Source organism: Myotis daubentonii, chromosome 3, assembly GCF_963259705.1.
Source record: "Myotis daubentonii chromosome 3, mMyoDau2.1, whole genome shotgun sequence".
NCBI lineage: Eukaryota > Metazoa > Chordata > Mammalia > Chiroptera > Vespertilionidae > Myotis > Myotis daubentonii.
In genome coordinates, this window is record NC_081842.1 from 202,270,141 (window position 1) to 202,374,257 (window position 104,117).

At 45.5% G+C, this 104,117-nt stretch overlaps 3 protein-coding genes and 1 pseudogene across 4 annotated transcripts; 3 read left to right on the top strand and 1 right to left on the bottom strand.

Annotated features, from left to right (window-relative positions):
- Positions 1 to 1,486: 1,486 nt before the first annotated feature.
- ATP5IF1 (ATP synthase inhibitory factor subunit 1) lies at positions 1,487 to 4,509 on the bottom strand. The gene is made up of 3 exons (XM_059690561.1): positions 4,349 to 4,509; positions 4,163 to 4,254; positions 1,487 to 1,746 (listed from the first exon to the last, which is right to left on the bottom strand). Exons 1-3 carry the CDS (start codon positions 4,433 to 4,435, stop codon positions 1,599 to 1,601), a joined length of 327 nt encoding a protein of 108 aa, XP_059546544.1. The 5' UTR covers positions 4,436 to 4,509; the 3' UTR covers positions 1,487 to 1,598.
- A 3,325-nt stretch (positions 4,510 to 7,834) lies between these two features.
- Positions 7,835 to 35,108, top strand: DNAJC8 (DnaJ heat shock protein family (Hsp40) member C8). 2 transcript variants are annotated; one of them, XM_059690562.1, is made up of 9 exons: positions 7,835 to 7,971; positions 10,574 to 10,675; positions 22,755 to 22,811; positions 26,645 to 26,717; positions 27,229 to 27,323; positions 28,849 to 28,920; positions 31,773 to 31,864; positions 33,204 to 33,279; positions 34,294 to 35,108. In XM_059690562.1, the coding sequence occupies exons 1-9, from the start codon at positions 7,894 to 7,896 to the stop codon at positions 34,414 to 34,416; spliced, it is 768 nt and encodes a 255-aa protein (XP_059546545.1). In that variant the 5' UTR covers positions 7,835 to 7,893; the 3' UTR covers positions 34,417 to 35,108. The 2 variants fall into 2 exon arrangements, with proteins under 2 accessions (XP_059546545.1, XP_059546546.1); XM_059690563.1 differs by having other exon boundaries at positions 7,836 to 7,971; positions 26,645 to 26,711.
- A 6,379-nt stretch (positions 35,109 to 41,487) lies between these two features.
- Positions 41,488 to 73,918, top strand: PTAFR (platelet activating factor receptor). Its single transcript, XM_059690564.1, has 3 exons — positions 41,488 to 41,598; positions 58,007 to 58,275; positions 70,727 to 73,918. The coding sequence occupies exon 3, from the start codon at positions 70,773 to 70,775 to the stop codon at positions 71,796 to 71,798; it is 1,026 nt and encodes a 341-aa protein (XP_059546547.1). The 5' UTR covers positions 41,488 to 41,598; positions 58,007 to 58,275; positions 70,727 to 70,772; the 3' UTR covers positions 71,799 to 73,918.
- Positions 73,919 to 74,712: 794 nt separating this feature from the next.
- On the top strand, positions 74,713 to 76,254 carry LOC132231935 (large ribosomal subunit protein uL1-like; annotated as a pseudogene).
- The last annotated feature ends 27,863 nt before the right edge of the window (positions 76,255 to 104,117 follow it).

Consider the following 104,117-nt stretch of genomic DNA (forward strand, 5'->3'; position numbering starts at 1 on the left):
TGATTTTTTACAGAGAGGGAGGGAGAGGGATAGAGAGCCAGCAACATCGATGAGAAACATTGATCAGCTACCTCCTGTACACCCCCTACTGGGGATGTGCCCGCAACCAAGGTACATGCCCTTGACCGGAATCGAACCTGGGACCCTTGAGTCCGCAGGCCGATGCTCTGTCCACTGAGCCAAACCGGTTAGGGCATCTTCATCTTCATTTTAAAGTTTTTACTTCTGCTTGCTTTACCCAATCTTATCATTAGTCTTTTAGGGGATTTTGTATGCTTTTTTAATTTTAGTAAAAAAAAAAAAAAGAGCAAAATGATCCTGATTGTGTGGTTCAGTTGGTTGGAGCACCGAAAGGCTGCCAAAGGCTGCCAGTTCGTTTCTGGGATGGGGGAACAGGCCTAGGTTTTGGATTCGATCCCTGGTTGGGTGCACACAGGAGGCAACCTTCCCCTTTCTCTAAAATCAGTAAAAACATATCCTTGGGTGAAGATTTTTTTAAAAAGCAAAATGAAAGATGTTACTTGTTTCTTATGCCATTTGTAAACTTTTCAAATTTTGTACTGCTGTAAAATTTTCAAAAAGGCATGTGACCTTAGCATGGTCATTTCTTGTACTTTGTCTTAGAGATCATTTTGTTGTTGGCCACTTGAATTTCAGTACTTATACCTCAGGACTATTTATAAACTTTCCATCAGCAGCATCACGGGCAAGTGTTTTGAAAACGGCCATCTAGTGTCTTGTCTGCAAGATCAGGGTCATTGACTTGTCCAAGGTTTTATCATTCAATGGCCCTAAAGTCTTTGTGTACAAGTAATAATAGGGTCTTGCAACAAATTGTTCATAGTAATTCTGGGGCAAATGATCTAATGAATTGTTGAATTGAAAATGTCTTGCCAATCACCTCAAAAATAACTTTTTTGGGGGGCTTAGAGGAGTTATACTACTAGTTTGTTAAAATCTATTTTGAATCAAGAGCAAGCTCGGCGGAGCAAAATATAACCTAGGATATAATTGTGATTCTCTGCTATTAATAGACTTGGATTAGAAATCAAAAACCTTAGATGCCAAATTTCAACTCTAATTTACTAACCGTAGGCAACACATCATTTCTAATTCCAGTTCTCTCCACCTGCACAAAAATAATTAGAACAAGGATAACTAGTTCATATGAAGAGTTCTCTAATCCATTTTATAAATGCAAAAATGGACTGATGGTTCCTTGGATTGTACCTTTTAAGCAACTAATCTGTTTTCCAGGCTGCTCTTGACCTTGGGTTGGGGTTTACCCTTCAAGCTTTCCCTGAACCTCTGACTCAGACAGGGAAAGGGGCCTCTCCCTATGTCACACCCGCCGCCCCCCCTTCTCCCCATGTGACACAGCACTTATCCTGCTGTGCTTTGTCTGTAAGTGCAGATACCCTGTCTGATACATTTTAGCATTTAGTGTCCCCACCCCTCTCCAGGCGGTAGAAGGCATTAGACACAGTTCACTGATCACAATTTATTATAATCTGCTGGCAGCACAGATATTAGTTACCAGAACTATGTCTTCATAGAAGTGGACGGTATGTAGCCATTCTATGGGGAACTGTGTGCACTTAATCATCACCATGATCTTTCAGTTTCTTGATGTTCTGCTTGTGCCGCTCAATTTCTTTCTGCAGACGCTCAATCTCCTTTTTGTGATGATTGATCTCTTCTTCATGGTGTTTCTTCAGGGCTGCCAGTTGTTCTTTAGTCCGCTCTCTACAAGTAAACAATGGCTCTGGGTTTAATCCTAATCCATCACCCCAAGGAGATCTTTAAGCATAACCTGCAAATACCTAAGGCAAAGGAGTCCCAATCCCACGGGAGTCTGGCTGGTCATCCTCTTCTACCTCCTCAAGCCCCACTAGTGAAAGAATACTCCACCTTAACATGTACCCATCTTTAGGAAATGACCAAAATGATTCCATTTTTTCTGGTGCTAGTGCCTGAAATTACATCATTCACGAGCTACTCCTTTTACATTCCTCTTTAGAACAGAAAACTCCACAGAGGTGTGATGTATGTCCCAATACATTATCAGAGGAATAACCAAGAGAACAGAATCCCTTTTTGGGGAAATGAGGAATAGACAAAGGGGTATAGTTAAAGGACAAATATTTGCAACCTATCCTAATTTACCTAGGGCTTTCTTGGCCTAGAGAAATGCATGGCCCACTGTAAAGGCCAAAAAGAAGTGGGGAAAGAAGGGACCTATTGCATGGGCAGCACTTGGCAGTCCAATTTAGAAACAATATAGCCCTGGTTGGGTGGCCCTATACATCGAAAGGTTGCGTGTTTGCTTCCTGGTCAGGGCACATATCTAGGTTGTGGGCTCGAACCTGTGTTGCAGTGTGTATGGGAGGCAACCAATCAATATTTTTCTCACTTTGATGTTTCTCTCTCTCTCTAAAAAACAAACAAACAAAAAACAATAAAAACATCTTCGGGTGAGGATAGAGAGAGAGAAAGAGAGGGAGAGAGCCCCCTACTAGCTGGTTTGGCTCAGTAGATAGAGTGTCAGCCTGCAGACTGAAGGGTCCCAGGTTTGATTCTGGTTAAGGCCACATGCCCGGGTTTCCGGCTTGATCCCAAGTAGGGGGCATGCAGGAGGCAGCCGATCAAATGATTCTCTCTCATCATAGATGTTTCTCTCTCTCTCTCTTCCTGTCTGAAATAAAAAAATATATTAGAAGCCCACTTAGGTGGTCTTTAAGGGCTGTACTTTGGATTTCTGGTATGGCAGGGGCCATGGTGATAATTCTTTTTTTTTTTCCCCTTTAAGAATAGTTTATTGATTTTTACAGAGAAAGAGGAAGGGAGAAGAGAGAAACATTCATGTAAGAGCCCACAACTCCAGCATGTGCCCTGACCTGGAATGGAATCAGCAACCCTTCCGAGCATGGGTGAGGCTTAACCAACTGAGGCACAGCGGCCAGGGCCAAGGTGATAATTCTTAAGAGTGAGGAAGAGAAGGCAGAAGTGAAAAGATGGCCAAAGGAGAAGCAGAGATAAGTTCTATGCTATTCCTTACTGTGCTGAGAAGTCAGTAAAAGATAACTCAGGGTTGGTAAAAATGTAGAGGCCCAGGCCACTCCGTACTCTTTTTTTTGTTTGTTAATCATCACCCAGGAATATTTTTCCATTGATTTTTAGGACAAGTGGAAGAGAAAGAGAAAGAGAAACATGGATGTGTTGCCTCCTGCATGAGCCCGGACCAGGACCCTGGCGGGGAGGAACCTGCAACCAAGGCACTGCCCTTCCGGACCCGGTCTGCATGCCAGTCGCTCTGCAGAGGCTCTATCCACTAAGCCAAACCATCTAGGGCCCCACTTCATACTCTTTTTTAAAATTTAAAAAAAAAAAATTGATTTCAGAGAGGAAAAGAGAGGGAGAGATATGGAAACGTCAATGATAGAATCATTGATCAGCTGCCTCCTGCACGCCCCCCACTGGGGATAGAGCCCGTCACCTGGGCATGTGCCCTGACCAGAACGGTTACCTCCTGCTTTATAGGTGATGCCCAACCACTGAGCCACACCGGCGGGCCCCACTCCAGACTCTTAAGAGAGAAAGTCATCCAGCTGGGCGGAGCCGGGCAAAAGTCTCCAGGAAATGAGGAAGGGAATTTCAAATCTGGAGCACTCAGCTCCTATATGACCCCCTCGCTCTGGCCAAGTTAGGCCTGTGGAGGTCGAGGGGTGGGTCTGAAGGGTCAGGGGATCCATCCTTCAGGGGCCAGCAAAGCTAAGGCGTGTGGAGGAGAAAACATCACAGAAGGATCCTGGGTGTTGGCGCAGGGAGCAAACTCGGAGGTTGGATCCAGACAATGCAAAGGCTCGGGGGCGCTTCGCACGATCTGGGAAGAGCTCCACGGGTGGGGATGGCAAACGATTCTGGAAGAATCGGGCCGTGGCTTGAGAGTAATGGAGAAGCGCAGGTGGAAATGGCTTGGACTGGGGGCCCTGGGGCTACTCAGGAGGGCACTAGGAGCAAGGGTGTCAGGGCTCCGGAACCAGGGGGCTTTGCGGGGGAGGGGGCGACCCGGCACCGAAGAGGGGCGGGGAGGGCGACCGGCAGTGTCAGAAGGCCGGCGGGCTCTGCGAGATCGAGGCTGGACTCCGCCCCGGGGCCTCACCGGAAGTATCGTTCCTCTTCAGCCTTCTCTCTTTTCGCGAAGCTCCCACCGGCTTCCCTGATGGCGCCCGAGTCGGTGCTGAAATTCGCTGACTGCGGAGAGAGACATGACATTGGGAAAGGTGTGGGGGGCGGGGGGCGGCGTCCGCGCTCAGGGCGGGGGCAGCGGCCGCTCCCGCGGGCCTACCCGTTCGCAGCTGAAGCCTCGGGCTTGCATGGCCCGCACTCCCCACGCTCCGAGCCGTAGCCGCGCCGCCGTCGCCGGGACCGCCATGGTCGTCAGTGCCGCGCAGCTCCGGACGCAGACGGTGCGGGCTCCCGGGGTGCTAACGGCGCCGACGGCCGGCGACCAATCCTTTCCCCGGAGAGGCGGGACGAGCCCGGGAGCAGCGAATCATGGAAGGGAGAAGGCGGGGCGGGTGTGGTTCGCGGCGAATCCTGAGCAGGAGGCGGGCCTATTTGCAGCCAACCCCGAGCAAGGTCTCCTGGGCCAAAGGATAGGAAAACAAGAATGGAGGACGTTGGAGGAGAGTCCCCGGCCAGGGAGGGTCAGAAGCCATTAGATTGAAGCGAGGCGTCCACTCTCCACCCCACGATTCCAATCCCAAATTTATTATTGTTAAACACCCAAAGGAAACCTCCCTTTCCTGGACCGCTAAGGTCAATCAGATACTAGACGAGCCTTAGCCGGTGGTTCAGAGGTTAGAGCGTAGGGCCCATGTACGCAAGGGTCACGTGTTCGATCCCCAGTCAAGGGAACAGGTACCTGGATTCAAGGTTGCACCCTCAGCCTTTGGGATGTTTCTCTCTCTCTCTCCCCCCTCCCTTCCTCCCTCCCTTCTACTCTCACTCAAATCAATGGAAAAAAATATCTTCTGGTGAGATTAACAACAATAGCAAGATGCTATAAGAATAGTTAGATAAAAAAAGATTGGTAAGATGTTATAGGGATTGGAGTGAGGATATCTATGTCCAAGATAGCCGGACTTAGTTGGGTTGTGGGTAAAAATGTTGTATATGTACATGTATATAGTCTCTTTTTTTCAAAAAATATATTTTATTGATTTTTTTTTTTCTTACAGAGAGGAAGGGAGAGGGATAGAGAGTTAGAAACATGGATGAGAGAGAAACGTCCATCAGCTGCCTCCTGCACACCCCCTACTGGGGATGTGCCCACAACCAAGGTACATGCCCTTGACCGGAATCGAACCTGGGACCCTTCAGTCTGCAGGTCAACGCGCTATCCACTGAGCCAAACCAGTTAGGGCCATGTATATGGTCTCTTAAGAAGTATCAATGTTCTTTTGTTGCATTGACATTTCACCCTAAAGTCTCAGCTTAAATGTCACCTCAAAGAAATCATCCCTGATCTCCTTAGTCATTCTATCATAGCTCCCTGTTTTGTTCTTTCTTTCTCTTTGCACTTTTCACTTTCTGGAGTTATCAGAGTCGTGATCAAATAGGCATTAAATTAATATTTGTAAAATGAATTAATATGTTATCAAATGGTGTGGTGCAATGAAGAGAAGAGCATAAGTAGGAGTCTAGGGAAGGCTTTGCCTTGACATTCCTTCAGCCACGAACAAATATGAACAAGAAAATAGTAGTTTATAGTCTTTGCCTGCCTATGTCATATTTTCTCTCTGTTCTCAGTTTTTTTTGTCCTGTGGATGAGAGAGTTAGGCCAGATTATCTGTGTTACTCATGATTATAACACTTTTTTGTTTTCTATGAAATGGTAGAACTGTTTTTATTAATCATCTTAAAAACATTTTTTTTTACATTTTTTTATTGATTTCAGGGAGGAAGGGAGCGGGAGAGAGAGATGGAAACATCAATGATGAGAGAGAATCATTGAGTGGCTGCCTCTTGCATGCCCCCTACCGGGGATCAAGCCCGCAACCCAGGCATGTGCCCTTGACCAGAATCGAACCTAGGAGCTTTCAGTCCACAGGCCGGTGCTCTAGCCATTGAGCTAAACCAGCCAGAGCTATTAATCATCTTTTGGTTGGAAAAATGCCAGTCCTGTATGACTTGGGAGAATGGATGTTGGGGCACATTTTCAAATGTTCATTTCAGAAATTTTGGAAAAAGACAAAAGCAAGGTAGAAATAATAATCATTTGTAATTTCTACCTGGTGACAATAATTTGGTGTGTTTCTAGATGATCTTTAAATACCATTTCACTTTCAGAAACTCTGTTTCTACTTCTCATATTGCTATTTCTTGACTATCTCCTAGGCTGGGCATCCAGTGGAGGGTCTTACAGAGTTTGTGTGAAAGATCCATCTGGGCCAGTGATGGCGAACCTTTTGAGCTCGGCGTGTCAGCATTTTGAAAAACCCTAACTTAACTCTGGTGCCGTGTCACATATAGAAATTTTTTGATATTTGCAACCACAGTAAAACAAAGACTTATATTTTTGATATTTATTTTATATATTTAAATGCCATTTAACAAAGAAAAATCCACCAAAAAAATGAGTTTGCGTGTCACCTCTGACATGCATGTCATAGGTTTGCCATCACTGATCTAGGCACTAGGATGTAAAATTTCAACATTGCTGGTGGGAATATAAAATGTTTCAGCTGCTGTGGAAAACAACTTGGCAGTTGTTCAAAAGTTAAATATAGAATTTCCATATGACTCAGCAATTTCACTTTAGGTATTTGGTATATACACCTCCCACCCCCTACCCCCAATAGATAATTGGTACTCAAACAAATACATGTAGCTTCAGGTTCATAGCAGTACTATTATCACAATAGCCAAAAGCCAAAAGATGGAAACAACCCAAATGTACATCAACTGATGAATGAATAAATGAACTGTGGTATATACACACAGAACAGTGGAATATTATTCAACCATAAAAAGTAATGAAGTAATGAAACATGCAATACCTTAGAATGTGGTTCTCAACCTTCCTAATGCCGCAACCCTTTAATACAGTTCCTCATGTTGTGACCCAACCATAAAATTATTTTCGTTGCTACCTCATAACTGTAATTTTGCTACTGTTATGAATCGTCATGTAAGTATCTGATATGCAGGATGTATTTTCATTGTTCGCGACCCACAGGTTGAGAACCTTGAAAACAAGCTAAGGTGAAAGAAGGCAAACACAATAGGTCACATATTGTATGGCTGCATTCATATGAAATGTCCAGAATATGTAAATCTATAGAGACAGAACATAGAATGGTTGTCAGGGTTTGGGAAGTAAGGGGAATGGGAGAAACGGCTTAATTGGTGCCAGATATCCTTTCTAAAGGCCAATGAGTTGTGCACTTTAAAACGGTTAACTGGCCGAAACCGGTTTGCTCAGTGGATAGAGCATCGGCCTGCAGACTGAAAGGTCCCAGGTTCGATTCCGGTCAAGGGCATGTACCTGGGTTGCGGGCACATCCCCAGTAGGAGATGTGCAGGAGGCAGCTGATCGATGTTTCTCTCTCATCGATGCTTCTAACTCTCTATCTCTCTCCCTTCCTCTCTGTAAAAACTCAATAATATATATATTAAAAAAAGAATAAAACGGTTAACTGCATGTCGTGTGTGTTTGGCCTTAATTTAAAAAAAAAAAGGGGGGGGGCCTTCAGTTAGCGGTGTCAGGCTGGGCTCCGAGCCCTTTAAGGGTCCCCAGGAAGGAGGCGAGGCCGGAGGTGGGTCTGGAAGCATCACGTGAAGCAGCGCCTGCGCAGAAGAGTCACGTGGTGGCTGGGCCCGGGGAAAATGGCGGCTTCTGGAGAGAGCGGGGCTTCGGCCGGCGGAGGCAGTACGGAGGAGGCGTTTATGACCTTCTACAGCGAGGTGAACCACGAGGGATGAGTAATGACACCCGGGCGACCCCTCCTGGGCCCACTCTCCCGCCGGCGGAGGCAGGGGTCCTCCTGGCCTGGACCGTTGGGCGACTCCTCCGGTTTGGCCTTCGGGGCGACGCGGGGCCGGGGGTGTGTGTGTGCGTCTCTCCCTGATGGCTGCTGGGGGCTCCCCTGGGCCACGAAAAAGGGGTCTGGGCCCGACGGCTGCGGGTAGACTGCGATCCTGGCCAACGAAGCCTCGGGGCGCGCGTGGAGTTGCCAAGTCGGCGGAGTGGGGGCCGGCCTTCCTGGGGGCGACTTAACCGTCCTGGCCCCCGTTTTTACTTGTAAACGGAAGCACTCTCTACTTAGTCCTCCGTCATGCATGGTATTAGTGGTTACTTCTGCCATTCGCGAGTGCCAGGCACCATGCGTCATGCCAGGGAGGCATCTCCATGTTACAGATGACAAACCCGAGGTTTAGGGAGACGAAGGAATTTGTAACGGCTTGTGTCCTGTTAGGACAGGAGTCAGTTGGGTCTGAGCTTCGTTTGCTATCGCATTTCCAGCACCTACTACCTACGGTGCTTCAGTAAGTCTTTGTTGAGCAGGTTAATGAATGAGGAAATGAAGGAAAAGCGTACCATTTGGAGTCAGAGGCCCTCGGGTTGGATTCGTGCATGGCAGTTACTGAATTCTCTCACGGCGGTGATTTTGCAGATCTTATTTCCACGTCTGTAAAACGAATTAATATTAAAACGAGTTTTTACGAGGGTTAATGGAGTGAATATATAAGAAAGAGTTTCATAAGCAGCAGCGTCTCTCACGGCGGTTCTCAACCTGTGGGTCGCGACCCCTTTGGCGGTCCAACGACCCTTTCACAGGGGTCGCCTAAGACCATCCTGCATATCAGATATTTACCTGACGATTCATAACAGTAGCAACATGACAGTTATGAAGTAGCAACGAAAATAATGTTATGGTTGGGTCACAACATGAGGAACTGTGTTTAAAGGGCCAGAAGGTTGAGAACCACTGCAAGACTTAAGGCTGCAGATGGAGTCCGTTAAGTTGGCATGGATTTGCGGAGCAGAGTTGCTTCTCACCAGGCTGTGAGCTACTCAGAGTGAAGCACCGGGTCACGCTCATCTTTTGTCTTTGCTCTTTGTAACAGTGTGTTACGTAGTAGTTTCTCCCAAGAATTACATTTAAAAACGGAAATTAGCGCATATAGTCTGTCCTTTTGAAAGCCTGATTTCACGTGAATGTGTTCAGCAATTATAATGGAACTTGTTTCACTTACCAACTCTTAGTTTAAAAAGAAAAGAAAAGAAAAGAAAAGAAAACAAACAAACGAGTTTTGGTTTGTTTGAATTAGATGAGAGAAAACTTGTAAAGGAGGACCCTTCAATCGTCAGTGTGTAGTGAGCACCTGACATGTACCAGTGTGCTGTTTATGTGTGGCAGATACGGTAATGACCTGCAGAGAGAAAAGGCCTGTCTTCATTTCATTGAGCTTGCATTCTATAGAGAAGGATAAACAGTAAACAAACAGATATACAGTATAATGTCAGGTAGTGATTTAAGTGCTATGAGGAAAAATAAGCCTGAGAAAGATGATGGGGGTGAGGAAGTGGCATGCTATGTTAAAGAGAGTGAAGAGGGAAGATGCTGAGAAGGAACGGCTTCTTATGTTGTAGAAATGATTCCCAAAGTCATTTGATCAGAGGAATAAAGATGGTAAATAATATACCAGGCATTCATTTCAACCAGCATTCCAATTCTGATAGTGGCACCAAAGATGTTTTCCTGGGACTTCCTGGTGCCTGTTCTTCTTCTAATTGTCTTCGGGCCAGGAATTTTTCTAACTCTGTTAGCGTTAGGTAGGCAGAGTTATTTGCTCTCTCCCACATACTTTTTTAATGCTGCCTTTAATATATATTGCAGTGTAATTGCATTTTTTTTCTTTTAAAAAGTTGTAAATTAAGATCTCATGATGTACCTTGAATTGATTTCCTTTCCCCTGAGGGAAAAAGAAGACATATACTTACATTTAATCATAAGAAAATGAGGTTTTGTGTGTGAAATGTAGGCTATCTTTAAATTATTTGACAGCAGCCTATATATCTTATATTCAATAAACTTATTTAAACACATTCTTAAAAAGAAAAGTTGTAAATTAAGTATGAACACACTTGAGTACATCATCTATCGTTAGAGTGGAAACTGAAGGTGGTGGATGTGACTTTGAAATCTCTCAATGGTTCCTCTGGAATCAAACTGTTAAGATTAAAATTCTTATTTATAAGTTAGGTAATTGGGAACAACTCCGTTAACTTCTCTAAGTCTCAGTTTTCTTATCTGTAGAATGGGGATGATAGTATTTACTGTGTAGGATTGTTGAGAGGAATAAATACGTGTAAAGTTTTCATATTATTAAAATTAAGCAGATGGTAGCTGTTGTAATTATTCATCAGAATGGTTAGTAAAATAGCTTGCACATGTAGATACACAAATATTTGCTGGACATGTCAGTGAGTAACTAGTTAAGGTGACAATTCGGAATTTATTTTTAAACTTTACTAATGAAGTTCTTATCTCTTTTATTTTAGGTGAAACAAATAGAGAAAAGAGATTCAGTCCTAACATCCAAAAATCAGATTGAAAGATTGACCCGTCCTGGTTCCTCCTACTTCAATTTGAACCCATTTGAGGTGAGCGGTTTGATGTTGCTGTGGTGTCATGATGGGGAGCTTTGCATAGTTGCAGGCAGACTTACATCAGAACACACAACTAATTTGTATTATAGTTGGAATTGAACTGGGTGTTTTTATTGTGAGCAGAACCTGAGAGGTACCATGTTAAGGAAAAAGAGATAGTCTTTGCTCTATCAGATATTCTCCATCATCTTTAAGCAACCCAAATATATATGGGTTTATTTTCAGATGTAAAGGGATCACCAGCTTTGATAAATTTAGGATTTTCTGTTTACTTTGCTTGTTAAAATTTTCTGTTTCACCACAGTTCAAAAAATATGAAAAATCCCAACAGCTAAAAAATGATCACAAGATTTTAGACAAGGAGATAGAGTTTTTTGGTTTCCTTAGTTTTATAACTTTAAACTTTTCCTTTTTATAAAAGTAAATCATATTTCTTACTAAAATTTGAAATATAAAGAAAGCAAAAATAAACATTCATGTATAATTCTCCCTAAGAGAAAGTCTAGCTACTCTTTACTGTTTATATTTAAACGTTTTAATAGTTTTATTTAAAAATAAGGAGGATCATATGGATACTTCATGCTACTTATTTATTCAAGCTATTTTAAATGCGTTGTTACCTAAAATATAGTTTTTGCAACATGTTAAAAGACTCTATTATTTAAACAATTCTTTTATTGTACGATTTTTAAATTAGCTTCTACTTATTCACAGTTATAAATTGAAATGAATATTGTTAGCATAAAAATAACACTTATGGAGTACTTAAAAAACCCTCGTTATTGTGGTAAAAGATACATAATCTAAAAGTAACCATTTTAACCAGTTGTAGGTATAGAGTTAAGTGGCATTAAATATGTTTACAGTGTTGTGCAAACCATCATCACCATTTCTAGAACTTTTTCATCATTTAAAACAGAAACCCCAAACCCATTAAACAATAACTCCTCATTCCTCCTAACCCCTGTACCTTGGTAACCTCTGTTCTGCTTTCTGTCTATGAATTTGCCTATTCTAGGTGCCTCAAATAGTGGAATCATACAACATTTGTTCTTTATACAAATGTTGGCTTAGTTCACCTATACTGTTTTCAAGGTTCATCCATTGTTTCTGTATTTTTTTTTTAATAGTTTCTTTCTTTTTAGACACATTTTTATTAATTTTAGAGAGGAAGGGAGAGGGAGAGAGAAACATCAATTGGCTGCCTCCCGCATGCCCCCTACTAGGGGTGGAGCCTGCACCTCAGACATGTGCCCGATGGGAATGGAACCAGTGATTTAACTGAGCCGCACTGACCAGTGCATTGTGTCTGTTTTTCAAAGGCAGGAGCCACTGACTAGAATTGTCCCTATCTGGGGCCTATAAGGATTAGTGAGGAAGGGGCATGGATACTGACTGATTGACTGACTCTGGCTGGCCTGGTCTGCACAGCCCCTGCCCAGCCATGTCTTGTGTTGGAGGGGGGAACCTATCTTAGCAAAGTCCCCAGGTAATTCCTCTCACTGGGGTCACAGCTACTTAGGTCTACAAGTTGACCCCTTGGTGGGAACAGTGCCACCCTGCTTCCTTCTGTCACTGGCCCCAGAGTTTCTCCCTGAGTTACTAGTTGTTGGCAGAGAGAAGATCTTTTTCCTCCCCTCTCAGATCCTCCACCTTGAAGATATGTAAGGACCCATGTGTTCTGAGTGAGATAGTGCCTCCCACTTGCTCCCCAAGTCTTTGTTCTTTCCCACCCATCATTGTCCCCATTCTTAGTTCTAATAAAAGACAAAAAAAGAAGAAAATTTTTATTTTAAAATAATCTCAGATTTGCAGAAAGGTTGCAAGTACACTGTGAAGATGATTTCTTGAACTGTTTGCAACTTAGTTGGCAGTACATTTTCCCATCATCCTGAAATATTTTATGCTCTTCCTACAAATAACACTTCCTACTGAACCACAGTATAACCATCTAAGTCCTCAGACCACATTCAAATTTGTTCATTGTATCAATAATGACCTTTATAACAAAAAGATCCAGTTAAGAATCTCCTGTTACATTTAATTGTCATGGCTCTTTAGTCTTCAGTCTGGAACAGTTCCTCAGTCTTTCCTTGACTTTTGTGATCTTGACATTTCTGAAGATTACAGGCCACTTATTTTGTAGCAAGTCTCTCAGCTTGAGTTTATCTGATATTTCTTCATGTTAGAATAGGTTTATGCAATATTGGCAGGAATATCACAGAAGTGATACTGCATTCATGTCTTTGTAACTTAAAAAGTGGTACATGGGCCCTGACCGGTTTGGCTCAGTGGATAGAGCGTTAGCCTGCGGACTGAAGGGTCCCAGGTTCGATTCCGGTCAAGGGCATATGCCTTGGTTGCGGGCATATCCCCAGTGGGGGTTATGCAGGAGGCAGCTGATCGATGTTTCTCTCTCATCGATGTTTCTAACTCTCTATCCCTCTCCCTTCCTCTCTGTAAAAAATCAATAAAATATTTTTTTTAAAAAGTGGTACATAGTTGCCTGGCTGGTGTGACGTAGTGTTTGAGCATCAACCCATGCACCAAGAGGTTGCAGGTTCAATTTCTGATCAGGGCACATGCCCAGGTTATAGGCTCGATCCTCAGTGCGGGGTGTGCAGGAGGCAGCTGATGGATGTTGATTCTCTCCCATTGATGTTTCTATCTGTCCCTCTACCTTCCTCTCTCACAAAAATTAATAAAAACATATTTAAAAAAATTGGTACAAGATTTTGATTTATCCCATTACTATTCATGTTAACTTGATCACTTGAAGAGTTGCCTGCTTGCCCTGGCTGGTGTGCTAAGTGGTTATTGCTTTGGCCCATGCACCAAAGGTCATGGGTTTGATTCCCTGTCAAGGGCATGTACCTGGGTTTCAGTTGCATGCAGGATGCAACCAGTCGATGTGCCTCTCTCCCCACCACCCCCATTCCTCCTCCCTTCCACTTTCTCTGAAAAGCAGTGGGGAAAAAATATCCTCTCATGAGGATTAACAAAAAAAAAAAGTTGCCTGATAGCCCTGGCTGGGAGCTCAGTTGGTTAGTGTTGTTGTTGTTCTGATAATGCCAAGTGGTGAGTTCGATCCCCTGTCAGGGCACATAACAAGAAACAACCAATGAATGCATAAATAAGTGGAATAACAAATCTCTCAAGTCAATTAAAAAAATAAAAATAAGAGTTGCCCGCTAGGTTTTTTTCATGAAGTTACTTTTTTTCCCTTTTCTGTAATTAATAAGTATTTTATGGGGAAGTACTTTGAGATTGTATAAATATCCTGTCCTCAATCAATCAGAGTTTCATTTTATTAATTTATTTGTCAGTATGGACTTGGGGTTTCGATATTAGTCACTGGGTTATATTTAGATATTTATTTTGATGCTCAAATTGTCCCAAATTTGGCTAGTAGGTTACCTTTCAAGTGAGCTCCTGTCTTTTTAATATTCTTCATCATTCTTGGATTACTAAGCACTCTTGTACTTTTCCTGACCCAGCCTGAAATTAACTATTTCACAGAGGAGCCCTGGTTCATTTCAGTGAAGAATGGTATTTAAAATCAAGATTTGGCCCTAGCCAGTTTTGCTCAGTGGATAGAGCGTCGGCCTGCGGACCGAAGGGCCCCGGGTTCGATTCCAGTTTGTGGGCTCGATCCCCAGTTGGTTGTGGGCTGATGGAGAGGCTGTTGCTGCAGGAACTCAGGGACGCAGTGAGAGTGCGGGTGGGGGAGTTTACATGGAAAGAGGCCATGCACCTGCTGGGAAGCCACCACTCTCCACTCTCATTTCCTCTGGTAAAAATCTCAGATCCAAGCAAGACGTATGTCATAAATAAATCCCTCCCGAAGAGTCAGTGAAGCGGTGCCATGTCGCTGAAGCTCTTCATGTGTTTTCTGCTGGCTATTGAAAACAGGCTTCACCCCTAGTAGGGGGCATGAGGGAGATTGCCGATCAATGATTCTCTCATCATTGATGTTTCTATTTCTCTCTCCCTCTCCCTTCCTCTCTGAAATATATATAAAGATTTGAATGGCAGGTGTACTCAATGCAATTGGGATTTCTCTCTCCCAGATTCTATTGGTAGGTAGAGCTAAGGAGAGAGAGTGTATGTGTGTACATACATATTTACACCCAATTTTAATCCAACACCACGGTTTATTCTAGGTTTTTTCCCCTTCCATGTTTATATTTTTCTTCTCTAGTGAAAAATCTTTAATATGTATTTACTTAACTGACCCCCTACATGCAAATGATCTTCCATTACCATGCCTTCCCTTATGTGAATGCCCTCATCCCACTTTACTCTGACACCAGCACCTTGCTGCCTCACTGCACACCCATTCTCTCCACAACGGAGCTCAAAACTCCATGCCAGGTCATCCTTCCATGCGGTATGTTCCTCACCTGATTCTGGTTCTCTGTGCCCACCCTCCACCCCCAGGGGCTCTTTTCACTCCTCTTAGGCTGCAGCATCCTCACTGCCAAACAGGCACCCTTTCTACCCTCTTCATCTTACATGGGCTTTGAGTCCACACCCCTCTGCATGGAGTCCCTCTTCACTCTGCTCAGGTTCTAGCTCTCTGAGCCAGCCATACTTTACATAAGTGCTCTCTACATCCTGCTGGAGCTCCAACAGCTTGTATTGGGCAGCCCTTTTGCATTGGATGTCCTCCTGTGTGGGCATCTCCCCTACCATGTCCAAGCTTCCACACCCCATGCTAGGCCACTCCTTTGTGGAGATGGCCTTACCTGGACTCCGGTACCCTGTGCCAGACCGCCTTTCCTGTGGACACTTCTTACCCTGCTTGGTCTCAAACACCTATATTGGGGTTTATTCAATGGACGTGCCTCCCTCTTTCCTCTTGAGCTCTCGCACCCTGCACTGGGCCACCCTCCAGTGTTAACAGTCTCACCCTGCTTGTGTTCTAACACACTATGCCAGGATGCCCTCCTTAGCCTACTTCGGCATTCCATGTTGGTCTGCTCTTCTATGTGACTGCTCCTCTCACCCAGGTTGGGCTCTAGCACCGTGTGACTGGCCACCACTCCCAGTGTTGTCACTGTCTTTTTTTCTTCATTTCAGATGGGCTCTCACACTCTGCTCTGGGCCATCTTGACTCCCCACCCAAAGTAGATGTCTGCTTTGCCTGGCGCCACTTAATGTATTTGTATTACATTGCTCAGAAAGAGAAGGGGAAGGTGAAAACCTTAAAAAATACTTTTGATAAGATTTTGGGGAGGGTGGGCATAGGGGGAGATAATTTGAGGGGGTAATAAAGAACTTGATGATATGTTCTTTCTATCAACTTCTGTTAAGTCATACTTTTAAATTGAGCATAGTATATGAAAAGGGGACAAGTAATCATACTAGTATAACTTAGCCATTTATTTGTTAAGGTAATTAGGGTTTCTGTGGAGATCTGATTGATGAGGAGTGACAGATAATAGGACCAGTATGAAAAGCTAGGAGTTTAATGCCCTACTGGTTAATGTGGTTCTGGAAGTGGAACTCACTACTCCGTAGCTCCTGTTTTGACTATAGGAAACATATTTGGATGCATAAAGATATGAGGAGGTGGGCACACTTAGGAGGGTGTGAGATTGTATTTGAGTGGGCAGGATTCCATGCCTGTCCATTAGAACTTTTGTCTTTTCTATTTCATATAAATGTGCTGGTCTCTCTATAGGATGGGTGTCATAAAGTTGCTTTTTCTTGTTGTTAATCCTCACATGAGGATATCTTTTCCATTGCCTTTCAGAGAGAGTGGAAGGAAGGGGGAAGGAGAGAGAGAGAAACATCAATGTGAGAGAGACACATTGGCTCCTGCATGTGCCCTGACGGTTGGTGGGGGGAGGGGGGCGGTGCAGGTGGGGGATGGGGAGCAAACTTGCAACCCAGGTATGTGCCCTTGACCAGAAATGAAACTCAAGACCCGATGGTCTAACCACTTAGCTCACTGGCCAGGGTGTCACTAAGTTGTTTTTTAACACTTAAGTCAGAATTAGGTGTTCCTAATGATTTAGGAAATCAGTGATGTATTTTTTTTTAAATATATATTTTATTGATTTTTTACAGAGAAGAAGGGAGAGAGATAGAGAGTTAGAAACATCGATGAGAGAGAAACATCGATCAGCTGCCTCCTGCACACCTCCCACTGGGGATGTGCCCGCAACCCAGGTACATGCCCTTGACCGGAATCGAACCTGGGACCCTTCATTCCGCAGGCCAACGCTCTATCCACTCAGCCAAACCAGTTTCGGCAAGTGATGTATTTTTTATGTAACAACTATCAAAACATCTAAATCAGAGGTGGGGCACGTCTGGCCCATGGGCTCAAGAAATCATTTGGTCTGGTGCTGCCAACGCAACCACAGGTGGGACTCAAAATTCAATAAATATAGGAGCTTATTGCATAACAACAAATTTATATTAAGTAAGTTAATTATATTAAGTGAATGATGTTATAAATATCCAAATAACCCTTGGCAGAAAAAGTTTCCCTACCCCTGATCTAAATGAATCAGATTTTTCTACAGATGTAAGCAGACTGGTCTTTTTCTAGTAAGGAGAAATAATGCAGTAGTAGCTGTCCTCTCAGCTATCAATTGAAATGTAAATAGTCTTCCTATACACCACCTTACTGAGCAGCAGGTGGAAAAGGCAGAAATTAGTCTGGGAATTAGGAGTCTTATTACAGGAATCCTTTTCCAGGGAGCATTTTTTTTCCTTACTGCCATCTCAACAGCTCTGTATTTGAATACATTTCTTTTTTTTTTTTTTTTTAAATATATTTTATTGATTTTTTACAGAGAGGAAGGGAGAGAGATAGAGAGTCAGAAACATCGATGAGAGAGAAACATCGATCAGTCGCCTCCTGCACATCCCCCACTGGGGATGTGCCCGCAACCCAGGTACATGCCCTTGACCGGGATTGAACCTGGGACCTTTCAGCCCGCAGGCCAACGCTCTATCCACTGAGCCAAACCGGTTTCGGTTGAATACATTTCTAACCTTCAGCCATTATGCAGTCATCTTTCTTATGCATTCTATAATTCTTAGATTAAGAACTCTCTCCCGCTTCCTTCCATAAGCTCCAGTAGACCTGTGTCCCTGCTCAGTCCTACCTTTTTCATGTTCCTTTAAAAAACAAAACAAAAAAAAGCTTTATTGATTTCGGGGACAGGAAGGGAGAGGGAGCGAGTGAGAGAGAATCTTGCACGTGAAAGAGAAACATTGACCGGCTGCCTCCCACACGCACCCCAACGGGAGAACACACCCACAATCTGGGCATATGCCCTGACCAGGAATTGAACTGGTGACCTTTTGGTGCATGGGATGACACTCAACCAACTGAGCCACACCAGCTGGGCTCTTTTAAAAAAAATTTTAATTTAACTTTAAGGCTTCAGCAGATGGTACCACATATTTTATTTTCTGTTTATCTTGTTCAACACCTTGGAAATAAAGGTATTTAACCTGTCAGAGAATTCAGGTGTGATGTTAAGGCTGGATTCCTCTTTTAAGTCTAAGGCCCCAAAGAAGGAGACTTACAGTTTATTTGAGTTTGGGAAGTTATATAAATGCCACAGTCAAGCATTTTTGTTGCTGTATGATGATTAATTAACTCTTTGTGTTCCAAGACTGTGGGTTTTTCATTGCAGTATCCCCAAAGCCCGAGACACAGCTCAGAAAAATCTTCCAAGGATGTGAACATCCCGTGTGCTTCCTTAGAGCCATATTGGTAATGTGGCACTTATCATTTTTGTTTGTTTGTTTTTTTTTGAAATTTTATAAGAGTTTATTCGAGCCATACTGATAACATGCAGGGAGCAAGATCTCTAACACTTCCCGGCATTTATCATTTCTGTAAGGGTTACTTATTACTTGTCGATACCCACCCTGCTAGACCTTAAATTCCATGAAAATAGTCTGTGAGCACAGTATCTAGCAGTCCTGTATGCCCTAAAAGTTTGTATTCAATGTATAAATCTGGCTTCAAAGAGATTTGGGCCACAGGTAATGGTCATTGTCTTCACTGTGTTTCATGGCTACCTACAACTCTAAAAGATAGGAAAGGACTTGGATTAGCTTTGAAGGCACTCGGTGAATATTTGTTGCTGGTAATCAGTGCACACGTGCTATAACTTGGAAAAATACCTTTTTGTGTGTGTGTGTTATGTATTTATTTATGTAAGTATACATACCCTCTTCCTTTTTGCCAAATCATCTAAAAGTAAGCTGCAGACATTGTGACTCTTTATGCCTAAATACTTGAGCATTATCTTTTCAAAACAAGGGCACATTTCCACATAACCACAAAACATGACCACACCTAGGAAAAACAACATTATTTCAATAATATAATCCAGCCTAGAGTCCACTTGCAAATAGTCCCAATTGCCCAAAAAAATATAAATTATGGCTTTAAAAAAAACACTTAGGAACCAGTTTATGAATTATATTTGGCATGATTAGTTCTTGGCTCGTTTTATTGGCGGCTGTGTGTGAGTGTGGGTGTGTGTGCGCGCTCGTGAAGGTGGGAAGTTTACCATCCTTTCTCATTCATTTTGGACACCTTCTGGGGTTTGTTGGACTTTGGTTTGCTCTAATGCATTCCTTTTCCCCAGAACCAAGGTAAGGTAAAGTTCTCTGAATATTTGTGTACATACAGTTATCTCTCTTTATCTGTAAATCTTATATGGCTGCATTCTTTCTCTCTGAGTTTTTCCCAATTCCTTTCTCCCTTAGGAAGGTATGAAGGGGCACACTGACTCTTAAAAATTCTGTTTTAAAGTTCTTTCTCCCTCACCTCTGGTTGTATGCCTTGCATTTGAGAATGGGTATGCTCTTGTCATAACCTGCAAAGGTCTATTGAGCCCTGGCCTGTGTAGCTCAGTTGGTTGAGCATCATCCCAAGCACTGAAAAGTTGCTGGTTCGATTCCCAGTCAGGGCACATACCCAGGTTTAGGGATCGATCCCCAGTCAGGGTGTGTGTGGGAGGCAACCGATCGATTTCTCTCTCTCTCTCTCTCTCTCTCTCTCTCTCTCTCTCTCTCTCTCTCTCTCTCTCTCATAGGTGTTTCTCTCTCTCCCTATCCCTTCTTCTCTCAAATTAATAAGAACATCTCAAAAGTCTTTTGAATGTTATGGTTGATTCAGCTTCATTGCATACCAATAATTCTGCTATAGGTGGGCTGTTTGAATACTTTGAAAGCTTGCTATAAATCTTGACATTACTTGACAGGTTTTTCTAAGACCCTTTAAGCATCTGATTAAGCTTAGCAGATTACTTTTCAGTTTTAATTTCTCTGGTTTGTATTTTTCTTTTTTTGTTAATCCTCACCCAAGGATATTTTTTCCCATTGATTTTTAGAGAGAATGGAAAGAAGGAAGGAAGAGGGGTGAGAGAGAGAGAAAGAGAGAGAGAGAGAAACGATGAGAGAGACACATCAATTGGTTGCTTCCCACATGCACCCTGACCGGGAGCTGGGATTGAACCTGCAACCCAGGTATGTGCCCTTGACCTGAATCAAACCTGTGACCCGTTGGTCCCCAGGCCTGCTCTAACCACTGAACAACCAGCCAGGGCAGTAGGTATTTTTCATATCAAGATTTATTTTTTTCCTCTCCCACCTCCCTTAATAACTGATCCTTAGTTGATGTTTATCTCTCTCCCTCTCCTCTCTTTCTAAGGAAAAAAAAAAAAAAATCTTTTTTTTAATTAAATCTTTATTGTTCAGATTATTACATTTGTTCCTCTTTCCCCCCCCCCCCCCATAACTCCCCTCCTCCCAGTTCCCGCCCCACCCTCCGCCCTCACTCCCCACCCACTGTCCTCATCCATAGGTGCACGATTTTTGTCCAGTCTCTTCCCGCATCTCCCACACCCCTTTCCCCCCCAAGAATAGTCAGTCCATTCCCTTTCTATGTCCCTGATTCTATTATAATCAACAGTTCATTCTGTTCATCAGATTATTTATTCACTTGATTCTTAGATTCACTTGTTGATAGATGCATATTTGTTGTTCATAATTTGTATCTTTACCTTTTTCTTCCTCTTCCTCTTCTTAAAGGATACCTTTCAGCATTTCATATAATCCTGGTTTGGTGGTGATGAACTCCTTTAGCTTTTCCTTATCTGTGAAGCTCTTTATCTGACCTTCAATTCTGAATGATAGCTTTGCTGGGTAAAGTAATCTTGGTTGTAGGTTCTTGGTATTCATCACTTTGAATATTTCTTGCCACTCCCTTCTGGCCTGCAAAGTTTCTGTTGAGAATTCAGCTGACAGTCGTATGGGTATTCCCTTGTAGGTAACTGGGTTTCTTTCTCTTGCTGTTTTTAAGATTCTCTCTTTATCTTTTGCTCTTGGCATTTTAATTATGATGTGTCTTGGTGTGGTCCTCTTTGGATTCCTTTTGTTTGGGGTTCTCCGCGCTTCTTGGACCTGTAAGTCCATTTCTTTCACCAGGTGGGGGAAGTTTTCTGTCATTATTTCTTCAAATAGGTTTTCAATATCTTGCTCTCTCTCATCTTCTGGCACCCCTATAATTCTGATGTTGGTACGCTTGAAACTGTCCCAGAGGCTCCTTACACTATCCTCGCATTTTTGGATTCTTTTTTCATTTTGCTTTTCCGGTTGGATGTTTTTTGACCACGTGCGGGCGTGCATGTACAGTGCGATTGAAACTTCGTGGCCCATGCGCAGAAGTCGGTATTTTGTGGAAGAGCCACACTCAAGGGGCCAAAGAGCCGCATGTGGCTCGCGAGCCACAGTTGCTGAGCTGCAGTTTGCCGACCACTGCCCAAACCGGTTTGGCTCACTGGATAGAGCATCAGCCTGCGGACTGAAGTGTCCCAGGTTCGATTCCCGTCAAGGGCATGTACCTTGGTTGCGGGCACATCCTAGTAGGGGGTGTGCAGGAGGCAGCTGATCGATGTTTCTCTCTCATCGATGTTTCTGACTCTCTACCCTCTCTCTTCCTCTCTGTAAAAAATCAATAAAATATATATTAAAAAAAAAGTAAAGTTCTTTCAACACACACACACACACACACACACACACACATTCCCTTGCCTGTTTATCTTTGCATTTCTAGTACATAGCAGTGTATTCAGCAGGTAGTAGCTACTGCATAAAATACTTGAATGAATGTATGTATTTGTGGTAATGGGATTAGAATCCTCGATGAGGAATGTCAACACCAGGATACCCAGGCTTGGAGAAGAATAGTTAAATTTATTTTTTAAAACAGTATTGCTAAAAAAACAAAACAGATATTTATGCCATTTGGAATCAGACTTTCCTACAGGGGGGCTCAGGCATTGATGTCAGGTTTCCACAGGTGATTGCGATGTTCACTCTGGGTTGAGAACTATTAGGCCATGTAAATTATAGATATAAAGTGGCACCAAGTGGGCACTTCTCAATTGAGGTGAAAATCAGCCAGCCTTATTTTTTCCCTGTTGAGTTCTATGCTTTTTCCACATTTGCAAAGGTAAGTAGGGGATAGGAGGTGTGGGTACTTTTATTAATGAATGAAGGAGAAATACAATATTTTCTTACAGTTTGGAAATATGTCTCTGGGTATAAGGTAAGTTATTATTTTTCTGATGGAGTGAAAGTAACTACTGTATTGGAAACCTAAAACAGAATAGCTATTATTCTGTTATCGATTTGCTCATTAACATTTCTGGAGCATTTTTAGAACTGTGTGCCAGGCACAGTTCTAGAATGCTGAGTACTATTCTCTCTATTTTTTTTTTTTATTGATTTAAAAGAGGAAGGGAGAGGGAAAGAGAGATAGAAACACAATGATGAGAGAAAATCATTGATTGACTGCCTCCTGCACACCCCCTACTAGGGATCCAGCCTGCAGCCCAGGCATATGCCCTTGACCGGAATCGAACCTGGGACTCTTTGGTCCATAGGCCAACACTCTATCCACTGAGCCAAACTGACTAGGACTGAGAACTATTTTAGAAGTTGATTAGAATATGTATACTTATTGGGCATCTCTTAAATTTATGAAGTCTTTTAATTTTTTTTACAGTGTTGATTTTGATTCTTTCAGGTTCTTCAGATAGATCCTGAAGTGACAGATGAAGAAATAAAAAAGAGGTTTCGGCAGGTATAGTACTATTTCTCTGTAATGGACGGAGTTTGAAAATTTGAAAATGTAAGCATGTGATGGTTTTCTTAAGATTTGCTGTTATGACATTTGGGCCAACATTTAACTTTTTTTTTTTTTTAAACTTAAGGCTATGTAACTCAGATAAAAACCTTATAGTGACATAAAATCTTAAGTAATTTGATGGTCATAGCTCTGAATGGAATGAATTTTATATCCAAATAGAATCTCTTTAGCCCCTTAATTAAAAGGGAGAAGTACAAGTAGAATTGTAGTGCTTACATGGAGTCATGCTTACTAAGTCCCCTGGCTTCCAGGTGAGAACATGTTAAATGATTTGTAACAGTTCTTTATTCTTTTAAGACCCCATTCCTTAGTAATTCTCTTTTGTAAATTTAAATGACTATCCAGGAGATAACTGGTTTAATATAAGGAGTGCTTTGTAGAAATTCTCTAGGAAAAGAGATCCACAATGTCTGATTCTTGTTCAGTCTAATCCTATATCCTGTATAATAAAAGCCTAATATGCAAATTGCCCAAATGGCAGAACGACCGGTCACTATGACATGCACTGACCACCAGGCAATAAATGCTCAATGCAGAAGCCTGCTCCCTGGTGGTCAGTGCACTCAGCCAGAAGCCGGGCTCACAGCTGGCAAGCACAGTGGCGGTGGTGGGAGCCTCTCCTGCCTCTGTGGCAGTGCTAAGGATGTCCAACTGCCAGTTTAGGTGGAGAATGGGCCTAAGCTGGCAGTTGGACATCCCCTGAGGGCTCCCAGGCTGCGAGAGGGTGCAGCCTGGGCTGAGGGTCCCCCTCCCCCAAGTGCACAAATTTCATGCACCGGGCCTCTAGTGTTTAATAACTTGAGCTACAAAGTAGTTTTGAGAGTTGAGTAAACCTTCAGTCTTTCCTTCTGTGAGTTGAATAATGACACTCTCGATAATGTCTTTACAAATTGGATTTTCTATGTATTTCATGTTTTGTTTTGTTTTTAACTTTCCCCAATGTCTTTATTTCTGTTATGCACTACAGTTTTCAACCGGTGTGCTGCAAGAATTTGAAATACATGCAATACCTGACTATTTAGTCAGGGGCACTGACCTCTTTTCCCTTAGATTATCAAATAAAAAAATGATGACAACCAACACAACAATAGCCATTTGGTGTGAATGAATCAAAATTATACTTATTGTACCTGGTCAGTGTGGCTTAGTTGGTTGAACATTGTCCCATGTACCAAGAGGTTGCTGGTACATTTCCTGGTCAGGGCACATACCCGGATTTTGGGCCCCAAATCTAGTAGGGGGTGTGTAGTAGGCAGCTGATCAATGTTTCTCTCTCATTGATGTTTCTATCTCTCTGTCCCTCTCCCTTCTGCTCTCTCTCTAAAAATCAATAAAAAAAATATTTAAAAAACCTAGGATGTTAATTTAAAAAAATAAAATCATGCCTATTTCTTTTTTGTCAATTCGACCAAAAAATATATTTTTTGGTGTGTTGCAGAATTTAGTAATTAGTTTGTGTGCTACAAGATGAAAAAGGTTGAAAACCACTGTGCTACATATTTAAAAGGGCTTGACCAATGCTGAATATTATTCTTAGCTCCTGCATGACATCCTTGTTAATACCCAGTGTTATGCTTGCTTCTTTTTGTCTTTTGATGCTCATCCAAAGATATTTTTCCATTGATTTTTTTTGTTACTCCTCACCTGAGGGTATTTTTTCCATTGATTTTTAGAGTGGAAGTGAAGGGTAGAGACACACACAGAGAGAAAGATCGATGTGAGAGAGATTTGTCGATTAGTTGCCTCTGGCACATGCCCCAACGGGTTGGGACCAAGCCTGTAACTGAGGTATGTGCCCTTGACTGGAATTGAACCCAGTCTGCAAGCTGAAGCTCTATCCACTGAGTCAAACTGGCTAGGGCTTTCCATTAATTTTTAGAGAGAGTGGAAGGGAGGGAGGAGGGGGAGAGAGAAAGAGAGAGAGAAACAGAAACATTGATGTGAGAGAGACACACTGGTTGCCTCCTACACACACCCTGACCTGGGCTGGGGATCGAGCCTGCAACCGAGGTATGTGCCCTTGACCAGGAATCGAACCTGAGACTCTTTGGTCTGCAGGCCGATGCTCTAACCACTGAGAAAAACTGGCTACGGCATGCTTGCCTCTTGAATACAGTAATTGCCCCCTCATTGCTGACTCATAATCATCTTATGATCTGCTATTAAGCCAAGATGTTTTTTATCTTTGCCTACTTAATCTTTTCCCATTATGTAATTTTATAGTTTTTTTTTTTCTTCCTGAGTTCTCTGCACTTACATGTATTCAGTTTTTTTCTTTCTCTAAAATTTCAAGTTTGAACTGGGCAAGTTACTTTCAGCCTTTCTGTGTCTGTTAACCTTAATTGTGAAATGCACATAATAATGGTGTCTACCTTGTGGGGTTGTTAATGAGGGTTAAATGAGGTACTACAGTAATGCGCTAGAATAGGTCTTGTCATATATGTCCTCGTTATATGGTAACTGTTGTCAGTCTGGGTTAGACAATATGCTAAGTTATTTACTTGCATTATTTCATTTCAACCTTAAAACAACACAGTGAAATATAAGTACCTAATATAGGTGGAAGATGAGGCAGATAGGTTAAGTGAGTTGCTTAAGGTCTTACAGCTAGTACATGATGGAAGTTGGAATTAGACCCCGGGATTCTGTCTCTAGTAATGTAGGATTTAGCATTAGATTCCCACTTGCTGTCATTCCTCAACACAGTCCCTCTATTCCAACTAGTTGGTTTCTGTCTGTCCGTGGCAGTAGGTCAGTGGTTCTTAACCATGGCTGTCTAAAAGAATCAGCTGTGGAGATTTTTGTTTTTTATTTTGACTTAAAATTTTTAAGTTATAAGGATAAAGCAATGAACACCCATATACTCACCATCTATTTGCAACAGTTTGCTTCATTATACATATATTTTTGGCTTAATTTTTGACAAGTAAATCACAGACACCTGATACTCCAGCATGAATCTCCTTAAATAAAAAAGGACATTTTTTTTGGCATAACTACTTGTTACACCTAACAAAATTAACACTAATTCCTTACTATTATTTGATACCCATTCTAGTAGAGGTTTAACAAGTACAGATGCCAGAGACTCATTCAGAAGCTCTGAGGGTGGAAAGTAGACATCTGTATTTTTTGAAAGCTTCACAGGATTGGAGCACAGCCAGAACTGAGAACCACAGTTTTATATTAGAAGTTTTTTTAGGAAAGAGATGATGTCCCATACCTATTCCTTAGTGCTCAGAATAAGGAACCTAACAGGAACTTGGTAGTTTTCAATGTCCCTCCTCCCCACTGTGATCACAACATCTTCATAATACTAGGCTTACATTTATCCTCAACATTGTGATTAAAACCCTAAATGTTTCCCAGTTGTGCATCTACCTTTTGGTGCTTGAATTTTGTTAAAGACCAGCATTTCTGGGCATTTTATGATATTTATTAATTTAAAAAAAAATGCTTCTGGCCTGACTGGTATTGCTCAGTGGTTGAGCATTGACTCACGAACCAGGAGTTCACCGTTCAATTACCCGTCACGGCACATGGCAGATTGCAGGCTTGATCCCCAGAGAGGGGCATACAGGAGGCAGCCATTCAATTATTCCCTCTCATCATTGATGTTTCTCTCTTTCCCTCTCCTTCCTCTCTCAAATCAATTAAAAAATATTTTTTAAAAATGCTTCTGGCTAACAGTCTTTTTTGCCACAGTATCTTAGAGCTTTTGGGTTAAAGAATGCAGGCAAAGAGTAAATGTTCCTTTTCCCTTATAGTTATCCATCTTGGTGCATCCTGACAAAAATCAAGATGATGCTGACAGAGCACAAAAGGCTTTTGAAGGTATTTGTAAGTTTACCTGCTTCTGAATAATATAGTCAATGTTAGGGATGAACTGTTCCTTGTCCTGGATCAAGAAAAGAATATAATAGTTTTGTCTTCTGGTCATGAAGAAGCTGGTTTTCAGTAGAAGAACAGTTGTCATTCCAAAGCAAAATGTCGCTGTTTAAGCAATAGACCTTAAGTTTGCTTTGTTAAAGCTTCTGTGTGCCAACAAAGACTGTTACTGCATAGGATCCTTTTTTTCTCTGAACATAAAAAATAATTGGCCATGTTTTATCACTGGATTAAACCTGGATGTGGTGTATTTAGCCTTGAGTGTATATTTAATTTTTTCCAAGGCTCTCAAGGAAAGTCATTGCTATAGTTATATGTTTTTAAAATTAGTTTAACAACAGTAAATAATTTAACAAAGTAGGGAATGCTTTTAGATGGCACAAGTCCGTTTACACTGCCTGAGTATAGTTCAGACTTGCAGAGGGTGTTTGCAGAAACAGTTAATTTCAATGTTTTGCATTAGCTGTGGACAAAGCTTACAAGTTGCTACTGGATCAGGAACAAAAGAAGAGGGCCCTGGATGTAATTCAGGCAGGAAAAGAATACGTGGAACACACTGTAAGTATTTATAGAGCTGCTGTGTTTACAGGAAGTATTAGCAAGCCGTGGGCATCTTGTAGAAGGGTAAATGTTAACATAGCAATGCCTACTGTTGAAATTGTGATTGCATATGTGGTCTCCACCACTTTGCTGTGGTGGTCCTGAATAGTGTGTGCCTAAAACTATTAATTCACGCCTAGACCTCAGGATGAAGAGTGGTTAGGACGCTGCTCCGACCTCTTTCCTTACCAGTCCCGTGTTGTGGAGAGATGGCTTTTTGTCCTCTCTTTACATGTCACATTGCTCCGTTTGAGAGTGGAGAAGTGGAGCAGCCATGGTCACACTTGACCCTTGATTTTTATGCTTGTCCCTGTGAAGGGGTTGGAACATGGGCTTGAAGTAGGCTGGCAAGAGGATATGAGTAAATTTTTTAAAAAGGAGGGCTACCTGTTTGTATTAACAACAGGGAAGGACTCAGTTGAAATAAATTTAGTTAGAGCTGGTGTTGTTATTTTTTCATTACTGAAATCTGAGTGGCGGGAAATATTAAGGTGGCTTGCTTGAGGTAAGAAAGGTCTTTGTTTAATTTTTTACTTGCGGGACAAGACTCTTGAGACCATTTATAAGGGCTATTTCAGTCGGGAGTGAATATGGATGTTTTCTTTGAAGAGCTTTGGAATCTAAAACAGAACTTCATAACCAATAATAATAATGACTCCAAGTTTAATGAGGAAAAGGAGTAAAAAGAGGAGATGGACGACCATAATTATATCCTACTGGTCTTGTGTTGGAAATGGCACGTGTAGGCCCAATTCTGAAAAAAATCAGAAAAGTACCTGAAAATTTGTACTTGAACCATTGTAGTAGTTTCCTTTCATCTGAATTTTGCTTGTAAAGGAGCCACCCTCAGTCTTTCTGACCACAAGGTGGCAGTGGGGCCTTTCTGAGCTTGGAAAGCACTGCTTTTTGCTGGTGTAAGACACTGAGTGATTGCTTAATGGAGTGATGTCATTCTGTGTGGATGAGTATATTTGATTTTTTTGGGGGATTTCAATAGTTGCCAAAGTGGTAAAAACACCAATTAACATGATGTGAAAATTATTGGTGTAAAGGGGTTTCACAGTGAAAATAAAAGAATGCAGTTGTAGAAATGCCAAAAACAACACGCCAATATTTATTCTGTAGCTGCTTCTAAAACTTGACACACAATGTTTTCTTTACTAAACACATAACCACAAACTGTGAAAGATAAGTGGGTGATGTGTTGAATTCATTGGATCTGGCCTAGGATTTGATGAGTGGGGACAGCTCCCTCATGGTCCCATCATCCTGCCAGTCGACTGGATTTAGAGGAGGTGAGAGAAAGAACCCCTTGCTCCTAGTTCTTGCTGATTGCATTGCTGTTTTGGAGGGAGGCTCTTCTTTTCGCAATGGAAACTTATTGTGGTGCGTATAGAAAAGTACACATAACCGTGTGTGCAGGCTCGTGGGTATTCTTAAATTATGAGTGCTCATTTTTTGATGAAAACAATTTTTTTTTTAGGTGAAAGAGCGAAAAAAGCAATTAAAGAAGGAAGGAAAACCTACAAATGTAGAGGAGGATGATCCAGAGCTGGTGAGTTAAATGAGGGAAAAGCCACCTTACCTGGTGTGTGTGGGTTCACTGGTGAGTTAAAGAGAGTTAAGTCTAAAGAATGATGCACACATGCTATAAACATTTATTGAGTATATATTGGAGTTTGTAGTTGACTTTATTTTATGAAACACACACATGAAGCATTATCTATAGTTTTTAGTACTTTTAATTTCTTTTGAAGTACTTGTGAAATATAGAGCAGAGTCCTAGATATTTATGATTTTATTCCTAATCTTTTCCAGATATCTCACCTGTACTTCATTCAATAGCAGTTATTTTAGGGACTTATGTTTATTGAATTTTTATAAAGCATTGTACTTAGTTTTAAAAGAAACAGTAGCCATTTTTATAACCATATTTATGAATTTCTGTGATATTTAAATCACACAAGTATAGTATTAATTGCAACTGGCACAGACAGCTTTGAGAAAAATCACAGATGACTCTTATTTTCATTTATTTATGTGTTGATTGATTTTAGAGAGAGGAAGTGGGGGAGGGAGAGAGAGAGACAGAAACATCGAAGTGAGAGAAAAACATCTATCAGTTGCCTCCTGCACGTACCCCGGCCGAGGATTCAACTCGAAACCTGGATATGTGCCCTGACTGGGAATCGAACCTGCCACCTTTTGGTGTATGGGATGACCCTCCAATCAACTGAGCCATGTCAGCCAGGCCACAAGTGACTCTTAAACAGCTGTCTATGAGCCATGAGTTCATTGTGCTCTCTAGGTAATAATTTACAGAGTTATGGAGAGCATTGGATAATCCAGTAGGTTATTTATTGGAGATTGGTTAAGCGAGAGATTCTACTTAAATATTTGTGTCTTTTTGCCTCTTTAGTCTGAAAAATTTAAAGTCATCTTAATCTTGCCTCAACTTAGGTCAGCATGTAAGTTATCCATATACCTATCTTGGTTTTAAAGATTTATAGAGAAGAGGCTGCCTTGCTAGGGAAACTTCTTTGCAACTTCTCTTGCTTCATTGATTTTGCTAACAGTGACTGGTCCCATCATCCGGACAGTAATGTTGCTTGAGAACTACTAGGCTATATTTTCCAATGGTTACCTATTTTGGGTTTACTCTCTTCCAGTATTTTAGTTTTTTTCTCCTCAGTCTTATTTTCTCTTCCTTTTAATTACCCTCTGTAGTCTTTTCTGAAGGCCCTCTTACAAATATTCCTTGGTTCTTCTAAGTTGTTAAGAACGCTATTTTTTTTTTTTTAAAATAAGTTTTTATTGATTTTTAGAAAGAGAGGAAGGGAGAGGAATAGATAGAAATATCGTTGAGAGAGAAACATCATTGATCGAAGCTATCTCCTGCATGCCCCCTACCTGGGGATCGAGCATGTATGTGCTCTGACTGGGGATCGAACTGGTGACCTCTTTGTTCCTGGGTCAGTGCTCAACTACTGAGCCACACCAGCCAGACAAGCACCCTAACTTTATGTTAGTTGTCTTTTTTTCTGATTATAAAGGAACATATGCTAATGATAGAAAATTTGGAAAAAGCAGAAAACTATAAAATATTGACAATCACCAGTAACTGTTCACCCAGGAGAGTTTAGAGCTTTTAAAGATGTTAAAATATTCATGACAGACTCTTTTACTCCTTTGATGTTTGTCTTTATTAGAGATTGGAGTTGGTGAGCACTGCTTTCATTGTGGACAGTAACAATATTATAACAAGCGAGAAATTTTTGGGCTCTTTTACTTACTTTTCTCTTCATATATTACTCTTTTCCCCAGTGCCTCTGATTTTAGGATGTAGGTTCTATGAAATCTGCATGATGAGTTATTTTCTAACTTTCTTTGTATATTTAAAATACTTCATATTTGGAGGGAAAGTTTTAGAGATAGAGTTCTGTTTTCTTTCCTTTTTTAAAAAAAATATATTTTTATTGACTTCAGAGAGGAAGGGAGAGGGAGATCGAAACATCAATAATGAAAGTGTCATTGATTGGCTGCCTTCACGCCCCCTGACTGGGGACCAAGCCCTCAACCTGGGCATGTGTCCTGACCAGAACTGAACCATGACCTCCTGGTTCCTAGGTTGATGTTCAGCCACTGAGCTACGTCCGGCCAGGCAGAGTTCTGTTTTCTATCTAATATGTTAACTCTTTCTGACTCTTCCAACAAGGATGTTGCCCCATCCTCAGAGTTCAGAGTAGAGGAAAGGAGCAAGAAGGGATAAGCCTGCTCTTTCTAAGAACATCCAGGAAGTTGCTACATCACTTTTCCTATTATCCTATGGGCTGAAACTTAAGTTACGTGGACCTCACTCTGCTACAAGGAAGCCTAGGAACACAGGCTTTTATGTTAGGTGACCATGTGCCTGAAGGTAAGGGATTGTAGATGGAGGGAGAGGAGATAATGAGATGGGTGGGGGTGGCAATTACAGCCCTGCCACAGTTAATAGACCCCTAAGACTGGTCGTCTTGATAACAACTTCATATCTCTAGTATCTAGTCTGGTGCCTAGCACAGAGTAATTATAAAATTTTTGTGAAAAGAAAAAGAAAAGGAAGTTAATTTTGGAAGGTCTTTGGCACAAAGGATCCTCCAAAATCTCAAATGGTTGTGATGAGTAGGTAGTGCTTTTTACAAGAGCAAGTTTCCTATGTATCATCTGATGGTGAAAGTGGTGGAAATATCTCAGAGGTGGATGTGTTATTTATCTCTCGAGAGCTTCATTAAGTGGTTCTCTCTGAAGATCCTTTTCTTTGCCTAGTTCTAGTCTGCTTTTGTTTTGGGCTCCATCTGAAAGTACTTGATTCAAGTAGTTGGTAAAATAATTTAATTTTATTTTCTTTGGTTCTTAACTTTCTTGTAGTTCAAACAAGCAGTATACAAACAGACCATGAAACTCTTTGCTGAGCTGGAAATTAAAAGGAAGGAGAGAGAAGCCAAAGAGATGCATGAAAGGTATATATCAATATATTCACTTAAACCATATTTAAATACCTAGATTAACCAACATTGCTCTTTGGGGATTTTTCCAAAGAAGGAATAATGTAATAGGTCATTTAAACAATTATCTAAAATAGTTATCTGAAACAGCCAACGTTTTGAATCACAAGGGTAAGAAATTCTGACTTTGGGAAATACTGAATAGACCTGTCCACAGGGAGTTTATAATCAGGGGTGCTGTGTACTTCCTTCCTGATTTCTTGGAGTGAAATAGGCAGTTATTGAGGCCGTTGTTACTGAGGCCAGAACTTTTTGTGTCTGGTGGCTGCAGCTTTGGTGAGTTGTAGTATCACACACACACACACATACACACACACGTATGTATAATCACATATACAATGTCTATTGTCCTAAAGTATGTTTCCCTGGCTCATCAAAAATCTTGAGTTTACTGGTAACTTAGTTTATGTATTTTGTGGCGTGGATTGGTGTTAAGCAATAATTAGGTTTTGCTAGTTGAAGTTGTATGAAATGTTCTTCTTTTGGGATAGGATTTTGTGCAGAGATCCTTTTGAGTAAGAACCTCTGTAATTGTAATGGTCATTCCACTGAAGTAGGTGGCCTGGGTTCTCGAGATAGTTTGTCAGTGGCTGAATGCAGAACCTCCAATTAGGGTTGGCTGATGATCTTGTCTATCTGTGTAATGAGAATTTATCTCTTCCCCATAGTCTTATCTGCATGTTTTAAAATGAGACATTTATGAAACAACTTAAATTTATTTTATTTCTTGTTGACAATATTACAGATGCCCCCCAATTTTCCCCCTTTTACCTCCTCTATCCCTCTCCTCCCAGCCCCACCCCAGGCCTTAACCACACTATTGTACTTCGGGCCCTTTTCAGATAGCTATCTTTGGTTGTGTTTCTTTTGTTGTTTTTAATCCTCACCCAAGGATATTTTTTCATTGATTTTTAGAGAGAGTGGAGGGGGAGAGTCAGAGAGAGAGAGAGAGAAATATTGATGTGAGAGGGACACATCTATTGGTTGCCTCTCAGAGATAGAGAAACATTGATGTGAAAGAGACATATCTATTGGCTGCCTCTTGCATGGGGATTGAGCCTGCAACTGAGGTATATGCCCTTAACCTGAATTGAACCTGGGACCCTTCAGTCTGCAGGCTGACCTTCTATCCACTGAGCCAAACTGGCTAGGGCAAGACAGCTGCTATCTTTGTAGAATCCTAGGAAATCGATTTACTTTATATGTTTGCCTCTGTGGGGAGATGCTTTAACTTGTATAGTTAGCACACACTCCTAAGTATTGTATAAATACCACAGTCTGGCTTTCCTCATAGGAAGCGACAAAGGGAAGAAGAAATTGAAGCTCAAGAAAAAGCCAAACGCGAAAGGGAGTGGCAAAAAAACTTCGAGGTAAATTTCCAAGGTGGTCAGGGAGGGATTCTTATTCCAGAGTAAGAAAACTTCCCAGCAAAGAAACTTGGTTTCCGGGGCATTCCCAGGATTGACTGGAGCTGACAGTCAGGGAAATGGGATATGTGGGAAGAGTGAGCTGCCTTGCCTCAGCCTCCTGTGAGCTCTGTAGCCTTGGCAAGGGCAGTGAGGATCCCGGAATGGTGTCTTAGAGATTGTGGTAGGCACACGCTGCTAAGTAGGCTCAAGAAAAATGGCCTGCCCGTTTAATTTAGGGGCAGACAAGGAGAGGTGCCCTACTTAGAGGTCTTTTAGTAGAAACCGAGGTTCTTATGGACCCAATGTCCTGCCTACAGAGAGACTTCTGGTTTCTGAACCTGACTCCTCTTTGACACTCTAGTTACATCCTTCAGGTGCACAGCTAGTTATCTGAATTGCGCAACACTTGGTCTCAGGGTAGGGATTGGCTAGCCAGAGTTGATGACTTTGTACCATGCATGCATGAATAAAGAGAAGATGAGTAGGCCCCTTGATAAGGAGGAAGAAGTCCCCAGTGGCCCTCTCAGTACAGCTGGTGCTGGCTTTGAGCCTCCATCCAAGTGTTGGTGGGAAGTAGGACAGGTGCAGGGAAGGAGTGGCTGTGTTATACTGGCTGGCCATGTGGCTTCGAGAAAATGATTTGACTTCTCTGAGCCTTGGTGTTGTCATTTGTGAAATGCTAGTGGCACTGTACACAGATCAGTCAGCTTTTTGTGAGGATTAGAAATAGCATATGCTAACTGTCCAGCCCAGAGGTCCCCAACAAAGAGTGGCCTCATTGTTGATATGAGCATTACTCATTTTGTTTTCCACTTCTGACCTGCGGCTGCCTTATCCTGCCTTCTAGGGGTGGTATGACTTTCCTGGGCAAAGGCTTGTTCCAGATGCTGAGCGAGGTTACAGGCAATGGCAGAGCAGGTCAGGCCCTTCCTCTTATTGACTAGTTTCCTTTCCTCCAACCACTTTTGTGTTTAGGAAAGTCGAGATGGTCGTGTGGACAGCTGGCGAAACTTCCAAGCAAATACGAAGGGGAAGAAAGAGAAGAAAAATCGGACCTTCCTGAGACCACCGAAAGTCAAAATGGAGCAGCGAGAGTGATGCCTGGGCCACAGCCACGGACCTTCCCCCACTGTCTCCCACCTGCTCTGAAGGACTCATTCTTTCCTCCCATTTCCCCCCAACATAGAATAGTATTTGCTTTTTAGGCCATTTTGTTTTCAAAACAATTTAATATCAATCAGAGTAATTCTTTTGTACATTGAAATGAGGGGCTTGGTTTAAAAAGAAACCTTCCTCCAGCCCTTACCCCTAGGCCAACCAAGATTGGAAGGTGCCACCGCTGGTGCTGCCTTCTCCACCCTGTAACTTAATGTTTTGTACTTCACTGAATTGTCATGGTTAGAGACTTCGTGTATAGTTTGTGGAAATCATCCAATTAAACATATTGCTTAAAATGGTGTTGCTGTGACTTCAGATCCAAGCCTGGGCCACCTGGGGAAGCCCCTTTGCCTCACTGTCTCGCTTCTGGGTGTGGCACCCTTCAGAGCCACAGGTCAGACAGGGAAGGCAGTGGGCACACAGAGCAGTCGCTTGACACCCTGACATCCTGGGGTGTTAGGCATGTGTTCTTCCGTCTGACTGGCCAGTCTGCGTGGCATGAAGCTCTGCGCCATCCAGACCTGCTCACTTCCCAAAGAGCTTGCTGCCCTCCATCTAACACCATTATGTCCTAGCCTGTCTGCATTCATTAGTGATCGATTCTGTATGTGTAATAAATTTTTATACCCTAACCATTACTGTAGTCTTAGGTGTTATTCCAAGGTGGGTCCCTTGTCTGGCTTGGTCCAACCCTGATATCCTTTGGAGTTCTGGCTCCCTTATTTGCTAAACCTTATTTGCTAAACCTTAGTTTCTTCATCTGCCAAATGGGAATATAGACTACTGTGGCGGTTTTTAGGGAGGAGTAGCTATCTATACTAGTATACCTAAAAGGCTAAGCGACTGGCCAATGGGTATGACGTGCACTGACCACCAGGGGGCAGACGCTCAATGCAGGAGCTGCTGAACGACAGCAACTTTGCAGAGTGCCCTCTCGCACTCTGGGACCCCTCGGGGGATGTCAGACTGCTGGTTTGGGCCCGATCCCTGCAGGCCAAGGGACTCCACCTGCTGGAGGGACCCTGCTTGTTCCACAGACACCCTTTGAGCCCTGGCACTGCCCCAAGTGCAGCCGGCCAAGGAGGGACTGCGGGAGATTGGCTCCAGGGTGGGTCTGGCCCATCTTGCCCAGTCCTCCCCTGCTGGTCACCTAATTAATTTCCTTTCAATGTGCATGAATCCATGCACTGGGCCTCTAGTGGCATATATAAGGTAGCTCCACAGTGCCCAATGGGTGTTGCCAATATTCTTTCTGTGTTAAGTGAAGGTGCTGATTACTTTGAGAATTAAATAATGCGTGAAAGTACACGGCTCATTGTATGTACTCAAATGTCCTGCTGGCTATGAGAGAGCCCTTGGGAGGGACATAAGGTGAGATACAGAGAAATGACGAAGATAGGAGACACTGGGTGACTTGAAATTAGACTTGCTACAGTGTTTCGTAGATGAGTAAAGAGGAATAATAATCACAAGCACAATCTCTTGTATACTGCAACTTTGATTTGCTTCCTTTGGAGGGGTCAGAAACTTGGGTGTGTTACTGTCCTCCAAGTGCAGCTGAGCACATCCCAACTACCGCTGAGTTCGAGCATGAGGGTGGGTGGGGTGGTTAACACTGGACCGAGGCAGAGGGGGGGTGGTGCACGTCATGAGGTAATGCAGACTGTCCTGTGTTGGAGCAGCCACTCTCCCCTAGCCAGGCGAGTGACACCCACCTCATGCAGCAGGTGTGCACACACCACCTCCTTACAGGGTCTACAAGCTTGTGCGCGGCGGGCCCAGGCTTTGCTCTTAGGAGGTTGTGCCAGCAATCAGCTATGGGTGTGCTGATTCCTTCAGCAACTCTGCTGGTTTAGAAGTGAAGTGGTGAACACGATGGGGCCCTGGCTGCCCACCTCAGCCCGCTGGGGACATGGGTGCACGAACAGGTGCAGAGATCATGGAAGGCACAACATGCCCACTGCTCTGAGGAGAGGGCCCTCGATCCCGTTCTCAGCAGTTGGGGAATGTTTCCTGGAGGAAGTGAAATTTTTAAAAACATCCTCACCCGAAGATATATTTTACTGATTTTAGAGAGGAAGAGAGGGATGAATAAAGGGGGGTGGGGTGGGGTGGGGTGGGGGGAGGGAGAGAGGGACATCAATGTATAGGAGAAACATCGATTGGTTCCTCCCATAGGTGCCCCTAAATGGGGATGGAACCTGAAACCCAGGTATGTGCCCTGACCGGAATCGGAATTGAACCGGCAAACTTTCAGTGCATGGGATGACACTCCAACCACTGAGCCACACCAGCCAGGGCAGGGAGTGACCTTTGTAAAGGTGGTACCGAGAGGCTGATGCATCAGTTGGGAATGTTTTCAGGTGCGAGGCATGCCCAGCATAAGCAGATCGGGAATATCTGCTTGCATAGAAGCCTGGTGGCAGGCACTTCAGGTATTTTTCATGGGCTCAACAGTATCCCCAGGGAACCAGGTTTTTACTGAGCCTCCTCTCCATCCTCTCTGGAGGGCTTGTTGTCTCATAGTCACATAGTTCCATAGGAGGTGGCGGCAGTACCACATGGCACACCAGTTACCAAGCAGAAATAACTCATCTGGGAGGCCACGCTTCCCCTGAAAGACGTCACTGGCCAATAATGGTCACATGTCCACCTCTAACTGTAAATCTGGGAAATCTGCAAAGCAGAACGGGCCGGTCACAGACCAGGACTTGTCCCTGTGGCTGAGTACCTACCGTTCCCACTTCACTTTTGTTGGCAAGGAAGGAAGACAGGCAGATTGCCTGCTGGGGATGACTAACTGTCTGGCACAGGTGGGCTAGAACTTGAGGGAAAGATGTTTCAGTCGGAGGGAACAGCATGTGCAAAGACCCGGAGTAAGAGCACAGCCAATTTGTGGAACCGAACATCCTTTGTTTTGCCTGGAGCAGAAAAATGGCTTGAGATGATGGAAATCTGAGATTCAAATTAAGAAATTCGGCTTTCAGCCGTGACGTCCTATTTCCCCAGATGGATCAAAGCCTTCCCATTTCCTTCCCGGCACATGTTAGCCACAGACCCACTCGGAAGATGAGCAGCAGACCCCGCCCATTCTCAACTCCGCTCGAAGCAATTTCTTCAGTGATGAGCTGGCCGGGGAGAAGGGTGTGCATTGGGGTTGGAACTGAGGGAGCATTAGTCAAGATGCCTCCAGGGCGGGGCTGTCCCTGTGGCAGCTTCTCCAGCCCCTTTATCTGTGAGTAGGTCCAGGGGTTCCTTGGGCAGGAAAGGCTTGCTGGAGGAGTGCCAGGGCCCAGGCAGGCCGATCGGCTGGATGAGCCACTCCACTCCTCTTCCTGTGAATAACGAAGCAGGTTGCCAGCACCCATCCCCACTCCCCACCGGGCACAAACCACAGGCAGAGATGAAGTGGAAGGAGCCAGACAGGGAGGTTAGAACCCTAGCATTTGGGCCGGAGACTTCAGTGCCGAGCCCTGCTTCCTTATGTGCACAGCGGGAATTAACCTCCTAAGGCATCAGTTGCGGCCTTTGGCAGTCCAGTCGCCCTCCGTCTCCCACCCCCGCGGCTGTGGTCTTCAGCGGCTGCCTGGGCAAGCCGCAGCCAGGCCCCGCCTTCTGTTTCCTTGAAGCCCCAGTGGGAGTGGGAGCAGGTGCGTGAGAGGCTGTGGACCAGCCTGGGCCTGCCGTGGGGGTGGAACCTCGGTGAGGCAGGATCAGCCCCTCTCCGTTTCCTCCCCCTCTCCACCCCCCACAGCCATCCTGGGACCTCTGGTTCATCTGCCCCCCTTGCTGGGGGTTGCCAAGTGCTTCTCACCATCGAAACTGGGGATTGGGATGTGTGACCTGAGCATTGTGGAAGGGCTTGGGGACACCTTACCGAGAATTGGCTCTGCCCATTAGAATCCTGGCAAGTCATTCCCCCGGCTCTGGGCTTTAGCCTCCTCTTCTTGGGTAAAATGAGGATAAAAATACCTCCTCCGTCCTCCTTCCGTGAACTCTATGAGGTTCTGCGGATCGCGGAAAGCACAAACCTTGCAAATGGAGGCAACAGGCCTGCGTTTGAGGTCAGACGACTGAAGTCTTGAAACTTCTCGGAGCCTCAGCTTCCTCATCTCTCAGGTTTCTGCCTTGCGTGTCAAGAACATCAGGAAGCCAGGTGCTTGGCACCTGTGGGGTGCACAGTGAGTACTCCCTGCCCCCTCTCCCGGCCTGGTGGTCCCAGTTCCCAAAACAGTGAAAGAACAGAGGGTTGAGGACACCTGGGAAACTTGTTAAAGAGACAATCCCTGAAGATTCGGATTCAGAGTTCGAGGTGGGGTGTGTGTGGTGGGGAGACGGCTGGAACTTGAACAGGCCCCCAGGATAACTCAGCCAGCGCTGGAACATTAGGCAGGGGAGCCAGTCCTCCATGAGGTGGGGTGGGGTGGGTGGAGCTCGAGGTTCTGTCAGAGATACCAGTATCCTCACCCCACACCTGTGCTCAGCGGGCAGCCCTTATTTGAGGTGGGTGGTAGTTGAGCATGGCTGGAAAGAGCCCTTTGGTGATGGAACTCTCCTTGCCAGGCCGGGGTTTCCCCTGGGCTCCCTCTGCTCCATGGGCCACCTGCCTTGGTGCTTGTTAAACATTTATTTCACTGGTGGTCCACCACCAGCACTGCTATCTCAGAATCTCTCTCTCTCTCCTCTTTTTTTTTTCTTTTACATTTTTTCTTTATTGATTAAGGTATTACATATGTGCCCTTATCCCCCCAATGCTTCCCCCCCCACCCCACCCCGCTCATGCCCTCACCCCCTGGTGTCTGTGTCCATTGGTTAGGCTTATATGCATGCATACAAGTTCTTTGGTTGATCTCTCCCTCTTACCCCCACCCTCCCCTACCTTTCCTCTGAGTTTTGACGGTCTGATTGATGCTTCTCTGTCTCTGGATCTGTTTTTGTTGATCAGTTTATGTTGTTCATTATATTTCACAAATGAGTGAGATCATGTGATATTTATCTTGCTCTGACTGGCTTATTTTGGTTAGCATAATGCTGTCCAGGTCCATCCAGGCTGTTGCAACTGGTAGGAGTTCCTTCCTTTTTTACTGCAGTGTAGTATTCCATTGTGTAGATGTGCCACAGTTTTCTAATTCACTCATCTGCTGATGGGCACTTAGGTTGTTTCCAAATCTTAGCTATGGTGAATTGTGCTGCTATGAACATAGGGGTGCATATATCCTTTCTGATTGGTGTTTCTAGTTTCTTGGGATATATTCCTAGCAGTGGGATTACTGGGTCAAATGGAAGTTTCATTTTTAGTTTTTTTGAGGAAACTCCATGCTGTTCTCCACAGTGGCTGCACCAGTCTGCATTCCCACCAGCAGTGCACGAGGGTTCCTTTTTCTCCGCATCCTCACCAGCACTTGTTGTTTGTTGATTTGTTGATGATAGCCATTCTGACAGGTGTGAGATGGTACCTCATTGCTGTTTTGATTTGCATCTCTTGGATGATTAGTGACTTTGAGCATGTTTTCATATGGCTGTTGGCCTTCCTTATGTCCTCTTTCGAAAAGTATCTATTTAGGTCCGTTGCCCATCTTTTGATTGGGTTGTTTATCTTCCTTTTGCTAAGTTGTTCAGAATCTCTTGAAGTGGAATCTGAAGAGCTGGTTTGTTAAACCTTCATTCTAAAGAAGTTGTCACCCAGCCGAGGTGGCTCAGTGGTTGAGCTTCGACCTATGAACCAGGAGGTCATGGTTTGATTCCTGGTCAGGGCACATGCCCGGGTTGCAGGCTGGATTCCTGATCGTGCAGGAGGCAGCCAATCAATGATTCTCTCTCATCATTAATATTTCTATCTCTCTCTCCCACTCTGTTCCTCTCCAAAATCAATAAAAATATATTTTAAAAAAGAAAAAGAAGTTGTCCAACTGATGTAGAGAAAGGATTTGATCCCCAGTTCTGGGACGTTAGGAGGAGCTTGGGTAAATAAGATGATTTTCATTTACTGAGTTTCTATGATGTACCAGGCATCACACTAGGTATAATGCAGGGAGAATGTGTTGCTGTGACTGACCCAGGCTCAGAGATGCTCCATGGAGGGTTCAGGCTGAATTCCAGAGGTGGCAGTCAGACCCTGGTCCAGTGGATTCTTAGACTCGGTATTTGAGGATGTCCACCTGAGGCCTAAACACCTTTGCTTCCTGCTAAGCCCAATCAGGTGTGGGTGTGGGTGGAGGTGGAGGTGGAGGTGGAGAGAAGAAGTAATTTTCAGGCAGAGCACCCGAAGTCAGAGCTCCAGGTGCAGTCCTAGGCCTCCTCAGAGCAAGGATTTTTTTCTCACTCCGACTGGGGGTTCAGGGCAGGGATGGTGGCGTCTCCCCGTCAGATGGGGGTGGCTTCAGAGGCAGGATTTTCTCTTTCCCAGCAGACTGGGCCTCCCTGAAGGCAAGGCTGTCTCTTCCTTTTCTGGGGGCACCTGTGGGCAGGTTATGTCAGACACATTGGAAAATGGCCTCCTATGGGCAAGACTGCAGTGTGTCCCCGCCTACAGGGGTATCTTCTGAAAGCAGTTTTGGATCTTTTCCACCAGCTTGGCGCTCACTATAGATGGGACTGTGCCCATTGAAACTTGGGCTCCTAAGGACAGGGCTCGGGGCTTCCTTAGGTCAGGGCCCATCTCCCCTTCAGACAAGGGACCCAGTCTCTCCCTCCTTTGCCCACCCAGGCCCAGCCCTTCTTCCGAGAGAGGCTACGCATTGAATGGGCCCAGCCCTGTGCTGTTGGCTGAGCTGGTATGCAGGGAGAGATTCCTTGGCCGAATGTGCATATTCCTGGTGACCTTGGGGTTGGGGCCCCACCCAAGCAGCTGGCTTCTTGGATTTATGCCCTGATCACCCAGCAGAGCCGGCAGGCAGGCCTCCCCTAATTCTTTATCCTGCTGCTGAACTGGGATTGGAGCATAGAGGAAAGTGAGTCACGCACCTAGGCCTGGGCCTGCCTCCTGCCTCCTGCCTCCTCCTCATTCCCTGCCCAGCTTCCTGAGTTCCCGGAGAAGCCATCCAGGAAACATGCTCTCAGCGGCCCCCACCACTCCTCAGCTGCTTTGTCACCTCCTAGACCACTGTCCCTGCTGGTGCACAGGTAAGAGGCTGGTGGCCGGGGTGAGAGGGTGAGGTTTGGCTGCTTTGTCTAGCTGTCCCTCAGTATCCTTGAGGCTAGATGGGCTCTGGAGGGGTCTGAAGAGCTGGGTTATGCCTGACTTCCCTGCCATCAGCAGCCGCTCATGGACACACAGTCCCTCTTCGTCACTCACAGGCACAGTCTTTCGCCCTCAGAGACATGTAGCACACACAACCACCAACAGATACAGCATCCAGCACATCACACAAAACATCCTCATCACCCACAGACACAATTCATGGCCCTTCACAGCCACGCAACACACACAGACTCTTGGCATCCACTGATACAACCCATGACCCTTCACTGCACATAATACGCAAACCGTTATAACTGATACAGTCCTCTCAAGGGGTGCATATCATATCCACGGGATGAAACACCTAGACACAATGAGCCATGGAAGACCCTCCACTCACTGCAAGCAAACCTATCCCCCCCCCCACACACACACATCCATGCAATCATCTGTACATATCACAGAAACTCCTCTTACCCCCTCATCCCCAAGATCCTGGGGTGCTGCTGCTCAGCTGGGGTAGGGGCAGGGGCTGAGCCTAGTGAGCAACACCATCCCCACTTCTCACACTGCCCCCACCCGCCCCAGCCCTGCTTGTGCATTGGGGGGCAGCCAGGGGCACAGCCAGCGGTCCTGGCCACATCACGGAGCATCATAGGAGGAACTCTATGCTGCTTCCCATGCCCTGGGACTAAGCACAAGATGTGAATACAAAAAGCTTGCTAGCAAGTTTGCAAGGAGGCCTTCCTAAGGATAGCCTGCTACGGTAATGCTTTTCTGCTCAAGGGGCGAGTAGCATGATTGATTGGGAAACTCTGACATGAAGATAAGCTCATTATCAATGATTGAGCAATAGGATTTCTGAGGTTTAGCTTGAGGCGAAGAAGGGACAGACTTCAAGTCAAAGTGGCCCTTGATGTCGTGTGATTAAACTGGCGGTGGGATCAGACTGTCCCATCTTCATGAGAAGTTCAGATTGATGGTCACTTCCCCACTCTCCCACCCCCATCTTTGCTCTGAGCATGTCTGGGCCAATCAATGGAACATAAACTATTGTATTTTAAAATGACATGGGGTGTTCTCTTCTGGGATAACATTTGCAAATTCTTTTGCTTGTTGGCTTGAAAGATTTACAGCTAGAGTTCTTACTAGGCTCTCAGAACACGTAGGCATTTCAAAGCCGCTCCACGAGTGTCCATATAGGGGTTTTCTTCCTAGGCGTGTTAGTTGTTAATGTTACACATTCTGACATCGTGACTAAGTTCGTATCTATGGAGACTCTGAATGTGGTGTGTCATTAAACCTGAACTTCTCTATTAAAAAAAACTTGCTAGCATTTATCATATGCTTACTGTGTGTCAGACGTCATGCTCAATGCTTCTGCAAGTATTATCTTACTTAATTTTACAATTCCTTAATGAAGTAGACTAGGGGCCCAGTGCACAAATTCATGCACCTTAAAGGAACTGTGGGCCGAGAGACTGCGGCGAGCACAGGGGCGGGTCTCGGCCCATCCTCCACGTCCCTGTCTGGCCCCTCCCGCCATGGCCCCCAATCCCCTGACTGCCGGCAGCCCCACTCCCACCTGCTGATAGCGCAGAGTGATTGGGACTGGCACCAGCAGTGGGTGCGAGCAGGGCCGGTGCCGTGAGCGGGTGCGAGTGGCAGCTGCTGCCCCAATCAACCCTCAGGAGCAGGGGGAGTTGGAGAAGCCCTCAGGGGCGATCAGGGCCGGCAGCCACCACTTGCACCCGCTGATGGTGCTGAGTGATTGGGACCGGCACTGGGCACCGATGGCAGGTGCAACCAGAGGCTCCAGCGCCGGCTACGGGTGCAAGTGGGGCCAGTGCTGGCAGCAGGTGCGAGCTCTGGGTGGGACTGCGGTGCGTGGGAGCAAAGGATTTTTAGTAAGCACCAGAGGCTCGCCCCGATGACAGCGACCGGCACCCTGCCTTGGTCTGGCACCCCCGCTCACCTGCTCCACCATCCCGCTGCGGCCAACTAGCGCCCGCCATGTTCCGCACACGCCCCCTGGTGGTCAGCGCATGTCATAGCGACCAGTTGTTCAGATGCTCCGGTTGTTCTGCCGTTTGGTCTATTTGCATATTAGCCTTTTATTATATAGGAAGAATACCCAGCCTCATTTCATAGCTGTGTTTCCATGTAGGCTCAGAGTGGTTAGGAAACCTGCCCAATATGCCATGGCTAGGAAGCAGCAATGGGGCTTAGATGTAGAGAAGTCTGACATCAGAGTCCACCTCTTTTTTATTTATTACTAGAAGCCCGTTGCACGAAGATTCGCGCAACAGGCCTTCCTTCCCCTGGCTGCCAGCACCAGTTTTCCTCCGGCACCCGGGACCCAGGCCTTTGGTCCTGCCGCAACGGAGAAGCCAAGCCTCTTCAGTCTTCAGTCTTCAGTCTTCAGTCTTCACTCTGGCTGGAGCCTTTAGTCTTCGCTCCATGCCTGCATATGCAAATTAACCCCTAGAGTGCTGGAGGGTGCGATCCCACTCCTCCTGTCCTTTTTTTTTTTTTTTTTTTTTTAATGAAAACACCCTCTTTATTGATAATAAGCTTAGAGAGATTTAGTTGGGTAAATTCCTGACAATACTTCCTTCAAGTTCTATGTCAGCTTTTGTCCTCAAATGCCAGGTGTGGATTTCCCAATATAATATCTTTTTTTTTCCTTTTTTATTTTTATTTTTTTAATTAAATCTTTATTGTTCAGATTATTACAGTTGTTCCTCTTCCCCCCCCCCCCATAGCTCCCCTCCACCCGGTTCCCACCCCACCCTCTGCCCTTACCCACCCCCCCACTGTCCTCACCCATAGGTGTATGATTTTTGTCAAGTCTCTTCCCGCACCCCCAAACCCCTTCCCCCCCCGAGATTAGTCAGTCCACTTCCTTTCTATGCCCCTGATTCTATGATATTCACCAGTTTATTCAGTTCAGCAGATTATTTATTCACTTGATTTTTAGATTCACTTGTTGATAGATGCGTATTTGTTGTTCATAATTTGTATCTTTACCTTTTTCTTCTTCTTCCTCTTCTTAAATGATACCTTTCAGCATTTCATATAATACTGGTTTGGTGGTGATGAACTCCTTTAGCTTTTTCTTATCTGTGAAGCTCTTTATCTGACCTTCAATTCTGAATGATAGCTTTGCTGGATAAAGTAATCTTGGTTGTAGGTTCTTGGTATTCATCACTTTGAATATTTCTTGCCACTCCCTTCTGGCCTGCAAAGTTTCTGTTGAGAAATCAGCTGACAGTCATATGGGTACTCCCTTGTAGGTAACTGACTGTTTTTCTCTTGCTGCTTTTAAGATTCTCTCTTTGTCTTTTGCTCTTGGCATTTTAATTATGATGTGTTTTGGTGTGGTCCTCTTTGGATTCCTTTTGTTTGGGGTTCTCTGCACTTCCTGGACTTGTAAGTCCATTTCTTTCACCAGGTGGGGGAAGTTTTCTGTCATTATTTCTTCAAATAGGTTTTCAATATCTTGCTCTCTCTCTTCTTCTGGCACCCCCATAATTCAGATGTTAGGACGCTTGAAGTTGTCCCAGAGGTTCCTTACACTATCTTCATATTTTTGGATTCTTTTTTCTTTTTGTTTTTCTGGTTGGTTGTTTTTTGCTTCTCGTATTTCAAATCTTTGACTTGATTCTTGGGATCCTCTAGTCTGCTGTTGGAACTCTGTATAATATTTTTTATTTCAGTCAGTGTATGCTTAATTTCTAGTTGGTCCTTTTTCATAACCTTGAGGGTCTCATTTGATTTCTTGAAGGTCTCACTAAATTTATCAGCGGTTTCTAGAAAATTCTTTTTTTTAAAAAATATATTTTATTGATTTTTCACGGAGAGGAAGGGAGAGAGATAGAGAGTTAGAAACATCGATGAGAAAGAAACATCAATCAGCTGCCTCATGCACATCTCCCACTGGGGATGTGCCCGCAACCCAGGTACATGCCCTTGACCGGAATCGAACCTGGGACCCTTCAGTCCGCAGGCTGACGCTCCATCCACTGAGCCAAACCGGTTTCGGCTAGAAAATTCTTGAAAAACGTTTTAAGTGTAGTTTTGAACTCTATATCCAGAGTTTGCTTTCCTCCATTTCTGTCATTTGTGACCTGTTTCTTTGTCTCCGCATTTTTTATGCTTCCCTGTGTTGGTAGAGCGGCTTTCTGTGCTAGGTGTCCTATAGGGCCCAGTGGCTCAGCCTCCCCAATTACCTGAGGTGGACACTCTTGGTGCACCCCTTTGTGGGCTTTGTGCACAGTCTTGTTGTAGTTAAGCCTTGGTTGTTGTAGGTATCACTGGGAGGAATTGACCTCCAGGCCAATTGGCTGTGAGAATCAGCTGTGTCTACAGTGGGAGAACTTCTGTGCCGGAGACACCCTTCTGGGGCAAGACTTGCTTCAATGGGGCTTTGGTGCTCACTGAGTCTGCCCCCTGAGTGTGTCCCTTATGGATCTGAGGAGTTGTAATCTGGATGGCCCCAATCTGACCACTGGGTACACTGGCTCTTGGATCTCTAAGGAGGTGCTAATTTAGCCTCTGCCTGAGGCTACCCAGCAGGAGCTATGGAGATATCTGCAGATTTGTCTTCTTTGTTTGGGGTTTGGAGGTGCCCAGATGAGGCCCAGCTGTGAAGCAATGCAAGTTGCTGTGGGGTCTTGGGCCTTCTTTTGGAAATTCTGGGTCTTTCTGATCCAGCTCCAGTTTGTTAGGTGATTTTCAGATTGCAAAGGGTCAGGCCTTTCATATGCAAAAGCCTCTGCGCACAGCTTGAGTGGGGCGGGGTCTCAGGGAATCAACAGGGCGGAACAAACAGCTATGGCAGATCCTCAGTCCTGCCCCAAGAGGCCCCGTGTCTCAGCGTCCTGGTAATCACTGCAAGCACCTCTGAGAGAAAGCCACCCTCGAGTTCCGCCCACTGCCAGACAGTCCAGTTTCTCCCCGTATGAGTCTGGGTCCCCAGAGACTCGCCTGGAACTGGAGTTCGGAGCGGTTGGGAGCCAGCCCTTTCCACATGCGCCGTGTCCTCAGTTGCCAGCCCTTTTCGCGTGCGCCTCCGTACCTCTGTACTTTACTTCCGCACCTCCTCTGAGTCTCAATGTGTGTTTCTCTTTCCTTCTAGTTGTAGAATTTCCACTCAGCCAGCCTTCCTGTGGTTCTGGGTGATGTCTGTTCTGTCTTTTGGTTGTATTTTTGAAGTGGTTGTGCAAGGCAGCAATTTCCGGTGTTTACTTATGCTGCCATCTTGGTTTCTCGTGCTCCTCCTGTCCTTCGCCAAAAGTGCTGGGAGCGCTATCATGCTCCTCCTGCAGTGTCACTATTAGATCTAGTAGTTCACTCTTTATTGACAGATAGCACCTAAGTGCAGATTACTTATGATGCCGAATGTTTGTAGTTCTAAAATTGAATATGTAACTTCATTTACTTGCGATTCATAATTTTTTTCTTAAACTGCTGTAAAATCAGCAAAAATGCCTTGGCAATTTTAGCATAGTTCCTAGGGTATTGGTTGGCACTCAAAGGGTTAACCGCCATCTTTATTGGGTTAATTTGCATACTCATCCTGATTAGCTGGTGGGCGTAGTGGAGTGACACCAATTTGCATGTTTCTCTTTTATTAGTGTAGATTATTACTAGAGGCCCGATGCACGATATTCGTGCAAGGGGCTCAGCCCTCACAGCCATGGCTTCGTCTGGAAGGTCATTTGGCTGTCTGGTCTAATTAGCATATTACCCTTTTATTATTATAGATTTTTTTACCTTTTAGAGGTAACAAATGTGAACACTGAAAGTTCAATAGGTATTAAAGAATACACAGTGAAGAGATGCCCTCCAATCCTTGTTCTCCAGCCACCTGAGTTACCTCTTGGAAACCTCTCTGTGAGAGGGGGTTCCAGCCCAAAGGGTTCCCAGAACAGTGTCCAGACTCTGGGGTTTTCCCATGCCCTCCCCCTGCCCAGGGACACAGGCAGCTGCCTCTATTTGCTCCTGGGGCTCCTTCCAACCTAAGTCCTAAGTTCTCTTTTGTCCGAAGTCCTCAGGGACCCCCCTATTTGAGTCCCCTGGACCTGGATCTTTCCCCCTTATCTCACTGCTGAGGGCCCTGGCCACACCCCTGAGGCTTCCTTTCAGGATCCAGCACACGACGATGTGACCCTTCTTACAAGCTGGGGCTTTTCCCCTGAGCAGTGCTCACTTTGCTGTAGAAAGTGCCCAGGCTGGGGAGGGAGAACAGATGAGACTCAGCCCCAGCCAAGGAAGAAAGGATGAGGGAGGAGAGGAAGAGGAGAGAGGAGACTGAGAACTAGCTGCCAGACACTGTGCTTCATAGACCTAACCCCACTGGGAGGTGGGGCTGCCACCCCCACTTTATAGATAAAGAATCCGAGGCTCCAGGCCCGGCCGGTGTGGCTTAGTGATTGAGCGTTGACCTATGAACCAGGAGGTCACAGTTCAATTCCTGGTCAGGGCACATGCCTGGGTGGTGGGTTCAATCCCCACTGTGGGGTGTGCAGGAGGCAGCCAATCGATGATTCTCTCTCATCATTGATATTTTATCTCCCTCCCCCTTCCTGTTTGAAATGAATAAAAATTTATATTAAAAGAAAAGAATCTGCACCAACTCCGCTGGTGCAGTTGTTAAGTGGCAGAGTTGGGATTTAAAATCCCAAAGTTTGAGAGGACGAGTAAATCAGAAAGAGAGGGCCAGAGAGAAACTGAGGTGAGGATGGTGAGAACGAAGAGAGGATTCAGAGCTGTCGAGCATCAGCTGGCCATCCAAGAAAGGGGCCTCAGGCTTTGTAGTAATCCCCCCCCCCCAGTGACTCTTTCTTTATTCTGTTTATTTGCATCATTTGTCTATCTGTGTGCTTAAATCATCCTATCTTAATTACTGTAATTTATAAAATCTTGATAGATGATGCTGCATGTTTTTTGACTTCTCATTCTCCAAATTGTCTTGGCTAATTCCATGTTTACACACACACACACACACACACACACACACACACACACACACACACCCCAAATACCGGTGTACCCATTAAGTTAAATAGAATATTATAGGTATAGTAAAAGCCTCCTATGTACTTCGCACATCTTGCCTCTTCCCTCTCTCCCCAGAGACAGTCCCATCCCGAACTTTCTATATGGATGAATACGTATTGTGTCCATGACTCAGAGTTTTAAGAATAGTAGGGAACTACATTTGTCCTTCTGCAACTTGCGTGTTTAGTTAAGCTCCGTGTTTACTGCCCATGTTATTGCATGTAGCTCTGTTCATTTTAAGGTATTTGCAGAATGACACTGTAGAGACATACAAATATATATCAACCTTGCCAGTGTACCTAGGAAGGATGTGCATATTTTCAACGTTATTTTGAAGTTAATTTTCAAAATGATGGTGCCATTTTTAATCTCTTCTTAGCAGTGTTATGAGAGCTTCCATTGTTCTACATCCTCCCAATAATTGAACTTGGCAGACTTTAATTTTTTCCATTCCGGTGGTTGTGCTTTTTTTTTTTTCTTCTTTAAGATTTTTAAAATTGATTTTTAGAGAGAGGAAGGGAGAGGGGGTGAGAAACATGGACGTGGGAGTGAACCATCCCACCTGGAACTGAGCCCACAGCCCAGGCATGTGCTCTGACCAGAAATCAAACCAGCGACCTTTTGGTGCATGGGACGATGCCCAACCAACTGAGCTACACTGGCCAGGGCTGCGGTTGCTTGTTTTAAAATGAACTCCTGATTTCCTGAAACATTGACCATATTTTTAATCTTTCTTAGCCTTCAGGCTTTTGCTTCTGTGAATGGCTTACTCCTTCCTTGTCCCATTTTTTAAAAATCCTCACCTGAGGATATTTTTCCATTGGTATTTGGACAGAGTAGAAGGGAGGGAGGAGAGGGGGAGAGAGAGAGATTGGATCGAGCCTGCAACCGAAGTACGTGCCCTTGACCAGGAATTGAACCTACGACCCTTCAGTCCGTGGGCTGACGCTCTAACCACTGAGAAAACTGGCTAGGGCATTCCTTGACTTATTTTTATTGGGCTTGTCTTTAAGTTATTAATTTGTAGAAATTGATACCATATTGTGTCTGAAAATTCTTTGATACATCTGTTGCAAATATCTTCTCCTGGTCTGTGACTTGCCTTTTTACTATTTTTGTAGTATCTTTTGAAATACACAGTTAATAATTTTTTGTTGTTGCTTATAATAAAAATAGTATATTTATTCATTTATTTACTTTGGTATTCATCAGATTAACATAGCTTTATCATTTCAGGTTCCTGTTGATTTCTTCCCCCCCGCCCCAGTATTTTATTTATTTATTTATTTATGTATTATTTTTAAAAAAAATATATTTTATTGAGAGGAAGGGACAGAGATAGAGAGTTAGAAACATCGATGAGAGAGAAACATCGATCAGCTGCCTCCTGCACACCTCCTACTGGGGATGTGCCTGCAACCAAGGTACATGCCCTTGACCGGAATCGAACCTGGGACCTTTCAGTCCGCAGGCCGATGCTCTATCCACGGAGCCAAACCAGTTACGGCTATTTATTTATTTTTAATTCTTTATTGATTAAAGTATTATATATGTCTCCCTTTTCCCCCATTGACCTCTCCCCGGCCACTCCCCCCCTTCCTCCCCAGTTCTAAATTTTATGTGGTCGGATTTATCCAACTTTTTTTAAAATTTCTATATCTTAATTTAAGAAAAAATGTCCCTTCCCTTATATCACGAATATATTTTTCCCTCATTTTCTTCAAAAACTTTTAATATTTTGCTTTTCATGGTGAGGGCTTTATGCCAGCTGGAGTTGAAATCTGGATATGGTGTGAGGATGTGACCTCGTTTTATTATTATTTTTCCCTAATGAATAGCCAGGGATTTGCACCAATATCTCCTCTTCTTTTATTGATCTGTAATGACAGCTCTGTCGTATCTCCTAAGTTTCCGTAGGTGTGCTCTCTACTTCTGGGACCGCTGTTCTGTTTCTGTGGACTGTTTGCTATCCTTTTGTTAATACTGCCCTGTCTTAACACTGCAACTTTATAATAAGACCTGATATATGACAGGGAAAATCTGATGATGGGTCCTTATTGTTGTTCTTAAAAAAATGTGTTGGCTGGTTTTGGATCTTTGGTTTTCATTTGGAATTTTAGAATCAGCTCATAAAGTTTCTTGAAGAGCCTATTGAGATTTTTTTCAAGTGCTTTATTATGTGATTTTTATTCCCCCACCTTTATTAACATCTATTGGGATTTTGATTGGATTGGCACTGAATTTATAGGTTAAACTGGGAAAAATATATCTTTATGATACTGATAGTCTCATGCATAGATATATTATTTATTCATATAGTTCTTTTTTTGCAAGAACTTGATCCTTTTTAAATATATATATATATATATATATATATATATATATATATATATGTTTCAGAAAGGAAGGGAGAGGAACAGAGATAGAAACATCAATGATGAGAGAGAATCATTGATCGGCTGCCTCCTGCATACCCCACACTGGGGACTGAGCCTGCAACCCAGGCTTGTGCCCTTGGCCGGAATAGAACCCAAGACCCTTCAGTCCACAGGCCAACACTCTATCCACTGAGTCAAACCAGCTAGGGCCATATAGTTCTTATTTAATTATTTTTCAATGATTTTTATAATTTCCTGTATCAAGATAAAATTGCACATCTTGGCTTCCTCAAAAATTATTTGCCCAGATAGTTTCCTTGCTATTATAAACTGTGTCTTTTTAAAATTGACATTTTCTGTTTATTGCTCATTTATAGGAACACCATTGATTTTTTTTATAAAATATTTTATTGATTTTTTACAGAGAGGAAGGGAGAGGGATAGAGAGTTAGAAACATTGATGAGAGAGAAGCATCGATCAGCTGCCTTCTGCACACCCACTACTGGTCATGCCCTTGACTGGAATCGAATCTGGGACCCTTCAGTCCCCGGGCTGACGCTCAATCCAGTGAGCCAAATGAGCCAAACCAGCTAGGGCACCATTGATTTTAATGTAGTGAATTTATATCCAGAAATCTTGTTGAAGTTTTTGTTGGCTCTAATAATTTGTCCATGACCTTACCTTACGTTTTCTATGTAAACAATCATACTGCCTGTGAAAATGACAGTTTTGCTAGTCTTTTCCAATCTTCATAACCATCCTTTTGTTCTCATATTCTTCACAACAGAGTGAGGCACTTATGATTATTCCCAGTTTACAGGTTAACAAACTGAGGCTCAAAGAAGTAAATTACCTTTTCCAAGTTCACACAGAGAGTTGGTGACGGTCAAAATTAGAATTCAAGTCTCTGGGTCTGAAGCCCATGCTCTTTTGCTTGTGGTGTTCTTCGTCCCTCATTATTCTCCGCCGCAGAAGAGCAAAGCGACGCTCACAGTAACGAAGTGTCCACATCCCTCCGAGTGGAGGGCAGACTGAGAGCAGAAGAAGCGAACAAGGCTCTGACAGCAGTGTGCAACAGTGAACTGGGTTGAGGGTATTGGGGTCCTAATTTCAGTTCTGCCACCTACCAGCTGTGTTACCTTGGATACGTCATTTGCTCTCCTCTAACCTCATTCACTCATGCAATAAGCATTATGGAGGTGCACCTGCAATGTGCCAGGCAGAGTTCTAGATAATAGGGTGTAGTAATCAACAAGCGAACTGAAACACAGGGGATTGTTCCTGCTCTCAAGGAACCTACAATTCGGCTGGGGAGCCAGATAATAAACAAAGTAAAGCAGCAAAATATACGGTATGTTAGATGTGGTAGGTGTGATAAGTGAGAAGAGTGTGATACGTGAGAAAAAGAAAGCAGTGCAGGGGCCCAGGTCAGGTCGGAGATGGTTGTAGTTTGTTGGGGTTATTAAGAAGTCCTCACCGACAAGGTGGCATTGGGATAAAGACATGGGGAAAGCTTGAGGCAGGAGTAGACCTGGTTATTTGAAGAAAACGAAGCCAGTGCAACGATGGGGGAGGGGAGGCCCTAGAGCTGGGAGATGAGGTCAGGTTTTGCAGGCGTTCTAAAGGACTTTGGGTTTTTTGTTAAGTGAGATGGAAGCCACCAGAGACTTTTGAGCAGAAGAATGATGTGATTTCCTGTTGAAGGGGCTCAACCACTGCTGTGCTGAGAACAAATGAAAAGGGGGTAAAAGGGTGGAAGCCAGGAGACCAATGAGGGAGCCACATCCAGGTGAGAGATGATGGTGGCTGGAACCAGGGCCATAGCAGTGGAGATTTTAAAAGTGTCTGTCTATCTATCTATCTATCTATCTCTATCATCTATCATTTTAAGTTGAAAGTAAATTTATATACTTAGTTTAAAATTAAAAATAAGTTGGCCTGCCCTACCTGGTTTGGCTCAGTGGATAGAGCATTGGCTTGCAGACTGAAAGGTCTCAGGTTCGATTCTAGTCAAGGACATGTATCTTGGTTGCAGGCACATCCCTAGTGGGGGGTGGGCAGGAGGCAGCTGATCGATGTTTCTCTCTCATCGATGCTTCTGGCTCTCTATCTCTCTCCCTTCCTCTCTGTAAAAAATCAATAAAATATATTTAAAAAAAAAGAAAAAAAATAAGTCAGCCTGATAAAACCGTGAGTGGACTGCCTGCTCAGTGAGCACATGCTCCAGACTATGTGCGTGCGCACCCTCCTGCAGGAGTAAAGATATTTGTCTGAAAAAAAAGAGTTGGCCTGGCTGGTGTGGCTCAGTTGGTTGGGTGTCATCCTGTGCACCGAAAGGTTGTAGGTTTGATCCCCAGTCAAGGCACCTCCCCCAGGCTGCAGGTTTGATCCCCAGTCAAGGCACCTCCCCCAGGTTGCAGGTTTGATCCCCAGTCAAGGCACCTCCCCCAGGTTGCAGGTTTGATCCCCAGTCAAGGCACCTCCCCCAGGCTGCAGGTTTGATCCCCAGTCAAGGCACCTCCCCCAGGTTGCAGGTTTGATTCCCAGTCAAGGCACCTCCCCCAGGCTGCAGGTTTGATCCCCAGTGGAGGGCAGCTGATCATTGTTTCTCCGTCGATGCTTGCATCTCACTGCCTCTCCTTTCCTCTCTCTCTCAAAACCAATTAAAAATATTTAAAATTAAAAATAAGTTTATTTGGTGAAGGAATTTTTAAAATATCTCATAAATACAAACATAAGGTAACTTCTTAGATAAGCAATCCTCTATTTTTCTGATGATGAGATCCCCAAAAGGATTTTAGACCAACTTGAATAATCTCTTAGGAATGTAGAGTATATAAATAGTCCAGAGTTCCTCAACCTCACTTGTATTAACATTGAGAGCCAAATACATTTTTGTTGTAGGGACTGTTTTGTGCATTGTAGGATGTTTAGCAGCATTGCTGGCCTCTACCCACCACATGTCAGCTGCCCCCAATCCTCTTCCTCTCCCCTGCCAGTGTGACAACCAAAAATGACTTGAGACATTGACAAATGTCCCTGGAAGGAAAAATAGCCCCCATTGAAAATCACTGATGTAGTCAAATGCCAACTTATAATAATTAATTTCTTCATGTAGTCATTCACACACTTAAATATCCTATATAATAAAGAGGAAATATGCAAATTGACCCTCACTCCATCACACTGTCACAAGATGGCTGCGCCCACAGAGGAGGCAGGGTTCCCGTAACGAGCCGTAATGAGCTATCAGCAGGGACCTGAGGCTGCATGGTGCTGGGCCGGGGCAGAGGACCTGAGGCTGTAACGCCCCCCCCCCCCCCGCCTGGTGGGGCTTGACAGGGGACCTCAGGCCGTTCCCCAACACCTGGCGGGGCTTGATGGGGGACCTCAGGCCGCACTCTCCACCCCAGAGCTGGGCTGGGGGACATCAGGCCTTGCCCCCTGCCCTGGCACCGGGCTGGGGGACCTGAGGGTGCTCCGGGGGACCTGAGGCTGTGTCCCCACCCAGCACCAGTCCAGGGGACCTGAGGCTGTGCCCCCTGCCCAGCGGGGCTTAATGGGGTGGGGCCGGCTGGGTCTGGGTCTCACGCGATTTTGAGGCTCACATGGGTGGGCGGGGACTTGACTCTGGGTCCCGCGGCATGCCCCAGACTCTGACAGGAGGAAGATTTTCATATACATTTTACTACTTTTCTTTCATCTCTGATACTTCTATTATAGAGAAAGGGCAAATAGCAATATTAAAATATTTCCTCTAATTAATTCCCTTTAATATGCATGAATTTCGTGCACCAGGCCACTAGTTTCAGGCAATAATTTATTATTTTATGTATAATGCTTTTTTCCAATCTCAAATTCCATGAAACCAACTTACGTCAACCCTTCGTGTTTATCGTTGATGTTGGCATCTTTGTTGTTATTGCTCTTTTCTGTCATCTGATAGAGTTTTCCAGGCTACATCATTTTCACTTCTTTCTATATTGTAGGAGATGCAGCACCTAACATCATATATGCTGTTTTATAATGAGAGACTATCACAGGAACATGACATCCCAAGACATAACTATCCATCACATAGCATCAGGACAGTTCCCTTTTTCATCGTCATTCTGATCTGAAATCTAAACAAGTGCTGAATTACTTTAGATAACAAACAACAACAAAAAACCTTTCTTATAAAAACTTGAAAACACATACAAAAGTGCACTTGCCATCAGCCAGCTTCAACAATTATCAACCCATTTTTAAAAATTGAGGTATGTCCCATATTATTTTGAAGCAAATCCCAAATATATAATTTTAAAAAATATATATTTTTATTGATTTCAGAGAGGAAGGGACAGGGAGAGATAGAAACATCAATTCAGCTGCCTCCCTCATGTGCCCTACTGGGGATCGAGCCTGCAACCTGGGCATGTGCCCTGACCAGGAATTGAACCAGGAACCTCTTGGTTCTGGGACTACACTCAATCCACTAAGCCACACCTGCCAAACTGCATTTGATTTTATGTCTCATAAGTCTCTTATGTCTTTCAATCTTGAACAGTCTATTCCCCCCCCCCCCCCCCCCGCCTCGCCTCCCATGTGGTTGGCCTGTTGAAGGAACCGGATCAATTGTCCTTCGGAATGTCCTTGTCCCTCATTCCGGGTTTCACTGATTGCTTCCTTGCGAGGCCCTTTAATTTGTTTCTCTGTCCGCTGTGTTTCCTACACACTGAAGCTTAGGTCTAGAGGCTTGATTAGATACAGAGCTGAATATATTTTTAAGTAGAACTGACAGAGTTTGCTAATGGAATGGGTGTGGGTATGAGAGAAGAAAAGAGTCTGCTTGCTCACTTCATGATGATGTTGATAACAATCTCTGCCTACCCACCTGCTTATTGATAATCTCAAAAGAGGTACCCCTCCACAAATGCTACATGAACCTACACCAGGGACTATTGAAAAACAGGCTGAGCCAACAGTCCTGGATTTGAGCCAGGCGTCCTGGAGACTCTGGTCACGTGGGGGCTGGCTGATCCTGGAGGTCCCTCCTTGGTCTCAGCTCGCTCTGGAGTGTGGTGGCTGGAGGACGGCTGAGAAGGTGAAGCCAATTTTGGGAAAAAGGATCTGGGCTGGGGAGCTGAGCGAGGGCCTGGGATTTCAGGAGGAATTTTGCGTGAAGGTTAAACTCCATGACCAGACCATGTCCTCTGTGTTTCACGGTACCCAAGGCTCAACAGAGATATGGGGAGGCGACAAAACGACCTTTTCAAAGTCCCTGCCGGAGACCTAGGGAGGCCTGAGGCGAGCGTGGGTGGAGGGGGTGAGGAGCAGTGGTGGGCGAAGGAGGTGGCTCTGGGCAGGTGTGAGGTGATGGGTGTGGGCACCTAATGTGCACGTGGGTGGAGGGACGTCCTAGTGAGAGAGCCTTTGCCTGGCACTGTGTATTGTGAGTACGCGAGTGTGCAAGCATTCGAGTGTGCAAGCGTCCTGTGCGTAGGTTGTTGGAGCGTGTCTGCCTGTGGGTGAAGGGGGCAGAGCTGGGGGAGCGGGGCAGACCTTTGGCTCCCGTTCCTAGGGCCGTGGCGCGTGGAAAGGTGTTTTGTTCTTTGGGGTTGGTTTTTGGCTCTGACAAGGAGAAGCAGTGTGTTCCAGCCAGCGGAGGGGGCTGAGGCTGGACCCTGCCAGATGGAGGAGGCTGGCCAGACCCCCCGGGGGGCTGAGGCTGGACCCTGCCAGATGGAGGAGGCTGGCCCAGACCCCCCTGGGGGCTGAGGCTGGACCCTGCCAGATGGAGGAGGCTGGCCAGACCCCCCGGGGGGCTGAGGCAGGATCCTGCCAGATGGAGGAGGCTGGCCAGACCCCCCGGGGGGCTGAGGCAGGATCCTGCCAGATGGAGGAGGCTGGCCAGACCCCCCGGGGGGCTGAGGCAGGATCCTGCCAGATGGAGGAGGCTGGCCAGACCCCCCGGGGGGCTGAGGCAGGATCCTGCCAGATGGAGGAGGCTGGCCAGACCCCCCGGGGGGCTGAGGCAGGATCCTGCCAGATGGAGGAGGCTGGCCCAGACCCGCTTGGGGAGCTGAGGCTGGGCCCTGCACGGGGAGCAGGAGCCGGCATCCTGGCTCTGCTTGCACCTGCCTCTGCGTAGGAGGGCATGGAGGGACTGACAGCGGAGGGACTTGCTTCCTTAGACAGCGTCCACTGCAGCGCCAGTGCCTGGGGGAGTTCAGTACATGGTGGTTGAATAAAACAGTGGGCAAATGGGCTCAAACCCGAGGCAGGGAGCTCCGGCCCATCCTTTCCTGATGTGCACGCGGAGCCTCCACCCAGCTGACTTTGCCACTCACTCACCCTCACTCCCGTGGACACTCCCAGACTCGCATCAGCTGCCCATCCCTGTTCACCCTCACTGTCTCCCACAGATGCCCACGCTGCCCCCCCCCATCTGCCACAGGAGTCCCCTGGGCTCAGTGCTGCTTGCTCACCAGGGATGCCCAGCCCACTCACGCCTCTGGCACGGCGGCTCCTCTGAGCTCCTCCCTTCTCATCCATTTCATGCCCTGGCTGTCTCTCCCTTTGCTCCTCGCCCTTTCTTCCATTCTGTCCCTCACGCCCACACACACACACACACACATGCACACACATGTGCACACACAGGAGCCCACTCGGCCTGTCGCATCTTTTCCTTGTTGAACTCCCTGCACCTCCTCATTCTTCTCAGGCGGCTCTCCGTTTACGTCTCCCTGTCTTTCTCCCTCCATCTCTCATTTCATCCTGACTCCCACTCCTACTCTGTTTTCTTGGTCACTCAGTTACTTGTGCCTCCTCCGCTTCCTCTCTCTCTCTCTCTCTCTCTCTCTCTCTCTCTCTCTCTCTCTTGTGCATGCTTGCTCATTTCTTGCTTTCTCTCTCTCACCCCAGCTCCCTGGCACGGTGGCTGCTGCCCGCACCCCACGCCGCCCTCTGCTCTGTGAGACACCCCCGAGCAGCGTCCAGGGCCTGGGTGCCCCAACTTGGAGGTTCCTGTGGCATCTGTTGGAGGGGCCCGGGGGTCACGGCACTTCCTCCCCAGGGTGACTGGGCAGTGGCTTGCTGTTTCCTCATTTCTGCCACTTCCAGAAAGCGCAGAGACCGGGCCTGCCGACGGAGACGCTCAGACCCCGCAGCTGCAGCCACTGCCCCTGGAGCAGGTAAGGGGGTCCCCGCCCTGGCTGGCAAGGGGGAGGCATATGAAAGTGTCCTCGGGAGGCCAAGGTCATGCCCCTAGACTGCACCAAAGCAACGGGTGGTTCTGTTTTTCAGGAACCATTGGGCATCCTCCTCGGGCTCAGAGTCTCACGTTTACAAATAATTTTCCCAGGAAACCCAGCTCCCCTCTTTGGTTCTCCCCCAGGCCTCACTGGGAGGCGCCAGGCGGTGAGAGCGGGCTGCCTAGACCACAGGGAGCCGAATGTCATGTGTTTCACTAGCGGAGTGACCTCGGCCACTTCGCACCCTCTCGCCGCACCTCAGTCTCCTAAAGTGTCAAATGAGGGGAATAGCGTCTCCCCGGCAGGGTGTGGGAGAGGCGAAGGGCCTGAGGGCACAGGGTTGGGTACTTAGGAACTCACTGGATGTTCTTCCCGGGCTCGGCTCGGGGTGGTGAAGATAACCAGGTGCCTCCAAAGGGCTGGCCCACCACCAGTTTCCCCCATTGGGTCCCAGGATGCTAGGGACAGGGCACAAGCTGGTGATCCTCCCCTCCCCCCCTTTTCTCTGGCAGGAGGTGAGCCAGGGCTGCTGCCCAGACACTCGGTCACCTGGAAAGAATGAGAGAACCTGCAGAGTCTCTCTAGAGAGACAGAGGGGCCGAGGGGCAGAGGGACGGAGAGAGAATGTGGGTGGGGGAGACCACCACTCAGCAGCCCTCCCACCCCCTTAGTTCCGCAGGAGGGGGCCTCAGGGCCGGGTTTGGCGTTGAGCTCAGCTGGCTGCCGGGAGAAGCGTGTCAAAGGGGTGTGCAGATCGCTTCACAGTTTATAAAGTCCCTTCCACTTACCAGTGTTTTTCAGTTTGCCAAACGCTTTATCACGCCCCCAATCCTACTTCCTTCTCACAACAATACTTGAGGTGGGAGTGGCACCCCATTTTGCAGTTAAGATCCCAAGGCTCCGCGGGTGCTGGTTGGTGGCACCGCTGAGGCCGCAGCCCGCACCCCCTGATCCCAGTTCCTGCCATTTCCCTTTAGCCGCCCCTGCTTCCAAAGGGGGAGATGTGGCCGGGTTGGTGCCTGGCTGGGTTGTTTTTGTTTGGTTACTTACTCACTCCTGCATTCAGCAAACATTTTCTTGAGGTGGGGGGAGGGGAGAGGAACTCACAGCTATTGAGCAGGCAGCATGGGCACGCATTGCTTCATTCCCTCTTACGACTACTTGGCAAAGAAGGTTTTATGATCAACATTTTGCAGATTAAGAAAGAGAGGCTTTGAGAGCCAAACATCAGCTGGGACAGAGCAGAGCCTGGCGCAGATCTGGGTCTGTGAGATCCCCCGGGGGCCAGGCCCTCTGTACCCAGAGGGTGCCAGCAGGACCCCGGGTGGGGACGATGGCAGTGTGATTCTTGGTATCACAGAGGGGTGTGCCCTGCGCTGGGGAAGCCCCAGAGGAGGTAGAGCCTCCCCAGTTCCTCCTGCCTGCCCTGCCTGACTTCCAGGAAGCAAGGAGAGGCAAGGCTGACTTAGACAGATACCATCTGAGTATCTGGGAGCCAGGAGGAGAGACCTCGGCCAGGCTCAGGGCCCCCCAACACCACAAGAACGTCCTAGTCCAGCTGAGTGAAGACTGAGTCTCAACAATGTAATTCACATGCCTGGCGTCAGGGTGGGCCCCGGGGAAAAGGGAACTGGGAAATTCTGGCCCCAGGCCACCCCTATCCCTGGGGCCCCAGATCCTGACCTATCTCCAGACAAGGAGCTCCATTCATCCACCAATAAGTACACCTGGCATGGCCCTAACTCCTTGTACTGGGAATGAGGGAGCCCAGTGCAGAGTTCCCCGGAGGCCAGTACATTTGCTCCCCTAACTTTGCCCTCCAAGCCCTCTGCTTCTTGGAGAAATTGTGATGAATCTGCTCACGAGGGGAATCTTTAGATGGTGTGGCCATCAGGGCCAGGCCAGGGCACAAATGTGAAGCATCGGGAGAGATCGGAATGGGACGTAGCTTACTTACTGAGCACCTACTGTATGCCAAGTACTTTCGAGTTTAGGTTTATCTGCCGTTAACCTCAGGGCTATCTTGTGAGGTTAATGCTGATATTATTCCAATTTTACAGATGAGAAAACTTGGACGCATAGAAGGGAAATGATTAAACTGTGGTGTTTTAGTGGACCCAGGGAATCTAAAAACTGGGAGTAGTTGAGGCCGGTGTGTAAGGTTTAGAAGTGAAAGATGAGGGACAATGTGACTCTGTGTGTGTGTGTGTGTGTGTGTGTGTGTGAGTGTGAGTGTGTGTGTGTGTGTGTATTTAGTAACTATTTCTTGAGTGTTTGCTGTGTAAGAGGCCTTATACTGTTGAAATACCAGAAGCCTTGCATCCAGGGAAGTCCCCACCCAGAAAAAGAGAAATCAACAGCCATGTATATTTTGTGTTATTATGGGGACCAGAGGTGGCACCTTGAACTCTGGCTGGGGTAGAGAAATAAGACTAACAGTAGCCAGCATTCACTGAACTCTGAGTATGGATCAGGCATTTCCTATTTAATCCTTACAACAACCCTATGAGGTAGGTAGTGTTGTTATTGTTACTATTGTTATTGTTATTATTATTATTTTACAGATGAGTAAACAGAGAGGCTCATGGAGGTTAAATGAATTGTCTTGGGCAAGAATTGGCTGATAGCATTTTGCCAACTGTACCAGCTGCCATAAAAAGACGTGACTGAGCCTTTAGGGTTAATGATATAGCTGGAAGCCTGATACAGGAGGCCTCAAGCTGGCATGAACTTGGTGTGAGCAGTCACAGTGACAGTGGCATGCTATTTTGAGAAACATTTGATCTGGACTAATCAGAAGGTTGACTGAATTTCCTGTAGATACAGCTTTTCAGAGCTGTTGATGGCGAATCCCTTCAGTTGTGCCAAGCACTTTACATACATTGCTCATGGACTCTACATACCACTCTGGGGAGATACGTGCGTGTAATATTATCAGCTCCATTTATGCGGAAAGGACCTGATGCTCAGAGAGTGATGTGCTTGACCATGGTCATTAAGCTAGAATGGGACAGAGGCAGGATTTGAATCCAGGTTTGTCTGACTCCAGAGTCTGTGGTCTTAACCACTGTCCTTTCCAAATACATATATCTTCCTGGGTGCTCACAAAAGCTCTATAAGGTAGATGTGCTATTTTAAAAAATATATATGTATATCTATATCTATATTTATATCTATATCTACATCTACATCTATCTATCTATCTATCTATCTATCTATCTATCTATCTATCTATCTAATTTCATAGAGGAAGGAGAGGGAGAGATAGAAACATAAATGATGAGAGAAAATCATTGATCAGTTGCCTGACTGAGCCCACAACCTAGGCATGTGCCCTGACTGGGAATTGAACAGTGACCTCCTGGTTCATAGGTGGATGCTCAACCACTGAACCACCCCAGCCGAGCGAGGTAGATGTGCTATTATCCCATTTTACAGATGAAGCTCAGAGAGGGGAAGCAGTTTTACCAAAGGTTGCACAGCTATGAAGTCATAAAAAACTGAGACATATAATTCCAAATTACAAGCACACAAGGTAACTTGCAAATCTGCCATCTCTTGGGCCTGCTTTTCAAACATATTTATTGTATCGTAGTAAAAAACACATAAGATAAATGGATTATCTTAACAATCTGAAGTGTGCATTAGAGTAGTCCTAGCTATATGCACATTGTTGCACAACAGGTCTCTAAAACATTTTCACCTTGCATGCCTGGAACTCTATACCCATTGAACAACAGCTCCCTATTTCTCCCTTTCCCAGCACCCGGCAACCACCATTTTACTTTCTGTTTCTATAAGTTTGATTACTTTAGATACCTCATCTAAGTGTGATCATTCAGTATGTCTTTTTGTAATCGGCTTATTTTACTTCATAATATCTTCAGGTTTTATCCATGCTGTAACATGCCACAGGAATTCCTTCCCGTTAAAGGCTGCGGAGCGTTCCGTCATCCATATATGCCATATTTGTTCACCCATTCATCTGCTGATGGACATCTGGGTTGCTTGCACCTCTTGGCTATTGTGAATATGCTGCTATGAACACGTGTGTGCAAATGTATCTCCAAGACCCTGTTTTCTTTTCTTTTGGATATACACCCCAAAGTGAGATTTCTGGATCATCTGATAGTTCCTTTTTCAATTTTTTGAGGAACCTCTATACTGTTTTCCATCGTCACTGCATTATTTGTCTTTCCACCAATAGTGCACAAATGTTCCAGTTCATCCACATCCTCACCAATACCTGCCTTTGTTGATAGTGGTCATCCTACTGGGTGTGAGGTGATAGATATGTCATTGTGGCTTTGATTTGCATTTCCCAGTTGATTAGTGATGGTTGAGCATCTTTTTATATACCTGTTGGCCATTTGTATGTCTTTGGAGTAATGTCTATTCCCATTCTTTGGCTATTTTTAAATTATGTATTTATTGTTATCAAGTTGTAAGAGTTTTTTATATATTCTGGATATTAACTTCTTCTCCAACATATGGCTTGCAAATATTTTCTTCCATTATGTACTTTTAGTTTGCCTTTTTTACTCTGTTGATTGTTTCCTTAAGTTTGGTGTAGTCCCATATGTCTATTTTTGCTTTTATTTCTTGTACTTTTTATGTCATACCTAAGTAATCATTGCCCATTCCAATATCATTAAGATTTACACATTTCCTTCTATGAGTTTTATAGTTTCAGGTCTTACGTTTAGGTCTTTAATCCATTTTGAGTTCATTTTTGTATATGGTGTATGATAAGGGTTTATCTTCCCTTTTTGGCATGTGAATATCCACTTTCCCCATCACCATTTGTTGAATAGACTATCTTTCCCCCGTTGTGTAGTCTTGGCAACCTTATCAAAGATCATTCGACTATATATGTGAGGTGTTTTTTTTTTCTATATGTCTATCTAGAAATTGATCTGTATGTCTGTCTTTATGTCAATACCATACTGTTTCGATTATTGCACTTTGTAGTATATTTTGAAATCAGGAAGTGTGAGACCCCCAGCTTTTCTTTCTTAAGATTGTTTTGGCTATTCAGGGTATTTGAGATAAGATTTCACATGAATTCTGTAAATTTTTTTTCTATTTCTGCAAAAACTGCTATTGGTATTTTTATAGGGCATTGAATCTGTAAATAGCTTTTGGTAGCGTGGACATTTTAATAATAGTAAGTCTCCCAATCCATGAACACCGCATGTCTTTCCATTTATTTGTGTCTTCTTTAATTCCTTTCATCAATGTACTGTGATTTCCTGTGTGCAAGTCTTTTGCCTCCTCGGTTAAGTTTATTCCTGAGTGTTTTATTCTTTTTGATGCTATTGTAAATGGGATTGTTTTCATAATTTCCTTTTAGACCCATTTAAAAGTCTTCATTTTACTAATGAGAAAACAGAGACTCAGAGTCATGGGGTGAGTTTAGTGTTTGAACCAGGATTTGATTCCAACGCCAGCAATTCCCGGCCGCAGTGAGATGGATGCAGCAGTCCCTCCCCGCCCTTTGCCCATTCAGTTTCTGAATTTGGGGAGCAAAGGTGAAAGCAAGGCCCCAGGTCAAAGACATCTCTTTCTGGGGCCGCACGGCATCCAAAATTCCCGTCCTCAGGCCCGTGAGAGGCCGAGTTGGCCAAGGAGTGGTTTGCTGCAGCTTGGCCGAGGAGAGAGAGGATGGGTCTTGGACTTCAAAATCCCACCTGCTACCGCCCAGCTGTCTGACTGGGGACAAGTGTGTTACCCGCTCTGACTTCGCTTTCTTCCCCGGGAACGTGGGCATTTTGTAACGCTTACCTCCCAAGGCCGATTGGAGGAGGAAATGTGATCATGGGTAAGAGCATCTACCCATTTAATTGGAAAATCATGCCCAGCGCCCCGAGTTTAGGTGGGTTGGCTCTGGCTCCCCCTATAGTCAAGCCCTCCCTACAGAGCAAGGAGTCCTTAGATCCACGTGGGACTGACCACTTGGAGCCTGTGTCCTGCCCGCACCCCTTCTCGCCCACACTCTTACCGGTGCCTGCACCCACAAGCTTGCTGGATTGCCAGGAGCTGCTGGTGCATGGGATGTGCATGAACCTGGACGTGACTGATTTATAGCTTGTAAATACGTATTTATTTTTAAGTGTATTTTTTTTTAGACCTAATCAATTTTGTAGGTATGTAAGAAAAAATATATATTTGTGAGAGAGAAAGAGCGAGAGGGAGATATATTCACGTGAGAGAGAAATGTTGACCGGTTGCCTCCCGCAGTGCCCTGACCAGAGATTGAACCTGCAACGTGGGTATGTGCCCTGACTTGGAATGGAACCTGCCACCTTTTGGTGCACAGGACAATGCTCCAACCAACTGAGCCACACCGGCCAGCGTAATAGCTTGTAAATATTTAAACATGTGTGCTCTTGACCACATATGACACCACAAATGTCAGGGGCCAGACTGACTGGTAAACCCAACTTCCCAACCCACAGTCCGCACTGGGGAAGTAACCAGCATGTAGCTTCTGTTCAGATCCTGGTCGTCCCTCCCCTCTGATTGTCCCGCTTTCTCAGGTCCCAGGGACTGGGAATAGTAGGCAGGATGGGAGTGGTGGGCAGTGTGTGGTTGGGGCTAAATGTTCTGCAGGGCAGAGGGTGGGACATCCAGATGGCAGGATTCTTATCTCTGTGAATTTTTATGGCCCTCTTAGCCCACTCACAGCTGAGTGCTGGGCCTGGGCCTGCTGCCCAGCCTTGATCCTCAGGGGACTGTGCCTGCATGTTAAGTTGAACTGTTGATAGCTTTGTTGGTGTTCTGCTAAAGCCTTGCTGGAGCTGGCAGGAAAGTCAGTGGTGAGTTAGAGCTCCGGAAGTCAGTGGTACCCACAGTCCCCTCCCCGGGCTCCAGTGGGGAGCTGGGCCAATGGGGAGTGGAGGACAGCCTGGCCATTTGTGGCCACTTTACATGCTTATTTTTGGAAGTACTGTAAGGATTGCAAGCTTTTGCAAACGAAGAAACTGAGGCTCAGAGAAGTGAATACCCTTGTCCACAGTCACACAGCAAGTAAACGGCAGAGCCAGGGATGAACCCAGGCCTTTCTAACTCCAGGGGCCTCGTGCTCCCTGCCTGCTATGCCTTCCCGAGAGGCTGGGTACCTTTCCTTCGTGCCCGTTTCCTCTGAAGAGTCACCTGGGGCTTGGCTATTCAGTCCCCATTGTCTGACACTGGGGACAAAGAGATGAAAATCTAATCTCTGCTCTCAGGGAGTTCCCAGCGTGGTGAGTAAAAGGGCCACAGAAATCAATACGTACAGCTACCTGGTGTGTGTCAGGTTCTATATCGAAGAATGTGCCCAGCCTCATGGTGACTCAGAGAGAAGAAGGCAACTCCTTCTACCTGGGGCAAACCGGGAAGGCGTCCCGGAGAAAGCATGTTTTAGCTTAGGTCTTCCCGAGTAAGATTTTGCGAGGTAGAATAACAGGCAAAAGGCATGCTCAGTAGGGCCCACAGCATGTGCAAAGACAGAGGTTTGAAGAGAAATGGAGTTTTCAGAGCAGCAGCTGGAAGTTCCGTGTGGCTGGAGTAGAGGGCGAGTAGCAGTAGAGGCTGGTGGGAGATGAGTTTGGACAAGAGCGTGATCCTGGACAGAGGGGCGCCATGGAAGGTGTTAGGTCAGACAGGTATGTGGCTGGCGGTGTGCTGGGCACAGCATTTCTCCAACTCCAGGGTGCTCATGAATCAAGATCGCCTGAATCTTGTTAAAAGACACCTTGAAACAGCAGGTCTCGGGTGGAGCTGAGCTTCTGCGTGCCTAACAAACTCACAGCTGATGCTGGTGCTCTGGCCCCAGGGCCACCGTCTGAGTAGGGAGGTGGTGGAGGGCACCCTCAGCCTTGTGAGGAGGCTGCCACTGGTGCTCTATGCCCCCGGGTAGATGAGGCCTCTACTATCTTCTTGGGTGACCCCTCTCACCGTCCTCACAAAGAGGCCAGTCTTGTCAGTTGTTAGAGATTTGTTCACTTGACAAATGTGTACCCAGCTCCTGCTCTGGCTAAGCTTGTGCTGGATGCTGGGGATACAGAGAAAACTTGGAAATGCCACTTTCTGGTCCCTGTCACCACCATCTCTTGCCTCCAAAATGGTCTGTTTGCTTCCATTCTTGCTCCCTACCATCTGTTCTCTGCCCAACGTCCAGAGCGAGTCCGGTCATGCTTCTCATCTGCTTGACATGCTCCAGTGTCTCTGTGATGCTAAAGGAATACAGTCTGAACTCCTCATCACGGGGATGCAGGGCTGTTCCTCTCTGATCGCATCCCACGCTTCCCACTTCTCACACCTGCAGGCCGCACTGACCTCTCTGTTCCTCGAACACGACAAATTTATTCCTCTCTCAGAATATGATGGACTTAAATAATTTCTCTTGACTAGTTTCTTTTCACTTTTTAGATTTCAGCCAGAGGAAGATACAGGTTTTGCAGGACCATAATTTTTATACACCTTTGGGGCCCTTCTTTGAAGGAACGATATCAAATTACAAACACACAATTAGCTACAAGGCCGGGGAGGGGGCCCTGAAGGTCAAGCTTCATTGGCTTCATGGCAAACAGGCCTCTGGTTTTGTTTATTGTCACCTCCTCTGAGAAGCCTTCCCTGGTCACTTTCCTTAAAGCAGCCCTCTAATCTGGCTTCATCATGTTACTACTTTTTTTTCTTTTATTGAATTCATCACAATTTGAAATTGTATTTATTTATCTTTCTACTTCTTTCTCTCTACTTCTTTCAACTTATTAAGCTTCTTGAATGAGAATTTGATGTTCCACTTCCTTGCTTCTCATTCACTCTTCAACTCATCTTAGGAAACTGCTCTCCCTCCAATCACGCGAGACAGATTTCCGTGTTGCCATATCCAATATTTGCTTTTCTGTCTGCATTGTGCTTGATTGCCCTGTGACTTTTCACGCCGCTGGCCACTGGCTCTCCCGTTCTTGAAACCTCCTTCGTTAGGTCTCCAGGAAGGCAGTCCCCTGGTTCTCTTCCCACCTCTCTGGCCATCCTGTCCTTGCCCCCCTCCGAAGTTTCTCCTCCTCCTCTGGCGTATCCTTCAATGGTGTTCTCTTCGGGCTCAACCTTGGATCCGCCTGGCTGTGTTGCAGGCGCTGCAAATGGGATATGTCCTCAACCGAATTCACCCTCCCCACCCACACGCTGTTCCTCCTCGGTCTCGTGTCCATGAAGATAGACAGCACCCCACCTCCAATCTCTGGGCCAGAAACCTGGCAGTCCTTCACTCCTCCCTTTCTATCAACCAGTATCTCACCTCACCAAGTTCTGTCCGTTCAATCTCCCGGATAACTCTCACAACCATCACTTTCCCTCCCTCCGCTCTGCCATGGTCCTCTGGCCGGAGAGGGACAGTTTCTGGAGGAAAGCGGCCTCCACCACACTGAGCTGGAGCCTAAACCCAAGACAGGAAGGAACTAACTTAGGGGTGGAGCTGGGTGTGGGTGTGAGGGGTAGGTAGGGATGTGACTTCCTCAAAGACCCAGAGTGAGGAGCAACACGCACCCCCAGCTACGGGCTGCCTCCTCACCTCTCTCAGACCCCAGCAACACGGTCCCCCAAGGCATGGGGGCCCGACAGGGGAACGAAACAAGGCCAGTCGCAGATGAACGGGCATCTTGGGCCCACGGGAGGGAGTGGAGGACCTGAGGTTATGGAGCAACAACTTTCAAGTCTTCTGGTCTCAGGATCTTTTTATATCGCGAAAATGTTTTGAGGGCCCCAGAGTGCTTTTGGTTACATGGATTATATCTATCATTGTTTACCATTTTTTAAATTAAAACTAAGACAGTATAAATAAAAATTGCTGCTTTTAAATATAAAAACCAATAACAAACGTATCGCATGTTAACACAAATAACGTTTTTAGTAAAAAATAACTAAAATTTCAAAACAAACATTTTAGGAAGAAGAGTGGAATTTATTTATATTTTTTTTTTGCAAATCACTTTGATCTTGGGTTTGATAGAAGACTGCTGGATTCTCATAACTGCTTCTGCATTCAATCTGAGGTGATATGTCATTTTGAAAATCTGGCCTCACACAAATAGGTATCTGTAAAAGGAGGGATATTTTAATGTGATTTTCAGATAATTGGTGACACTATTTTTTCCACAAATGGTAGTTTCTTAAAGGTTAGCTGCACTGTGGAACCTGGATCAGATCCACGAACTTTTTGTAATTTGTTACCCTGTGAGGTATTGGTTTATCTTATTCTTTGAATTTTCTGCCTAGGCATAATTTTGAAATATCATGTCTTCCTTATTTGGAAAATATCTGTTCAATGAGTTATGCAGGTCTTCCAAATATTGCTCTTTCATTATAAGATATTTTAAAAGTTGCATTCATTAATATCACCACCAATCTCATCAGAAAATTCTTTAAGTATTGGAAAGCTGGAGATACAGTTTCCCCCCAAAATTCTAATTTCCTTTGAAAGTTTGAATTTTATCATTGTCCATAAATACTGTTTATTTCCCTTGAAGTGACAGGTTTATTTATTCATATCTGAGAAAACGTCTGCCAGATACTCGTCTGAAAAACTTAATTTGAAAATAAAATAATTTTAAAAATATGTTTTTATTAAGCTTTAGAGAGAGAGAGAGGAAGGGTGAGGGAGAGAGATAGAAACATCAATGATGAGAGAGAATCATCGATCGGCTGGCTCCTGAACGCCCCCTCCTGGGGATCAAGCCCCAAACCTAGTCATGTGCTCTAATGGGGAATTGAACCAGCGACCTCGTGGTTCATGGGTTGACACTCAACCACTGAGCCACACCAGCCAGGCCATAGTTTGCCATTTTTTCAAGTGATAATAATGATGATCCTCAGAAAAGTTCAGCTCACAACTCCAACAATCACATAAATGCTTTCCCTGAAGACAACCAATTTATTTCAGTTTGCAGCAGAAGTGTTTCATGTGGATTTCCCATTTTGACATGGAATATTAAAAAAGATGTATACTCAAGATTTAATAAAGTTAATCATATCCTTGCTTTACCAAGGGCATTTTAAAGTGACTTAAAATGAAATTGGCTTTCTTTTTCTTTTTTTTTTCTTTTTTTAACTCTTGAGTACATGGCTGTAAAGAATTTGGCTGCTACTACAGTTTGGTGCTACTGCCTTGATTTATTCTAAGGAGCCAGCAGTTTTGCAACATCAACGCAAATGTCAACACAGTGCAAAAGGCAAATAATGTCTTGGTATTTTGTAAAATATATTTTTATTGATTTCAGAGAGGAAGGGAGAGGGAGAGATAGAAACATCAATGATGAGACAGAATCATTAATCAGCCGCCTCCTGCATGCCCCCCACTGGGGACTAGGCCCGCAACCCGGACAGTGCCCTTTCTCAGAATCGAACCCACGACCCTTCAGTCTGCAGGCTGACTGACGCTCTAGCCACTGAGCCAAACCAGCCAGCGCATCTTGGTATTAGTATGACAATAGTTTTGACCTCATGGATCCCCTAAAAGGTCTCCGAGATGTTCCTCTGTCCTCCTCATCTCTGTGGAGCCATTATCCTAGGGCTTAGGGATCGCAGGGCAGAGCTGCAGCTGGCAGTGGGAAAGGTCCAATGGCACAAACTATGCAATTCAAACCAACTGTGTAACGCACAGTATGACTCGCGGGTGAGTGTTTTTTTTTTTTTAAAGGAACCACAATGATTTATTGGAATAATGGAAGCTACATTTATTTAACTTAACATAGATAAACCACCACCACAGAAAATAGAGCAAAGCACAAAATTTTTTTCTCAATCAACAAAATTCCAATTAGAACCAGTTGTTTCTTAAAACTCACCTGTTTAAGTATCTATAGCAGCGGTTCTCAACCTGTGGGTCGAGACCCCTTTGGGGGTCGAACGACCCTTTCACAGGGGTCGCCTAAGACCATCGGAAAACACATATATAATTACATATGGTTTTTGTGATTAATCACTGTGCTTTAATGATGTTCAATTTGTAACAATGAAAATACATCCTGCATATCAGATATTTACGATTCATAACAGTAACAAAAGTACAGTTATGAAGTAGCAACGAAAATAATTTTATGGTTGGGGGTCACCACCACATGAGGAACTGTACTAAAGGGTCGCGGCCTGAGGAAGGTTGAGAACCACTGATCTATAGGCTTCTTCAAGTGTTTCCACTGTTGAAACAGCTGCTATTGATTTCATGGAATCTCAGAGGTAGTCCCTTGGAAAATTATTTTATGTAGAAAGAAAATAAATGCTGCCTATTAATTGGAAGATGCCATTGATTTTTTTTTTTTAATGTGCAAAATGGGAGTCTTAGAATAGATGAAATAAGATCGTCCCCTGCTGGCCCTTCATTAACCAGAATCCCTGTGTGGTCTTCCAGGCACAAGCAGGACACGGTGGCCAGCCGCCTTTTCTAGCCCCGAGCAATGGAGACGAATGATTCTCGCGTGGACTCCGAGTTCCGGTACACCCTCTTCCCGATTTTTTACAGTGTCATCTTTGTGGTGGGGGTCATCGCCAATAGCTACGTGCTGTGGGTCTTTGCCCGCCTGTACCCTTCCAAGAAACTCAACGAGATCAAGATCTTCATGGTGAACCTCACCATGGCCGACCTGCTCTTCTTGGTCACCCTGCCCCTGTGGATCACCTACTACTACCACCAGGGCAACTGGATTCTCCCCGCGTTCCTGTGCAACGTGGCCGGCTGCTTCTTCTTCATCAACACCTACTGCTCGGTGGCTTTCCTGGCGGTCATCACGTACAACCGCTTCCAGGCCGTCACGCGGCCCATCAAGACCGCGCAGGCTACTACCCGGACGCGCGGTATCTTGTTGTCCCTGATCATCTGGGTGTCTATTGTGGCCGCTGCATCCTACTTCTTTGTCCTGGACTCCACCAACGTGGTGCCCAACAGGACCGGCTCCGGCAACGTCACCCGCTGCTTTGAACATTATGAGAAAGGCAGCAAACCGGTCCTCATCATTCACATCTTTCTCGTGCTTGCCTTCTTCCTTGTCTTCCTCATCATCTTCTTCTGCAACCTGATCATCATCCGCACGCTGCTCCTGCAACCCGTGCAGCTGCAGCGCAACGTGGAAGTCAAGCGCCGGGCGCTGTGGATGGTCTGCACGGTCCTGGCGGTGTTCATCATCTGCTTTGTGCCTCACCATGTTGTACAGCTGCCCTGGACCCTGGCCGAGCTGGGCTTCCAGAACAGCGACTTCCACCAGGCTATTAACGATGCACATCAGGTCACCCTCTGCCTCCTTAGCACCAACTGTGTCTTAGACCCCGTCATCTACTGTTTCCTCACCAAGAAGTTCCGCAAGCACCTTACCGAGAAGTTCCAGAGCATGCGCAGCAGTCGGAAATGCCCCCTGACCACCATGGACACGGGCACCGAAGTGGTCTTGCCGCTCAACCACGTGCCTGCCAATTCCCTCAAAAATTAGCCTCTGCCGGATGGGGCCAGGCCCAGAGGCATGGACATCATGACTGACTTGGGGGAAGAAGAGGTATTTGCTGTGGGCTGGGCACATCTTTCCTGGGTGCTCGGGGCCCATGAGATATGGAGGCTACCTCCGTAAGGTGGGGATGATGGAAGAGCCAGACTGCTAGAAATCCCAAACCTGAACGAGCCCCTTGAGCCCCCTTTGGACATCTGCCATAGGAAACTTGGCTGGTGGCTTTAGCCAGGGGCAGACCTTGGGGACAGACTTTGAGCCACCCAGTGCACCCTGCTAGGGCAGCACCCCAAGTGCATATGACTTAAACTTTGGAGCAACCACTCCCTTCATCACTGTAAAGGCAGAGAAGGGGTTTGGGGAAAGGGACACTCCCTTGGCAACATGGCAGTACCTTTGGGGCAGATTTTTGAGCTAGGATGATGCCACCCTGTCTCCACCCACAGGCGCGAGGCCTTGGTGACACTTCTTAGGGTGGCTCAGTGGAAACTTCTCCCAACTCACCCAACACCCGAACGGCGACCGGAGAAGATAACACGTGCATAGACCAAACGCTAGGATGGGGGGCTTGTGTCCTGAGGCAGAGGTGTCTCCCAGCGTGGACCTCGCATCAGGCCTGGCTCAGCTCTGGGGGAGAGACACAATCGCTGTATCCATCTGTCTGTGCAGAGACCTTGATAAAGTACCTCCTGTCAGGCAGCAAAGGCCCCTCAGGGCGAAACTCTGATCATCCAGGGCACCACGATGCCCAGGGGATTCCATGGGAGTGGGAGCCTAGGCTTGCCTCCCCCCTGCCTCTTTTTCTAGGGAACCCCCTCCTAATTTAGCTTCTAGGAGGTGGGAGGAGCAGTTATGGTTTCTAGGGCCAGCAGGCACTGTGAGTTCTGGGTGCAGAAGAGAAGTGTCCACTTCTCGACGATCTCTAGATGCCTGCTTGTGATTTTCAGCAAATACATTCAAATGAGCCTCCTCTTGCACCCTGAGCTGAGTACCACCGTCTGAATCTGGCAGCCTCAGACCCAGGGCTCAGAGGAGCCCTCTCTGGTTCCCAGGGCCTTATGGGCCTTTAAGGAGATCTTCTTCCCTCCCAGACAGTGTCCCCATAAAGTTGGGATCCTTGATTTCTGTCTACTGGGCAAGCGCTGGATGGATGATTTTTATAACTGCCTCCCGATGGGCCAGTAACGCGCTTGGGTCTGCAGTCGCAGCTGTGGGCTGGCCTTGCCTGATGGTGACCAGGTAGTGCAGCTTACTGGAGCTTTGGTGTCACAGAGACCCAGTTTCCACTCTTGGCTTTGTCACTTCCTGCTGAGAACTTTGAGCTGAATTTCCTACCTCATAGGGTTGTTCTGAGCAGCGAAGTAAGTTGCTGAGTCAGAGACCTCTCGGTCAGGGTGCCTTCTCATCCAGGTTTCTCTCTTTTTCTGAGAATTTGTTCCCCTCCGTCCTCCTATAGGAGTTGAATGGATGAGAGGTGAACATCTGGCTCTAGCTGGGCCGGTCAGGAATTCAAATGAGCCTCCTCTTGCACCCTGAGCTGAGTACCACAGCTCTCAGGAATAAGTAGCAAGAGTCAGGGATGCTATTTCAGGCTCTGCAAGTCACTCACCTGAAGATATAGAAACCCTGGAGCTGTGAGTGTGTGCGCGTCTACATGTGTGTCTGTCTGTGTATGTGCTGGGGTTGAGAGGGTGGCAGAGACGGCCACCGACATGCGTGTACCAGAGAAAATGGCTGTTTAGAGGGAAGCTGGAGATGTGCAGAGCAAAGCAGAGACAGAGGGCCCCGGAACCTGGAGAGAGGAGGGGGTGGTGCTTCCAGGGGCCTGCCACTCTCCTCCTCCAGGCCACGCCCTTCTTGAGGCACAACTGCACTTTTTCCTTTGGGGCCTGTGAGAGTTCCTTGTGAGGAAATCTTCCCTTATCTTGCTTGAGCTGATTTGAGTCACTGATTACTTGCAACTAAATGAGCTCCGAACGAGATAAATGCTTACATGCTAAAACAGTGTTTCTTGAATTTCAGTGATTTATGTACCCCCCACCCCCTTGAAGTTTTTACAGTGTCTATGTACCAGCTATATATTTACTCAATAAATATTTTTCTTTAAATTGGGTCACTTTTTAAAAACTTAAATTGTAAAAAAGTTATGTTTTATAACTAGAGGCCCGGTGCATCAATTTTGTGCACCGGAGGGGTGTGTATGTGTGTGTGTGTGTGTGTGTGTGTGTGTCCCTCAGCCAAGCCTGCATCCTCTCACAATCCTGTCCCCCTTGGGTAGGGTCCCTCGCCCTGGCTGGAAACAGGGCCTATCAGGGCTTTCCTTCGCCTGGCTGCCTGCAGCTGGCCCTGCCCCCACCCCTGTCACAGCTTGCCATCTGTGTGGTGCTGCCTTCCCCTCCCCCACCACCGGTCGCCTCCCTCTGCAGGTGACAGGTGTGGGGTGTGATCACTTGGCTGGCCTGGGCCTCCCTCTGCAGGGCAATTGCTGGCTGGCCCTGCACACCTGCCACAGCATTGCTGGTCATTGGCCTGGGCCTCCCTCTTTGGGGCAATTAATCGTGGAGCCCCCTCCCCATTGATCTGTGGGGCGATTGTGGGGCAATGGTGGAGCCTTCTGACCAATCACATCGCACCTGCCTTGGCTGGCCTGGGGCCAGTGTGTGTCATAGCATGGTCGTCCGGAAAGTCGTCCGGACGGTCATTCTGCTGTTCGGTCGACTTGCATATTACACTTTTATTATTATAGATTGTGAACAAAAAACTAATGCCGCCTGCCGCCCATAGAAAATAAATGTAAACTGAAAGCATAACTCTTAAAATAAAAATGTTCTTGGTATCCTGTCTAAAGTCACCTCATACTCCCCAGGGACTTGCATAATACCCATTGGGAAACACTGCCGCGATGCGTGTCAAGTGCATGGTGTCGGCATTCACTGAGTGCTCAATACAGAGTAAGTCTGAGCTCTTTTCCGGTTTTTGTGGTGCGAGGAATCACAGACAACAAAGTTTCCTGAGACACCCTGTACAAGGCGGTGTGGGCAGTTCTGCACGGGAACCAGCGCAAGCGACGGAAGTTTTTGGAGACAGTGGAGCTGCAGGTCAGCTTGAAGAGCTATGAGCCTCCGGAGGACAAACTTGGGCACTGCCAGGCTGAAGTCCACTCCCTGCCCCAAGTTCTGCACATGTTCCTTGGAGGACCAGCAGCACTGCAATGAGGTCAAGGCCGTGGATATCCCCCGCATGAACAGCGAGGCATGAAGAAACTCAACAAGAGTAAGAAACTAGTCAAGGAGCTGGCCAAGAAGTATGATGCCTTTTTGGCTTCAGAGTCTCCTCTGATCAAGCAGATCTACGAATCCTGGGTGCCGGGGTCCAACCCCAGCAGGTCCAGGGGTTCCCAAAGGCGTAGACGGAGTCGGCGAAGAAGGAATGACACGGAGACAGTGTTCAGTTGATCAGCAGCCTAGCCAGGATCTCCAGCCAGGATCTCCAGCCAAGTTTTGGTCTGGATCTCCAGAGAGGTTCTGCTTAGGATCTCCAGAGAGGTTCTGTCCAGGTTCTCCAGTCAGGTTCAGTCACCAGGTTCTAGTCAGGCTCTCCTGCCAATCTCCGCAGTCAGGTTCAGTCCAGGATCCCCTGCCATGCTCTCTCGCCAGGCTCTGCCTCCAGGCTCCGAGGCCAGTCCCGGTCCAGGATCCTCCGGCATGCTCTCGCCAGCGAAGTTCTTCTGTCTCTAGAGAATGTTCTGTGTAGGTTCTGTGCCTAGGCTCTGTCTCTCTTGCTCCTGTCTTCCAAGCCCTGTGTCTGAAGTTCTGTCTTATAAGTTCTGTGTTCTAAGTTCTGTGTTCTTCTGTCTTCTGAATTCTGTCTGTTGTTGTCTTGTTGCATCTGTATTTATACCAGTTGATTCTAATCCTGTCAATTTCTATTACAAAGGTTAGGGCGTTTCTTATCTCCATTCCAGGGAGTAAAGATTATGTAGCTTAAGCATGATTGTTTGTAGTTAAATTGATTAACTACCTGCCTGGCACTTAGTTAAGGAGTTTCATCCCCTCCCTAACTTCAGGGGAAAATCCCTACCTGGGGATTCAACCTTTCTCGGAGAGGTGACCTTGGTTAAAACACATAGCGCCAAGAAGGTGAGCAAACATATTAAGAACCGTATGCCATATATGCCAGGTCCCTTGAAACAGCAAGGATGGACCGGCTCCCGGCACCTGGGCCCAGGCCTGCATAAGGCTAGCAAGTTCTCTTCCTCTTGACCCACAATGAGAACGTGGTGGTCAAAGTTGATGAAGTGAAAGCCACAATCAAGTTTCAGATGACGAAGGTGCTGTGTCTGGCGGTGGCTGTCGGCCATGTGAAGATGACAGATGATGAGTTTGCGTACAACATCCATTTAGCTGTCGATTTCTTGGTGTCATTGCTGAAAAAGAACTGGTAGAAAGTCCGGGCTTTGCACATCAACAGCACCATGGGCAAGCCCCAGAGCCAGTACGAAGGCACAGCTTAAGAAACCATGCTGCTACCATTAAAAAAAAAAAAAAAAGAGTAAGTCTCACAGTCCTGAGATGGTAACTTCTCATCACCCCCTTGCTTCTCCCAGAATGTTGCCTGGACAGATCCCACTCATACCCAGGGCCCATGGAGGAATATTTTAGTTGTAGCCCATGCTACAGCCCTGCTGATCTCCTCACCACTCTGCATATAGCCATGTTTACTTCCCCTGTGACTTCTGCTTGGTTGTGACCTCAGATGCTCTCTCTTCTTTGTGACCTAGCCCAGAACACTTCTGATAGGCCACCTTCCCTGAGGCCTCTGGGCAGGGTCATTGGCTTTCTTCTAACAGCACTTTAGGGCTGAAGGGTCTAACTTTTTTATGCCGTAATTCCTATGAAGTTTATCCATTTGACTGTCCACCTTCCCCTTCCTGGGGCAGGAACTGAATCTTGTTCATCAGTGTATCTACAGTTTCTCACAGAAGGCCTGGGACTGAGATCGGTCTGTCTCCAAAGCTTACTGCTTTTCCAGAGTACAGCATAAACAGACATATTGCGTTTACATGCACTTAGTTTGAAAGGGTTTAACAGACTCTTCAAGGAGAGGTGGAGAAGGAATTTAATAATACATACCCTTCCAAAGTTCTAGGTTCATACTTAAGGGACGATGTCAGTGATTTTCAGAGGATCAGAACATTTTGGAGCAGGGTGGGTCCAATCAATCCCTTGATCTTACTAGGGGAATAGGGGACTCCGAGGGACCAAGTGATTGCAGAAATTACACAGCATGGAACTGCAGGGAATATAGAATTGGCTGCTGATCTGTGTCTCTCACTCCTTGCAATGGTGACAGGGATTATAGGAAAAGTTGATTTGTAATTCTTTCGAAGAAGCATCACCAGTCAGGAATTCCAAGCCATCTTCTACGTTAAGAAGGCCTTATCCTGTATCTCCCCCTGATTTCAACTTTCACCTCCGGGAACTTCCAGTGATCTCAGTTAGAGAATGCTGTGCAGGCAAGACCTGGTCCCTTGAGATGAGTCATAGACTATAGAATGATAAGTGTAGGTCACAGTTGACTAGAACTGGGCATGTTTATGCCAGTTTTTACTCAGCTATGTTATATCTGTGCTTGAGACCTAAGGCTAAAAAAGGTATAATAAAACCCTCTTATAAAATAGCTGTTTTTGTGTGTGCAGACTTGTATTTCTGTAATACAAATTATGCTTCCCCTGATATTCTGCCAGGAAGCCACCCTTCCACCTACCCAGTCATCCGTCTATCAGTCTGTGCATCCATCTACCCATCCATCTATCCGTGCATGCATGCATGCATCCATCCAGGTATCCAACAAACATCTATGGAGCACCATTTTGGTCCAGTAACTATGCTAAGCACAGTTTTTATTTGCTGTCTCAGATTCTACATGAAAGGTAGGTGATTCCATCCCTGTAGAAAAAGATAAAATAAATAAGGACCCGAGCCGACTGAATCTGACAGTGGCTGCCTCCCAGGTATGTGGTACAGAGGAAAGGGAACTACTTTGTGTTGAGCCCCAGATAGTTGCTTGCCACTTTCACAAATCTTATCTCATGAGTCCTCACAACCACTGTACAGAACTGAAATTTTCATACCATTTTACAGATGGGGAAATGGAGGCTCTGACATGTTCTGTGACTTGTAAAGATAAAAGAGCTGGAAAGTGGCAGAATCAAAAAAACCAAAACACAGGGTAGGTCCAATCCCTTTATCTTACTAAGGGGAATATGGGACTCAGATCTGCCTTAGTAAATATGGGTCCCTTCCCTTCGCTCCTCTCCCCAGGTGATTGCTCTCTTGCTCAAGCCCCCCTAGGCCCTGTCCTAGTGTTGGTGTGTGCTGGGATAGGAGTCTCTCGAGGACAATAGCAGCTGGCGAGGGGCCCTGCCTCACTGTTTCCAGCTTCCTGCTGGAGTTGGGGGCTCTTGTGCTCCCCATGCAGGCTGAAGTCCCAGCAGCAATGACTTCCTTCCAAGGTGAGGTTTCTGTGCTCACTCAGAGAGGGCACTCCTACAGGTGGGTAGAGTATGTGGATGCAGTGTTTCAAAACCTTTTGAGGCTAGAATGTCATTGTCGCTGAAGCTAGAAGGTGCATTAAGTAGCCACGCTGATCCTGACATCTCTGTAAGAGGAGGGAAAGGGGTGAACACCGACGGCTTATTGTGTCCCAGGCACCGTGAGGGGAACTTCACGTCATTACCTGTGGACAGAACGGACTCTTCCCTCGGTCTGAACTACTTCCCCCCCGCCCCTCCCCCCCATATCTGTATGGCTTATTTCCTTGACTCCTTCAAGGCTTTATTCAAATGTCCCCTTCTCAGTGAGGTCTTGACCACCTCATTAAAAACAGAAGCTTAGAAAGTGAAGTGACTCCTCAAGGCCAGACAGTGCACGGCTGGGTCTGTCTGGCTCCTTGCACTTCCTATTCTACACTGACTTCCTCTGTAGGGGTCTCCTTCATGACACAGGTTGTGAAGGTCCATGTCCTTCATCGTCCAGACAAGAAAAGCAAGTATCAAAAAGGTGAAATGACTTACTCAACGTCACACAGGCAATAACTTGATAGAATTAGGATGCATAGATCTTTTATTACCTGCATTTTGCAAGACACTTCTCTTATATACTTTTTTGTCTGAATGCATGTTTTTTTTCTCTTTAATCACCATTCTCCAGTCTCATCCCCCAACTGTTCTAGAGTGTTTGATATTCTTGACTTTTTTGTATCCTTTTCTGTGTGTATTCATTTCACATTTACATAAAAGACATGATTTGCATATATTGGGTGATGGACCTCATTCCATGTCTTATTCCTCCACCCCTCCCCCTCATTCACCATTGTTTTTACAATTTAACTATGTTGAAGTGTGTACATCTGCGTCATGGATGCCAACCTCTGCTCCATCACCCCCCACCGTGTGCATATACATTTTGCTTACCTATTCCTCTGGCAATGGGCAGTTAGACTGCCTTAAACTCCCTTTTTTATACACGATGCTGTGAGGAGCTGCTTTCTCATGTTTCCCTAAGGATCAGTGTAAGACTATCTCTGGTATATATACCTAGGAGTGACATTCCTAGGTCATAGCTTACACCTATACTTGATTGGAAGAAGAACTGACAAATAAATCACTTCTGAAATGGCTGCACTAGTCCACACTCACTCCCATCCATAGTTACATGAGAGTTTCTACTTCCTCAATTCCCCACCCACCTTTGGCCTTGTTCAACTTTCAAATTGCTGGTGGTGTGAGGAAAAACCTTGTTTTTAGTTGGAATCTCTCTCGGGTTACTAATGGATTTGTAATCTGTACTCATTAGTCATTTGAGTTTGAATTCTGACTCCAGAGCCTGCACAGTGTCACGTAGTGATCAATAGAGTGGCCTCTGGGGCCATGTTGCCAGGTTCAATTTCTGTCTTGACCTAGTCTGTGACTTGAGGCAGACTATTTAGCCTCTCTGAGCTTCTTTTTCTTCATCTCTAAAATGCGAATAGTTTTTCCTGGCCCGCATGGCTCAGTGGTTGAGCATCGGCCTATAAATGAGGAGGTCAAGGTTCGATTCCCAGTTGGTGTACATGCCTGGGTTGTGGTCTCAATTCCCAGTGTGGGGCGTGCTGGAGGCAGCCGATCAATGATTCTCTGTCATTGATGTGTCTATCTCTCTCTCCCTCTCCCTTCCTCTCTGAAATAAATAAAAATATTAAAATAAAATGAGAATAATTTTACTGTTCACACAATAGCATAATTTTCAGGTTTTAAAATTGCTTAGTGTCTGGCAAGGACTATGTACATAGTGAATGTTATGTTTCATCCTAATAGGTTGTGTCATTCTCCCTGCAGCCTCCCTTTTCACTCAAGTACACAACCCCATTTCCCCTGCCCTGTTTCAAACAGTTCATATTATGTATGCTCCTTAGAAATGTGAAACTATAGCCCTGACTGGTTTGGCTCAGTGGATAGAGCGTCGACCTGCAGACTGAAGGGTCCTAAGTTTGATTCCAGTCAAGGGCACAAAAAAAAAAAAAAAAAAAAAAAGAATGGCCACATGCATGAGTCAGGGGATTTTGACTTCTGGAAGGAAATAATGAATTAGTTCTTTAAAAGAAAGGATGGGACATCAAAGGACACTATCCACAGAGTGAAAAGGCAACCAACTGAATGGGAGACATTTTTTGCAAATCATAGATTGATAAAGGATTGATATGCAGAATATATAAAGAATTCCCACAAATCCACAGTGAAAAAATGATCAATTAAAAAATGGGCCGAAGCCGGTTTGGCTCAGTGGATAGAGCGTCGGCCTGCGGACTGAAGGGTCCCCGGTTCGATTCCGGTCAAGGGCATGTACCTTGGTTGTGGGCACATCCCCAGTGGGAGATGTGCAGGAGGCGGCTGATCGATGTTTCTCTCTCATCGATGTTTCTAACTCTCTATCTCTCTCCCTTCCTCTCTGTAAGAAATCAATAAAATATATTTTAAAAAAATGGTTAAAGGATTTGAATAAATATTTATCCAAAGAAGATATACAAATGGCCAATAAACACATAAAAAGATACTCAACATCACTAATCATTAGGGAAATACAAATCAAAACCACAATGAGATAAAATCAGAAAATAAGTGTTGACAAGGATGTGGAGAAATTGAAACACTGTGCATTGCTGGTGGGAATGTAAAATGGTGTAGCTGCTGTGGAAAACAGTATGTGGTTCCTCAGAAACTTAAACATAGAGTTACCATATGACCCAGTAATTCCACTTGTGGGTATACATGAGAAGAATTGAAAGCAGGGACTCGAACACCAACATTCATAGAAGCAATGTTCACAACAGTCAAAGATGGAAGCAACCCAAGCCCATCAAGGAATGAGTGGATAAGCAAAATGTGGGAGATAGGTACAATGGAATACTATGAATCTTAAAAAGGAAGGAAATTCTGACACATGCTACAACATAGATAAACCTTGAAGATATTGTTTATATTTAATAATCCTATCTAATAAAAGAGAAACATGGTAATTAGTGTACGTCTGCTACCCTTCCCATTGGCTAATCAGCGAGATATGCAAATTAACAGCCAGCCAAGATGGCAGCCGGCAGCCAGGCACTTGAAACTAACATGAGGCTTGCTTGCTTCAGTGACGGAGGAAACCAATGTTCCCCGCCTGCCTTGCCGGCCTCTGAGCTTGGAAACATAGTTACAAATATCGAAGCTAAACAAAACCCCAGAAACCTGCTTTCAGTGAGCTGGGATCTCAGAGCTGGAGTTGATACAGTGTTTCAATTATAGAACACAAACAAACCAGATACCTGCTTTCAGCAGCAGAGGCCTCAGAGCTGGAGTCAGAGCTAAAGCTGGCCCAGAATAAAAAGAAAAAGAAAAAAAGGAGCGGTTGGGAGCTTCAGTCACCCGCCAGCCTGAAAACAGCCCTCAGCCCCTCACCCAGACTGGCCAGGCACCCCAGTGGGGACCCCCACCCTGAAGGGGGTGTGACCAGCTGCAAACAGCCATCATCCCCTCATCCAGGCTGGTCAGGCACCCCAGTGGGGACCGCCCCCCCCGATCCAGGACACCCTTCAGGAAAACCAGCCAGCCCCCACCCATGCACCAGGCCTCTATCCTATATAGTAAAAGGGTAATATGCCTCCCAGCACCAGGATCAGCAGAGCCACGAGGCCTCCTGGCACCGGGATCAGCGTGACAGGGGGCAGCGCCCAAACCCCCTGATCACCCTGCGGCTCTGTGTGTGACAGGGAGCGTGGCTACAACCTCCCTATCCGCCCTGCTCTGTTTGTGACAGGGGAAGGCGCCCCAACCCCCTGATCAGCCCTGCTCTGTGCCTGATAGGGGGGAGCTCCCCAACCCCCCGATCGCCCTGCGGCTCTGTGTGTAACAGGGTTCGGCACCCCAACCCCGCCCCCTCCACGGGCCCTGCTCTGTGTGTGACAGGGTAGAGCCATAACCTCCCCATCGGCCCTGCCCTGAGTGTGAGAGTGGCGGCGCCCCAATCCCCTCATCTGCCCTGCTCTGTGTGTGACAGGGGGCGGTGTCCCAACTCCCCTATCAGCCCTACTCTGTGAGTGACAGGGGGGAGCTCCTCAACCCCCTGATTGACCCTGCTCTGTGCGTGACAGGGTACGGAGCCCCAACCCCCCTGATGGGCCCTGCTCTGTGCGTGACAGGGGGTGGCGCTGCAACCTCCCCATCGACCCTGCCTTGAGTGTGACAGGGGGCGGTGCCCCAACTCCCCTATCGGCCCTGCTCTGAGCCCGACCAGGGGCTGCACCTAGGGATTGGGCCTGCCCTTTGCCACCCGGGAGCAGGCGTAAGCCAGCAGGTCGTTATCTCCCAAGGGGTCCCAGACTGTGAGAGGGCACAGGCCGGGCTGAGGGACCCCCTCTCCCCCCACAAGTGCACAAATTTTTGTGCACCGGGCCTCTAGTAGAGGAATATGCAAATTGTCCGGGACACTGTCACGTAACAGTAACGACCAAACAGCAGGCTGGCAGGCTGCTTGGGGCAATGAGGCCAGCAGGGGGGTTAATGGACAACCAAACGACTGAATAGCAGGCTGCGTGGGGCAACCAGGCTGGCAGGGGGGGCAGTTAGGGGTGACCAGGCTGGCAGAGGGGGGCAGTTGGAGGTGACCAGGCCAGCAGGGGGGGCAGTGAGGGGCAACCAGGATGGCAGAGGGGAGCAGTTGGGGGCAACCAAGCCATCGGGGGGGAAGTTAGGGGCGATCATGCCGACAGGCAGAGGTGGTTAGAGGTGATCAGGTTGGCAGGGGGTATAGTTAGGGGCAATCAGGCAGGCAGGCAGGTGAGCAGTTAAGAGCCAGAGGTCCCAGATTTTGAGAGTCTGTCCGACTGCCGGATTAGGCCCAATCCCTGGAATCAGGCCTAAACCGGCAGTCAGACATCCCCCGAGGGGTCCCGGATTGGAGAGCGTGCAGTCTGGACTGAAGGGACCTCCCCCAACACACAAATTTTGTGCACCAGGCCTCTAGTGCTAAATAAAATAAGCCAGACACAAAGGATTCCACTTACATAAGGTGCCTGGAGTAGTCAAATTCGTAGAGACAGACAGTAGAATGGTGGTTGCCAGGGGTTAGAGAAGGGAAATGGGGAATTGTAGTTTAATGGGTATAGGGTTTCAATTAGGGAAGATGCAAAATTTCTAGAGATGGATGGTGGTGATGGTTGTACAAAAATGTGAACATATTTAATGTTGATAAACTTCACATTTAAAAATGATAAAAATTATAATTTTATGTTAACACACACACAAACTTTTTTTTTTTTTAATCCTCACCTGAGGATTTTTCCATTGATTTTTAGAGAGAGTAGAAGAGAGAGGGAGAAACACAGAGAGAGAAACATTGATGTGAGAGAGACACATCAATCGGTTGCCTCCTGCACGGCCCATTGGGCTAGGGATCAAGGTACGTAACCTTGACAGGAATCAAACCTGGGACCCTTCCGCCTGCAGGCCAACACTCTAGCCACTGAGCCATACCGACTAGGGCCACACACAAACTTTAAAAAGAGGGAGGATGGGGTAGGAAGAAGTGAGGTGAGAAGAAATTCAGGCTCTCCAAGGACCCTTTTTCACAGTGTGTCCATCGTGTTCAAGGTGGTGTTGCCTGGAATTGATTCAACAAACTCTGCTTGAGTTACTGGGTGTGAAAGAGCTTAGTCAATAAAATCTATACGTGTGATATTTTTGGTATGTGTGGCTGTCTGAGGCAGCATGGCCCTGTGAAAAGAGAGTGGGTGTCCTTCCTTCACTCCACCAACCTGTCATGCTTGCCCGTCGTAGGTAGCACTCTGCCATTTGCTGTGGGGACAAGGCAGGAAAGGTGAAGTCTCTGCCCTCCCAGTCTAGCAAATTGGCAAATGCGTTAAAAATGCGATAGAGTGTTGTATTTGCTATACAATGGTCTGCTTGTGAGACTCCATTGTGAACATCTCTGCCCAGCTCTGTGTTTAGAGATGTCATGTTAGTTAGTTTGAAATCAGCCATGTTGGAAATGTATGTGCACCACAGAAATTAGTGAATGCTGCACATCGTTTGAATCTCAGGTACGTCACTGGCTGTATGATCATGGGCAAATCACTTCAGCTCCCTCCTCTCAGGTTCCTTATTTTTAAAAAAATATATATATTTTAAAAATATATTTTATTGATTTTTCACAGAGAGGAAGGAAGAGAGATAGAGAGCTAGAAACATCGATGAGAGAGAAACATCGATCAGCTGCCTCCTGCACATCTCCCACTGGGGATGTGCCCGCAACCCAGGTACATGCCCTTGACCGGAATCGAACCCAGGACCTTTTGGTCCACAGGCCGACGCTCTATCCACTGAGCCAAACCAGCTTCGGCTAAAAAATATTTTTTTATTGATTTTAGAGAGGAAGGGAGAGTGAGAGAGAGATAGAAACATCAATGATGAGAGAGAATCATTGATCAGCTGCCTCCTGCACACCCCTTACTTGGGATCTAGCCCACAATCCAGGCATGTGCCCTTGATCGGAATCAAATCTGGGACCCTTCAGACCTCAAGCCGACACTCTATCCACTGAGCCAAACCAGCTATTGCTATTTATAAAATAGATATAATAAATGTCAGTTCCGCCGAAACCGGTTTGGCTCAGTGGATAGAGCGTCGGCCTGCGGACTGAAGGGTCCCGGGTTCGATTCCGGTCAGGGGCATGTACCTGGGTTGCGGGCACATCCCCGGTGGGAGATGTGCAGGAGGCAGCTGATTGATGTTTCTCTCATCATCGATGTTTCTAACTCTCTATCTCTCTCCCTTCCTCTCTGTAAGGAATCAATAAAATATATTAAAAAAAAATAAATGTCAGTTCTGTTCACTTCCCTCTCCTAGGGAGAGGATAACTTGACACTTGGATGACCATATTGATTATGGCTTTCCACGGTTCATTGTTTATACTTGATCTTATGGCCTGATAATGGCTCCTAACTTTTTGGATGTTTCGCAACAAATGAATTTTAACTATAGCAGCAGCTAAAATTAGTTCAGTAAGGCAAGACAGGAAATGAGGAAGAACTTGGGCCTTGGAGGTAGATCTAGATTTGTCTGCCAGTTCTGTCATCACGAGTTATTTGGCCTCAGGCAACTGCCTGTTTCTGAGCCTCAGTTTCCTTAACTGCAAAAATGGAGATAATGACCACTAGCACCCAGATGTATTGGAAGGTGCAAGGGAGGTAATGAAGAGGAAATCATTCTGTAATTTGTCAAGGACTATTACATGCACCATGTGAGCAGCTAACGTAGCAATATTGCTGGTTGCCTAATATCTATCCTCTCCCTCTTCCAAAATAGAAGAACCCCTATTTTATTTGGAATAACAATATGTTTTTGTTTTGTTTGGGGGAGCAATATTATAGTCAGCTAGAGCATGTTGCTGGGGAACGGAGGGGACACTGGTGTTAACAGGCAGGCCGACTTCCCTAGTGGGGGCCCCGTACGGCTCTTTGACACTGCTAACAGAGTAGCCCTTACCACGGCAGGCGCTAATGCCCCAAGGGTCTTTGGGAAGTTTTTAGGTTAGTGAAGAGCCACCTTGCCCAAACTGTAACTCTCAAACAGTCCTTACAAAACTCTTAGTATTTATAGTCTAAATGTTCCCTGGCCATTGTTGCTTCTCCACATGTTCTTAGAGATAAGCCCCTAGGGGAGTCCCTCTGCTTATCAATGACAGCACAGGAGGAATGGTGACATCCCGGCACAACTTCATACGTACATAAAAAAAAACTCTTTCTCTTCTTTTTTGGTCTTTGTCAGAAACAGGTGGATTAAAGCTACTTCAGTCATACACAGAGCTTCTGGGCAGCATTTGCTTACCAACAGAAATATTTCAACAACCATGAGCCATGCGGTGGGTGCCAGATGAGTCACAGCCTTGTGTTAGGATGTGATTACTCCTTTTTCCCATCTCTCAGCTGTCCTCTATGTTGACTTCATTCTCAGAAGGCCTCTTTCTCAAGGTTGCAAGATGGCTGCCAGGGACTTCCAGGGCTGCATTCTTCCTCGTTCTCATCTAGCATAGAGAACAGAAGCTCTTTTCCCCAGCAACTCTCGCATACTAATAAATCCTGAGATTTGCTTTGATTGGGCTGGCTAGGATTATATGCCCAATCCTGATTGGTCAACGTGGCTGGGAGAGTGAAATGGGGAGACTGGTTTAGGCTGGGTCACTTACTTCACCACTGGAGCCCAGGTCAGAGCTGGCTTCATCCGAGTGTATAGGCTTAGAGTGGGGCTGATTTCCCCAAAGCAAAATTGGGGTGCTATCATCAAAGAAGAGGGAGCATGTATTAGTTTCCTATTGATACTCCCCCCTCCCCAAATTACCACAAACATAGTGGTTTCCCACAACACATTTTATTCTCTGACAGTTCTGGAGGCCGGAAGTCTAAAATGGGTCTTACGGGGCTAAAATCCAGGTGTTGGCAGGGGTGTGATTCTTCAGGAGATTATAAGGGAGAATCCATTCCCTTGCCTTTTCCAGCTTCTAAAGCAGCGGTTCTCAACCTGTGGGTCGCGACCCCTTTGGGGATTGAACGACCCTTTCACAGGGGTCGCCTAAGACCATCGGAAAACACATATATAATTACATATTGTTTTTGTGATTAATCACTATGCTTTAATTATGTTCAATTTGTAACAATGAAATTGGGGGTCACCACAACATGAGGAACCGTATTAAAGGGTCGCGGCGTTAGGAAGGTTGAGAACCACTGGTTCTGCTCCCTGTCTATTTCTCTTGTTTTGCCTTCCATTAAGTTTCAGTTGGTCTTCTACCATTTTCTTTGCCTCAGACTTGCCGTTTTCTCTGTCATCATTTAGCCATGGCATATTCTATGCAGTCTGCCAGATTACCTCTAACTCATCCCTCATACCCCCCAGGCACCCTTCCTCAAGCTCCTGGACTAAATAAAATTCTCCCATTATGAACTCTGATGGTGTCCCACTGTAGGTATTAAGGAATATGTATTTAACCTAGGTAGTGCTAACACAATTCTAATTTTCTGTTTACTTGTGTGCTCATTTGATTAATACTTTTCCCCCCAACACAACCACTACTGGCCTGCAAGCTCCAGTACCTGTTCTGCTGGCACTATATGTCTCTTAAAAACACATGCTCGCCCTAATCGGTTTGGCTCAGTGGATAGAGCATCAGCCTGGGGACTCAAGGGTCCCAGGTTCAAGTCCGGTCAAGGGCATGTACTTTGGTTGCAGGCACATCCCCAGTAGGGAGTGTGCAAGAGGCAGCTGATCGATGTTTCTCTCTCGTCGATGTTTCTAACTCTCTACCCCTTTCCCTTCCTCTCTGTAAAAAAAAAATAAAAAAATCAATAAAATATATTTTCAAAAAACAAACAAATAAACAAACAAACAAACCCCACATGCTCATTTTCAGATCAGGACACTGAGGCTCGTTCCAAGGTCATACAGCCACCAAGGCTCAATGGTTGAGTGTCAGCCTAGGAACCAGGAGGTCGCAGTCCTGTTGTGGTCAGGCCACATGCCATGGTTGTGGGCTCAATCCCCAGTGTGGGGTGTGCAGGGGGCAGCTGATCAATGATTCTCTCTCATCATTGATGCTTCTGTCTCTCTCTCCCTTAACCACTCTGAAATCAATAAAAACAAATTAAACAACAATAACAACCCCAAATCTGATGCCAAAACCTGCCCTTTCTTCTTTTCACTTTGCTGTCCTCTAAGATGGGGAATGGTTGGATTGTGTCATTTCTGGGTGTGCAACTCTAGAAACTTCATCTGCTTCCTGGATGAAGTCGTTGGAAATGGGTCTGAAAAGGCTGATGGTTTGCCTGAACTTTGATTTCTTCCTTTCCTTCCATTTCTCTTTCTTTCCTCCCTCCCTCTGTCTTTCTCTGTCCTTTTCTTTACCAGTGGTTCTCAACCTTCTGGCCTTTTAAGTACAGTTCCTCATGTTGTGACTCAACCATAAAATGATTTTCGTTGCTACTTCATAACTGTCATGTTGCTACTGTTATGAATCGTCATGTACATATCTGATATGCAGGATGGTCTTAGGCGACCCCTGTGAAAGGGTCGTTCGACCGCCAAAGGGGTCGCGACCCACAGGTTGAGAACCTCTGCTTTACACCTTTCTACTTTCCAAAACTTGTACAAAGTTTTTGTCCATTGCCAGACTCTGTTCTGGAAGGTGGTGACATAGAGATGAATCAAAATCTACTCTGTTAGAGGTCTAGGTCAGTGAATAAATTCCAATCCAGTATGGTTTTCTCCTCCATAAAATGGACATTATCCTCATTACACCAGTCCAAGTTTTTGGAGGCAAAACTGAAGCTGACTCTGGAATGGACTTTATTAGAAGGACATTGAGTAGAACCCAGCCTGAGAAAATAAGAGGGTGGGAAGCTAATGGAACCGAATCCACACTCTAGGAACTAGCTGGTGAGGACAACGCCACTGGCACTGCCACTGTCCTCACTACTCCAGGTGTCCATCTGTTTTCAAGACTGTCCCTTAAGGTTCGAAGACCAGGTGGGAGCATCCCATGAGCCAAGCCTGGGTCACCTGGCCAGACTCCAGCTGCCTAGATGCAGGGAGAGGAGATAACTGCCCCCTTTCAGGGCAAAATGGCAGCTGGCATTCAAAACCCGACACTGTTGCCCTCATTTCCTTGTGTTTCTTGAGTGGCACCAGGGCCAAAGAACCTCTGGGTAGGTTATCTATCCATCAGGTTCCTGGAGAATGATCAGCTGCTGAGTGACTAGGCTGGAACTTGAATTTAGGTCTACATGGTGCAGTAGCAGTTAGGGTTCTTGGTATTGAGCAACAGACACCACCTCTGCCAATTTTCACTCAGCAAAAGAGAAGTTATTGGAAGGATGAGGGTGGGGCTCAAAGAATGAACGGATAGCTGGAGAAGCAAGTTTGGAAACAGACAAGGACCAAGGAGAGATGGAGGGCTTAGCATCAGGTTGTAGGCACATTTTTGCCTGAAGGCTGCCACCACCACTATAACGAGTGACCTCCAACAAGATCTCCTATCTTGGCCACATCATCTCAAAATTCAAATTCTTAGGAGAAGGTTTAGCTTTGATGAGATCAGCTTTCATTATAGCCCTCTCCTCCAGGGTAAGAAGGATGTGGCCCTTTAGTGGGGTGGGACTTTTGGAGTTACTTTTCCATCAAGGCCACAAATGACATTACAGTAGTCCCTCCTTATCTATGGGGGATGTGTTCCAAGATGCCCAATGAATGCCTGAAACCTCAGGTAGTACCAAACTCTAAATAGGTATTGTTTTTTCCTTTACAAACATTCTAAGGTTAAAGTTTAATTTAAAAATTAGGCACATTAAGAGATTACCAATGACTAATAATAAAATACAACAATTATAATAATATCCTGTAACAAGTTATATGAATGTGGCATTATTAGTTAAATAAGGGTTTTTTGAGCACAAGCACTTTGGTACCATAACAATCGATTTGAGAACTCAGATGCCTACTTAGTGACAACGCCACTAAACGGGTGAGGAGCTTATAGAGCTGGATATGCTGGACAAAGGGATGATTCATATCCTGGGCAGGATGGAGTGGGATGGAATGAGACTTCATCATACCACCCAGAATGGTGTGCAACTTCAAACCTGTGAATTGTTTATTTCTGGGATTTTCCATTTAATATTTTTAGACCATAGTTGACCCTGGGTAACTGGAACAGCAGAAGGTGAAACCACAGATGAGGGGGGATTACTGTAATATGGAAATATCACTTATCGTCCTAACAATGGTGCATAGCAAGCAATCACATGCTTTAGGCTTATACATCTGGTGGTCAGCTAGGCAGCTCTGCTGCTGATCTTGGTTGGATTTGCTCATGTGTCTGGAAGTTTGCTGGCTATTAGCTGATCTAGTCTTACCTTGACTGAAAAGACTAGGGCCTCCTCCATGAGGCTAGTTCTGGCATGTTTTTATGTGTAATGGCAGAGGCATGAGAGTGAGGGTAAACCCTATCATACAAGTGCTTTTTAAGTCTTGGCTTGCATCACATTTGTAATGTCCTATTGGCCATAGCAGAAAGTACTGCAAAATTTCGTGGCAAAGGTTTCGTATCTAGGGAAAAGAGAAGAATTGGTGCCATCTTTGCAATCCACTGGGGGAATGGTGCATGCCACTATAAGGAGCCAATGTTCATGACAGGCATCCAAGTCCAAGTTCTTTCCATGCTCCATAACACCTGGGGGCCAGCTAAAGAAGCATTTCTCCTGGATGGACTTCTGTCGTCATTCAATGGTATCACTAGAACGTTTGCTCCACAAGAGTAGGGAATTTTGTCGCTTTTGTTAGCCTGTAACCCCACTGCCTTGAACAGTGCTTGACACATTACAGGGGCTTAACAGAGTGGTTGAATGGAAATTACCTTGTGAACTAACCAAAATTACTTTATGCATCCAACCAAGATTTTTCACTTTTGTGGGGAGATTGTATATTACAGAGGAAAGGACTTAGATTTGAAGACAAACCAACCTGGGTTAGAATCTGGGCTTCAGCATTTACTACTGGGTGACCTTGAGCAAATTATCCAGTCTTCCTGGGCCTCCGTTTCCTGTAGCGAGAACTTTTTGGGGTGACTTCTTAGTACAACCTCCCCATTTTCTGGTAATTGCCCTCTCATCTTCCCGTGTTCAATGCGATAGGGATTCTACTATGATGTGATCTTGTTCCTCTCCTCCAACCCTATCTCAAATGATTGGACGTGGGGTATGGATCTGACCCAAAATGGGCCAATAAGAGTCTATTCTCCAGGAATTTGGAGTTCCAGTCTTAGTCTGGTTGACCTTTTAAATGGAGGAGATAGGAACTCAGGAGCTGGCTATGGCCACTATGCATCAGATAGAGCTGGTCTGCAGCAGAAGAGAAGAATAAAGCTCTCATTCAAGATTATTAGGCCTATTTACCTGTCAAACAGCCAGGTAGGTAGCTAGACAACCATCGGTGCAATGAGTAAGGTCAGAGTCTCTGATTCCAGACCACCTTGGTGACGCAGCCAGGGTACACTTACTAGCTGTGAGACCTTGGCCACATCATTTAACTTCCTGTGCCCTAGTTCTCATCTGTAAAGTGGGAATGATATTAATATTTGCTTCATGAGGTTGCCATAATGATAAATAAAAGTGCATAGAACAATATCTACCACATGGTGAGTCCTAAGTAAACACTACCGGTTACTATTTTCCGTTCCACGGATTCCAGAACACACCCTTTGCTCCCTAAAATGAATACCCCTTCCCCACCACACTCCCTTCAGTGGATTGTTTATTCCAATGCAGAGAATCTGACCTAATACCTTTCTTCGCCTGTGACGTAGGGCAAGTTAGGAATCATGAGGTCTTAGAGGGGTAGTGAGGATTAAATGAGATAAGCAAAACTCCTGACACACTGTGAGTACTCAGCATTTGCCTGCCTTCCTGAGACTCCAACTATGTTCACTCATCTTGGCCAGGATGGGACCAAATGAGAAACACGGTGCTTCTGGCGTGGACGGTCTTGCCCATAGCTTGGTTTGGCCCCTTTCTAAGACAGGTCTGATCTTTTCTGATAAGGTTGTTAGAACCACACACTCCTCTGACTGCAGAATGATACCCCATTCTGCAGTCAGAGGAGTGAATCATAGATCCTGACGTGCCTTCCCCCAGGAAGACTTCATATCTGGATGCACTCTAGGTTCTCTCATTGCTGGGGACATGACTCAGGGCACAGCAGCCCTGGAGGGACTGGAGTGGAGCAAGAAGTGGTGGCAAAGAGCTAAATCCAATTTCCCTCATTTGTCCTCGGCTTGCACAATCCTTTCTCTGGTCCTTGGGAGCTACATAGAAAGGAAGTGAGGTGTATCGCTGGCTTAAGAGGACTCGGGCGAGAGGCTTGGAGATGTGGAGTGAGCTTCTTGATTCATGTGATAATATTCCAGAGTGGAGATCAAGTCCATGATGGGAAGGTTTTCTTCCTCTGGGCTGGCTTCCTCAGCCTCCCTGGCTCCCTGGCTCCTCCTCTAAGCCCACCCAGCCAGCCCCTGGGACCACCCTAGCCAGAATGGGAGGTATGTGCAAGTGGGGTGGGAGGTTCTAGAATCCGTCTTGTCTCCTGCATCCATTTGTCTCTGCGTGGGGCAAGCCCGAGAATGACCCTCGAGACAAGTCAGCTGCTGTCGTTGTCCCTGCTCCTGCCCCTTCTCTCCTGTGGGGAAAGCAGGCCATAAGTGTTGGCAGATGCTTCCTAAGACCCATAAATCCGCGACCCTGCAGACTCTTCTGACAGTTGACCTAGTTCTTGACTGGAATTCTGCCTTCGTTTCCCTGCCTAGTTCTCCAGACGCATATAGACATAGCTTCAGATTTTGCTTGTTACCTTTATGAACGATATGGGGCTAAGCAATATACCCGACAAGCTCAGGGGGGGTCACACAGCAGGCCTGACAAGCCTAGTGACCAAAAGTAGCCACACAGGATGGTCGGACTGCAAATTCCTAACTGGGCAGGTCATAGTGGGTAGTCACATCCCAGGCCTATAGCTTCCTTAGCAAAGGTCACTCTTTACCTTAAGTGAGCTCTGTCCTTATGCATCTAGGATAACATATTTTTGAAATGTCAGAGTAATTTGCTTGTCCTACTCCTCGAAGGCACAAAACCTAAGGCACCAGAGCACAAGACCCCTCATTGTTCTCTTATTCCCTAATACTATCTCTACGTGCTGTAAATTATAATTATTAACTATCCTGTACCCACCAATGTAAAAAGAAAGTAAGTTTTCCTCCATATTGCCTTTTAGCTAGTCCTAGATACTTCCCAGCTTTGCTTTCTCCTGCCTCCTTAAGCTACCACCAATGGATTTATTTCATGTACCTTCCTGAGGTCTTCTCCTTCGATCCTATTGTATAAAATCAGCCACAAAACTGCCATTCTCCTGAGTATCTGAGACCTTGCTCCCTGGCCTATGTCACCAGTTTGGCTCAGACAGACTCATACAAATTCTCTACAGGTTTGGGCATTTCTTATGTCGACACTTTCCTCTTAGTTGCACTAGTCAAGCATCTGCCAAGGCCACGCTATGTCCCCACCCATCCTTGGATCCCAAACCTGGACCGCCTGACTTCCTGCCCAGGATGTGCCACTAGAGCTATCCACCAAACATCCTCCCGGCCCAGCCCATCACTCCCTGTGCCTGAGTCAACTACAGTCATTATATTTTGAGTCTTTGTCAAAGAGCCAGCCTGGGGAAGGGGCACGAGGTTTAGAATCAGACACTCTGGGCTAGAATTCTGAGATCATTATCACTTTCTTGTGTGACCCTGAGCTGGTCACCTCCCCACTCAGAGTCTCAATTTCCACACCTTTTAAAGAGGCTAGCAGTGATGGCGAACCTTCTGAGCTCGGCGTGTCAGCATTTTGAAAAACCCTCACTTAACTCTGGTGTCGTGTCACATATAGATATTTTTTGATATTTGCAACCATAGTAAACCAAAGATGTATATTTTTGATATTTATTTTATATACTTAAATGCCATTTAACAAAGAAAAATCAACCAAAAAAATGAGTTCGCGTGTCACCTCTGACACATGTGTCATAGGTTCGTCATCACTGGCTACAGTAATAATCCCCTTCCTTGGAGTTGGGAAGATTTAATGAGATGACTTATCTATAGCCCCTCCCACATAGCTCCCTCTCCATATACCACTGTAGTTCTCTATCATCATTACTCCTAAACTATTTAAATAATCTCTTGCCCAGAAGCTTGTCATAAGCCTATTATCAGATCAAGATCTCAGCTTAGTGCTGGGGGGCAGGTCTGGGAGCAGGAAACGGCACTGGAGCAGCCAGTCACACCCAATGGTGGAGTGTGTGACCCTGGAGGCAGACTGCTTGGGTTCAAATCCCAACTTTAACTCTATTGAGTTATGAACAAACGACAGTATTTCCTGTAACCTCAGTTTCCCCATTTGGCTTATGAGAGGTAAAATAGCAGCATATGCCGCATAGAATTGTCTTGAGGATTAAAAATAAACAAACTGTTGGGTGTATAACATGGGATCTGCTACAGAGTACGCACTCAAAACACCTTTGCTATTTAGGCCATTTCCAAGTTTTTGCTACTTTATTTTTTTTCATCTTTATGTAATTTAAGTAGGGTAATGCTCCAGGAGAGGAATTACTGCCTCCTAAAATATTTCACCAAATTGCTTTTAAAAGAATTGTGCCAGTTACCATGTCAACGAGCAAATTGTGTAAGTACTGGTTTTGTCATATCTTTGCTAGGACTGACCACTATAACTATTTTAAGTTCTTGTCTCTTTAACAGCAAAGGTAAACAGGGTATGCCAATAAGATTATTAGAACTGGGGAGGTATACTTTCTTTGAAGAGGGAACTCAGAAAGAAAAAAAAAAACATACACACACTTGGTAAATATCTTGAAAATTGAGGATGTTGTTCTTCCTCTCAACTGCTGCTACTTCTCTTTTCTGAGACGCCCCTTTCTATAGATCTCGTTTAGATCCGTTGGCTTTGACCCTTGTAGATCTGGAATGTGGAAGTGCCCCAAAGTGATGACAATTTAACAGTTTGAGAGAAATTTTGATGAAACTTCAGACAGATTTCTACGTCCTTTGAACATGGATTTTATCACGACAACTTTCTTTCTTTCTTATTATTTAAAATATGTTTTTATTGATTTCAGGAGAGGAGAGGGAGAAAGAGATAGAGACATCAATGATGAGAGAGAATCATTGATTGGCTGCCTCTTGCATGCCCCACACTGGAGATGGAGCCCAAAACCCAGGCATGTGCCCCAACAGGGAATCGAACTGTGACCCCCTGGTTCATAGGTCAAAGCTCAACCACTGAGCCATGCTGGCTGGACTATCTAGACAGAGAGAAACATAAATTTCTCTGGAAAATAATTAAAGGAGACTAGACTCAGTTTCTCTGTCTGTAAAGTGGGAGAGGTGGGTTGGGATGAGGAAATCTCCAAAGGGCTCTGCATTCAAAAGGGACCAGCTTCATGGGCCCATAAAGACCTACAAGGACTTGATTGGCAAGACATTTCCTAGGAAGCCAAAACCAAACACGGTGATTCTCAATGCCCTGTTTGTTCATCTCAGGAACCTACAGGATGGCAGAGAGTTAAGAGTTCAGGAAAAGTGAATTGGAGCCCGAGTAGACCAGTAGCCACAGAGTCACGGTCCCCCACCCTCAGTCATAACCTTAGAGGTCCTGGGAGGGACTCTGGGTTTCCCACTCCCCAGGATCTGGGAGTTCACGAGAGTTTTATTAAACTTTCTCCATCTTAGCAGCCCCTTGCTTTTTCTCCTTTGTTGAAATTATATTGCATTACTTATATTCTTCTTTGGCGTTTTTACTTGGCTTTTAATAGTTTTTTTATTTTTTATTTTGATGGACTTTGGGGAGAGAGAGAGAGAGAGAGAGAGAGAGAGAGAGAGAGAGAGAGAGAAACATCTATTTGTTGTTCCACTTATTTTTGCATTCCTTGGTTGATTCTTGTATGTGCTTGACTGGGGATCAAACCTGCAACCTTGACATATCAGGTTGATGCTCTAATCCACTGAGCTGCCCGGCCAGGGCTCGTATTTTCACTTGTTACTGTCTGTCTCCTTTACTAGAATATAAACTCTGTGAAGGTAGGGCATACATCTGTCTCATTCATTGTTGTATCACCAGTTTCTGGAAGATGCTAAATGTTCAAGAAATATTACTGGGTTAAAGGTGACCCTAGTGGGCTAGGGATGTGAGGATCACCCAGACTGCCCATCCTTTGGTTACATACATTCATTTTCTTTATAAAAACGGTCCTGTAAAATACAAAATTGGTAGAGATGGGATTTGAAAAAGGCAGACTGACTCCAGAATCCATGTGCTTAACCATGAGGCTTTGCGGTGGTGCAAAGGAAGACTGTGCAACCATTAAATCCATGTGGCAGAAGAATATTTATTGATGTGGGAAAATATTCGCAATATGTCAGTGAGTTGAGTCCATCAGGCTTCAACAGGCAGCATTTAGCGCCCAGGGTTATTGGAAGAATTCAATGACTCAATGTGTGAAAAGTACAAAGAGTCCAGCCCATGCAAAGTTCTTGGCATGTGTTGCCAAAACAGTTGCTGAACCATATCTCATCGTCAGGATTTCTTAGGGACGAACCAGCCCCTGGGCCATAGTGTGGGAAGACACCCTGTCATTGGAGAGCTGCCTCCGAGGGCTTGAAATAATGTAGGGCACACCTCTCCACCTCTCTCCTTTCCCATCCTGGGGGATGGGAACACGGCACAGACAACAGCTCTCTCCAAAGATATCTATCTCTTCATCAAATCCTCTTCTCTCTCCATATGTGATCTGGTCCAGAGGTCCAAGAGTGGTGAAACCGGTTCTACACTTTTCCTTTGTAACTTCGGCATAGGAGAAGACCTAATAGTCACTCTGGGACAAGATATCCCTAAGTTGACATTCTTTAGAAACAGAAGCAGGGAAAGGCCCCATTGCAACCTCCTGTTACGCAACTGAGCTTACTGCAAACGAACGATTGCTGACCAAGGCACAAGTCCTAATAACTTGTGCTTGGATGGGGTGTTCCTCCTGAAGTGGGTAGGAGTAAGAGGAACCAGAGAGGAGAGTCTAAGTCAAAATCCCCCAAGTTCAAAGGCCTGAAACGGGGTAGAAAAAGGAAGACAGAGTTAAGGGTCAGATCCAGGGCCCCAGAGCTGAACTTCAATTGAAGAGAAAGTTGAATTCGGAGTGAGGTGATGCCCTGGGCAATGGCCCACTCCTGCTTTTCACAATTGGTTTTCGAACTCCACAGCCTATGATGAGCAGTTAGCTTAAAAGTGTAAGGCCAGGCATGGCATTCCTGGCCTTTTGTTAAATCATTTTTGGAGTGGGATTATGGAGCCAGAAGACTTGACTCTTGGTATCAGCTACCAATGTCATTGTCCAAAATGGTACCAATTAGCCCTGCCGTTAGCCATGTGTGAACATAGCTGAGAGTATGAAGGTGCAGAGTTACAGGCAAAGGAGTGCCCAGGATGTCCCAGACAGCTTTACGACCTTAAGGGGAGAAGGGCTGCAGGGGGAGAAGCTGACAAGGCACTCATCCAGCAGGCCTGTGTTCCAGACAGTCCTTTGGCTTCGCTGTAGTTGGATTTCTTATTTTTTAAATATTTTTTTATTGCCTTTAGAGAGAGGAAGGGAGAGAGGTAGAAAGATAGAAACATCGGCGAGAAAGAAACTTGATTGGCTGCCTCCTGCACGCCCCTTACTGGGGATCGAGCCTGCCACCCGGGGAAGGGCCCTGACCAGGAATCTAACTGTGACCTCTGAGCCACACTGGCTGGGCTGATTCCCACATCTTGATTATCCCTAGTTCCTGGGCTGTGTCCTTTCCAGGTTAGACTTTTCCTAATCCCCCTTCTTGCCCCATTACCTGGTGGTCAGTTCTACGTGAGGAAAGGGTCACTGGTCCTTGCCCGTCTTTGCCTTTTCACCCTGGACTGGCTCCCCTGAGCTCCTGAGCCCATTCTGAAAGGCTTGCTGGACTCTACTTAAAGGTGCTGTCTGGCCAGGGCATTCCTACCTTCATCTATTCTCTTACCTCTTGGTGAGATAGGATAGCAGAATGGTTAAAAGGACAGGACCTGGAGTGAGAGTGCTTGCATTCAAATGCTGACTCCCCCTGCTCTGAGCTGAGTAATTCAGGGCAAGCTGCTTAACCTCTCAGTTTTCTCCTGTGTAAAATAGGAATGAGAGTAATAATGCCAATTTCATAGGGCTGTGGAGAGGATTAAACTGAGTTCATGCATGTAAAGGCATGGATATTAAATTCATTGCAATGAATGAAAGGGACAGTCCTGTACAACAAAGAGTCATCATCTCACCCCAAATCACTAGTGCTCCTAGTTAAGAAACACTAGCAAAGCGTATGGAGCCTGAATGTCTGGGAGGAGTCACAGATCTACCATTTACTAATTTTGTGACTTTAGACTCACCCTTTCTGTGCCTCAGTTTTCTCATCTAAAATAGGAGCAATGATATGAACTGTAACATAAGAACAATGATAGCCTACCTCATAGGGTTGCCCTGAGGCTTAAATGAGTTAATCTATACATTTCATTTTATAAAATATTTTTTATTTACATATATTAAATGTTTTAACTATTTTATTTTTTAAAATATATTTTATTGATTTTTTTTTTTTTTACAGAGAAGAAGGGAAAGGGATAGAGAGTTAGAAACATCAATGAGAGAGAAACATTGATCAGCTGCCTCCTGCACACTCCCCACTGGGGATGTGCCCTCAACCAAGGTACATGCCCTTGACCGGAATCGAACCTGGGACCTTTCAGTCCACAGGTCGACGCTCTATCCACTGAGCCAAACCAGTCAGGGCTGTTTTAACTATTTTAAATATATCTTAGGACCAGGCCTGGCACATAATAAACTACAGGCATTACTGGAGGTGGTATCTGGTGTGTCATAAGCATTTCCCCCCACATCACAAAATCAACCCTCTTTGATTGCTTCCTTTGAAAGTTTTCCAGAGAAAAGCTTCCCTCAGGAGGTTGACGTTTCCTATATGTGTTACTCATACGAGTAATAAGAGAAAACATTTCCCATGACATAGGGAAAATGAAAGTGGTCACGTAGAGAGTGGGGAATTTGACCAGCCTGAAGAGCTAAGGTTCTTGGTCAGTACAAATAAATTCTTTCTCACACACTAGCCTAAGCAATACACACATTTTGGGGGAGGCATAAGGGGGAAGTCTAGATGAACTCAGGGGCAGGAAATAGGTTTCATGAGGAACTAGAACCAGGAACTGGAAACTTCAAAACAGATCCAAATTTCCACTCATCCTCCCCACTCCCTTCCTAGTCCTCTTCGCCACCCTAATCCTGGCCATCATCACCTCTTGCCTGGACTGTTGCGATATTCTCCTCTTCTCTCCTTGTCCCATCACAACCCATTTGTCACAGTCAGAGTGACCTTTTAAAAATGCGGTAAGATTGTGTTGTTTTCCGGCACAAAACCTTTCAATGGTTTCCCATTATACCCAAGAGCAGGAATTTGTCCCTCTTGTTCACTGCTGTATCCCTGGGCATGACGCATAGTAGGTACACAATAGCTTTGGTGAATGACTGAATGGATATGCACCAGGGTTCAAAGCAGAACCCCCTCTCCTTCTCTCTCTGAAGCTACGGGCTTCCTTGCCATTCTCTGTGAGTCTGTTCCACGGCTCCTCTGGGGCTTCTCGGCACCCCCATTCACATGGTGCAAATGGCTGCCCAGGCCCGAGCTGTCACCTCCAGCTCCAGCGCCACCTGCTAACGCAGCTCAGATCCCTAATTCCAAATTTCTAGGAAAAAGAAGTGACTGGTCCAGCTTGGGTGAGGGGTCCACCCCAGTCCATTCAGTTATGGCTGGGGACTGTTGAAGCCCATTCCTGTGGGAAAGGCATTTTCAGAGAAGAGGAGCATGGCTGGCAGGACACCCCCAAATTGTGGACTCCCTCGAGGGCAGGGCTCAGTGTGGGAATCCTCAGTTCTCAGGGAGTCCAGTAGTAGGCTTGGGTGGGCACTTACACTGTGTCAAGAAGATCCCAAATAGAATCTGAGATATGAAATACATGTAATAAATGAGCTGCTCTTTCCTCTTATCCTGAGGAAAATGAGGTTCAGAGAGATAAAATGAAAATGGAAAAGTACCAAGGGCGCCTGGCGACGAAGTAGCAAAGCCTTGAGTGCAACTGCTCTACACCCTTTAGGCCAAACTTCCTCACCACCTAACCCACTAGAACTTAAAAACAACAACAACAGCCTTATTTGGGATATAATTCACATGCCGTACGATTTACCTATTTAAAGGTTTCTGGTACAGTCACAGATATGTACAACCATCAGTCAATTTGGCCACTCTAATTTTATGGATAACTCCATCCCAAAGAGGGAAAGCGGTTAGCCAATGGTCACACAGAGAGTAGATGGCAGAACGCAGGCCACTGTCCCAGCCACTGTGAGAATGCTTCTGGAAACCCCCGAGTGAATAACTGTCAGAAACATGATGGCTTGTCGTGGTGCAATAGCATGGAACAGAACTGGAAGGAAACAGGACAAGAAAGTCCCCACCGCATGGTGACTGTCCAAAGCAAAACTCTGTTTTCTGTGGCCTTTCCTGCCCACACAGACAACTAACTGCTTTTCTTGCTTCTATACTCCTTTGACAAACAATTACAATCCTGTAAGCCCCAGTTCGAATATCTCCTCCTCCAGAAAGCCTTCCCTGATTCATACTATCAGGTTGGGCTAAGTGCTCTGCTGTAGTGCCTGCTGGACATCTGTGTCTATCACAATAGCATAGCTCCTCTCTGTCTTGGCCCCTCTGCCTGTTCTCAGTCCCCCCAGTGATAAGTGCATGGACTTGGGAACTACAAAGGCTTGGATTTAAATCCAGGCTCTGTCAGGTCTTAGCTCTGTGACTTTGGCAAAGCACAAATTAGGCCTTCCAAAATTTCTAGTTCCTGTCCCTCCTTCCTCTGGCATGGTTCTAAGAAGGTGCCTATTAAGCCTCAGTTTGCCTTAGAATCCTGGTGCCCTTGTGTCCTATAGCCTTCTGGGATGCAGCAGACACATTTTAGTTACCCAGTCTGTTTTCTTTTTTTTTTTTTTTTTTTTTTCTTTATCATTTTTATTTATTTTTTTAATTAAATCTTTATTGTTCAGATTAATACATTTGTTCCTCTTTTTTTCCCCCCCATAACTCCCCTCCTCCCAGTTCCCGCCCCACCCTCTGCCCTCACTCCCCACCCACTGTCCTCATCCATAGGTGCATGATTTTTGTCCAGTCTCTTCCCACATCTCCCACACCCCGTTCCCCCCCAAGAATAGTCAGTCCATTCCCTTTCTATGTCCCTGATTCTATTATAATCAACAGTTCATTCTGTTCATCAGATTATTTATTCACTTGATTCTTAGATTCACTTGTTGATAGATGCATATTTGTTGTTCATAATTTGTATCTTTACCTTTTTCTTCCTCTTCCTCTTCCTCTTCTTAAAGGATACCTCTCAGCATTTCATATAATCCTGGTTTGGTGGTGATGAACTCCTTTAGCTTTTCCTTATCTGTGAAGCTCTTTATCTGACCTTCAATTCTGAATGATAGCTTTGCTGGATAAAGTAATCTTGGTTGTAGGTTCTTGGTATTCATCACTTTGAATATTTCTTGCCACTCCCTTCTGGCCTGCAAAGTTTCTGTTGAGAAATCAGCTGACAGTCGTATGGCTATTCCCTTGTAGGTAACTGAGTTTCTTTCTCTTGCTGTTTTTAAGATTCTCTCTTATCTTTTGCTCTTGGCATTTTAATTATGATGTGTCTTGGTGTGGTCCTCTTTGGATTCCTTTTGTTTGGGGTTCTCCGCACTTCTTGGACCTGTAAGTCCATTTCTTTCACCAGGTGGGGGAAGTTTTCTGTCATTATTTCTTCAAATAGGTTTTCAATATCTTGCTCTCTCTCATCTTCTGGCACCCCTATAATTCTGATGTTGGTACGCTTGAAGCTGTCCCAGAGGCTCCTTACACTATCCTCGCATTTTTGGATTCTTTTTTCATTTTGCTTTTCCGGTTGGATGTTTTTTGCTTCCTCGCATTTCAAATCATTGACTTGATTCTTGCGCTCCTCTGGTCTGCTGTCGGGCGTCTGTATAATATTCGTTATTTCAGTCTGTGTATGCTTAATTTCTAGTTGGTTCCCCAATATAAGATCGAGGGTCTTATTAGTTTTCGTGTAGATTTCATTAAGTTTATCTGCAGCTTCTAAACAGTTCTTGAGAGACCTTAAAAGTGTGGTTCTGAACTCTATATCTTCCATTGACAATTTTGTCCTGTTTCTTTGTCTCCGCATTTTGTTATGCTTCCTTGGTGCACCCCCTAGTGGTCTTTGTTCGCAGTCTTATAGTTAAATCTTGATTGTTGTAGCTCCAGTCTGTTTTCTTATGGAAAACAATTCCTCCTCCTCCCAATTCATTTCAGTCTTTATGGTTTGGGTGGTTCTGACCCCAAGTCCCAAAGGTGGGCAGAAGACCCAAGGTTGGCCAATCCGAGGTCTTTGTTCCCAGTGATTAGTCCAGGGATGGGCCTGTGATTTAATCAGAATCCCTTCATGAAATTTGTCATATGGACATTAGAAGAAAATCTCTCTCTTTCTCTTCCTCCTACCCCACCCCCATCATGATTTACATGGCACTGAAGGCTTGGCTCTGCCAGCAGGTGTCTTGCTGCCTGTCTGAGAGTAAAGCAGAGTCATAAACCTGAAAGATGGAGAGTTCTGATGCCCTCCGCATCCAGACATGCCTGAGGTCCCTGTGGACTCTCATTTGCCCTAAGCCAGTCTAGGTTGGATTTCTGACATTTGCAACCAAAAGAATTCTGACCAATGCATGGGTTCACTTTAATATGCAAACAGGGTGGCTGAATTGATAGTGATCTGAAGACAAACTAGCAAACTGTGGATAGCATATTAAGCTGCTGAATTAATAGATCCTAGAACCCAACTAATTTAGGACTTCTTATTATGAGAAATAATAAAATTTCCTTATTGGTTAAGTAATTTCAAATTTGAAATTACATGTAACCAAAAACCATGTTTAACCGGGTCTCCAGCCTTCTCCTCCCAATTCCTGTGATTCTGGCAAAAGATAGCTTAAAGGTGGGTGACATCCCCCTTGCTAGGCCAAGGGACAGTTTATTTCTCAGTTACTCTGGCTCTTTTGATGTCATGTTTTTCTTGCAGGCCCTCTGAGCCCATTCTGGATGTGTCCCTGATTCATTCTCCCAAGTGTCCCTTCAGTAGGTTCTACTGAAGTTTTGGGGAAATGGAGGGAGTTCAGCACAGTATAGGAACCAACCTAAAATCTACACTAATAAAAGAGAAACATGCAAATTAACCATCACTCTGTCACTCCGCTACACCCACCAGCCAATCAGAGTCACTATGCAAATTAACCCAACAAAGATGGCGGTTAATTTGCATACGCAGGCGTGGAGTGAAGACTGAAGAGGACTGAAGATGGCGTCAGCCACGGAGCTGGAGCGAGCAGGAGGCTTGGGTTGCTCCCGGGGATGGAGGAAGCCAAGCTTCCTGCTGGCCCTGTACTTTGCTCAAGGAGTGGCTGGGAGCCAGGCTTCCAGTCTGCCCTGGGCTCCACTCAAGGAGTGGCTGGGGGCCTGGGTCGCTGGGGCCCTGGGTCGCCAGCGGTGACCCAGGTTTCCAGCCCACCCTGGGCTCTGCTGGAGAAGCTGGAAAAGAAAAGGAGGGGCTGGGAGCACCCAGAGTGGAGAAGCCAAGCCTCGCTGCTATGGCCAGACCAAAGGCCTAGGTCCCGGGTGCCAGAGGAAAACCAGTGCTGGCAGCCAGGGGAAGGAAGGCCTATTGCGCGAATCTCCGTGCAACGGGCCACTAGTTATACATAAGACATCACTAAAATTTCTCAGACCATTATTGCCAAAAGGAACTTTTTAAATTTATTTTTTTAATTTTTATGTATGAGAGAGAGAGAGAGAGAGAGAGAGAGAGAGAGATGGATTTGTTGTTCCACTTATTTATGCATTCATTGGTTGATTCTTGTCTGTGCCCTGACTGGAGAGCAAACCCACAATCTTTGTGTATTGGGACAACGCTCTAACTAACTGAGCTACC

Bases quoted from the DNA above. Each gene is read 5' to 3' on its own strand.
- ATP5IF1 (XM_059690561.1), bottom strand. From the start codon at position 4,435: ATGGCGGTCCCGGCGACGGCGGCGCGGCTACGGCTCGGAGCGTGGGGA. The intron at 4,255-4,348 runs GTAGGCCCGCGG...CTCTCTCCGCAG, and splicing joins GAGGCTTCAGCTGCGAACGG to TCAGCGAATTTCAGCACCGA. The intron at 1,747-4,162 runs GTGAGGCCCCGG...GTTTACTTGTAG, and splicing joins GAAGAGGAACGATACTTCCG to AGAGCGGACTAAAGAACAAC.
- DNAJC8 (XM_059690562.1), top strand. From the start codon at position 7,894: ATGGCGGCTTCTGGAGAGAGCGGGGCTTCGGCCGGCGGAGGCAGTACG. The intron at 10,676-22,754 runs GTGAGCGGTTTG...TGATTCTTTCAG, and splicing joins TCAATTTGAACCCATTTGAG to GTTCTTCAGATAGATCCTGA. The intron at 22,812-26,644 runs GTATAGTACTAT...TTTCCCTTATAG, and splicing joins TAAAAAAGAGGTTTCGGCAG to TTATCCATCTTGGTGCATCC.
- PTAFR (XM_059690564.1), top strand. From the start codon at position 70,773: ATGGAGACGAATGATTCTCGCGTGGACTCCGAGTTCCGGTACACCCTC.